We start from the raw sequence: 136,205 nt of genomic DNA on the forward strand, positions 1-136,205 counted from the left end.
AGAAGAGCAGAAAGAACCACTAGAAGGCATCATAAAAAGAACTCATAAAGGAAAGAGATTAGGGATATACTGAAATCACCATCATCCTCTGGTTGGGAATGGCATCATCAGCTTTGACAGCACATCATTGCTGCTTCTGCCTTTCACTGTCTTCTCCTGTTTCCTCCTAAATCCAGTTAAAACTTCACATGCTTCTCTACACATTTGTTGCTATGGTCTTCTGCTTATGCAGAGCACTCCCAGAAAGAGAAAGCTAAAAGGTCAAATTCCAGAAGCCTCTGGTTAGGGTCTTAGAATAATCCTCTTAAGCTAGCCTAAAGGGCTCTACAAAAGAGCAGGATGCCCCATTTGGAGGCTCACCATTTTTTCCTTCACACTGGGTTTACCGGGTTTGCCAATCAGCACTTGCTCCATTAAATTCAATTCTTCCAGCTCAGTAGAATAACCCAATTCCTCCCTAGGCTGTCCACCAGAACTAAGCCCTGTTTTTCATTAATGGGTTACTTACCCTCATAGGTATAACACCTAACCTTTGAAATTTTAAATGTCCATGTGCCTTTCACATGGCCCTTTAACCACATCCTATCATATTCTCTTAGGACTAAACCTATTGCTTGACAAGAATGTATGCACAAACACAAAACACACCCGCTAGCAAACACTTGTCTTTGTTTACACATCATGCTTTTTCTGATGAGAATATATTACTAAAGCTATATATTCCATGGAATCAAACTTATGTTTTTCATTAATATTGTGAAAGCTAGAAAATAATTAGAAAACTCGAGAGTGCTCGCTCTTTAAAAAATGGTATTCTTTTTTGTTATTTTTAATATTATATATATATATATATATATATAGATATAGATATAAAATTTTATAATTATTTTAATTTTAATAATAGATAAATATTTTTATGATATCATGTTGACATTATGGTCCTCGACTAATTACCCATGACCAAATAAATTTTTTGGTTCAATTGCCACTTTGGGTCTAAACTCATTGGTTCCATCTTTAGCCCTAATGAAAACTATAACTTTTCAATAGCATCTATTTTCTTGGCTTGTGATTAAAAAATTGAAGATGTTCATTTTTGTACGAAATCCCCTCAATTGAGAAATATTTTATAAAATTTTAATCATGGCTGCATTGTTAACCACAACAAAAATCTATACCTGCCGCACATAATGTGATATGCTTGGACATGGTTCTCTCAAGCTGTAACAAAAGGTTAGTAACAGATTATTATGTTTCAGTCACAGTTAATAGATCATTACTTAAAGTCTTATTTTGTGTCCTGTTGAGTTTAGATTGTATATCTCTGCACCCTGAACTATCTTTATGCCTGTATCCTTGTACCTGCAGTGGTAGCTGAGGCCCATGTTCAAGTCTCACATGTCATTTTCCTCCTTCACACCCTCTCTAAGAAAGAAGCATCGTGAGTTGGATCAAGAGTTCAAAAATTTGGCACTTTTTTAAATAATTTGATTCCATTTAAACCCTTCCCAACATAGCATTGTCACATTAACCTGGTGTCAGTATGTGTGTGATTCATTTTTCTGGTATTCTGTTATGTAGGAATATATCTTCCTGTTACTCATGGTCATATCTTTTCTCAGTCTTACTTCTGCTTTTCCTCTTGTCCTTGCATCATCCTCAAGTAACAAAAACACTCCTTAGTAATTCAACTCTGTTTCTGAAACATGACTAAACCTTCTAGGGAGTCTCATTTCGTTCTGCCTCTGTTTGCTCATGAATGTGGTAATTTCTGATTCTGTTCCTTAGTCTTACAACTCATCCTTTTCAACATCCTCATCTTTTAGCAATGCTCATTTTATGGACATTTGGTTCTTAATCACTTGGCATTAGGTAACAGGTTCTTACAAACTTGGTCCCACTTTTCATGACATGGGGAGCGTTGTATGGACATCACTCAGCTATGGAGCCTAGGTGAGGTCACCCCCTCTAACCTTCCAAACAAAAAGAGAGGAAAAAGGAGGTAGAACATATGCTTGCATAGGGTTTCATACTTGCTATTGCCAGTAATTGAGACTCTGGAGACCACGGAATTTGGGTGATTATGTAAAGAGAGTCTCATATGGTGATTCATTCTATGCAAAAGCATTGTGTTAGGTTGTGCCAGCAAAGAAGCTAGCTAAAGGCTTATAATGCAAATGTTTTTCTCTATTTTCATTTTTGGCTCTTAGGCATCTTTTTTATGGGGTTTTAGTTAAACTTGCCAAGCTATAGCCAACAAAGGAAATTATCTGTCAAGTACTTTCTATAATCTTATGCTCATACCTGTTCATGCAAATGGTCTTTGGTTAATATATCATTGCCTTTCTTTGAGCTCGATGATGTCCTATTTGCAAATCCCTGAATACGGATTCACATGTAGTGGTGACCCAGAGGAATTATGATTATTATTTTTAGATGAACCAAACCTCAGGATAAAGCAGTTACCCCGTGGAAAGGATCCTGTCTATTTGTGTGTGCGTGAGTTGACCCAGAGGAGTTACGATTATTGTTTTAAGATGAACCAAGCCCCAGGATCAAGTAGTTAACCTAGGACCCTGTCTTTTTGAGTGTGTGTGTGATTTTGCCTTCAATTTGTATTTGGACATATCCAGTTGCTTCTAACTTTTGCCATTTTGTATGTGAGATCAGCAATGCCAATATTTTTCAGATGCTTACAGAACATAACACCATTTCTTTTTCAGGCCACCAATATCATTATTGTATCATCTTATGAGCTTTTACTGTTTGCCAGTTGCTTTCCATTTTCAACATGAACAACCCCTACGGTGAAGATCAAGTAAGCTATGAATCTTGGTGGCCATTTTGACAACCAAATGTAAGTGGGTTCTAAACATGTATACTTTCTGCAGGATGACACTACTGTTGTAGGTTTTGAAGTTCCAAAATCACCTGATTCAAGCTACAATAACGTGTACCCTGGGCACGAAGATGAGGCAAAGGACCCACCTCCTGTCCCTCCACACCTGCTACACCCCTTGCTCAGCCATCCGTCAAGCAGAGACACTTCTGGGACTCTTCCAGTGCCGCAGAATGTGATTCTCAACCATCTTTACATTGAAAATAGGGAGACCCCACGATCTGTGGTGGCGCTTGGTATCACTCACCGTTTCCGATCAAAATTTGTTACAGTAGTGCTTTACAAGCCAGTTCAAAGAAGTGCTAGTACCAGCACTTAATGTGCATACATGTAAACCTTCATTAGGATTGCTTGTCTGTCCTTGTTTTGACGGGGAGGAGAGTGATTACAGAACCCAAATAGGAAAATTGAAGAATGTTTATCGCCTTGAGAGGCCTATGAACCTAGATTTTGTTTCATCATTTGACTTTCAATTTCTCTGGACTTGAATTATCAATGCCATCTTATGAGGGTAGATCCCCCATTCATTTAGCTTTTGTGTTCATATTCTCATGGCAAGTATTTTGTATTTTATGATTTATACTCCCATAATAAGTATTCTACATGCAGAAGATATTCTATTCAACTATACCCTGTATTGGAGTTTATCATGCTGCCAGCAGTCAGCTCATTCATTCCCTGTAGGCAGAAAAAGAAATGTATTTGGAAAGTCCAATCTTCATGAGATTGCATCTTTATTCATTGGCATGCCATCCTATACCCACAGGTCATTGTTTCATGGACCCTGCCCGCAATCTGAAATGAAGGACCATATTAGTCATTGTCATTGTGTGAAGGAAAAAGAATTTTACATTGTTTTTTTTTACTTATTTGAACTGCAGCATATAAAAGTAGGAGGGTGGATTTTCCCGACACCATTTCAATCCATAAACCATCCATTACATGTTTTAGTAACTTGAAAGAGGATTTTAAACTCATGGGCATAGACGAGGATGTGGTTGTGGTAGTGGAAGGAATCTCCAATACCATGGTTTTTATGGTAGTAATTCCTCAAATTCTTAAAAAAAGAAAGCCTCATTACACTATCAAAAGTGGAGGAATATCGAGGCAAAATAAAACGGGAAAGTGTATACAAGATAAACCTTCTAAGAACTGAGAATAATTGTTATAGATGTGGTATAAAAGAAATTGGATTTATACCTATCATACATCGAAACATTTGGTCGACTTTTACCAAACATCAATAAAAGCAAAAAAAAAAAATAGATAGAGATGAACTTTACCGATGGTGATGGATTTGATCTAACCTACTATGACATTGATTTCTTTGAAGGTCTTAGTGAAAAAACTATTTAATAAATGATAAAAATACCAACATTGACTAATATTAATTTATATCTTGTTATATCAATTAATATATCATTATTTCTTATATTTACATCTTGTTATTACATTCATATCATTATTTACATTATGCCTTGTTTTTTTTTTTTTTTTCTAAATATTAGTTATATCTAAAATCCAAAATCCATGTGTTCTTGGGTCTCAAGATAAATGAGGATAATGTATGTCTCATGCACATAATTCTTCAAGATAAAAAATACTTCCTCGAATTGACATTAACAAAAGTTAATGTAAGTACCATACTTGGTACTACAAACTTGGTTGAAAGCTTGAGAAAAGTAAACTTAATGTTACCAAATGGAACTAGATTCCATATAAATGATGTTTTATATTTTAGAAAATTTAGAAGAAATTTGCTCAGTTTTAAATATATCCATAGAAATGGATATCATATTGAAACTATGAATGGAGGGAATATAAAATATTTTTACATTACTTCTATTATATCTAGTTAAAATCTTGTAGTGGAAAAACTCTTAATTTTCTCCTCTAAGTTGTATCATATAACTATAAAGCCTGTTGAATCATATGTTGTCATGAATCAGAAGTTCAATGACTCAAAAAAATTTTATTCTTTGGCATGACATACTAAGCTACCCAAGGTCTTCAATAATGCATTAAATAATAGAACACTCACATGAGCATCCACTAAAGAAACAGGAGATTCTTTTATCCAATGAATACTCATGTGATGCCTGCTTACAAAGTAAATTGATAGTCGGACCATTTTTTACTAAAATCATATTTGAGTCACCAATCTTTTTAGAAGGACTACATGGGGGCACATGTGGGTCTATCCATCCACCATGTGGATCATTTCGTTGTTTTATGATCTTAATAGATGTTTTTACTAGGTGGTCACATGTTTGTCTCCTTTCTACATGTAATGTTGTCTTTGCTAGGCTCATTGCACAAATGATTAGATTACAATCACAATTTCCAAATTATTCAATCAAGACAATACGTTTGAATAATGTCGACAAATTTACTTCTCAAACATTCATTAACTATTGCATGTCAGTATGAATAAATATTGAGCATTTTGTTGTTCATACTCATACCCAAAATGATTTAACAGAATCATTTATCAACGTCTCCAATTAATAGTTTGACCATCACTAATGAAAACCAAATTACCTACTTCTGCCTAAGGATATACTATTATGCATGTTGTAGCTTTAATCTGTATTCAACCTACAATTTACTATGAATACTCTCCTTCATAACTTGTACTTGGGAAACAACCAAATATCTCTCACTTATGAATATTTGGTTGTGCAATATATGTATATCAATTGCACCTACATAACACACTAAAATGGGTCTCCAACGAAGATTTGATATTTATGTAGGTTTTGATTCTCTATCTATCATTATCTTAAATCTTTAACAGACGATGTTTTTATAGTTCGCTTTGCGGATTGTCATTATAATAAGAGTGTTTTTCTATCATTAGGGGGAGAAAAAATTATTTCAGAAAAATGATGAGAAATTACATGGAACTCATCTACTAAATCATTTCAGATAAAAAATCAACAAAAAGATGAAAATCCAAAAAACAAATTGTTTGAAAAGAACAAAGGTAAGCTAGTTTTGAGGATTTCCGCTTTAGAAAGTAAAGAACCCTTTTCTATACTTTATTCTTTCTTATTCTATTCTTCTACTTTGTTTCTTATTTGAATTTTAAGGATTTCCCTTTTGCTTTTTATATGGGGTAATTTGGTTTAAAAAAAAAGATTTATTTTTTATATTTTGAAAAGGCAAAGGTTAGTTTTACAAATTCAAGGTTAATTTGCCCCTTCTAACCGCATATTCTTTTAAAAAATAATTTTATAAACACACATAATAATTAAAAATAAAATATCTCAAATAAAAGTTATTTTCAAAATATATTTAAAAACATAGAAAATAAGTTAAAAACATTTTAAAGTACTAAATAAACTTTTATTTTACAAAAATTGTTGTCAAAAGCTATTTTTTAAAACTTCTTTTGAAAACACTTCCCAATAGAGCTTATTTTATGTTGGAACTGTTTTCAACCAAAAGAAATTGAAAACACTTTTGATTAATAGTTGTTGCCAAAATAGGATTTGTAGAATTATTAAATAAAAACAATATGTTTATGAAAATATATTTTATTTTTTTTAGTTTTTTATTTAATTTTTAGGGATTATTTAAAAAAATAATTGAATAAATATGAATAGTTTGAAAAATAAAATATTACCAATAATGTTCTAAAGTGTAAAGCATTATTTGTCAAACAAACTTTTGTTTTAAAAAATTATGATAGAAGTGTTATTGAAAACTGTTTTTAAAATCTATTTTTTTTAATAATTATTTTTGTAAATATTTCTGAACAGATTTCTAGTTCTAGTTATTTTATTGGACAAAACCTTTTATCCTAATAAGTTAAAAGAGAAAATATTGATAAAACTTAAATACTTTAAATAATATTAAATTAATTTTATTTCTATTTGATAATGATTTTAAAAAATATTTTTATTATTTTTAACATTTAAATAACATAAATTTTAAAATATTAAAAAATTTAAAAAGTGACATGGATTTTTTTTCTCTTTTTCCTCAATTTGATTCCACTAAATAGTTTTGTCTAGGAAATTTTAAAAGGGAGAATTACCCAAAAGGGTGGGTTAGAAAAAATAATGACTATGAAGGCTCACTCTTTTAGAGGACAATTTTACCCTTGAATATGTTTTCTATATTATTTATAAATAAATTGAGATTGTGAATGATGTGGGATCCATACATGATGATAAGTACAAGTTGAAAAAAATTGTTGTCACTTTTGAACAATCAACTGTTTAAAAATTTACTATTTTTTTTAAAAACAAAATTGAGATTTTTTAAAGAATCTTGTAAAAAAAATAATTTTTAATATCTCATAAATAAAAACAATATCTTAAAGTTATTATATCGTTTTATATATAAAACATACAATTAAAAACTTTGTTATCATAATATAATAAATAATTATTTTTTACAAGCACTCATCAATTGAACAATATATAAATATTCAATTGACTAACACACACCTATTAAATGGAATAATTCACAATTATTCATTGGGTAATATAGCACGTGAAAAAATTAAATAAAAATAAATTAAATTATGTTATAATATATTTAATGATAGTGTATTTATATTGTAAGTATACTATATTTATGTCGTACCTATATTTCATTATAAAAGTAATAATTCTAAAAATGTTTATTCATACTTTATTGGTATTAACACATCGTATTAATATATTAACAACATTTATTTAGTGTTTTGAAATTATTTAATAATTTTTGTATATATATATATATATATATATATAAACTACATGAATTCAAATTAATATTTTATTTGATTTTAGAAATTATTTATGATATAGGTATGTTGTAAAATATGGTATGATCATACAAAATTACCATTTTTATAAAAAAATTCATAAATTTCTTAATTAGGTTTTATTGTAATGTATTGTAATATAAGTGTATTTATATTGTAATTATAACATATTTTTATTGTACCTGTATTTTATAATAAAAGTAATAATATTGAGGATCATTTTTTATACCTTATTAATATTCAACATATCAAATATATTAACATCATCTACTCGATGCATTATGAAAATTTAAAAAAAAAAAATACTATGCAAAGGAAAAAAAATCATATAAATTTTTTAAAATTATTTTATTATAAAAATAAAAAATAATTAAACATTCTCTATCATTTTCTTATTCTTTTTAGAGAATTTGAATGAAAAATTAAACATTTTATCTTCCTTAAATTTAATACAAAAACATAATTTATCAATTTAAAATTATAATATATATATATATATATAAATCATCATTTTTATTATATAATTATAAAACTTAATTTTTTCTTCATAAAATTAAAATTTAGAATAAAAATAAAAAAGGTAAAAAAAATAAATGATATTTTAAAAATATTTTTTAAAAGTATTTTTGTTTTAAATAGTAAATTTAAATAACAAATTATATATAATTGTAAGACTTAAACCTAAAATTTTGATTTAAAATTTAAATATCAATAATTACAATAAATATGGGACCCATGTACCATAAATGTATTGACAAATCAAGTAAAGTGTTTTAAATGCTTTAAATTTTAAAAGTTTTAGTTAAAGAGCAATTTTAGTATATTAAGCTTATTAAAGTCCTTGTCAAGAATTATTAAAAGATATCACCTTTTTTTAGTAATTATTTTGTCCGATGTACCCCTTTAGGTAATTCTCCCATTTTAAAATCATGCTCAATCATTCATGTTTTTTTATTTAATTTTTTGGATTTTGTGTGAAAATCAAAGTACATTTTACTCTTATCCTTAGCCTACTGAGCAATCTGATCAAAAGTACAATGTCTTATAATGGAGTTCCCATAAAAAAGGGAGCCCTTATGAGATGAGACGATATAATATTATTAAAATCGAACCAAAGGACAATTCATCATGCCTAGGCTCTCTTGAAAAAAATAATAGTACACTCAAGAAACTTTCAAAGCTTGTGAAAGAGTAAGGAAGGTATATCATATGGTTTGTGTCTCCATCACCCTGCGACCAAACCATGTTAGAAAATGTATTTTGTGTATTTGGAAATTAAGATGCCTCCTTTGACCTGAGAAACTAGCAGTAGGAGATTGTGGAAGGGCGTCCCTTGATTGATTGCAAGTTGCAAACCAATTAATTTTTGCTACAAAAAACAAAGAGGCCATTGAAGAATGGTTTGGGCAATTCATAGATGTAAGTAACTTTTATACGAAGAAAAAAAAGATGCACAAACATAAAGATCTATGTATGATTAGGCAACAGGGTAACTGAAATTTTCACCTAGTTAAGGGGTGGGAGAAAATGAGTGTTGAGACAGGTAACTGTGGAAGTAAGAGAAGCCTTAGATGCAGCCAATTTGGGTTGTTAGAAGTTGGAAACACTACAAGGAAAAAGATATATGGTGACATTTATAATAAGTCATTATAAACATAGGATGTCACTACAACATAGCGTCACCTTATCCACTAACACCATAGAGAGTATCAATTGGTGACGTATTTGGAAGCGACACCAAAGCAGATAAATGGTGACACATTTAGAAGAGACACCATATATTTTTAGTGATGCTTAATTTGATATAGAGTTGTATGAAATATATAAGGTGTCATATTAAATGCATCATCTTTGAGTTATGGTGTCACGTTAAATGTATCACCTTTAATTTATGGTGTCACATCATTGTAAATGATTATGGAAGATATGGTTGTTTTTTGTTGATTAGTTTGTAGATTTTTGTAATGCTTATTAATAAATAAGACTAACCTGTGTAAATTGTCCATAAATATAATAATCATATTACATTTAACTTATATTTTTATAATGCTTATGAATTAATTTGTAACATATTACATCATCCAATAATATTTGTATATCAAATGTTCACAAAATGATAGTACATCAAACACATCAAACCCACCAAAACTAAAAAAGAAAAGTGAATGCACATTAAAACATGATTTAGAAATGTTAAGCTTCCCAACATTCATGTATACTTGCATTTCATATGCATAAAACCGGCTAACCATAAAATGACACAAGAGTTGCATCCAAAAATCCAAAATTCTCAATTCCAAATAAAGTAACGTTTATGTCCTATAATGTATGACATAAGAGTCATATCTAAAAACCTAAATCTTGTTGCCTCTTTCTCCTTTCTTTTTATTCTTCATATTGTCCTCCCAAGAGTGTATACCTGCATTTCATAGTTTAATGAGTTTTAGAGTTCTTATTGAAAATAAAAATGTGATGTTATAAACAATAAACAAATCTAAGTACTAATGTTTTCTTTTTCTTTTTCCTTTTTCTCATTTGGGTATAAAAATAGTTCGTAAAGAATAAGTAATGTTATACAATATCAATGGAAAATTCAATCATATAACAACTAAAGGACTTACCATGAATGATCACGATACATCAATATGATTCATGATTAGTTATAACACAAAAGTAATCCATTCTTCTCTAATTTCATCAAATTCTACTTGAGAATATGTTTTATTTGTCATCAAACTGAAATCAAATGAGAATAACATTAATATCACAATAATTAAAAGTATGAAATTATATACAATTCATTAAATGAGTAAAACCTTTGATGCAATAACTGTAAAATCAACAATTATTTCTTTAATGAATCTCATAACAAAGTAGTCATATTTGAACTCAACATTATTTTTTTACTCTTAAATTATTTTTAAACAAAATAACAATTATTAATATATTGGTTCATTTTTAAATACTTTCACAAGAATATATTTTAACTACAAGTTATTTTAATTTATCAAAAGATTTTTAGGAAATGAGTTATTATCCATTTATTATTTTCTTATTTTTCAAAAAATATTTTCAGTCATTTCATACACGTTTTCAACTACTAAAATTATTGTTTTTATAGAATAAACAAAGAAGCATACACTTCTCCTCCACTCACTAAGTCAACTATTACAATCACCATAATATTTTATTCACCTACCAATATCTCATTCCATTTAGATAACTCTCTCAACAAAATCATTTCTACAATACTTTTTACTCTCCTATGATATTGAATATTTTATTACATTTAGGTGACTCTCAACACAAAGAAAAGTAGGAATGTCTTCTTAGGTTAACTAAACAAAGACTTTTTTTTTTTTACTTTACAATATGTATAAAAAACAATTATTTATTACAAGGAATGTGGTAGAAAGGTCATTTTATTTTTAAAGAATTTTTTAGAATTTCTTAAACATTTACAAAAAATAGAATCTAACGATTTTATTTCTAAAAAAATTGATCAATTCAAAAAAGAAAGAAGAATGTTATTTTTTTTAAGAAAAGTCAATAAACCACTTTATTCTTGAATTATCTAAACAAAACTTACTAAAAAATATTTTATCCCAAATTTATTTTCAAAACTTTCTTATTGAAAACTATCTCATATATAAATTATTTTATTATATAGAGAAATTCTTATTTTATTCTTTTTTTAGAGAAAAATTCACTTGTTTTTTAAATATCAAAGAAGACTATTTTTATGTTTATTATATATATATATATATATATATATATATATATATATATATATATATATATAAATTCTCTTATTTTCATACAAGAAATTTTCATTTATGCCTAAAATACTTTTAGAAAAATCATTGCCAACAAAATTTTATTTTTAAAATTATTTTCAACATTCTTATTTAAAAAAATTATCATTGGATTATTTTCAAAAAAGACAGTCCTAAAAAAATTAACCATTTATAACCCAATTTAAACTCAAAAATTATCCCCAATATTATTTTATATTCCTAAATTATTTTCAAACAAAATAACAATTATTAATATTTTGATTCATTTTTAAATACTTTCACAAAAATATATTTAAACCACATATTATTTTAATTTATCAAAATATTTTTAGGAAATGAGCTATTTTCCATTTATTACTATCCTATTTTTCAAAACATATTTTCAGGCATTTCATTCACATTTTAAATTTCAAATACTAAAATTATTGTTTTTATAAAACAACAAAGCATGTAAATTTCAACTACTAAAATTATTGTTTTTATAGAATAAACAAAGCAACATACACTTATCTTCCATTTACTAATTCAACTATTACAATCACTCCAATATTTTGTTCACCTACCAATAATTCATTCCATGTAGGTGACTAAAAAAAAAAGGCATATTTATAATACCCTTTACCACTCTGATACTCAATATTCTATTCGATTTAGGTGACTCAATACAAAGAAAGTGGGAATGTTTTCATAGGTTAACTGAAGAAAACCCTAAATAACTTAAGTGCTTTTGGATTAATTGAGCATCATCTTGTAGTAGATGTCAATCTCTATTGTTAGACTTCACCAAAAAGCTCCTAGCACGGTGGAAAAAAATATCAAATATAGTCAAGTCTTCAATAAAATATTTTCACATGTGAAAAATTACAACCAATACACTATATAGTTAAGTCTTCAATAAAATATTATTTCATGCGAAAAATTACTACAAACTAGCTAGTGTATCTCTCATTCTCAATTAGACAAAATTTTTAAAAATAATTCATTTTTTTTGTTTTCATTTGTTTTGGGGCTTATTAGCAATGAAACAAAAAATATGTTAGAATGTTAAACCTAGTTTTTACTTCCCTGGAACTCGATAAAAAACATCATTTACAAAACCCACATCATAGATATACTAAATCAAGAGATATAAAACAATTATACTAACAAAGTTTTTTGCATTAATAAAAAAAATGAAGATGATAGATAAGAGATTTTGACTTACCCGAGATTTTACGAAGCAAAGAATATCAATTATGGGTGTGCCGACCATGGGTGTGAGAAGAAGGAGAAGAAAACGATGGTTAGGGTTAAACAATAAGATCTTTTATATTAGTTAATGTATATATGGAAACAATGGACTTTTCATAAATTGTTCCTACTCACTATTTTTAAAAAGGGCCCATTGAGTTATAAAATTTAAAACTTTTTATTTCATATGGTGTCACTTCCAAAAAATGACACCGTAAATCTGAAATTAGCATCATCTAACTATCCTAATTGAAGATTTTTTATATGATGTGTCACCTTTATAAATTTTAAGTTCAATGGTGTCATTATTTTAAATGTGACACCATAAATAGTGACATCATAAATTATTTTTGTAGTAGTGAAACTATCCCAGACTATTTTCTTTGAAGCTCAGTGGTGTCACTTGACATTTATGAGGTAAGCAGTTGTCTTTCACTGTTACACTGCTGCCTTTTCAAAATCAAAGCAAATAATGTCCTTAATTTTTCACCACTGTGTACCAGAAAGCCTAGATGAGTCCCCATAGTCCAAGTCCAAAAGGATAGAATATGATGTTCCCAGAAATGGACCACGGAAGAAATCGATCATAGAGCCCTCGAGACAAACTCCAAAACTATTGACTGAATATTGACAAAATGCCAATTCAAGTAACTTACTGGATTTGTGGATGTACAGCAGATAACCTCTTCGGCAGGTCTAACCACAGTGTTACCTTAAACTAAATTGAATTTGTTTTTCTAACATGTTGTTTGGTTGGAAATAAAAAATAAGGACCAACAATTCAGATGAGGATAAATGCAAAAAATGAAACAGAAAAATTTTACTTAATATATAGGATTATAAAACTGATCAGGGGGGTTCTTGACCTTTGTGGTAAATAACTAGCTGCTGGGTCCTCCAAAGTCCAACCAATGCTATGTGATCCTTTGGGATATACGATGAGACTTCCCCCATTGATATGCAGATGCGGCAAAACGGATTCTGTATTTGTTTATTTGAGTTCCTCCAAGTGCTGCAACCATTGGGAATCTCCATTGGCTCTTTTGAGGCTTTTACAATGTCAACGGTTGCCTCGTATAAGTATCCCTCCACCATGTTCTCCCTCCCTCAGCATCACCTCTCTAGCTTCCTTCATATCAAGACAGGGAAGGAACACCACTTTCCAGAGAAAGAATGAGTGACATTGAAGGGTCCCCAGGAAGCTCCATGCATGGAGTCACAGGCCGAGAACAAACCTTTGCCTTTTCAGTGGCTTCCCCAATCGTCCCAACTGACACCTCTGCTAACTTTGCTTTACCGGTCGATTCTGAGCATAAGGCCAAGGTTTTCAAGATCCTTTCCTTTGCCAATCCTCATATGAGAACCTTTCACCTCTCTTGGATCTCCTTCTTCACTTGTTTTGTTTCCACTTTTGCCGCTGCTCCTCTTGTCCCCATCATACGCGACAACCTCAACCTTACGAAAGGAGACGTTGGAAATGCTGGAGTGGCTTCTGTTTCAGGAAGCATTTTCTCCAGGCTAGTAATGGGTGCAGTTTGTGACCTGTTGGGGCCACGGTATGGGTGTGCTTTCCTTATCATGCTATCCGCCCCAACCGTCTTCTGCATGTCCTTTGTGTCATCAGCAGGAGGCTACATAGCTGTTCGGTTCATGATCGGATTCTCCCTGGCCACCTTTGTGTCTTGCCAGTACTGGATGAGCACCATGTTTAATGGTAAGATCATTGGTCTTGTCAATGGAACGGCCGCTGGGTGGGGAAACATGGGTGGTGGAGCAACTCAGCTCATAATGCCAATTCTGTATGAGGTAATCTGCAGAGTTGGTTCCACTCCATTTACTGCCTGGAGGATTGCATTCTTCATTCCAGGGTGGCTTCATGTGATCATGGGGATCTTAGTCTTAACTCTTGGCCAAGACCTACCTGATGGGAACCTCAGCACCCTGCAGAAAAAGGGAGATGTGTCCAGAGATAAGTTCTCTAGGGTCAGTTTTTTAACCCTCTCATGAGATCATGAACTTTTTGTTGGTGATGATCTGATAAGTTTCAAGCTAATAAGTTGTGTTTGTTCAGGTTTTCTGGTATGCCATCACGAACTATAGAACATGGATCTTTGTCCTGCTCTATGGCTACTCCATGGGTGTAGAGTTGTCCATTGATAACGTAATTGCAGAATATTTCTATGATAGGTACGTTTCCTCCTCCTCACACGTTTCTCCCGAGTTCATGGGTTTGGGTATGGACCTCAACCACTCCTGATGTTAAAACATGCTGGTTGATATGAAAGCAAAGGCCAGAAAGAGGGGCAAAAAGCTAAATTAAAAAGTAAAAGAATTGAACTAACTATATGACGTTCTATATGTAACAGGTTCAATCTCAAGCTACACACTGCCGGAATCATTGCCGCCACCTTCGGCATGGCCAACCTCGTGGCCCGCCCCTTTGGTGGATACAGTTCAGACTTAGCAGGCCGAAGATTCGGCATGAGGGGCAGGCTATGGACCCTTTGGATCCTCCAAACTCTTGGAGGGGTATTCTGTATCTGGCTCGGCCGTGCCAATTCACTTCCCATTGCAGTCTTGGCCATGATGCTCTTCTCCGTTGGAGCTCAGGCCGCATGTGGAGCAACTTTTGGCATCGTTCCTTTCATTTCTCGACGATCTTTGGGCATAATATCTGGCCTAACCGGTGCAGGTGGGAACTTTGGCTCCGGACTGACCCAGTTGGTGTTCTTCAGCTCCTCAAAATTCTCCACAGCAACAGGCCTCTCCTTAATGGGGGCCATGATTGTCGCTTGCACTCTTCCCGTGACATTGGTGCACTTCCCACAGTGGGGAAGCATGTTCCTCCCACCTTCAAAGGACGTGATAAAAGGTACTGAAGAACACTATTACGAGTCCGAGTGGAATGAGGAGGAGAAGCAGAAGGGTATGCACCAGGGAAGTCTCAAGTTCGCGGAGAACAGCCGGTCAGAGCGTGGCAAACGCGTTGCCTCAGCACCAACCCCTCCCAATTCTACACCATCTCATGTTTAGTGCACAAGGCAAGATCGACATGCCTGCATAAGATGAGTACAAAGTTGCTTAACGATGAAGAATAAGTTCATGAGGTGTCAAGAGGGATGAAGTAATAAGTTGTTTACACTTGACATTATTGCTTGAATCGTTAATTAAAAGAGGCACTTTCTAGTAAAGGGTGAGATTTGTTAAAAGAGACATTTCCAGTGAGGGTAAATTGTTGAAATTAAGAGGCACTTCCTATGGGTGAGATGCTGTGAAACAATTGTTACCAAGCAAAAAGAATATTTCATGATCTTAGACTTCATATATATATATATATATACAATGTATCTTTTGATCTAAGACTTCATATCCATTAGATAGATTTAATTATGTCCCTCAACTTGCATTTTGTATTTAATTAGAATGTAAAGATGCTAACCTGTTTATTGCTTGTGGAACCTTTAGATGGAAAAGGAGGCCATTATGATGATGGGACCAGTAGTTATTTAAAGGATAATAAACCTAGTTTTGGGTCAAATTAACCACCTCTTGATCATTAGAATATATATTTTGAATGTTTTTAAATAATTATTCAAAATAATTATTTGTTACCATGTAATCATTGTTTGATTAATTTTCTTAATTCAAAGAACAATTAGTTTGAAACTGGATTTTGAAATTGTAACTTCAAAATTTAATAAAGTCCCTGTGTAAGTCTTGTGTTACACTTTGATCCATGGCCCTTATGCAAGTGGCAACGCATCTTTTGAGGGAGCCTAGGTCTCTCGAAGATCAACTCTATGAAAGATTATAGTCTAACCTTAAAACCCATGGGGTTTAGATAGACTCTGATATGTGCTTAAGTGACTTTAATTCAACTTGAGCTTGTGTCACTTAATATAATCTATTGGATCCTAATTAAATAATTAATCTTATTAGACTCTAATTAATTAATTAATTAGTTCAATAAAGAAAAAACTCTTATTAATTAATCATTAAATCATGTGCAACCTTACACTTTTATCAAAATGTCCGCACATAAACAGTTCATTCCTCATAAAGCTTCAAAATAAATAATTACAAGTTCTTATGCAATCTTGTGTTTTTACCAAAATGTGCTTATGTACGCATATGATGATCTCCAATTTCTCTCAAACCTTTATGCCAACAAAGTTTGTAAACTCAAGTTAGGACCACTAGGACTCATAAGAAAATATCAACTCCCTCGTAATCCAATTATGAAGTTGACTCAATCCTTCATTAAAGAAAGTCCAATTGCACTCTAATATCTTATGTCATTATATCAAGACTATAATAAATTAAATTAAATTTAATCAATTCCTCCGGTCTGTGACATATTATCCACTACATGTAGACTTTCTATTAATTGATGTTTATAATCTAACAAGGTAAATGCTATCAACTTCTTAAAATTATCTTTACAATTCTTAAGTCTCAAATCTTCTTATTATATGATCAAATAACATACTCTAACTCATAAAAAAATATGTCAAATTCCATTAAAGGAATTATTACAGCATCATAGCTTTTTTGTCACAACTCCTTAGGATTACTTAAGGAAAAACAGTGTCTCAATCCCATGAGATGTCATGATGTCTATCTTGAGAATACATGTTTGTCACATTCCTTAATCAATAATGACTCAATTTGTAAGGAATATATGACTACCTTAAAGTCTTAACCATAAGTCAAAGTCACTAAAGACCTTGACACTAACTTAATTAATATTCTTTTAAGCTTGAGAGTTCATACAACATTGTAGTTTGGTAAATCAAGACTCCCTAATGGCTAATGTCATGATTCATCATAGGTCTTGCGCAATGTGCAATCATACACACTATTGCATTTACCATGGCAAACTCATCCTAATGAATAAGACAAATCATTATTCCAATTAAAAGGTAGTATACTACAACTTCAGATGTATTATCTAAGTCTACAAATTGGTCATGTACAAGTCATTAACTTGTAAGGAACTCATAACTTAGATCTTCCCTACAACTCTAATGTAACCCAAGTCATATATAATGCAAGTGATACATGTCAAAATGATCAAATAAAAGTAAATGCAAATAAAGATAAAATAGTAAAAACTAATTTTGTTATATCATGTCTTACTTTTAAAAACTCAATCCCAACAATTACATCCACTAAATCTTTGTAATTATTTAATCCTTGAGAAAAAATGATACTTGACTCTTGTCAGGTACTACAATCCACACTCCTTACACTTAAGGACTTGGCTCCATCCTTACACACCTTTTTCTTTCTTACCTTTTCAAAAATCATCTTTTCTTCCATTTGACATGAATATTATTATTATTATTTAAATAAATCAATATTATTGAAAGAAAATTAACATCATTCTCTGATAGCTATAACTGCTTTCTAGTGGTATAAAAATGTGCGCAAAAGGAAATAAAAATTTTCTTGAAATCTAAAAATTAATTATACCTTAGACATTTTTTAAAATTTTCAAATATTGTAGATAGTTTATTTGTTTATTTTTGTAAGATTATTATAAAATTATTGGACAGTAAAAGTATGATGCTACAATTATATCTGTTTTGCTTGGACTGCATTATAATTGTTGAATTTGTAATTCATTTTCTGAAAATTGTTAATAAGAGATTAAAGTCATTAGTTAAATTATTTTACAAAGTTTATAAATTTCTAGGCTAAAAAAAAAAAAAATCTATAATAAAGGTATAAAAGAAAACCAATTGAGTTTTGGTGATAAAAGTTATATGTATAGTATAAACAGTCTTTAAAGGATCTTATCTTCTAAGTATATATATAATGTAAAATTTTAATAGGTTTTTTTGAAACTCAAAGATTTGATAATTTTGTTCGCATCGAATTAAAATTTGTTTTGATAGATTCAAACATTTAGGAGTTATTTAAAATTTTTATAGTTTTAATATTTTATTTAATTTATAAATTATAAGTTATTAAATTCAAGCAATGGGAGCAGTTCCTGACGTGCAGCAATCTCCCTAACAATTCTACAGAGACAGTTGCGAGCAAGGTAAATATAAGGCATTCAAACTGGAAAAGAGGTAGGTCTTGATGGGGAGTTTTTCATCTAAGAATTATATGCCAACAAGTAACTAACTTAGGCATCGGAGGAGATTGCCCGGAAATATATCCGGGTAATCTTTCTTTTGCAGGAAGGAAGGAATGTTGCCGATCAGGAATAGCAACTAGGGGCAACACCGGTTGAACCTTGGATTGCAGGTAAAAGTGCGAGACAAACGGAGGACAAAAGTTTTGGAATTTCAGCTCCAACAGTTATGTTCTCCCATATTAAATAATAATGGTTCCAATTTGGATTTTATTTTGTTAATAGCAATAACCACCTAACAAAATTTCTATTGTGGAAGTACCTATATAGAAGGTAATATTAATATAACCAATGAAATACTTATTTTATAAATAAATTAGGATCTAGAAGGCAAAAAGGTTTTTTTTTTTTTTGAAGGAAAAGACAATTTAGTGATTGATGGATATTAGCAGAAAAATAAGTATAAACGACAAAAAGGAAAAGCATTTGAAAATTTTCTATTTTCTAATAAAGTAATGAGAAAAGTTTATTTAAATTTTAAATCTTCATATATACTTGTTTATTGGACTCGACTTAAGAGGAATGCATTATGGTCATCCTTACATTGATTTATTGAGGTAATTTTGGACTACAAAATATACTTGGAAAAAAAATATTTATATGGTGATATGAGAATTATTTTGTGGTATTGAAAGTAGAGAAAAAGAGATATGTATAACTTGAAAAATTATATATTTTCTAAACGAATAACTTTAAGAAAATATATCTAGTATTAAAAAAGATAAATGCATTTCAACTTATTGTATGGAATGAAACCAAGATTCTCTTTTTCAGGTGATGTTGTTCCTATAAGAAAAATATTTATTGTGACTTAAATGCCAAATTTGGGGGTTGCATTTGGAAATATAATAACAGATATACGTATTTGTAATGTCAATGTATTTATAGAAATTGGAGAATACTAGATACTTTATAATCATTTTTATATGTGATGTCCTACTAATTTGTTCTTGATTATGCGGAAAGTTATAGTGCTATAGTGATGGGAAGAAAGAAAGTGGAAGAAGATGTGATTACCTATGACAAATCGACAAGTGTATAAGATGAGGCAAAGAACCATTCTATTAAGGAGTGGTTCTCTCAGGACTAGCAAATAAGATAATTCATAGTCATTGAGGAGGATGGGTTAAGCCCACAAGGGAGTCACCTCCGAAGATAACCTAACCTTAATAATTAGAGATCCTATAAAGATGGTTTAATGGATAGAAACAATCCACACTATGTGACTCATAAGTAACACTAACTTTGAGGAGATAGTTTTTTCTTCATCCCTATGATGATAGTGCTACCAACGTGACATTAGAAAAGGTTTGATCCTAAATGAACCTGAGGTAGAAAGTGTTGTGAGATACAAGTCACATGTACCTTTGGTGGACTCACCTAAGTGAGAGTTGTCGTGAGGTTGCAACTATGGAATTGTGTTATTCCCTATTAACTCTCATGAGAATTAGGATACTAGCACATGACCATTAATAGCATTATCTCACTTAGAACCAAGTTCATATCAATATTATGGGTGCAACATGTAGAAGTTTAGTTCAAGGACCTAATTCAAGATATGATTCACTATGGATTCTCAAATTTAAATGGTGAATATGACTAGGTATAGGTTCACGCTTGAAAGACACCTATATTTATTATATGATATAAAATTGCCCAAGTTTTTTCTTTTACTAGTTATTTTCTTTATTTTATTTGTAAAGTTCAAGTCAATTATTTTCAAGGTTACAAAATCCTAACTTAAAACATATAATTCAATAACCATAAATATTTCGAACGGTTGAGGATTTATGAGTCTTAATACTTTTATCCATTATATACCTAACGGTCATCTCTTACTCAATAAAAACAACTTTCCTTTTACCTTTGAAATTATTCTAAAATATTTAAAGATTGTTTTTCTTTTTCCTTATCTCATAGTTTCTGTGAGTCTTTTTATCCTTAATCTTCATAGTTTTTGGGCAACTCGATCGTGGATGAGTTCTTCATAATCTTCCTATGGATGTGCTTGTAGAGGAGATACTGTTGTGAACTAATTGAGGTTGTATTTTGGAATTGCTATTGATCATCAATATATAGGAAGGCAATAGTGGTTTTAGGAGAACGTGTTCTCACGTGCCTCACCAAATTGGGTCAACTTTTCTTATCTCCATTAATTTTTATTTTCCATGATTTTGATTTATTATTTGTTATATGTGCTAAAATTTATATGTTTTTTATAAAGTAGGAAAATTTTCTAACACAAGTACCAGCACCAAAATGTGCATGCAATATAAACCTTCATTAGGGTTTGCTTGTCTGTATGTTGTTTCGACAGGGAGAGTGGTTGCATAACCCAAATAGGAAAATTGAAGAATGTTCATTGCCTTAAGCTGCCTATGAGCTTAGATTTTGTTTCATCATTTGACTTTAAGTTTCTCTGGACATAAGTTACCAATACCATCTCATGATTGTAGATCCCCCATCCATTTAATTAGCTTTAATTATTCATATTTTCCTTAAAAATATTTTGCATGAAGATAATATTCTATTCAAGCACACCCTGTCTGCTTATATCAGAGTTTATCCTTCCAACCCATAGGCAGAAGAGGAATTAATGCGTTTGCAAAGTCTAATCCTCACGAGGACTCTCTCTATATTCATTGGTGTGTGATCATATATCCACAGCTCATTTTTTTATTATCCTCTTTGCTAGGCTGTCATCAATGCTGCAGTCTGAAATGAAAGATCATATTAGTCATTGTCATTGTCATTGTGTGAAAAGATAGAAATGTACGGTGCTGGTATGATGAGTTTATAATAATGGTCAGGGGGACGCAGTTTATATGCGTTGTTTATAATGAGGCTGTTGTTAATAGGTTTGGTACGTTGACTTGCTTCATATAAACTGTCCCTGCGTATGCTTTGTTGTTTATTAGCTAAGATTGAAGGGCACCAGCAGGTGATTTCGTCATCAATTCCAATAATTATCTTTCAAGAGCATTTGAGTCTTTAGATATTTTTGTTTCTACTAAGGACACAACTTCGATCTTTTCTCAGAAGATCAAAACAAAATTCAAATAAAAGCAAAATAAAGAATAAAGGCATGTTTAGTTCCTATTTTTAAAAATTGTTTTTTGTTCTTGAAAATAAAAACTACAAAAAACTTGTTTTGAGAAGGGATGTGCTTTTGTTTTTTGAGTTTTTTGTGTTCTTAAAACCCAATTTTTTTAGAATAATAAAAAGATATTTTTATTATTTTTTTAATGTTAAAAGAATAGATTATTTTTTTTTTTTTTTTTTTTTTGTGTTTTCTTAGCTGTTTTTTGTGTTTCCACAAAGGTGAGTTCCACCCAATCACCACACCCCCACCCGCAAACCCTTTCTTCTTCCTTAAATTATTGAAATTAATATACTTACATATGATAACAAAGTCATCATTTGTTTAAAAAAATTATAACTGATGTAAAAATTTTAAAATAAAATATTTTTTTAATTTAAATGCATCGTATATATAAAAATTATTTATATATTTATAATATCAGAAGAAAACACTTTATTAATTTAAAAAAATAACTTTTAAAAATGTTTTTGATTTAACTTATTTAAAAAAAAAATTTATTAACTCAATCAAACATGTTTTTCCTTTTTTTAAAACAAAAACTATTTTTCAGAATTTAGTTTTCAAACATAATTTTTTAAAAAAAAAAAAACCGTGCCCAAAACTGTTTTTCAAATTAATTTTAAAAAACAGCAACATGCCCTAAATTTCTTTAGATGTTCTAACTCTATAGATTATTTGATCGGTTGGGCGGACTTAATGTGATGTGGACTTTTTTTTTTTTCCCCAAACTCAATTCCACCAAGCTGTACGACTTTTCGTACCTTGTCTGGCAAATTTTAAAATCATGTTGATTATTCATGTTTTTGTTTAATTTTTAGGACCTTTTTTTATAAATAAATAAAAAAATCAGATGCACGAGTACTTATCCCTAAAAAAAATGGCAGATATAATGCCTCAAAATTCTCCTCTTATCCTTGTCCTACTAAGCAATCTGATCAAGTACAAGGTCTTATAATGGGGTTCTTATAAAAATAAAATGAAATAAAAAGTATGAGATGAGATCATATAAAAATAGTATCCCCCTAATTTTGAGCTCTTAAACAATGTAAAGAGGCCTTCAACTACAGTTTCCTGCCTTTGATTTCCACCAGAATCCAACTAAAGGACAAGTATCATGTCCACGATGTCTTGAAAAATAATTCTCTCAGGAAACTTTCAAAGCTCTTGAAAGGGTAAGGAAGGCATATGATATGATTTGTGTCGCCATCAAACCTGCAAGCAAACCACGTTACAAAAGTTAGTTTGTGTAGTAGGAAATTAAGATGTATTGTTTGACCTTGAGAAGTGGTAGGAGAATGTGGGGCCAGAGTTTTAGTGTGGACAGACGCCTACGATGTAACCGTTTGTTTGAGAAGTTGAAAAGTTTTTCGGTCTGAAAGGGAGAGAGGAATTGGGTTATCTAACTCAGTGGCTCTTGATTGACTTGCAAGTTGCAAGACATCGAATTTTGCCATGAAAAAATAAAGGGTCCATAAGAATGGTTTGGGGTATTGGCATTTGGATATATGCAACTTATTTTGATTTCGTCATTGTTAGGAAGTGCGTGTGTTTTTTCTAACTCGATGCCATTGAGAATGATTTGTTACTGCATTGGAACTATGAAAGGGGGGAAAAAGCGTGGAGAAACACAAAGATCTATATGATTTGGCTGCAAGTTAAATTCAGTATTTTCACATAAAGGGTAGGAAAAATTGTTGAGATATTAGGAATGCTTTCCGTATATCATTCTTTCCTTATATTATTTAGTGTTGAGATATTAGGAATGTTTAAATATTAGGAAAGTTGAGATATTAAGAATATTGAGATATTAGAAATATTGAGATATTAGGAAAGTTGAGATATTAGGATATTAATTGTTATTTCCTTATATTATTCTTTCCTTGTATCATTCTAAAATGGTGATTACCCTCCATATATATTCTATACATGAACGAATGAAAGTATAAATGGAAAAAACTACCATTTATCAATTTGAAGATGGTATCAGAGCCATGGAACTGAAATCCTAGATATTTTGTCGTTATGGTAGTCCGACAGCGATCATCCATCCTAAGACTAGCCCTAATATTGATAAGTCAACCTTCAAATGCACTCACTACAATAAGATTGATCCCACCAATCTGGATATCCCACAATTTCAAAGTAACGACTCTTGGTATGACCATGAAAACAATGAGGAACCGAGGGTTTGAACCATGGGTTTGAACCATGGACCTTTAGATCATGTTTAGGCTATCAACACTTTGTTATTAATGATAATAATCGTGATCAACGGAAAAAGGACTCCAAGAAAACCTCGATTGCAACTGTTGCTGAAATAAAAACAGAGGCTAATGTTGTTGAGAAAGCCTCTGCATTAGTAGCCGCTACAGATCATGGTGGTAAGTTTTTAAATACTTTTACACCTGTTATTAATAGTGCATGGATAATTGATTCTGGTGCTACAGATCATATGACTTTTGATTCTAGACAGGTTTCACCCCTTAGACCTTCCTCACAAAAAATTGTTTTCACAGCCAATGGTAACACAACCCCAGTCATTGGGGAAGGATCCTTAACTCTTACTGATACTTTGAATTTGGATTCTGTTTTAGTTGTTTCATCTTTATATTACAATCTTTTGTCAGTTTCTCAAATCACCGTAGTCTTATCTTGTATTGTCATTTTTTGGCATGAATTTTATGTGATTAAGGACATCCAATCAAGACAGACGATTGGTTGTGGTATTAAGCGGGGAAAACTCTATTACTTGGACTTGCAGTCAAAGGATTCAAATAAGTTGCAACAAGCCTTGATGGCAAATGGATCTGAGGGGGAGAAGAAAAAGTCTGAAATTTGGTTGTGGCATCGACGTTTGGGACATGCTTCCTTTGGTTATTTAAAAAAATTGTTTCCTAGTTTGTTTGCAAAGCGTAATATTTCTGCTTTCCGTTGTGATATTTGTGAATTGGCTAAAAGCCATCGTGTTTCGTTTCCGTTAATTTTGAACAAACGTCCATTTCCTTTTATGGTTATACATTCTGATGTTTGGGGCCCATCCAAAGTCCCAACTTTGAGTGGCTCACGTTGGTTTGTTACTTTTATTGATGATTGTACCAGAATGACATGGTTATGCTTGATGAAGAGTGTTGAGATATTAGGAATGCTTTCCGTATATCATTCTTTCCTTATATTATTTAATGTTGAGATATTAGGAATGTTTAAATATTAGGAAAGTTGAGATATTAAGAATATTGAGATATTAGGAATATTGAGATATTAAGAAAGTTGAGATATTAGGATATTGGTTGTTATTTCCTTATATCATTTTTTTCTTGTATCATTCATTCTCATTCTTAGAATGGTGATTACCCTCCATATATACTCTGTACATGAACGAATGAAAGTATGAATGGAAAAAACTACCATTTATCAAATTGAAGAAAAATGAGTTGAAGTTGGATTGTGGCTGGTCTAATCAATGTGGATGAATGTTAGTTCTAATGGATTTTGGGTTGCTAGAAGTTGGAAATTGTCCGCACCAATTAAAAAAATTACATAAATTTCCAATTTTGGTTCTTATTGGGTATTCCCATTCTATGCCACTGGTTGAGTGGGACAGCATCCATGAGATATGCATCTCTCTCAATGTTAAAAATGTTCACTGCTGCCTTTAATTTTCAAAATCATAGCGAACCTATTAAAATTCCAGTCGACAGCAATGACAACTGATGTATTTTTTCTCTACTGTGTGCTAAGACTCCTAGATGGATCCCCATAATCCCAGCCCAAAGCTAAAATATGATGTTCCCAGAACTGAAATGGACCACAGAAGGAATTAATTTTATAGCCCTCGGGACAAACTTCAAAGGACGTATACAAGCAAGTCAGCCAAAAAGTACCCCTGGTTGAATGCAGCAACACTATGGATTTGCATATGTACAGCAGATGACCGCATTCCAATAGGTCTAACCACGTTGTTACCCTCAAGCTAAATTGCATTATTTTTCTAAAAAGTTGTTTAGTTGAAAAGAAAATTAAGAACCCGACAATAATCAGATGCTGATATCGGCAGAAAAGAAATGGCAAAGTTTTACTAAATAATACATATATAATATTTCAAAACTGAGGGTGGTTCCTGCCTTTTGTGGTAATTCATTAGCTGCTGGGCCCTCCTAGTAAGGCTATGTGATCCTTTGGGATATACGATGAGACTTTCCCTGTTGATATGAAGATGCGGCAAACGGGATTCTGTATTTGTTTATTTGAGTTCCTCCAAGTGCTGCAACCATTGGGAATCTCCATTGGCTCTTTTGGGGCTTTTACAATGTCAACGGTTGCCTCGTATAAGTATCCCTCCACCATGTTCTACCTCCCTCAGCACCACATCTCTGGCTTCCTTCATACCAAGACAGGGAAGGAACACCACTTTCCAGAGAAAGAATGAGTAACATTGAAGGGTCCCCAGGAAGCTCCATGCATGGAGTCACAGGCCGAGAACAAACCTTTGCCTTTTCAGTGGCTTCCCCAATCGTCCCAACTGACACCTCTGCTAACTTTGCTTTACCGGTCGATTCTGAGCATAAGGCCAAGGTTTTCAAGATCCTTTCCTTTGCCAATCCTCATATGAGAACCTTTCACCTCTCTTGGATCTCCTTCTTCACTTGTTTTGTTTCCACTTTTGCCGCTGCTCCTCTTGTCCCCATCATACGCGACAACCTCAACCTTACGAAAGGAGACGTTGGAAATGCTGGAGTGGCTTCTGTTTCAGGAAGCATTTTCTCCAGGCTAGTAATGGGTGCAGTTTGTGACCTGTTGGGGCCACGGTATGGGTGTGCTTTCCTTGTCATGCTATCCGCCCCAACCGTCTTCTGCATGTCCTTTGTGTCATCAGCAGGAGGCTACATAGCTGTTCGGTTCATGATCGGATTCTCCCTGGCCACCTTTGTGTCTTGCCAGTACTGGATGAGCACCATGTTTAATGGTAAGATCATTGGTCTTGTCAATGGAACGGCCGCTGGGTGGGGAAACATGGGTGGTGGAGCAACTCAGCTCATAATGCCAATTCTGTATGAGGTAATCTGCAGAGTTGGTTCCACTCCATTTACTGCCTGGAGGATTGCATTCTTCATTCCAGGGTGGCTTCATGTGATCATGGGGATCTTAGTCTTAACTCTTGGCCAAGACCTACCTGATGGGAACCTCAGCACCCTGCAGAAAAAGGGAGATGTGTCCAGAGATAAGTTCTCTAGGGTCAGTTTTTTAACCCTCTCATGAGATCATGAACTTTTTGTTGGTGATGATCTGATAAGTTTCAAGCTAATAAGTTGTGTTTGTTCAGGTTTTCTGGTATGCCATCACGAACTATAGAACATGGATCTTTGTCCTGCTCTATGGCTACTCCATGGGTGTAGAGTTGTCCATTGATAACGTAATTGCAGAATATTTCTATGATAGGTACGTTTCCTCCTCCTCACACGTTTCTCCCGAGTTCATGGGTTTGGGTATGGACCTCAACCACTCCTGATGTTAAAACATGCTGGTTGATATGAAAGCAAAGGCCAGAAAGAGGGGCAAAAAGCTAAATTAAAAAGTAAAAGAATTGAACTAACTATATGACGTTCTATATGTAACAGGTTCAATCTCAAGCTACACACTGCCGGAATCATTGCCGCCACCTTTGGCATGGCCAACCTCGTGGCCCGCCCCTTTGGTGGATACAGTTCAGACTTAGCAGGCCGAAGATTCGGCATGAGGGGCAGGCTATGGACCCTTTGGATCCTCCAAACTCTTGGAGGGGTATTCTGTATCTGGCTCGGCCGTGCCAATTCACTTTCCATTGCAGTCTTGGCCATGATGCTCTTCTCCGTTGGAGCTCAGGCCGCATGTGGAGCAACTTTTGGCATTGTTCCTTTCATTTCTCGACGATCTTTGGGCATAATATCTGGCCTAACCGGTGCAGGTGGGAACTTTGGCTCCGGACTGACCCAGTTGGTGTTCTTCAGCTCCTCAAAATTCTCCACAGCAACAGGCCTCTCCTTAATGGGGGCCATGATTGTCGCTTGCACTCTTCCCGTGACATTGGTGCACTTCCCACAGTGGGGAAGCATGTTCCTCCCACCTTCAAAGGACGTGGTAAAAGGTACTGAAGAACACTATTACGAGTCCGAGTGGAATGAGGAGGAGAAGCAGAAGGGTATGCACCAGGGAAGTCTCAAGTTCGCGGAGAACAGCCGGTCAGAGCGTGGCCAACGCGTTGCCTCAGCACCAACCCCTCCCAACTCTACACCATCCCATGTTTAGCTCACAGGTCTAGATCAACGTGCATGCAAGTGAAACCCAATAAAAACCAGAGGCTGTGCACTTGTGATACATCTTTCCCCTTTAGAATCTTCTGTATTTTACTTTCACCTTTTTCATTTTAACTGGTGTTCTTTTGTATGAATCATAATCTTGCTGATATATCCATATAGAGGATTCTGTGTTCTTTGGTCGTGAAGACTAGATTCAGATTTCAGATTTCAGATGGGGATGAATGCGTAAATGGTATGCATATTCCGAGGGATTCTACCATATATATATATTAAAGTATTATAATTGATCTGGCAGGATCCAAGTACATCTGGGCTTGCAACTTGCCAGGATACAAGGCCTTCTATGATTGCGTGGAATTGAAAATATTTTATTTAATATTATGAAGATTCTCAATTATTTCCTGGGTATCCGGAGAAGTTGACCCATTTTTGGTTGTGAACAAATTAAGTATAATAAGATATATATAAAAATATAGTAATAAACAAACAAGCATATAAATATATGTAGCTTAGTTGGAGCATATAATCACTATAAGTGATGTATTTAAGGCCACCCAAGTTGTGGTGGCAATCATCAAACCTCACTTTTGAACAGATAATAAACAAGAGGCCTTTGAAGCATCATATCTCAACATTGTGAATACTACTTAAAACTGAATCATGGGCAGAGGCAATCCAACTTTTTCTGATATATATGATGGAGAAGTATTGATGGCTTTCTTGGATGTTGGGGAAATGTGGCCTAGCTCGGTATAAGATACAGGCAAGTAACTCTGACCTCTTCTGGAGACGTGCGCTACAGCACATAGGATTTCCAATGGAATGATGAACATTTGACTGGGTAGATCTACCATTTTCAATCAAATGGGGGAGAGTATGCATATGGTGCTGATGCCACTGGGGTTTTCTTGATCGTTCATCCTACTTGATGGGGAATGGGTGGAGAGGGAAAGCGGGGTGCAAACACAAGCTAGGTAGAATAGATCAGAATGAAAACCAAGAACAGGGAGAAACACTTCTCTCTTAAGTAACTCATGAGTTGATTCAAGCTGGTTCACCAGTGTAAAATCATAAAGCAGTTGATGAGTTTAAGAACCCTAGGGTGTCCTCAATTAGGCCAGTGACCTTGTGACTATCAAATAGGCATATGGAATGTGCTAATAGAAAACACCTGAAAAAGGAAAATCGGAAAAAGCATGTAGCTCAAAGAACTGAAAACCAACGAGGCATGAGCAGTTCCAAAGCTGAGCCCGCTTTACAAAATTCCAAGCCAACTTGGTGGAATTCCATAAAAATAAAATAATTCATTAATTAAAATCAAGACGCTGCAGCGATGACTCCAGAAAAGCACAAGCAGAATGTTGTCCCATAGAGCTGCATTTATGTGTTCTATTTGGTGTTTCAAAGGAGTAGATCCTGAAAATGGGAATGAAAGAATCCACATCCACTTTGTGCTCTCAACACATCAGTCCAGATTTCTGCTGACTACAACTCTGCAGCCAGAGTGTCTTTGGCAATATGGAATTGGGTTATCATTTGGTAGCTGAAACAGAAAGAATTAGACTAACTATTGGCTAAGTAGCTTACTGATCCTGCAGAATTTTTTGTTCTTCAAATTTTCTAGAATATGTATACTGTACCCAGTGTTTTTGAAAAATCAGACGTTTGATAAAAAATTTAAAAATAATTTATAATGCTTTTTGAAGAAATACTTGATATACGATTCTTTCAATTACATTTTAAAGGAAACACTACCAAATGCACTCAAAATATCAGGTTAGTCTCCAGCTCCACACAGCCGCGTTTTTGGTTGTGGCAGCGCCACCAACTCACAGAATTCCAGACCCCATGTTTAGTGCCAAGGCAAGATCAACATCATGGTGTGCAAGTGGAACCCTGTAGTAAGAAAAGGCCTTGTACTCATCTGCACTTTCATTTTTTATTTTTTCCTCTGTTTTTCTCTGCTTTCCATCATTCTTTCTTGAAATATCAGTTGTACAAGGTGGAAATTAATCATAAATCTCCGAAACTTTTGATAAAAATAGGTTTCCTTTCCAGTATTTGATTACTAGTGGAGCCTCATGGATATATGATCCACTAGTGGCCTTCCACCCAACTAGGAATTATCCATAAAGGTCTTTCTATTATAAATATAACAGAAATTTGGAATTTCCCGCCTTAGCAGGAAAAATTGACTTGGCTTTGATTGTGTGAAACGAAGTAAGAAAATACTAGATAAATTACTTGACCTGTGCATAGTATCAGAAAACTAGAATCATACCTATATGCAAAATTACACTTCATTTTTACTCTTATCGACCCTGAGATGCAAACCTATATGATAGGGCTATGAAGAACTACAATTGTTTGCAGGGGATCCATTGCAGAATTATTTATTGCAGTACACTCACAGTTCATGACTTGTTCTGTTGCTATGCAAAAACAAAATGGAAACATCCCCTCTGTAGGCACTGCAGATGAAGAAAGAGATAGCCACTTTACATGTATTTACCATGGTTAGCAACTCTCACTTTCTAGAGTGCCATTGGAGATATGTGATATGTGAAGCTGCATGCTTGCTTAGATATCAACTTGTCTCAATTATCTAAAAGTTCAAACATGCTATCAAGCAGTACACATCAGATCACTTCAATTTGTGTTGTGATCAGTTGTGAATAAAATGTAAATATAAACCTATGAGAAGGTGGAATGCCAATGAAGGTGATTATGACAGCCATTCATCAGAAGCTGATGATGCCATGCCCTGTTTGATATTCTATTAGCTTTTTGACCTGGTTATTCGGCTATAATCAAGATACTGGTTATCTAGTTTTGATGGGAAGATGTGCTTTTACAGATCCATGGGAAGAAGATTAGCCAAATGTTGGACGCTAAAATGATTTTGGTAACATTTTACTTTTGCGATATTGCAAAGTTGAGGCAGCAATATTACAAGATATACATTCGCCAACCATCAACAGTAGCGCATAAAATGAAGCTTGAACTCACTTTTGATCTTCTGCGACTGCAAGTTGATTACATTCTTTGATAATGATGTGGGGATGAAATCAGGAGCAAAAATCTCAATTAGAAGAAAGACATGATAACAACAAAACTATGAACTCAACTTCCCACTGCCACCACAAGTGCTACAGGAACGGGCAGAAGAGCACTTAGTACAGTAACTCCATTTCTTCGGAAGCCTGTTACAATGCAGCGACAAATTTAGAACATTAATGGAGCCCAAATTTAGAACATTAATGCAGCCCAAATTTATACAGGGTAGAGACACTAAGGTAAGGACAAATGTACCCTGCAGTGTATCGAGTAGCCATATTCTTTGCAGTCAATCTTGCCTTCTCAGCACTTGCCTCTGACAGTTTCTTAAGCACAAATCCTTCACCATTGCATTCAGAACATATGCCAGAACCACCACAATCTTCACAAATTTTTAAAGGAATCTGTTTCCTAAGAAAGTATGCAATTAGAAAGACATCTCAGAAATAGAAAAGGAGCTATAAGTGATCATACAAAAAAAGGGGTATCAAAGGGGAATTTTGGATGCTGCCTAGAATGCATGTTGGCATGCCACTTATGTCAAAACAGAGAGTTCTGTATATATTATATGCTGAACACCAAATATATATACACAGAGCAAGAGAGAGAGAAAGAGAGAGAGAGAGAGAAACTCAAAATCCATTTTTCATTGTAACTGTTAAAAAATGCAACAAACATAAGTTCCTTTATCCAACCATTTTTGACAGAGCTGATCCTTGATATCAGATAACATCACCAAGTTTATATAAGATAAACATTAGGTGATTTTCCATGTCACATTAAACACAATTCAATGCTTTAATGCTCATTAAACACAAAATAAGGTATATAAAGCTCTTTGGTGCAGATGCTCAGAGAACAATGACTTTTTATGAATCCAAAACAAATAAAAATAGGGAAAAACAACAGTTTGTCACCAATAAGACCCAGAGCGGATAATATTCAGTAGGAGAAATTTTGCATTAACATATCTTACAATAAGACATTTTCTAATTACAACTCATTTTATAGAGGATACATCAAGCATTCTTCTTTACCTAAGTTGCAGATATGTTAAGATTTTCCTTTTAGACATGATGTTTTTAGTTACATGTTTGTAGATTAGTTACATACCTCAGTTGCTTCAGAAGGTCTACTTCTTCTTACAAGAAGTGTAGCTGCAGCACCCACGACTGTGGCAGCAATTGCTACAGAAGCAGCCGTTTCTGGTAGTGCATAAGATACTCTACATATTTTTCTTCGTTGTGCTTGTAACTTCACATCAGTTGAAGAAATAGGATCTGGATCAAACGCATTATGAATATGAGGCTTGAAGTCCCTACTTGCTTCACAGCATCAAAAGTAAGATCAGCTATAGCAATTCAATCACATTGTGTTTTGTATCTCACACAATAGAAAATCATACACTGAAAAATATTTTAGTGTCAATGAATTGTAAAAAAACAAAAACTTTAGCTTTCTAATTGCCGTTTTTTACCAACAGATTCACCAAGATAATCAAGGTGAGAGATATGTTATCTAAGTAAACATTAAACAACATATTTATGCCATCCCTAGATTCAATTGGAATGAGAATAAGTCATGGCATCGATTACAAAAATCAAACTAATTAGCTACGTATACTAAAATCCAAAAGTATCAGTCAGGGAAGATATTGCAAAGTGCAATTAATAGTTACTTCCATGATTCAAATACAATTTTGTCGAACATGTGCATCAGCCAGAGACCAAGAGAACAAAGTTATTAGTTTCAACCTGGGAACTTGATGAAAAGATCAGCAACTTGAAAGAGATTGAAATACTACAAACAAATTTGTGAACTCTCGAATGTAATGCATGCCAAAATCAATTTCTGAGTAGTTATGAAACACAAAGTAGAATACATTGAGTGGAAGCCTTGGAAATAACCCCAAACCACAAAATCTGTTATATAGACACAATATGATAGCTTGCTAGATTAGAAGTGTAACAGTCCTGTTACAAATTAATTACAGCAGACCACTTAGAGAAAGCAACTCCAGAATTTCCGAAAGAAATTTCTATGCAAAAAAGATCTTTAAACAGGTAAAATGTTATGGATTCCCCAAAACTAAGCGTTATTAAAATTTAGGAATGTGATAAAGGCAGTGCTTATTTCTACAATTACTCAATTTCCCCTGTCCACTATAGCAGGGGAAATGCATGACCCAGAAATATATGCAGTACATATTCTTCCTATATTACAAATGAAAATATTATTCCCAGAGAGGGGACTAAACAATCTAACATCCTCCCTTGACGTGTTATGTCATCTTCACCTTTCTCCAGCAACCAGCAATTTGCTCTCTGTTCTTAACTCCATACTAGCATTCTTGTGCCAATAAGCACTGAGATAGCATTAGATGGCTTATTAAATAAACAGCAGGTAATTTTGATAATGAATATCTTTTTTTATTATTTTTTGACAGGTAAATAAAGAGAGGATGATATAAAAAGATTGTTTAAGGCATAAAGTTCTTAGCTAATAATGTACCACAAAAAGAACAAAGATAAGGGTTCTGGTTTACAAATGCTTTGATTTTTAGAACTATTTTGTTTATCAGTAAATAAGATTTATATTAAAAAGCACCAAAAAGGACACACCAAAGTACACACGAAGTAAACAACAGCAGCCAAAAAGCGCCAAAAAAAAGGAAGAGAAAACAAAAAGCTACTCCCTCCCTCAAACCGATCCCAACCAATCAATGAAATCTACTATGGACATCAATCTTTCACCTATGAACAGTTGGGTCATAGTTAACAATTTACACAAAAACAAGTATTTCAACCTTTGGATTGAGAGTTCCACATTCTCAAAAGATCTTCCATTTCTCTCTTTCCAAATAGTCCAAAAGAAACATAAAGGAGCCGCCCTCCAAACTTTTTTCTGCTTTCCTCCAACAAAGGAACCATGTCAGCCTAACAAGGTCTCTCTAACTATAGACTGCATCAGCTAACAAACTCTGAAGAGAGAGAATAATAGCTCCCACAACACCTTTACCTTGTCACAATGCAAAAGAATGTGATCGATTGACTCCTCATGAGAACATAGGAAACAATGGTTGGCCAAAGACCACCCCCTTCTTTGAAACTGGTCAAGAGTCAAAACTTTTCCCCAAGTCGCCTCCCATGCAAAAAAGCTCACCTTCGGAGGAACCCACACATTCCACACAACACTAGAAGGGAATTGCACTACCCTTCCTATCTTTAAGCTAGCATGAAGTGACTTAACAGAGAAAGTCTCACTCTTCGTTTCAACCCAACACACTTTATCCTCTTTACCCTCTTCTACCGCTTTATCTTGAAGTCTTGCCAAAAAGCGTTCCACAATAACAATCTCCCAATCATTTAGAGGCCTCGGGAAGTTAGGATTCCAGCCACCCCCCACATTAGAATGCTGCCACAACTCCGCCACCCAAGCATCTTTAGAGTTAAAAACATAGTAGAGCGTGCATTTGGAAATAGGCATTATCTATTTTGCGTTATTTCCATGGCATGACAGTGTATATATTGTTATAGGAGCCCTTAGTAGAGATCATACTGAACTTTAATTTGATTGTGAGGTCTTGCTATTAGGAACATTTGCAAAACAGGTTCCTTGACTAATGTTTTCAATCCAGAGATTCTTAAAATAGAGTATTCCATAACATATCTAGACTGACCTGTACAACATAAGTAAGAAAATTTAATAAATATGTTAAGTCCCCAGCTTTACATAAGCCAATTTAGTTTTAGAGTTTGCTAAATCAAATTGGCCGATTTGTCAATGGTAATAACATCTAGTGGCTCATAATTGTCAGGTGTGCCATTCATATGGCTAACCCAGAAACCGATTAGTAATGCAAATGGCTTGAGTGTTTCCCATGAATAACAAATTCAAATTTTCAAAGGAAGTTAACTCCTGCCCAGTTCTCCACTCTGATATGGCTTCAACTATGCCTCACATCCCTCTAACAGTCAAATAACAAGGATCTCATATCAAACATACAATTAGATTTACATAAGTTCTATTTTAATAAGAATGGCATCTCTCAGTTTCAAATGGTAAACTTGAATAATGTATTCTAATAAGGGAAAAGAAAACCTTTAAAGCATGTTCAGTATTCCCAAACTAGATTGGGGAATTGGAGCTCATTCCAACCACATCAACCCAGGTTTTTGTATCTGTACTTAGCCTCAGAAAAGAATCCAAATCCAACTCTAGTACAATTAGAATGAGCGGACATGTGGAGTCCAAGCCCCCATTTGTGTACAAGGTAATTAGCTTCCAAAATCCAAAATGCCAAAATGCGTGAAATCAAATTGACTCCTTAATCATAGAAAGCCCCTCCAAAAACCATTCCTCATTAACAAAGACAAACAAACACTACACCCCACTAGGAAATTATTTTCCCCTCACCCACAGAACCATCTAAAGCCATTAATCCGAGGAATCACTCTCCCATCAAATTATTCAATCAACAATAAATTCTGGTTGTCTCCCCATTTCTAGGGTTCCCTTCAATACTCACCACAACCCTTGAATTTCCAGTGTGTTTTGAAATTGGATATACCCACTAGCTCCACATAAGCTAAAGAACCATTATAACCGAAATCTTCCACTATAAAGCCAACAATCATTAGGTATGGTGGTTTCACCAAATCCCCATGACCCCATTTCTAAAACACCCTGCATAGCAACAACTAATTCCGTATCGCTCTGAAACACGTAGATGCGTGTGAACAACCAATTCTAAATGATCTTGAAATGCATATACGCGTGTCAACAACCAATTCTCAACGATCCTGGAAAGCATATACGCATGTGAACAACCAATTCTAAAGGGCCCTGAAATGCGTAGATGCTTATGAACAACCAAGTATAAAGGACCCTCAAAAGGGTACCCATATGACCAAACCCCATAAAAGCCCCAATCTGAACTGGGTATTTCCATTAATGACTCTCATTTTTTTCCCATAACCACGTAACATTCCCATCAACCCCATTCAAAGTCTCAGTACTTATGCCCATCTTAGAAATAAAGAAGAAAAAAAAAATATAACTCTACGAAGAGATTGGGGTTTGTTTATCTTACTCTTTAACGGTAGAGTGTGCAGTGCAAGCTCCATTTGGAATATCTTTGTCCACTTCACAGGTAAGGTAACAATAACTCCCATGGCAGATCTCTTATCCGTGATGTGAGCTTGGAATCCGCCCTTCTTTATACAATTAATATCAAAATTGCCATTTTGCCGTTGATAAAATGCAAGCAAATAGAGAAAAATTAAAATTAATAAATTATTTGTATTTTATTCCATTTAAATTAATAAATTAAAATTAAATAATTTAAAAATATATAAATTTTTAACTTAATTTTTTTTTGTTTTATTTAAAAAAATCATATAAAAAATTCCTTTTATTTAAGGATGAACCACTGTAGCATAGGGTTGTCGATGGGAGGCAAAAAGGGGAAACAGAAGTGTAACAAAGTGGTATCAGGTACATCTACACGGGCGGCAGCAGCAGCAGAGGGGCACCTTATAATTTAAATGCACACACGACCAGCTAAGAATGTAATTAGAAGGGCCACATTTCATCTCATACCTGCCCTCAAGTGCTGCCCATTGTGAGGCAATTAAGGCATTGTTGTTGTGGCTTTGCCAATCAACTTTTAAATTCATTCATGAATTAAACCAACTGCAGGCTTGATTTCTTTTTGCCTAGGGGGGCGTTTGATAGTTGGAGGAATAATAAAGATGGAAGGGTGGTGGTGAGTGATGACGGTTGCTTGTGACATGTGGCCTAATGTCCCATTTGGCACCAAACAGTCATTAAGGTTGACTTTTGTGGGAGATTCAAGTGGGGTTTTGAACTTGGGGTGTTGTATATACTGATTGAGATTACATTACCAAGTTATGGGAGTTTAGAGAATTTCCTCAGAAGGGATCCTTTTCTAATATAATTGGGTTCTGGGTCCAGACTTGAATGTTCAAAATCCTGAGATCGATATTGTAAAAATCAGAGGTGTTTAGATTTAGAGACCCGATGGAGAGGGTTTGGGTATTAGTGGAGGAAGAGAAACTCACGGGCATCCCCTCACATCCACCTCTGTGAAAAGAGCCCCCACTTCACCAACATCCCAAGTAATGCTGACTAGCAATGAGCTGTGTCATATCTGCTTCCACAGCTTATTCACGAGCCTATTTAAAGCCCCCTTCATCACCTTTTCTTTTTAGCCCGCCCCATTAAAACCTCTTATAAACCTCTCTACTCCACCTCTCTCCCACACAGAAACACTCTGATGTCGAACGTTCTATGCATTCTGCTCATCCCTCTCCTCATGCTATCTTTTCTAGACCTGGCCATGGCCGGTGGCCGAGGTCTCTCTTCAAGAGCTTCCGCCCCCTCAACCTCAAGGCCTCTAGTCACAGAGTACCATAGAGACTTCGTGAAGATGAAGCCCCTGTTGGATCACAAGAAACATGTTTTCCATGGAAAACAAGTAAAGAATTGCAAACCAAAAGGCTTCAGGCATTCTTCAGCTCCAAGCCGGTTCATAAACTACCGCCCCCTTGTCTCACCAGGGTGTTCTACCAGGCGCCTGATCAAACCTTGAGCAAGCACGGAGAAAGGAGGGGTATAGATGATGTTCTGGTATTCAGAAGAATCGAGGTGAGACGACTTTTGTCTATGATTTCCGTGTTTATGAGGGATGAGACCAAATTGGGGAAGGGATATTATAAACTTCCCATCTTGTTGGAGAGAAGTTATGTAAAAGTTCATTTTCATCCGCGAGCTTATTATACTATTGTTTGATTATATATCATATATGCTGAAGTGTAACAGCACATAAGCCTGTTTCTGAATCATAAGTTGCCTTGGCTCAATGCTTACTTTGCCATTCTCCATCACCAAGTCATTGCATCACCACCCACTTGAAGAGAAACTTAACAATTGCTTGAATTAAAAACAAGACCGAATCCTATAAAAACGGTTCGTCCATTACAACTTACATTCCCATCCAGAAACCAAACTTTTTAAATAGTGCTGAATTGTTAGACTGTGTTAATATAATGCAACCATAAAGTTATTAAAAGAAAAAATAAAATATAACAAAATAATGGCTTAACACAACAGTTGATTATGACTAATTGTAAATTCTTCTAAAATATCTAACTATAAAGATCATCTTCTTCCGGCCCACTAGTAGAAGTTCCTAATGGGTTAGAACCAGAGCCACCTGGTCCTGCCTCTGAAAACCGGAATTGTGATCCAAAACCCCTAGACTGCTGAGCAAATGCCTGGTATTTGCGTATGTCAGCCTCACTCACACTCCTGCGAGCATACTTCATTGACTCCTCAAAGTGAGAGGCCGTAATCTCTGCAACCTCTTCCTCAAGGTCCTCATCCATAGCCTTAGGATTTTCCTCTCTCCCCCTCTTCTTCTCTATGTCCTGCAATAATAAGAAAGTCCATCTTCAGATGATCCGAGTGATTTAAATAAAAAAGAGAACAGAGCAACTGCAGGAGTTCCAATGCCGATTTGAAGACTGACTAAATCATGCAACTCCAGGAGACGATGAAAAAAAAAAAGTTGACAAAAATTTTGTGGTCATGCACAACCAAACATGTGAATGATTCTTAAAATTGAGGGCATTAAACGGAGAAAGGAAGAGTAAAAGAATGTAGCTTAATGGAAACAGAGTATCCAACTTCAGATATTTCTGTGAAGGCCAAGCTGAAAGTGTAGATGCCATATGCATTCAGAGATAAATAATTCTATAGCCCTCATATAGAGAGACAAGGAAAAAACAGAAAGATGAGTCAAATACAAGGTGGAGGATCATACCTTCTCAATGTTCTCTCTTATTGCATACTTGCATGCTCGCTGGCATATTTCTGTAATATCTGCTCCACTAAAGCCTTGAGTGTACTTGGCGAGGGCCCTCAAATCCACATGCTTAGAAACTGGTGATTTTCTTAAGCAGGCCTTAAAAATCTGATGCCGAGAGTCTTCATCTGGCAGGGGGATATAAATCAACTGATCAAGACGTCCTGGCCGCAAAAGTGCTGGGTCAATTATGTCAGGTCTGTTTGTAGCCCCAATTATGAAAACAGTCTTTTTTGCTGACATGCCATCCATCTCAATCAAGAGTTGGTTCAGGACCCGATCAGCACCACCTGCATCCCCAAGATTGCTCCCCCTCTGCAAGGATGAGAAACGACATTACCCGTCTGGTCAGGTCAACGTATTAAAAGGGGTGGCATTACTTCAACCCCAGTTCTAAAAGAACACCCGTGAATTACAGGGGCTTTAGGCCTTTCAGTTCAATTTCAAGCCATTTTCAAATCTTACCATATCAAACTATTGTTCAAACTTCAAATGGCTATTTTTCTAAAGCTAGAAAATAAAGTAAAAGATCAAGACTAACTAGTTTAAGGAGTAAAAAGGGAAATCAAAAGCAAGTCTTGATGCAACAAAGAAACAACCTGAGTAGCAATGGAGTCAAGCTCGTCGAAGAAAAGGACACATGATGCTGACTGTCGAGCCTTGTCAAAAATTTCTCGAACATTGGCTTCACTCTCACCAAACCACTTTGTGAGCAGTTCAGGCCCCTTGACACTGATAAAGTTTGCTTGACACTCATTTGCAATTGCCTTAGCCAGTAGAGTTTTCCCACATCCTGGTGGGCCATAGAAAAGTACCCCTCTGGAAGGCGACATACCAAATTGCTCAAACTTCTCTGGATGCTCCACAGGATATTGAACAGTCTTTGTATTGAAAGGAAAAGGCAAAACATACACAAGAAATTAGCTGCAAGCTTAAACTATAAGAAGAAATTAGCTAACAGTCAATCCAGGAAAAATTGTTACCTCCTGAAGCTCCCGCTTGACATACTCAAGACCACCAATGTCTTCCCAGCTGACATTTGGCACTTCAACAACCTGTTCATTGAAAACATTAACTACCAAACAAACGTGTCTCTCATTATATGATATAAAATTCCCAGAAATTCACTCACCGTTTCCCGCAAAGCAGATGGGTTGGTTGTTCCCAGTGCAGTCTTGAAGTGCTTATCAGTAACAGCCATGGAATTGAGTACTTCAGCATCAATAGCTTCATCTTCCAAGTCTATCACATCCATCTTTTCTCTAATAGACTGAAGTGCAGCTTCAGTGCAGAGAGCAGCAAGATCAGCACCAACATAGCCGTGACTATCTTTTGCAATCCTTTCCAAATCAACCTGTGCAGTTGAAAACAATTATTTCCAATCAGCTCAAAGATGGAAAAGGGTGAGCAATAGAAAACAGTAGGGCTTCAAATGGAGGAGGCTTGACCCAAAATTCAACTTCTCATATAAATCCATGTTCTGTACTTGAAAAAGGATTGAATACTCATATTAGATTTGAAGTGAAAATCAAATCCATGAAATGCTCTCAAAACTCAAAATGCTGCAACTATAATTCCTTTTTCTTTTTGAACTAGTTTATCAAATCCAGTTACCCATCTTACTGTAATCCAAAAGCAATTGATTTATACTCTAGAAAACAAATTTCCAATAATAAATGTTCGGGGAGTTTAACTTGCATCATCAGAGAGCTTCATGTTCTTGGTATGAATGCGAAGAACTTCAAGACGGCCAACTTCATCTGGAACACCAATGTCTATTTCTCTGTCAAACCGACCAAACCTTCTCAAAGCTGGGTCAATGCTGTTTGGGCGATTAGTAGCTCCAATAACAATAACATGAGCCCGGGATTTCAGTCCATCCATGAGAGTCAAAAGCTGTGAAACAATACGCTTTTCAACTTGGCCATGTGTTTTCTCCCGTTTAGGTGCAATTGAATCAATCTCATCAATAAAGACTATGGATGGGGCATTCTTCTCAGCTTCCTCGAATGCCTTCCTGAGATTTCCTTCACTCTCTCCAGCCAATTTTGACATAATCTCAGGTCCATTAATACAGAAGAAGAAGGCACCAGTTTCATTAGCAACAGCCTTGGCTATTAAAGTTTTTCCAGAACCTGGGGGTCCATAAAGTAGAATTCCTTTGGGTGGCTTTACACCAATTGATTTAAAAAGTTGAGGATGCCTCAATGGCAGCTCGACTAACTCACGTATTTGAGCCATTTGTTTCCGAAAGCCACCAACATCATCATAACCAACCTCATCCAACCTTTCTTCATCCTCCCTCCTCACCGGCTTCCCTTCAAAGAAGATTTCAGTGTCTGGATCAACCACACAGTACTCCCCTGGGTGGGTTTCAACAACCTTGAACTCTACACTTCTCATCCCTCCCCTCACAAGGAAGAGATCCCCTTTCCTCACAGGGCGGAAATTATCCGAGAAATAAGCTGCAAATTTAACATTATCAGTCAACATGTATAAGCAAATTTAAAACATTATCATTCTGAAACCCCAAAAAAGATACATGGAAAAAAGAACATGAACTTAAGTTACTAGGAAAGAATTGGAATGAATCTAAACCCCAGATGATGGTCTCGGTTAAAAACCAACAAACAAGCATAAAAACAGATGATGTAATAGAAAACACACATGAAACCAGTAAGAAACTCACGTTTCAGGTATGCATCATATAGATTTCCAGTGACACCTTCTATGGTGTCATCCATTGGCAGTATGTGGACACGCTCCCCATACATAATATCCATGCAATCGTGCACAGATACGACGTCTCCAAGCTTAACCCTCAGATTTGACCTAACAATCTTGTTCATCCTGATCTTTGCTGGCTCACATGTGTCATCAGTAATGGCAATGCAGACTGTGTCCTTCCTCTTCTTGCCCTGTAAACCAAATAGTGAAATAAGTCAAACAGAGTTATCAAGATTCAGACCCCATAATCTATCTGTAATTTCTAATAAAATAGGACTCAAAAAAAAATTCAGATTCCTTTCTTCTTGACAAACATAAAGGAGCATAATCATGCAGTCATGGATGACAAAATAAAACATTGAAAAACCCAAGTCGTTGCCATTAACCCAATTCTCAAATCTTCCTAAAACCCTTTTCAAAAAAAAAAAAAAAAAGAGACAAAAACACGCCAAAAGGAATACCTTGATGAGAATAGTATCCCCGCGGAAAATCTTCAATGTCTCTATGGTTATGGAGTGCATAGAGACAGAGGAGTTATCATCGGTGGTTGCTTCGTCGACAATGAGACGATTGGGGGCCTTCTTCCGCTCCAAAATCGTCGTTGAGAAGTCTTTCTTGGCCGAGGCTTGCCTGAAACCATCAAAACAAAATCAAATAAACTCAACTTCGCTTCCCAAATTCAAAAGCAACTAACAAAGAAACTCGAGAATCAAAACTCACGAATCGGAAGCTTCAGCTGGATGATCCATGTTGAGAGAATGAGGAGAGAAAATTTGGAATGAGAATTGTGGGAACTACCCATGCATATTTATAAGGATAAACCACCCTTGTTGCAACTTGCATGGAATCCTTGTCCCTCTCAATATCTGATTTGAATTTTGTTTCTATTTTATGCTTATTGTTTTCTACGCCCCACCAACCTTTCTTTTGAGTATTTTGATAATTTAAAATTAAATATCTTGAGAATGATTCGTCAAATGTAATTAGACGTTGAGTTTGATAACAAATTCTAATCAAGAGAAGAAAGGCTAACGACAATGATTCACTCAAGGAATGTGATTAGACTTTGAGTTTGAGTTCAATTTTCAACCACCTGAAAGCCTAATTTTAGTGAAACTTGTGAAACGTGAGAGAGAGAGAGAGAGAGAGAGAGAAGGAAACAGGAGGGAAGAGGGAAAGGAAACTAACACCATGTTTGGTTCCGGTCCGGAAGATTTAGAGGAAAAAAATAAAAAAGAAAAACTAAAAATTATTATAAATAGAAAATAAAAATAATTTCTAAAAATTAAACATAACCCTAAAAACAAAGTGTTAGGCCATTAGGTTTGCCCTATCAGTCTTGGTTTAGGACTCCACGTGTTTTACTGTGATTTACACTCTTTTAAAGATTTAAAATTGATATAAAATCAAGTCTAAATTAAACTAAAAATGGTTGAATTATTTGAAAATAATGAGATAAGCTAGATAAGATGAACTTACAAAAAAGGAAATAAAATTAATTTAAAAATAATTTTTAAAAGAATTTTTTTTTAAATAATAAAATTAATTTAGAAATAATTTTAAATTGAGAGATTAAAAAAGATAATATTTTCAAATCTTTTAAGGAATTTAGAAAAGAATTTAAATTTTAAAAGGGAAATTTTTCCAAATATTTTTTAATTAAAATATAAAATCTTTCAAATTTTTTAAGTTTTTAAATTATTGTTTTGGTAAAATATGATGTCTAAATTAATTATAAGTTCACTAAAAGTGTGATTAATAGTGATTCTAAAAAGTGTTTCTATTTTTTTTTAACACTTAAAAAATTTCATTCTTTAAATATTAAAAATATTAAAAACACTTATTATAATTACTATCAAACGCACTCTAAGTTTTCTCTTATATATGTCTATCGAAAGTGTTTTTCAATTATTTGATGCACTTAAACTTTAAGTTATTATTCGTTGTGCTTAAATTTATGTAACTTTTCTTCATATTTAGTGCACTACAAATATGGGGTCTCTCATCCCATGATTTTTTTATCTCTATATGTTATGTAGAGGTTTTTCACTTAAAAATCGTAAGTGTATTTAATTGGTTTTCATATCTTACATTCTCAAATGATTAATAATGTCAAGTCTTGTGTTAAAATCTTTAAAATACATTCATTCACTCCTTCTCAGTATAGTCCTACTACTAAGTATTTTATACTCAAGATCTACAAACTTTCACAAAATGTAAGGTTTTGTTTATAAATTACTTTCAAAAATAATTTTTGAGAATAACTTTTAAATTTTAAAAAAAATAGCTTTCATTTGTACTACTTTATTTTTAATTAAAATAACCCTAAAAAATAAGATGAGAAAACAAAAGACTATGCTTAGTTAAGAAAAACACCCAAAAAGGGGGGTGAATTGGGTTTTTTAAAATCTTTTCAATCACAACAAATTCAAACACAATATAAGCGAAGTAAAGAAATAGAGTTTAGAGAATTCAAACTCGGGTTTATAGTGGTTCGGCACTTCCTTGCCTACGTCCACTCTCCTCAATCTCCTAACCGAGTGAGGGTTCCATTAACTTGAAGCTTTAACCAAGCTTCCAATCTTCTTACACTTGGATTCCAACTCCAATGGGTTCTTACACAACCTCTTCAAGATTCAACCCTGTTGAAGGCTTTAACACTCAGATTTTTACAAGATATAATCCCTCAACCTAGTTTAAGAATGACTCAAATACAAGACGAAGCTAGGATGACACACAAGAGTGCACTAAAGGATATGCAAGTGATGATTTAATGCACTATGAAAGAAATGAGAGCTTTTTGATCAAGAACAAGTAGGTAGGCTATTGAATGCAAGTGTTCTCTTATCAATAAATGAAGTGGAGCTCTCAATTTATAGGTTTCTAAGTTCAGGAGTCAAAAACAGTAAAAGGTAACCTTGTCTGGTCGAGTTAGGGATCGACCGGTTCACTAGCCGTTAGAGCATTTAATGCATGATAGGTTACCATTGTCTCAATTGGACCTCGACCGGGAAGAGAAACTCCTCGACCGAGAAGAGAAGGCTATTAGGAGAGAGAAAGAGAAGGTTTTTTTACCTCCCTCGACCGGACGACCACAATCGGTTGACCGGTTCCTCAACCGGTTGAGCCGGTTGGCCATAGCCTCAACCGGTTGAGCCTTTTTGGCCCCGAAAACCTATTTTTTTAATTCCTTTCTTTTCTAACATTTAGGCAAGGTCTTTAGGTAAATTATTAAGCCAATTTTGAAACATTTTGCCTAAGGTACATTAATTAAAAACTCGAGTTTTAATGAAATCGACGTTTTAAAGAATAAACCGAGTTTTCAAAGATGCATGAAACATGTGAAAATCCTAAGTGCACTCATGCATTCATCTTACATTAGTTTCCTATTATTACAAGTCTTCCAAGCGTCTCAATCTTGTATCCATTTGGTCATTTGATGAATTTTCAAGTTTATACCTGAGATTCTTAAACATTAAACCAATTAGTCACTTAACCATGTGTAGACCCCTGTTTTAAACCAAGGGTATTGGTTCAATGATATATTTATTATTATTATTACCTTCTTTTATTATTTTTATAAGTTGAAGCAAGGTGGCATTTCAAGGAGGATCCAGGAGTGGAATTTAGTGAGGAGTAGGGGGGGACCCCTTTCTACAAGGAGAGCAGCTTCAAAGACACGGCAAAGAGACATGGGCGGACCATGCTGGTGGTCAGGGACGCCATGCTTGCTGAGCGGAGGAACAGTAAAGCAAGTAGTGACTTGCCAAAGAAGATAGGAATAGAGAAAAAAAAAAGAGGAGGGTCGAGCGTTTTAGCGGGATTTTTTAGAGAGAGGATAGCTGGAGCTGGGGGAAAGCAGAGGAAGGAGAGTTTTGGGAATTTTCTGGAGAGCTTCTAGAGCAAGAATAGGGAGAAATCCACGGCACTTTGCTGAAGAGAAGCGTTTTCAGCGCATGGTGGCTCATCGCCCAGGTACGCATCTACTTTCACTCTGGTAATTGTCCAAGCATATTTTGATTCTCACGTGTGCATGATTTATTCTGGGTACTCATTGATCTATTCGTCCACTGTCATGATTGTTTCATTTTATTAGTAGAGACCCGTTTTTAGGGACTTAGAAGGGTGCTACAGTTTTTACCGTACCTTCCTGATAAGTAACCTGACCCCCGAACCCGATCCGGTTTTTCACAGACCACCTTTTCCAAAGTAAGGAGTCACACTTAGGGTTTTTCTTTCTTATTTTGTTTACCCTTTAAAAATAAAACAAAAATAAGTGGCGACTCCAAGTCATTTTCCTTAATCAAATAATAAAATCAATTTTTCAAAATTAAAATCGAGTTCGCCATCGAGTGGAAAACGCATGAGCCGAAATGCGGGGTCCACACCATGGTTTGTTATCATCAAAACCCAATTAGGAGAACCCTTGTGTTAACACAAGGGAAAATATTTTATTATTTGTTTTAATTTTTTTTTTTTAAATCTATTTTAAGAATAAAAAATTATTTTTATTTTCTAGTTAGCAAATGCTTTTTATTATAGAAAATAGAAAATTGTTTTAAAAGTATGCTTTTTATTATATGTTTTAAAACAGTTACTAAATATGCCTAAGATTATTATGGGGAGCATTTTCATATAGAAGTATGTTTAGGGATTTGGGATGTTCTGAAATTTTTTTTATATTTTTAAATATATTTTTTAAAAAATAAATTTTTTTTAGTGTTTGTTTTCAATCATTCTCAATATTCGTACAATCGATTTTTAAAATTCACAAAAAATAATTTAAAATATATTCTTAGAAAATATCTAGGTTCCAAACTAAGTTCTTAGAAAAATATTTTTTGTTAAAAAAAATCATGAAACATGTTTTCGTGTCAGAAATATAGGCTCTAACTAAATAATAAAAAATTATAACTTGATTCGTTGATATATTGATGATCTTTATTGCATGTTCAAACTTTGTCCACAAAAAGCATCTTAAAGATCATTTTTTAAAGAGGAAATTATAGCTAGATTTCCTTATGTATTTGCATTATTGCGCAAATATTCTCTCATAATTTTTTAAATTACCTTGAAATCCTATTATTACATACTTTTTAAACCAGATAAAGGATAAAGTGGGTTTGTATACACTCATGTAAAAATAATTATAAAATAGTTATCCTTTAAAAATAATTCAAATTCCGTACAATCATCAATCAAAGATGATATCTAGGATAATCAAAGGTAATATCTGAACAATTAAAATGTAACATTTGAAGTGGTCAAAGGTACTATCTTTGATCAAAAAGTATATAAAATGTTAATTATTTTTAGATAGAGCATGAAATTTGTATTTTACAAATTTGAATTTCTAATTTATAATATTTTTTTTTTTAGTATGAATGTATAAAAACTTACTTTTCCCTTCCACTTACATTCCCTTGACCATAAAACTACTCATGTCCTTAATCCAAGTTTATTCATTGAAACTAGTTATTGATGTAAGCAAAAAGATTATAAAAATGCATACATTACCCCTTCACAATTAGCGTTTGAATTAAATGAATTATTTTTAATTGTTATAATTATTCACCTTTGTTTTTTAATTAATACTAAAATGATGATTTTGGATGTATTTAAAGATGATTATTTATTTTAGAAATGTTTACAATTTTGGTTACAAATATACGTTTCTATTTTATTTAATTACTATATAAAGAGAACATAGAAAAAGTCATTAACAAGATTATATTTACAAATGGGTAGTTTAAAATAATTTGAAAATAAGATAATTAAAATTTATTGGGCTACTAAAGCTTTATTTTTGCATGAATTTTAGATTGATGGTGTAGTTTCACAGAGAAAGTTCATATATTTTATGTGCATTAGTAAGAATAAAGCGACCATTGGCTCACTTGTGAAGGCTACCTTTGTCCATATGCAATGTCAGGGTATGAGTTCCATCCCACGTTTCCTATACCAACCAAAATTCCCAATTTTTTAAACTCACATTTTATCTCATAAGAGTCTCGATTTATTGTAGATGATATTGACTGATTTTTATAATTGCATAAAAAAATCTAACACGAAAAGAAGTGTTGAATTACCAATTTTCTTAAAAGTTAACAATTTTTCTAAAAGTTTAAGTGTTTTGAAAAATTAATAGCTTAACACAATATCAGAACTTAGTTTGATAAGAGATTATGTATTCGAGTCATTTCTTTACAATTTACATTTTCTTCCCCATTTGTTTTTTCTCTCCCTTAATTTGCAATTCTTTGTTTCCTCTCTCCTAGTTTTGCAATTCTTTGTCTATGGTTGACTATTAGATATTCACCATGTTACTTCTTGATAGAGTTGGTTAGTTCTAGTTTTGCATTGGAAGGCTTTGAACGTTAAGGGTTTTTTATCATGTTATTCATTCACCCACTTCACCTAGCATTTAGGTAACTAAAAAGCTCGTTGGATACATTTGGATGAGAAATGATATTGAATATAGGAATTATTTAATTTAATTTTATATATAATCTGGACAGGATGGGACATGGCAATACCCGAGTTTTTAAAAAAAATCACAAACTCGTTTATTAAAATTGAACCCCGTCCTATTAGGGGGGACGAATACCCGAAAAAACCCGCCTCATTGTCATCCCTATATATACATCACATAATCCAACTTTAGTTCACCGGCTACAATCGAGTAAACAAGGGTCGTAGCCAAGGGTCCTGGTGAGATATAGGAACAAAGAATGACTATTCAACGTATGTAGGACTTTTCCTAACTAGACCTTCAACGAACAGTATTTGTGAGAAGAAGATGATAAAGAACACTATTTGAAAGAAGAAATATTAATTAAGTTAATATTTACCTATATTTCTTATTATTTGTCTTTAAAAATAGAAAGTCTTGTAGGAATTATTATACAAAAAGTAGGTACATATTTTATATATTCGTAAAGACATTTTAAAATTTGAAGACTTAAAAGAAAGTAAAAAATTTTCACTTTCTTGAATTTTGAAAAAGGCTTTTAAGCCATTAAATATGTTAAATATATTTTATAAAACAATCTAAATCATTCTTCCAAAAGCTAAAATTGATTTAAAATAATGAAATAAACAAAACCATTTTTTTAATCCAAAATAGCTTCGTAATTTTATCAAAACTTTTGACTTGTGTTTGACTCTTTACAAAGTTCATCACTCCTCTCTATGTTTCAAGTCGAATAAAATAATTTTAAAATTAATTTTGCTAAATAACATTAACAAATTAAAATAAGAAATGAAGTAAATAAAGTGAGGAAAATTCAAATTAAGTGGTCTAAGCCATTTATTCGTCCTCTCATATGCTTGTTCATTTTGAGGATTTTTTATAAGAGTACGGCAATTTTAAAAAATAATTCCTAAATTACAGTAGTAGGAAAAATAATTTTAAATCTACCGTAGTTTTGCCCTGATAGGAAAGAGAAAATAAATTGTAAGTGAAAAATTGTCTCTTCAAAAGAGGATTTATGAATTTTAAAAAAAAAATTATAAAAAAATCGTCTTTTCAAGACATGATTTCTAAAATTCCACTTTTTATATGATAAATCGTCTCTTGAAGAAACGATTTTCACACAAAAAGAGAGAGAGAGAGAGAAATAAATCGTCTCTTCAAGAGACGATTTCACAAAATAAAAAATAAATAAAAAATTAAGAAGTGAGAAATCGTCTCTTCAAGAGACGATTTCCAAAAAAAAAAAAAATTAAATAAAACCAAGTAAGAAATCGTCTCTTAAAGAGACGATTTTCACACAAAAAATATACATGTGAGAAATTCTCACTTAAAAAAAAAACAACAACAATAACAACCTTCAAAAATCCAATTTTTCATTCTTTATACTTATAAAATAATATAATTATTATAAATATATATTATAAAATTAACTAATTTTATTTAATAAATTTAATATATAAATAACGTACTAAATTTAATATAAGATAAATAATCTTTTTTTTTCTTGCTTTGGAATTAAAAAAAAAAACTATTATCAATTTATGTGAAAAATGAGTTTTAAAAAACTATTACCAAGTGAGAAATTCATTATTTTGAATAATATTTTTAAACAATTTGTAATCAAATATTATTAAATAATGTGAGTTATATTTCAAATTTAATTGCAGATTATATAAGAGTCATATACTGATGATGTCATCTCTGGACTCCCATATTACTATACTATTGTCTTTGACTTGTGATTGACTATTTCACCCCTTATCTGTTTCCACATAGTGCAATGGCATGGACCTGATTATGTTTTGAGGCAGTTTTGGTTACTATAGCATATTCCTGAGCAGTGCGATACAGAGTTGTGATTAAATATGCATGATTTGAGAGGTCAACATGATTTGGATTGGATGAGTATTCATCACCACTATATTCAAAGGTGGGAAGTTGGGTACGATCATCTTGCTAGAGTTGAGGAAGTATCTACTTCTTACAGGTATAACCACCCATATATGGTATGATATCGTTCTATCACTCATCTTTTTCTTACTCCACATGGATCTTCATGGGAGATAGTGGTTATTACAATGTCTTTTTATTTATTATTCTATTTTCTTCTAATTAGAAAAACATCTAACTTTTTATTCTTAATTCTTAAAAAATTGCAGTTTGCAATAGATACATCTGTGGACTAGTCCAAATACTCCGAATATAGGTTATCGTGATGATATTCATCAATTATGTGCAACCACTTTAGAGGTTATACACGAGGTTGATAGATTGCTTATTCCCCCTAATGTCGTTGATACAGAGAGACAATTATCAAATGAGGAGGTAGTGATGAGAAATGGTGGGATACGAACTAGAGGTGGTGGGGTGCAGACTAGAGATGGTGGGGTACGAACTAGAGGTGGTGGGTTAGGATTAGAGTGGAGGTGTACGAACACGTGGAAGCCATATTTCTGATGATCCACACTTCCCTATCGACGATGCATCGCTAGATTTTCCATCATCATTGCCTCTACAACATACTGTCTTCACTTTTTTTACACCACTTGACCAATCACTACCTCATTCATCAGTTCCATCCATTGATGAGGGGTGGATACAAGAAGATGTTGGGACATCATTCATCTAAGAGTTATTGCATTCTTATATTGATGGGTCTTCTTTTCATACACCTATGTCGTCTAGTATCAAGGTGTCATTCACTCTACTTACAACACCACTCATTGCTTTGTCACCACAATCATTAGGACATCCATTTAGAGATGATGTGGTGACACAAATGCAATACTTTCCTACACCACTTGTTGAACTACAGGGAGAAGATCAGGTTCAAAATCAAGGACGTGGATGAGGAAGAGGTCGATGACGAGGAAATTGAGCAACATTAGATGGTCCCTCAGATCAATCGGAGTTGGAAAGATGTCACAGACGTCCACAACGAAGAAGGAAGTCTCCTTCATGTGGCACACATTGATGACTTTTATATATTTTATTGAACATAAATTGATGATACATGTTGTTCTTTTGTTGCTTGTTGGTTTATTTGTATTAATAATACATGCTAACTTTTATTGGTTGTTAGTTTATTAGTGACATATGTTAATTTATCATCTACTAATATTGAAGTTGTCATCTAGTAATATTGAATTTTAATATTTTAGCTTTGTTAATATTCATCATTATTATTTTGTTAGTTGTTAATTGTTAGTATTAGAAAAATTAGGCTAATACAACCTATGGTAATCACCCTAGAGGGGGGGTGAATAGGGTGATGGTCTCTTTTTGCAAATTTAAACTATGTGAATGTAAGAGACAATTATATGCAAGTATATAATAAACAATATAAAGACAATTGCATATAAATTAAAAGAGTAGGGAAGAAATAATGCAAACACAAGAGTTTATAGTGGTTCGGCACAACCTGGCCTACATCCACTCTCCTTTAGCTTCAATCCCAAGCTTGAGGTTTCACTACTTCAAGACTTCCAAACCAAGTCTTCAAGCAATACAATTGGATTATGGTTCCAATTTACCCTTTTGGGCTTTTGGCTCCAAGCACCCTTTACACTTCTGAAAAGATATCCCACTCTTGAAAAACTTCCTTTCAAAGATTTACAAATAAATGATCTCACAAAAATCCTAGCACAAAAACTTTAAGCTCAAATGATACAAGAAAACTAGGATTGAAATGTGCACTAAAGATATGCAAGTTTTAGAACAATGGTGCACTCAAAAACACTTTTCCAAGGCTCAAATATAATCAAGAAATGTTTGGGAAGGTTAAGCTTTTTAAACAATGAAGATTGGAGCCTATTTATAGAAGAGAAAAGCCAAACTAGCCATTTGGGGGTTCGACCGGTCGAGCTAGGGGTCGACTGGTTGACTAGTCGTTAGCATTTAATGCTTGACAGGTGACCGTTGGGCCTCAGCCAAACCTCGACCTGTCCTTGACTGGGAAAAGAATCACCTCGTCCGGGAAGAGAAGGTCACTAGGAGAGAGAGAAACTTTTTGGCTTCATTCGACCGGTACTCGACTGGACGAGCACAACCGGTTGATCGGTTTAGCCATTTTTTGGCTCAACACCTAACTTTTTCAACTTAAAACCTTTTAAAACAAGTTTTAAAAAACATTTAACACAAGGTTTTAGTTGAAAATATGAAATCATCCAATTCTAAAGATATTTAAAACAAAATAACTCTTGGATGATTTTAGTGCATAAGTAAAGAATGTAATGCATGAAAATCCTAGTGCACCAACAACCTTACAAAGAGATCTTATGAAGCTTGAGTCTTGAAAAACACTTCTCTTTGAGGTGGTCTTATTATTCATGATTTCTCCTTGGCTTGATTTGTCTTTATGATTGCCACTTTGGAAATCGTCTTGCCTAATCACACTTGAAATATAATTATTAGTTATAAACCTTATTTTGTTATCATCAAAATCAAGATTAAAAAAACCTTGGTTTCACAGTTATGATGTTTTTTGGTTTATTAGTTTATATATATATATGGACAAAGTAGTAGTTTTTTTATATTCATAATAGTAGTTGATCTTTGATCATTTGGTATTTGAATATGTTTGATTGTTTAGAAATTTCACACACACACACACACATATATATATATATGGTTCATATGAACAATGTTATTGGTTTTTTATAATCATGATATTTTATTTTAATTTATTTTTTATATTTTATTCCTTTTACAATGAAATTTGAAATTAAAGATTAATATTTTTAATTTTAAAATTTATATAATAAAATTAATTTAAAATTAAAACAAAATAAGATTATTTATTTTGTAAATAATTATTTAATAAATTAATAACAAATTTATTTTTTATAAAATCATTTTTCACATAAACAAAAAAATTTGATAAATATTATTTATCTTATAAATAAAAAACAATTATCAAACTAAGTTAATTTTATTAGTTGTAATTAATTTAAAGAAAAATTGAAGATTAAGAACAATTAAAATTATTTAACTTTTTTTTTATATTTTATTCATTTTACAGTGAAATTTTAACTTAAAGATTAATATTTTTAATCTTAAAATTTTTATAATAAAATTAATTTAAAAATTAAAACAGAACAAAATTATTTATTTTGTAAATAATTATTTAATAAATTAATAACAAATTTGTTTTTTAAACTCATTTTTCACATAAAATTGGTAGTCATTTTTTTTTTAATTCCAAAGTGAGAAAAAAATAATAGATAAATATTATTTATCTTATATTAAATTTAGTATATTATTTATAACTTTGTTTTTTTTTTTAAATCGTCTCTTGAAGAGACAATTTCTAAGTTTTTGTTTTTGTTTTTTAATAAATTAATAACAATTTTTTTAAAACTTAATTTTGATAATAGTTTTTTTTTTAAATTCCAAAGTAGAAGAAAAAAATAATTTATAAATATTATTTATCTTATATGAAATTTAGTATATTATTTATATATTAAATTTAGTGAATAAAATTAATTAATTTTATAATATATTTATAATAATTGTATTATTGTATTTAATCTTAAAATTTATGTAATAAAATTAATTTAAAAATTAAAACAATACAAAACTATGCATTTTATAAATAATTATTTAATAAATTAATAACAATTTTTTTAAAAATTCATTTTTCACATAAATTGATAATAGTTTTTTTAATTCCAAAGTAAGAGAAAAAAAAATATATTATTTATCTTATATTAAATTTAGTATGTTATTTATATATTAAATTTAGTAAATAAAATTAATTAATTTTATAATATATATTTATAATAATTGTATTATATTTATAGATTCCCACTTGGTTTATTATTATTATTATTATTATTATTATTATTATTATTGTGAAAATTTCTCACTTTTGTTATGTGGAAATCATATATTGAAGAGACGATTTCCCACTTGATTTTTGTATTTTTTTTTAAAGTGATAATTTCTCACATATATATTTTTTTGTGTGGAAATCGTCTTTTTAAAAGACGATTTCTCACTTGGTTTTATTTTTTTATTTTTGGAAATTATCTCTTCATGAAATGATTTCTCACTTATTTATTTATTTATTTATTTTGTAAAAATCGTCTCTTGAAGAGACGATTTATTTCTCACTTTTTTGTGAAAATCATCTCCTCGAGAGACGATTTCTCATTTCTTAATTTTTTTTGAAATTGTCTCTTTAAGAGGCGATTTCTCATATAGAAAATGGAATTTTAGAAATCGTGTCTTAGAAAGATATATTTTTTTTTTATAATTTTTTTAAAAGTTCATAAATCATATTTTGAAGAGACGGTTTTTCACTTACAATTTATTTTCTCTTTCTTATCTGGACAAAACTATGATAGATTTGTATGATTTATTTCTCACTTTTTGTGAAAATCATCTCTTAGAGAGACGATTTCTCATTTCTTAAATTTGTTTGAAATTGTCTCTTTAAAAGACGATTTCTCATATAAAAAATGGAATTTTAGAAATCGTATCTTAGAAAAATGATTTTTTTATAATTTTTTTAAAAGTTCATAAATCGTCTTTTGAAAAGACTATTTTTTCGCTTACAATTCATTTTCTCTTTTTTTATATGGTCAAAACTATGATATATTTGTAATTATTTTTCTTATTATGGTAATTTAGAAATTATTTTTTAAAATTGCCGTGCCCTTATGAAAAATCCTTTATTCCGGTCGGTCCATTGATAAATATTAAAGAGCACATGTCATGTAAATCCAAATTAGAGCTTTCGATTAGTTGTTTTAGGTTCAGCTTTCACTTATTGAACTCTTAAAAAATGCTGATAAATTATATTGTGTCGCTTTCATGATTGTTCATTGTCCTTTTCTATTTAAAGTAATCAACGCATTGGTGAGGGCATTTTGGTCAAACTCAATGCATGGATGGGTTTTTCTACCCTACCAAACAAATGTACATGTTAATATAAAATTTTCTCTCATTTCTCCGACTCCCAGAATTACACAGGAATCATAAAAGAGACATAAATAATGGGGAAAAATAATAATTTTATTTCTATTTATTGATGTATTTACGTTGTTTTTCTTAGAATGGGCAGGAAATACAAATTTGGAAATCAAATTCCACTTTTATTATTAGGTTATATTAGTTCTAAAATAATTTTAAAAAATAGTTTTTTACCACTGATTTTTTTATATTTTGTAAAATAAAAGTTTGTTTGAAAATCTTAAATACTTTTAACTAATTTTTAACATTTAAAAATAATAGTTATGTTTAAAGCTTTATTTTTAATCATTATATATGTCTGTATAATTATTTTTAAAACAACTTTAAAAATTTAAGTAAAAATAACTAAAATATGTTCTTTAAAAACAAAAATAAAAAAAGTTTTCTAATTATCAAATGTGTTTTACAGTTTTTTGTTGTTGAAAACAAAAACTGTATTAAAAAATAGTTAACAATTAAACCCTAAAGAGTTCATTTGATAATGTTTTTAAAAAACACTTTTAATTTACTTTTCAAGGGTTCCTTCTATGAGTAGGCAAGAAGGTTCAATCTCGTTATTAGGTTTTATAGAATGGGCAAACTCTTCTTTTTAAAGTAGGTTTGTAACTACTATAGTCGGTTTTTGTTTCTCACTTGTATACTCTGGCGTATTGTATTTATCACTTTAGTTTTGACATCTTTTTTATAGTTATTAATAGACATGCTCTTATTTGCCCAAAAAAGAAACCACTTTTATTCTAAAAAACGTTATTGAAAAGCATTTAAGAAATACTTTTAAAAATTTTAAAAATCATTTAGAATATTGAAAAATCACTTATAGTATTTTTTGAAGAAACATTGAAAAAATGTTTTTTCTAAAAATACTTTTAGAGAAAATATTTTCATTAAAAACACTTTGAAGCAAATCTTTTCTTGATTTAAAGAACAAAAAGATTAAAAATATATATATATAAATACTAAAAAATTACATATTTCTTCCATTATAAAATCCTCTAGAAACATTATATGTTTTTCTTTTGCATAACTAATAAAAGTTTAAAATGAAGTAATTATGATTTTGAAAATACCTAAACTTTGCATTAAGGTTAAAATCAAATAACATTTTTATGAGTAGTAGTATTTTTTTTTTAAATTTACCTTATATATATATAAACTCCAAATTGAGCTTAACAAAATTCTTTTCAATTCACAATTTCTAAATATATATTAAAAAAATGATGATTTTTTTTTAAATTGTTTCTCATAATAATAATAATAATAATAATAATAAGTTGGAAATAAAAAGAGATTAGCAAGTTGACCATTCCCCTTCACCAAATGTGGTCTGAAAGTGGAAAATGGTTGATTAGAACTACCCAACCAAGATGGCTTTATGATGCTGAAATATATGTTGAAAAAGGGACATTTTCACATATTCACATATTCACGTATCAATAATTTAGCATTATGGGAGTAGTGTTGTTAGACTCTCATAAGTCATAATGGAATTGGGGAGAAGGCGCAGAGGGCAAGACATGAGGCTTCCAATCATGCTGCTTCATTATAAACAATGTCAATGACTTGTAATCAAATATGCACATGAAATTCAGCAACCATCATGATTTGAATCAAATCCATGGATTTTATTTTATTTTATTTTTCATGAATCAAATGCAGAGGGCAAGACATGAGGCTCCTCTTTTTCTTTATTTTATTTTATTTTTATTTTTAATGAATTTTTGGTTGGCATGCAGCTTTACAATAACAATGCTTCCCTCCTAAGGTTTAATCTCCTCCACACCCACAACCCATTCATGCTCAATTATGCTACTCTTGCATTATAACTTCTTCTTTTTTATTATTAAAAAAAAAACATTATCATCATTCAAAGTTATTGCAAAAAGAAAAAAAGGAAAAAAAAAAAATCTTCTGGAAAAATCATCATTCAAGTCCTCTGCATCATGGGTTATAATTTTGCCCACCACAACTTTGGTTATTTATTTATGAATATTCATCTTATTATGCTTTAATTGGGTTTACACACAAAAGAAAAGTTTAGGATATGTGTTGGTTGGTTTTTATTTTCTATTTTTTAATTTTATAAATAAAAATTTTTAAGTAACTTTAAAAATCATGTTCCATGAATTTTTATATAAAATATAAAAATCATTACAAACTTACATTAAAAATAATGATTTAAAAAAATTATTTTAAAATTTTGAGAAATTAAATATTTTTACTATATCATATCTTAAAATTTGGAAAAGTAATTATTAAAATATAAGATAAATCTATACTTTTCATTCATATAATAGTTTTTATTTTTTATATAAATTTTTGTACTATTTTTATTCTAAAAAAAATTAAACAAATCCTAACAAGATCCTTTTTTTTTTTTTAAGATAAAGTATAAAGCAAAATTTTTAGAAACAAATTTTAAAATAGAAAACTAAGGGTTTGTTTGGTTTCAAAAACAAAATAAAAAGTAGTTTTTGAAAAACAAGTATTGAAAATTATTCTCTCTGATTACTGTAGAACAAAAGTTTGTGAGAAAATTTAAAATGGTTTTAACTTATTTTAAATATATTTTAAAAATGATTTTTATATTTACTATTTTATTTTTAATTATTTATAATTATTTCTAAAAACAGTTAAAAGATATTATCTAAAAACATTATATTTTCTATTTTTAAGAACAAAAAATAAAAAATAATTTTTGATTGTCAAATATGTTTTCTATATTTTTTTATTTTAGAGAAAAAAAAACTATTTGAACAAATAATTCCTCGTCAGAGTCTACTACTCACACTTCACCAACATTTTTCTTATTTACTAAATCAACATTGTCAAATGTGAATATTGCAAAATTACTAAATATTACAAAAAAAAAAATAAAAATCATTGAATATATTTTTATGTTTTTAGAAGTAAAAAAATTAAAATCAGAATAATATGAAGTATGTGGAATCAACTTTTTGCTTTTGATATTATTAAAAATCATGAAAGGTTCATTAGTCATCATTTTTCCTAAGAAAAAACAATGTAGGGAATTTTTTTTTTTTTCAAAATAAAGAAAAAATTTAGCATTAGAACATAAAAGAGAAAGATGGAGAGAACCATAAAGAAAAGTGAAAGCATGAAGAGAGAAGTGGAAAATGCTGAGTTGGCAGGGAAGCTGTGAGTGATTGCCATCAAAAAATGAATGGAAGTAAATTAATTAATATTAGTAAATAAAAAGAAAAATTAAAGATAAAGAAAAGAGATTCAAAGGAAAGGACAAAGCATTCCAATACCCGCAAAAAGTGGGTCAAAAATCCATTTAACACTCACTCACTCACTTCTCCATTTCACACTTCTCTCTCTTCCCTCTCTCTCAGTCTCGCTTTCTATCTTACCTGTCCTTACTCAGATCCAGGTCTGTTTCAGCTTTCAATTATTCTGTTTTGTTATGTTCTAGTTTGAGCGTTATTTGATTTGGGTTCAGTGTGAAATGTAGAGTTGCTGTTTCCTTTTATGCAATTTCTTGGGATTTGAGTGTATTTGAGCTTCTGAGATTTTCTTATTTTTGCTGAGAACAAGCAGAAAAGGGAGTATATTGGTATTTGATTAATGGGTTCTGGTGGTATTATATCTTTTATTTGACCTGGGTTCTGTGTGAAATGCAGAGTTACGGCTTCCTTTGATGTAATTTATTGGGGTTTTAGTGTATGTAAGGTTCTGGGTCTTCTGATTATTGGGTTCTTTATTCTACTTCTGTTATTTTTCGTTTCTTATTCTCTGTTTGTTTGCTGAGAAAGCGTAGGAAAAGGGTGGAAAAAGGTATTGAGTTATGGGTTGGGTGGGTTCAGTGTGTTATGGGTTGAGAATCAGGAAAGCAGAAGTATCAACTATCTGGATAGTATTACAATCGAAGTGCTACAAACATTTAGCTTAGTAACTAGAAATACATTTTGTATACGATTCCAAATTTTGTTTCTTTTTCTTCGTTTTCTGCCATCAAACAGGGGTTTAAGACTTAAAAAATTGCATTTTTACTGTGAGGCACTGCAGGAATCTGAAAATTGTGTTATTCTATGAATTTTACTATTGTCTGTGGGGTGTTTATATGTTACTTTTGAATGCAGGTTTGGTCACGATCCCTGCCTGATAGGCTTTGTAACAAGGGTTGTGATCCGGTCTGGGCTGCCTTATTTTTGGTTGTGGCCTGTAGGATGGTGTTCTATACAATTTGATAATTGAAAATTTTGAGACAATTTAAATGGAAGAAATACAGTCTCAATCAGATAATTATAGGTCATCATCTTCTTCGGCCAGCAGTCCTGCAAGCAGAGTGCCCTCTAGTAATTTTTTCTACTTGCGAAAACCTGGTTCACTCAGACAACCCATATCATTTGAGGACTCACCGGAATGGGAGGACACAGATATTGATGTCAGGGTGGAGGAAGGGGGTGACTCTATTCATATTGCAACACCGGCCTCCCCATCTCTCTCAAAGCTCAATAGTGGGTCATTGCCGTCCCCACCCTTACCAGAGAGTGCGATTTTTGCAAGGAAAATTGCGGGGGCTTCAATTGTGTGGAAGGACTTGACTGTTACAATAAAGGGGAAGAGGAAGTACTCTGATAAGGTTGTAAAGAGTTCAAATGGTTATACATTGCCCGGGACTATGACAGTAATCATGGGTCCTGCCAAATCAGGGAAATCCACATTATTGAGGGCTCTTGCAGGTTTGTAGAATATTTTTTGATTGTCAATACTAGTTGAGTACTGAATAAGTCGTCTTCATTCCTCTTTTGTGAGTTAAGCTAAAATGGTTTGTTCTTCCTCTATAGGACGCTTGCATAACTCAGCCAAAATGTATGGTGAGGTGTTTGTTAATGGGACAAAACGGCACTTGCCATATGGGTCCTATGTAAGTTCTTAGTAATTTTACTTTCCACTAAATTTTTATTGTTTTGGTTTAGTTTTAAGTTTCATTTTCATTATTGGCCATGTTTTTAATGTTTTCCCAATTATACCCATTTATTTAAGTATATTCATTTCAGATAAATTACTAACTGTTTTATCATATGAGATTTATATTTTCCTGCACTAGCTGTTCTTCATGGAGATTAGACCTTATTCTTTTCCTATTGAAAATAAAGATATATATGTTTATCATGGCATTAATAAAGTTTTTAGATATTTATCCCAAAAATAACAAAAGGCATCCCTGATGTTTAAAGGTGTAATATCTGAAAGATGAAAAGACATTTCATTTCTCCTTCTTTCTGCAATTACATTAGTATGTGTAAGTGTAATGGTTTTATGTTTCTGGTTATATTTTTGTTGTATGTGCAGTTGCTTACTGAATTTATTTTACTTTGTTCTCTTTTCTTTGTCTACGTTTATTTCTTTGTATTTGTTTATAAATTCTGATATCCTTCATCATTTTCCGACAGAAAATTTTCATTTAAATACTTGTGAAAATGTGTATATATTCTGATTTTTTATATCAGAATGATACATGGGTGAGTCCAATTTGTTACTTTTCTTACAAGTTGAACATCTAATGTTAAAAAGCATGGCCATATAAATTGTGGAAATTTACAGATTTTTTTGTCACTATGTTCATTAAAATCTGTACATTGACGGTGATTACACTGTGCTTAATCATTAATCATCATTTTTTATAGTATTCCAGGTGAATTAATGTGCATATTTTTTATTTGGTTAGAATGAATAAGTGTGCATATACTATTCAACATCTATCAAACATTAAACACCTGAGTGTATAACCTTCGCGTTTGTGATACAATTTATTTGAGACAGACTCTAATTTTACCTGTTGTCCTTTTTTGCCTTCCCTGTAAATATGACACTGTACAACCAATGTGTCCATTCCACTGGTCCCACCTGGGCTTTTATTTTATGTGGTGCTTTTCTAAGTTCTTAGAAGTTTATTTTTCACATCCCTTTCTTCCCAACTCTAGAGTTTCAGTCTTTGAGCCAGATAAATTTATTCTTTCATTGTTGAGAAAACTTCTATATTCATCTTATGTGTTGTACCATCACAAAAGTATAGCTTTTTGGTGGGGAAATTTGGTATGGATGCAAAATCAAGGTTGCAATACAATACATTTGACTAAATTTTATTATTGTTTTCTGTGTAAAGCTAACTTTGATTTGTTTTCCACTCACAGGGATTTGTTGAGAGAGAAACCACACTGATTGGATCACTCACTGTCCGAGAGTTTCTGTATTACTCAGCACTGCTTCAGCTTCCTGGTTTCTTCTGTCAGAAGAAGAGTGTGGTAGAGGATTCCATCCATGCGATGTCTTTGGGTGATTATGCAAACAAACTGATAGGTGGCCATTGTTATATGAAGGGCCTTCCTAGTGGTGAGAGAAGGCGTGTGAGCATTGCCAGGGAGCTTGTGATGAGGCCTCATATCTTATTCATAGATGAGCCTCTTTATCATCTTGATAGGTTTTCTTTTAACCTTCTTACCCCAATTTACATTATGAAGGGCCCTACAGAAATTTTTTACTTGCATCCCTTGAGATCTTTGGTAGAATTTCAAGACTGCTCTGCCTACTACATAGTTGAATTTTAGTGAGCATGCAGCAATTGGAACAGTATCTTCATGTATACTGTTTAGGTGTGAGTCAACCTTGTCTCCCTTGTATGGTTTAGGTGTGAGTCAACTAGTAGGGGTGGTTGAATATAGTGAATTAAACCTTAGAAATAATTTGGCTGATTGTAAAGGAAAATATATTCCCCACCTCAAAAATAAAAGAGAGAGAAACAAAACAAGACAGTAGGTTTGGTCATTGTGATGGCAAAGCCATTAACTATTGCAAGGTTCATTACTTGATTTCTGAACAGGAAAGTGATAATGGACCTCTAATGCGGACTTAAATCAATGCTTTCATGCTTTGTATCTGAAGAACGCACCACTGCACCAAGCAATGGACCTTATTGTTTCATTATGATATTTCATGTGTGCACATTTTAGAAGTAATTTGGCTTCAAGGAGGCTTAAACATTGTATAAGAGGAATGAATAAAGGAAAAACAATACAAATAATGTTTGGATAGAGACTTGAAGCTCACAATGATTCTGATTTTGGGATTTGTCCCAAAAGTTGTGCTTTTCAGAATTTTTTGAGAGGGATCCAACAGAATCAATGGTCTGATTGTCTTGCCTTTTTATTTTTTTAATAAATTTTTTATTTCTTTAATACTGATTTGATCGACTGTTGATTTGTCTGGCTGATTTGTGCATGTGTCTTTCTCTTTGAAGGAAGTTACCTTATTGCCTGGTCTAAAGTTTGCATTCTTATTTTCTCTAGTGTCTCAGCGCTTTTGATGATGGTTACATTGAAGAAGCTTGCAAGCACAGGCTGCACTCTGATTTTTACCATTTATCAAAGTAGCACAGAAGTATTTGGCCTTTTTGACCGGATTTGTCTGCTTTCAAATGGGAATACCCTTTTTTTTGGAGAAACATTAGCCTGTTTGCAGGTAAGCAGTTATGTGGAAATGAATCATTTTCCCTACCTTATTTTGACTTTTCATGAAAGGATTTTAATCCCAGAATCAGTGAACTAATATTTTGGTTATTATTTTTTATAGTAGCTGTTATTATCATTGTTCTTTTATGTTAATGAGTTAATGTTGTCATTATTCTTGCAAAAAGTATGAGTAATACATTTTATTTTACTTATTACAACTACTGATATATTTTACTTTTGATAAGAAACTAATTTTTTCAACATGCTTCATTCCATTGCACAGGAAAGATTCCAAATTTTTGTTTTCTTTTCGGTCTCCTTTGCAACTAAATGGCATATTATGGGTGGTCATTAAACTAACACACCTTTTGTTTTGCAGCACTTCTCCAATGCTGGATTTCCTTGCCCAATTATGCAAAGCCCTTCAGATCACTTTCTACGTGCAATAAATACGGATTTTGACAGGATCATTGCAATGTGCAAAAATTGGCAGGTACTTGGTTTGATAGTAAATTTGAGATTAAACGGGTGCTCAGATTTCTTTTTCTGTTTTTTTTTTGGGTGGTTTTGGTTTTTCTTTGGGACTTGCTTTTCTATATTATTTACTTTTATACATGTGCACTTATGGGGTCTAAAACCATATATCACACAATCAATTTTAGTAGAATGCTTTTCTCTTGTGTTCTGGAATACATTGATTGTACGTAGGATGGAACTTTTTGACAGGATGACCATGGGGATTTTTCATCAGTGAATATGGACACAGCTGTTGCAATACGTACTCTTGAAGCAACTTACAAATCATCAGTGGATGCTGCAGCAGTTGAAAGTATGATTATCAAACTCACTGACAAGGTATGATCATTACTAATTTAGTTCTGGTCCTGTATAACATGCACAGGCTTGGCTATGTTTGTTATTGTGGTGTGTGTTGCGCGTAATTTTAATTCTTCCTTTGAGCTTGGATGTTTTTCTCTCTTTGATTGTTCACATGCCAACCATAGTGGAATCTATGCTTTAGAATTGTTGATCTGGTGTCTTTATGTCCAGATTACTATTATGTAGTAGGATGTATTATAGTGCTGCTGAAATCTGACAATAGAATGTTTAGGTCAACACCTGTGATGTTTGATTTGAGCTTATTTTTGGCAACAATTATGGGATCATCTAGATTTTCTAAAGGGCACAGATGCATGTCAAGTTCCCATTGGTGACATCATATACAGGCAAGCTTGGGACTTGTGATTGTGTCATTATGTCAAGCATATGCTGTACACACACGCACATTCAGTTAGGCATACAGGCTGTTATGACAAATGCCAAAACTTAAGGCAAAGAGAAATTAATGAAGAAGAAAAGCAACAAGGGCAATCACATGCAGCATTAAAGATTTTTATGCTATTTGGCTTAAAGCTTATCTTATGAGGAGAAGTAGTTTGAGAAATTTTTGTTAAGGATGGATGCAAATCCTATGCTGAAGGTTTAGTCTGTCACAGGTCCACCCTTTCCAGATGCTGGAATTATTTTGCACTGAGTCAAATTAAGCCACAAAGAATTGAATTTAGATGTGCCTATCAAGATTTTTGGTGAAGTAGTAGGCATTTTCTAGCAGTCTGAACTTACTTTGTAGTTTCAAATGTTTAATTATATCAACATAAGTAAACTTCTCTAACTTCTCACACTACATTTAATCCATTCCTCATGACCTTCATTTTCTGGTTGAGTGGTTTCTTATCTTAAACCCTGAATATAGCAAAAGTGCTTCTGCCTGCATGATGGCATTAAAAGAAAGGTTTTTAATGTTTGTATTTAGCTTCTGTTGTCTTTGCCTGATTCACTTATTACATGCATTTACTGCAACAGGAAGGGCCACTTCTCAAAAGCAAGGGGAAGGCTAGCAGTGCTACGCGAATTGCAGTTTTAACATGGAGATCATTATTAATCATGTCAAGGGAGTGGAAATACTTCTGGCTTCGGCTTGTTCTTTGCATGCTTTTTACACTTTGTGTTGGTACAGTATTTTCCGGCTTGGGGCATTCTCTGTCATCTGTTGTGGTGAGTCGTAAATTTGAAACTTCTGTCATTACAAAAAGTTTTTTTATTTTTTGATAGATATCATTACAAAAAGTTTAAGCATGAAGGGAATGTACTTGTTGTGTGCACATGTAAATCAAACATAGTCATGTTTGAATAAACACAGTTATCATTTTCTTAATTTGACCCCGCCTGATACCAACAAACACCTTGCTCATGATGTATTTATGTGAGGATGGGTGCATCATGATTATCATGTTGTTGTATTGCTGTTGCTAGTACAGTGGTATTACAAGTACAATCTCCCGGATATTATTTTCACCTCCACCCTTTTTCCTTCTCAAAAAAAGACCTAGGAAATGAGGGTGGTTGTATATTTTCCATTATTTTAGTTTTAAATTATTACCATATTCAATCACTGCACTCACTTTTTTACAAAGTTATCCATGCTTTTAATGGGGAAGATTAGTCATCTCTCAATCTAACGCTGTATGTTATTAGTTATTGCAAAGAAGGCCAAAAAAGGTTGTTTCAAAGTATGTGTACCTCAAATAAGTTATTACAAATCGTTGTGTAAGCTGTTAGAAGTCATTCTTCTTGATGTTTCTTCTAGAGTTCATTTTTTTGTTGCCAGTTTGACACAAATTTTGTGTTTAATGTATTTTTGGATTCTTGGAAGTTAATCTACAGTTTCTTTATGCAGTCCCATGGACAATTTTGGAAAATTATCTCTTGAACCAAGTGGTGTTCTACTATATCTGTTTGAATCTTGCATGAAATATAGGTTTGGTGATAGGTGTATACACTGTTACTGTTATCTTTTCCTCACATTTTTAGCTGACATGTATCAACACTTAATTGGCTGTCACCAAGTTCAGTAGTTTTTGCTTTTTCATGGCTGTCTGCTCTCATTTCATTTTTATTTTGCTAGATTAATCTGAAATAATTTGCTAATGGGTTGTTTCTCAGGTATATTTCTAGCAGTAAGATTAAAGTATTCAGGACGTATATTTTTTTGACAGCCTGTTTCAAAACTGGTGCAATATTAGAAATATGCCAACTATTGAATTAAGATATCATAAAGCTTTACTCATTAGTCTGTTCCTATGGATACCATTTATGGGGCCAGTCAGCCAACAATGAGCTCTTGGTTCCAATATACTTGCCCTAAACTGGATGGATGTAAGATGCATTCTCTGCAAGAGGGAAATTCTTGCCCAATCTGTTCATGAATTCTATTGTTCAATCATGCCTCTAAATATGGTGGAGTTGCAGATGAAACTAAATATAAATGCTTATTCAACCTAGCCTTTTGCAAATGATATTCTTTTTGCATATTATGTTCATTTATATGTATTATGCTGTTGACTAGTCTGATTAATGATTCATTTTCTTTTTCACCACCTCTGGAATTGCAGACTAGGGTTGCAGCCATATTTGTATTTGTATCATTTACTTCACTTCTAAGCATTGCTGGCGTACCTGCACATTTGAAAGAAATCAAGGTATTCTTTAATTCCAATGTTTTGATGCAAACTTCATTGAGCAATAATAACATTCAAATTTGGTTAATTTTTGCAACATAGTTAGCAACTCATACATTACCCAATTATGTATGTTTCTGGTAATACAGTTGATTCAAATTAGCTGTTGTAATGTGGTATAATTCTCTCAAAAAATTGGTTATTTTGGTACCCTTTCTGAATAGTCAAACATTTGATAAAATTTGAGAGAGCTTTGTTAATTTGTTATTGAGTGGAGATGATGATAATATCATACACATGCATAAACAATGGCTCTAAGGAAGCATGTAATTAAATTATTTATTTACTTGATAATAAAACACAATGTAAAAATTGTGGCTAAATTAGCAATGTGCATGCTTTACTGGTTCGTGACTCCCTTAGGTTTAAGTTTCTTTGCCAAAGCTATTTCTTCATACAATCTTTAAGCTAATGTGTCAGTGTACTGAATGGTAAAGATGACTATTTTTCTTATGGCTTGTGCTCGAAACTGGGGTTGGGCAAGTATAGATTTTGTGTTTGCCAAACTATGCTAATTATTCATTGAGCTCCAGATGTATTCATCACTTATTTCATGTCTTCTTCATCTTATTTATGGTAGTCTGTTTACATCTTTTAACAAGAGAATTTGTTTATATATGCTTTGTGGCAATGTATCAATATTGCCTCAGTGTAGCTTTGGTTGGCAAGGTTTGGCATTTTTTTTTCATCATAAGCATAAACTGTTACAGCAGGTTGTAATTTGCTAATAAACTCACTATATCTTCTACATTCAATTCAGTGAACCTCCCATGATCTGAAATTGCTATTGTTTCTCAATGCCCTTGGTTTCCTGAAGAAATAAATAGAACTATCCTTAATAACATAAAGCACCTCAATATAATTCTCATAGTTTGTGAAGTCCTGAGGACTGCTGTCCATAGATGAAAGAGGCAACATGTTAGAGGATTATGGACAATGAATGATGTGCTTAAATTGTACCAAGGTTGAACTGTCGGGCTTTTCTTGTGAAGAGTAACAGTAATTGTTATTCTCAGGTGCATCTTTCTCATCTACAATCACTTTACTGTTTTACAGATATATGCCTGTGAAGAATCAAACCAGCATTCAGGAGCATTGGTTTTTCTGCTTGGACAGCTCCTCGCCAGCATTCCATTCCTGTTTCTCATCTCCGTTTCTTCAAGTCTTATCTTCTATTTTCTTATTGGGCTTCGTGATGAATTCAGCTTGTTGATGTACTTTGTGCTGAATTTCTTCACATGCCTGTTAGTGAATGAAGGGCTAACGCTGGTTGTTGCTTCTATTTGGCAAGACGCTTTCTGGAGCATCTTGACACTGGTTTGCATACATGTTAGTTCCACTTGCTGCTCAACTTCTTTGAAGTTGGCATTTTTCTTGTTTAATTTCTGATCATAGGTGCAACTCAAACACACCCATAATTGTTTGTTTATTATCTGTAGGAACTGCTCTACAATTATTTACTATTCCATGATGACTGATATTCTTCTCTCTATCTTCCTCTAAGAAAAAAGGGTTTATTAGTTTTGATGTAGGCTGAGTCAAGTTTCAAGGCCGAAATTCTATTTTTCTGTTATTTATCTAGCATGCCGACATTTGTAGTGGTCAATGACATCAGGGTCCAATATAAATAAAACAATTCAATTTTTAATGTGAAGGGACTATGAATTAGTTATCTGATCAATTATTGCTGATAGGTGGCAATAATTGATTATTATTGATATTCTGCTGGTTTTCTGATTAATTATTGCTAATATTAGGTGGCAATAATTGACTATTGTCGATATTCTGCCAAAGTTTGTTACCTAGCTCTTCCTTTAACCATGAACATCTTTGGCCTTTCAGGTGTTAATGATGCTTTCAGCAGGCTACTTCAGACTTCGGAGTGCACTGCCTGGACCTGTTTGGACTTATCCGTTATCCTATATTGCTTTCCACACCTATGCAATTCAGGCAAGTCTATCTTTAATGTTATTCTATTTTATACTCCCATCTGCAGTGTCGGGTTTTCGTTCCCATCTGCTCCAAGATTTTGAAAGCACCATTTGTCATGAACTTCCATATAATTCAAATCTGAACTCCTGAATTTTTGGCAGGAAACAGTTTTTTTGGAGTGCTTTTAACTACATGTTAGTGAACCTTATTCCTTCCTGCTTGTTGAATGGATCCTTAGACCTGTGAACTGTTTTTGTATATCAGGGGCTCTTGGAGAATGAGTACATTGGAACATCATTTGCAGTGGGGCAGGTAAGGAGCATATCTGGGTATCAGGCTCTCCGTAGTGCATACGACATCTCTCCCAACAGTAATTCCAAATGGGGGAATTTACTGGTCTTGTTTCTTATGGCGGTTGGGTATCGTATTCTTGTGTTTGTGTTGCTGCGTTTTCGTGTAAGAAAAAATGTATCCGCATGTCGATTTTTCCAGTGTAATCAGAACACCAACGATGCAAGATGAATGGATAAAGTACTATCAGTTTTGTTTGGCTTTTCAACTTATATTCTTCTTCTGGGTTTAATCCTGGCTGTTTGGTTAATTTCTCGAAGTCCCCGACATCTTTCCATCCCGGGCCCAGGTTTAGCCTAGCAAAAAACCAAAAAACTGTGGAAAAAAAACAGACTTGACCCGTTCTAGTTTTGACATTATTCATAGCTTTGCATTCCAAATGATATGGAAATCCAAAAGATGCCCTATTATTCTGCATCACTAGTGGGGTGGCAATGAAGTGACACCAATACGTTCCTTCAACATCCATGATGTTACTTATGTTCCTTTAGAATAAAACATTGAAGGGGTCTTACAGTGATAAGTAGATAGTGACTCATTAATTATCTGACTTGTGTTATGCCAACGAAAGTTTTGATACAAGAATGTTAATTTAAGAACACAAAGATAAAATAATCACATATATGATATACAAGGTTTTAATATGGTTTGATCAATCATGCTTACGTCCATGGATGAGAGAGAATGATTCTACTATACAATAGAGAATATCACAAAGAATAAAACCAAATATATCCATTGGGTTTCCGAAACATCTCATGAGCTATCTACCTCCCATTCTTTCTCACATATCTATCCACCTCGTATGAGTTCATTTTCATTTCATAACTTTTTCCTTTCATGACCTATAATATTTATAGAAATATTTATAATAACCTTATTTATTATATAAGAAAATATTATAATAATATATTAGAAATATTCTAATAATATTCTTTACAAAAAAATCTATACTAATTTGGGAACACTTCCTAACAACTTGTGATTGGTAGACCCTTACTAGCATTTTTGGATTGATGCTGCCTCATTTTTCTTGGATCCTAACCTTCAGATCATCCTTGAATCGATTCATATTTTTCTCGGATGATCCATCAGGTTTCAATGCATTTTCCAGAGTCTGCTTCACTGCATCCATCCTTTCCCAAAGCTCATCTCCTGATTTTCCCCCCATCAGATGGTTGATTTTCTCGGAAACCTCCCCCCTAGCGATTGACTCCCCGTCGCTTATATTAATCCCGACCTTCCAGTCATCCACTACCAGCTTTCTATTAGTGAATTGATCAGTCAAAAGAGGGAAGCACAGCAGGGGAACTTTGCACCAGATGCTTTCCAGAATCGAGTTCCAACCACAGTGGGTGAGGAACCCACCAACCGCCGGATGCGCCAACACTGCAATTTGACAGCACCAGGGTATGATGATAGAACGGCCGCGAACCTCCTCCTTTAGTTCATTAGGGAGGAGATCAGGATCATCAGAACTCACAATATCAGGCCTAAGCACCCAAACAAAGTTGATTTTGCTGAGCATGAGACCATTAGCAATCTCCATCAGGTCCCTCTTACTAATATGAGCGTAGCTGCCAAATGAAACATACAAAACCGAGCCTTTAGGCTTAGCATCCAGCCAATGGGTGCAGTCAGACTCTGCCCACAGGCTGGTGGCCACAATGCTCTTGGTGAACCCAGGTGGAAATATTGGCCCTACAGCGTAGAGTTTCTTCTTGGCCTGGAGTGCTGATATGGTATGAAGCTCAAGCTCCTCCACTGTGTTGCATAGAACAAAATCGGCGCCCTTGGCATCCTGGAAGGCGGTGGAGATTATCTGGTGACAAACCGTAGATGTATCAGTGGCTTGAAGATAGGAAGTCATGTCCCTTGGATGGATTGCTTCAACCCCTGGTATGTAATCTATCACGTCCTTACGAGTTTCTGATCATAAAATTTGAATCTTATTTAGTTCTGCCAGACTAAAAATAAGCACGAATTGATAATAAAAAGCGTGATTTGAATCTTACCACTGCAATCGAAGTGACCATGTTTTCTGAGAAGATCCATATGATAATACAGTGTAAAAACCAAAGCAGGCTCCGTCCAAAATGAAACATACAAAAGCCCGAACTTCTTCGCCAACGCCGACGGCCACACGAAGAACGTATCAGCGATCAAGCAGCTCACAGGCGGCGCCGCCTCCGCCACCACCCTCTCCACCAACTCCTCCACGTGCGCCGATAACACATGCAACAACGCCGCCATGAACTGGTCGTGGTTCAGCGACCTGTCGAACCCCACCGGAAGCCCATCGGAAACCGTCGTGTACCGAATGTCCAGACCCGCCTCCCGAGATCCGGAGAAGATGTCATCGCTTCCGGCGCCTTGGGCTCTGGAGGTTTGTTGGTGGATGGAGAGGGTGTTAACGAAGGTGATGGTGAAGCCTCTGGAGGCGAGGTTGATGGCCAGATGGACGGCGGGGATTACGTGGCCTTGGAGAGGGTAGGCTACGAGGATGGCATGGGGGTTTTGATGGGTGGACGCCATTGTTGTGAGCTTTGAGTTGCAGAGGGAGAAGACTCGGGGCGGTTTTATGTAGAGCTCAGAATTTGAGTTGACCAGGAAAAGGCCATATGAAAGCGAGTCTCTTTCATGGGTGTGTTTTTTTTTTTTTCCTTTTTTAGTTAATTAATATTGGCCAAGACTTGCCTCTTTCACCTACATGACTAGACAACAATGGCCTTAATTAAAAATTGTCTCAATTCCCCGGTAAGTATCCATTCCTTCGGAGTCAAAGGAAAGGGAGCTAGTCTTCCCTTTCCTTGGGAATCTAATTACCTAATTAATTAGAACATGTCTACTGATCATAATGTGATAGTAGAGTAGTCTATTGCAAAGATGACTCGTGAGCACGTTGCAAATTAACGTGTAGTGCGGGAGGTTTGGGAAAGAGGACAAGTACCTGAAGTTGTATAGAATGGGAATGGATAACTACAAAACTTGATGTGAGCAACTGAAACTGTACACCTGGGGAGAGGGAGCCGGCCATTCAGAGAAATAGGAGGAAGGAGAGGACAATCACAACATCAGTTTGATCAAATTCTTATAGATGAGTAGTCTCCAAGATGAGGTCATAGCTTCCCAGGCCCTACCCAGGTTGCCAAGCGGCCGACAGTGGCATGGTTTTGTGTCTTTCTCTTTCACTCCTCCCAAACAAGTTTGTAAAGGATTTTGGCATGTAACCTAATAGGTATAAAAAAGATTCAGATGGTAGGAAAGTTATCCAAAATGGATGGTTCTTTTCACTGATAACAATCACCTCTTCTTACCAGTCATGGCCAGGAATTAATAACCCAAAGCATATGCATGGGAGTGGATGTGATGGTCGAAGAATCCTCATGGTGGTAATTTGTGGCTCCCATGAAGGTCCTCTGTTGAAATTCAAATAAATTTACAAGGTTTGTTTCATTCATTTTCATTTTGACTAAATATACTTAATGTTTGAAATTTCATCAAATGTCTCTTTTATTATTTTCATGATAAAAGACGTATTAGATAACATCTCGAATGGATGAAATTTAGACGTATATAACCAAAATCTTAAAGGGATATGAATGAAATCAACTCTAAATTTTCCCCACCTATACAACATCGATGTTGGAAACCCAATAAAATTTGGTTTATAAAAGGTCCTCTTTGATTTACATATGAGAAATTTGGATTAATTTTATTAAAATATATAGCTTTTAATAAATAAAAATATAGTTTAATATTAAGATTAGAAAAATGATATTTAATATTTTCACATGTAAGATATCAAACTTCCATATATTTAATGAAAATTTTATATTATTGGTATTACTTTTTAAAAAATTTTAAACTTCCACAAAAAACAATTTGACAACCAAAAACTGTGTTTGAAAAAGAATATTTTCAGAGAAAATCTTTTAGTTGTTTTGAAAAATAAATAAATTGGTATGACACATTTAATTACATAATTTATTAATTATAAATATTTTATAAGGTGAATTGATATTAATAAGCTATGTCAAATAGAATAAATAAAATAAAATAGGGTGTTTATGGAATAAAATAGGCTACGTGTTTTTCATTACTTAAATGTACCTTAATGATCTTAATTTTAACTAAATGCAAACCCATGTGACTTTTGTGTCATTGTGAACTTAATAGATGACCATGCTCAAGAAAGGTATAGACAAAAAAAATTATTATTTTAATTATTTTCAAATATCATTTTTTCTTTAGTATGATTTTAAATAAAAAAATGTGATAAAATAAAATAACAAAAGGCAATGTATAATTTTCAAATTATGTAATATATTTGAAAAAATTATATCATTTTCAATAATATGATATTATTCCATTAATAAATCTCTCTTCTATTGAAAATTAAAATGTTAGTGGAAAAAATAGAATATAATTTTATTAATACATATTCTTTTTATAACTATTGGGTGTCATGTATGTTGCATGTAAGATGCACATAAGTAATGTATATTAGTGTGTAGGATTTGAGTTTATGTATTTAATCATATTACTTTGTCTTTATTATATTTGTTTACATTATAATTTATTAATATGTAGAAATAACTCTATTACTTTGAAGTCAGATTAATTATTTCTTTGAATCTAGATGAATTTAGATAAAACCTAAAAGAGTCTAAATGAAGTATTTAATCTAGTTCTAAATTTTTGAATAAAATAGTTATGAAAGGAAAACATAGGGGATAAGAGGTTACTTAGCTGAAAAACAAAAATATTAAAATTAATTAAATTATTATCTCCATTTCCTTTCGTACTAATGTCAACATTGATATATCAATTTACCTTCTTTTTTTTTCATTTTCTCAAGCCATCCATTGATCAACCTCTTTTCCTGTTCTACCCATTTTTCGAGTTTTTTTTGCCATTGTTATTAGTTTGTCGCCTTTCAAAAGCTTTTTCTTGGCATCATTCTCCATCTTTGTGGCCATCTTGGCCTGCTTTTCGGTTTCCACTAGTTTGGCATGCTAGATTTTAATTTAGTCATTTCTTCCATCTTCATAAAAACTTTTTGGCATTTTAAGACTACTTTGTAAAACTTAGAGAAACTACTATTTTGAGAAGTATTATCAAAACAATCTTCTTTTATAAAAAAAAATAAAATGCTAGTAGAAAAAATAGAATATAATTTCATTAACTAAAAAAAAACAAAATTATTAAATTAATGGAATTATTTTTTTGTATATAGTAAATTCTAATGTGAACAAGTATAATAAATAATAAATAATAAATAATAAATAATAAATAATATGATTAAATACGTAAACTCAAACCCTAAACATTAACATATATCACTTATGTGCACCTTATGTGCAACATACTTAACACCCACTAGTTATAAAAGGGAGATCTAGTAATGAAATTATATTATATTTTTTCTATTAGTAATTTAATTTCCTATAAAAGGGACTTATTTTTTCAAATAGTTCTAACAGGCAAGTAGAACTTTCCAACAAAACTTTATTGTCATACTTAAAAAAGAAGTTAGGGGCAAGTGTGAATACAACATGGTTAAGGGAGTAAACGAGTGTCATCGATCAGAACTATGATCGAATTTAACATATACGTTGGTTTGGTCGAGAAGATGACTTGTCGTTATTCCATCAAAAGTAGTCTTTCCAAGTTAAAATGTTGAAGGTTTTTATGAAAACAGAAGAAATGACTGAATTAAAATCTAGCATGAACGTACTAGTAGAAGTTGAAATGGAGGCGAAAAGTGAAAGAAAAGAAAAGTGAAAAAAAAAAAATTTAAAGTCGACAAATTATCTTCATATGCTATTTTGAACTCTTTTTACTTTCTTTTTTCTCATCTATATAAAGAAAATAATTTTAAACCAAACATGAGAAAATCATTTTCCTCTTCCTTTAGTACTTTTCTATAACCAAATAAAGCTTAAGATTTTCAATCTATGATCCTTAGGTAAGATTTATAGAGATATAACAACCACACAAGAAGAAATCATACACAAATACAATATGAAGTAGCAAATCTTAAACAAACACAACCCATAGTATCAAATCTAAAACAAATATGAGAAAAAGATAGTAAATCTCAAGCAAGTGCAAGCCAAAGTTTTTGAATCCTACACACAAACTTACTTTGTCTCAATAGTAGCAACTATCCGCATTAGCTATACAATAAAACGCATAGGAGATGAAATCAAAGGAGCTAGTTGAGGATGCAAAGAGGCTATAATCTTTATTTAATGGCATCATCTTTCCATTCTAGTACTTCCCACCATAATTATTGCCCTTCAATAGATCTCAATTTGGTTGCATTGACCATGTTGAAAGGTAAACTCTTCAACAAGAAACACTTAGATATCTCAACTTCTTGTAAAGATGGCCACTTTAATGAATCTTTAGCCCAAATGCTTGTTAGTTGTGGCAGATGAATGAGTTCTAGGATCTCCAACTTTGGAAGTGCTTGGTTTTCTAGTTGTGTATTCTCAGATTCCATGATAATCTTTTCAAGTCGATGGCATTCTTCAACCCTCAAGTGCGTCAGTTGAATAAGTTGTTGAATCATACCATTAGAGAATATCTTCTATCACTTATGTGCACCTTATGTGCAACATACTTAACACCCACTACTTATAAAAGGGAGATATAACAACCACACAAGAAGCAATCATATACAAATACAATATGAAGTAGCAAATCTTAAACAAACACAACCCAAAGTATCAAATCTCAAACAATTACAAGAAAAAGATAATAAATCTCAAGCAAGTGCAAGCCAAAGTTTTTGAATCCTGCACACAAACTTACTTTGTCTCAGCAGCAGCAATTATTCTAATTCGCTTTACAATAAAACGCATAGGAGATGAAATCAAATGAGCTAGTTGAGGATGCAAAAAGGTTGTAATCTTTGTTTAATGGAATCATCTTTCCATTCTAGTGTTTCCCACAATAATTGTTGCCCTCCGATGGATCTCAATTTGGTTGCATTGACCTTGTTGAAAGGTAAACTCTTCAACAAGAAAAAATTAGATATCTCAACTTCTTATAACGATGGCCACTTTAATGAATCTTTAGCCCAAATGCTTGTTAGTTGTGGCAGATGAATGAGTTCTAGGGTCTCCAACTTTGGAAGTGCTTGGTTTTCTAGTTGTGTATTCTCAGATTCCATGATAATCTCTTCAATTCGATGGCATTCTTCAACCTTCAAGTGCGTCAGTTGAATAAGTTGTTGAATCATACCATTAGAAAATATCTTCTATCACTTATGTGCACCTTATGTGCAACATACTTAACACCCACTAGTTATAAAAGAAAGATATAACAACCACACAAGAAGCAACAATACACAAATACAGTATGAAGTAGCAAATCTTAAACAAACACAACCCAAAGTATCAAATCTCAAACAATTACAAGAAAAAGATAGTAAAACTCAGGAAAGTGCAACCTAGAGTTTTTGAATCTTGCACACAAACTTACTTTGTCTTAGCAGCAGCAACTATCCTGATTCGTTTTACAATAAAACGCATAGGAGATGAAATCAAAGGAGCTAGTTGAGGATGCAAAGAAGTTGTAATCTTTGTTTAATGGCATTATCTTTCCCTTCTAGTGCTTCCCACCATAATTGTTGCCCTTCAATGGATCTCAATTTGGTTGCATTGACCGTGTTGAAAGGTAAACTCTTCAACAAGAAACACTTAAATATCTCAACTTCTTGTAAAGATGGCCACTTTAATGAATCTTTAGCCCAAATGCTTGTTAGTTGTGGAAGATGAATAAGTTCTAGGGTCTCCAACTTTGGAAGTGCTTTGTTTCCTAGTTGTGTATTCTCATATTCCATGATAATCTCTTCAATTCGATGGCATTCTTCAACTCTCAAGTGCGCCAGTTGAATAAGTTGATGAATCATACCATTAGATAATATCTTCTATCACTTATGTGCACCTTATGTGCAACATACTTAACACCCACCAGTTATAAAAGGGATATATAACAACCATACAAGAAGCAATCATACATAGATACAATATGAAGTAGCAAATCTTAAACAAACACAACCCAAAATATCAAATCTCAAACAATTACCAGAAAAAGATAGTAAATCTCAAGCAAGTGCAAGCCAGAGTTTTTGAATCCTTCACCAAAACTTACTTTGTCTCAGCAGCAACAATTATCCTGATTCGCTTTACAATAAAACGCATAGGAGATGAAATCAAATGAGCTAGTTGAGAATGCAAAGAGGTTGTAATCATGGATTGAAAAATCGGAAAATGTCGCCGATATTTCGTCGAAATATCGGTTATCGGGCGGCATGGAAACGATAAACGGCACCGATTATCGATCGACGGAAAAATCGGCCAAAAATCGACAAAATCGCCGATATATCGGCGAAATATCGGTGAAGCACCGAAAAATCGGAGAAAAATCGCGATATTTCCTACCAGTCCAGCCCGCGCAGTTGTGTTTTTCAGCCTGGCTCAAAAATCGTGGATTTAGGGTTCGTGAAATTTAAATCCAATGGCACAACAGCAAAGAGACCCCTAAAACAGATCCAGAAAACACAGGGAGCAAAAGAAAAGCAATTTTTTTGGTTTTCTTTGGGAGTTTTGAATGGATTTTCTCGGAAATCAAACGAGGATGAATTTTCCCGGAAATCGAATGGGGATGGATTTTCTTGGGAATCAAACGGGGGTTGCAAAAAAAAAATTAATAATAACATGATTAGATTAGTACCTGCGAGGATTGAGATTTGAGAGTAGCAGAGGAAAATAGGGCTTTTTAGGGATTCTCTCGCTGGAAGACACCTTCAGAAAAGGGTTCTTGATGCCCGAGAGAGAAGTGGGTGCCTTTTTTATTTTTTTTTTATTTTTAGATTTAGGGGAGATAAAAAAATAAAAAATAAAAAATAAAAAAAACATGAGAACAATTTTCTATAAATAATTATTAATTTTCAACTTTTATTTGGATTATTAAATAAATTTATATTAATAAAAAAAGTTGTTATCACATTTTTTAATAAATTTTAAAAATTAAATCTCAAATAAGATATTTTATATAAATTAATTTAATTTATCATTTAAAATATAATAAAATATGTAAAAAAATCATGAGAACAATTTTCCACTCTCTATATAAATAATTATTAATTATCAACCTTTATTTTTATTATTAAATAAATTAATATTAATAGAAAAAGTTATTATCACATATTTTTAATAAAATTTTAAAAATTAAATCTCAAATAAGATATTTTATATAAATTAATTTAATTTTTCATTTAAAATATAATAAAATATGTTTTAATAAAAATATTTTAAAAATTTTAAAATAAATACTGTCTTCAACAAGATGAACTCCCTTCATCTAATAATATATTGAAACTACATCGATATCTTTCTTAGTATAAGGACTATTGCAATCTCATATTTCTTAACTCAATTTTAACTTTATACACTTTCAAAATTCATATATATTATTTTTAAAATTCAAATATCGAATCTACCAATATATCTCTATTTACGATATTTTTCTTCTTAATTATATATATATCAATTACACTTACAAGATAACTTTAAAATGTGTATTCTTACTTATGTTATCATTTTTTGAAGTTTTTTCAAGCATTCCTATTAATTTTAAATAATTTTCACTCCATCGATATTTATGAAAAAATATCCACCGATATTTCTCCGATATTTCCGATATATCCGTAAAATTGAAGTACCGATATATCCGTAAAAACCGATATTTCAATCCTTGGTTGTAATATTTGTTTAATGGCATCAACTTTCCATTCTAGTGCTTCCTACCATAATTGTTGCCCTTCAATGGATCTCAATTTGGTTGCATTGACCGTGTTGAAAGGTAAACTCTTCAACAAGAAACACTTAAATATCTCAACTTCTTGTAAAGATGGTCACTTTAATGAATCTTTAGCCCAAATGCTTATTAGTATTGGACGATGAATGAGTTCTAGGATCTCCAACTTTGGAAGTGCTTGGTTTTCTAGTTGTGTATTCTCAGATTCCATGATAATCTCTTCAATTCGATGCCATTCTTCAACCCTCAAGTGCGTCAGTTGAATAGCTTGATGAATCATACCATTAGGGAAGATCTTCTATCACTTATGTGCACCTTATGTGCAACATACTTAACACCCACTAGTTATAAAAGGGAGATATAACAGCCATACAAGAAGCAATCATACACAAATACAATATGAAGTAGCAAATCTTAAACAAACACAACCCAAAGTATCAAATCTCAAACAATTACCAGAAAAAGATAGCAAATCTCAAGCAAGTGCAAGCTAGAGTTTTTGAATCCTGCACACAAACTTACTTTGTGTCAGCAACAGCAACTATCCTGATTCGCTTTACAATAAAACTCATAGGAGATGAAATCAAAGGACCTAGTTGAGGATGCAAAGAGGTTGTAATATTTGTTTAATGATATCATCTTTCCATTCTAGTGATTCCCACCATAATTGTTGCCCTTCAATGGATCTCAATTTGGTTGCATTGACCTTGTTGAAAGGTAACCTCTTCAACAAGAAACACATACATATCTCAACTTCTTGTAAAGATGGCCATTTTAATGAATCTTTAGCTTAAATGCTTGTTAGTTGTGGTAGATGAATGTGTTCTAGGGTCTGCAACTTTGGAAGTGATTTGTTTTCTAGTTGTGTAATATTAGATTCCATGATAATCTCCTCAATTCGATCGAGTTCTTCAACTCTCAAGTGCGTCCGTTGAATAAGTTGTTGAATCATAACATTAAAGAATATCTTCCATCACTTATGTGCACCTTATGTGCAACATACTTAACACCCACTAGTTATAAAAGCGAGATATAACAGCCACACAAGAAGCAATCATACACAAATACAATATGAAGTAGCAAATCTTAAAAAAACAACACCAAAAGTATCAAATCTCAAACAATTACAAGAAAAATATAGTAAATCTCAAGCAAGTGCAAGCCAGAGTTTTTGAATCCTGCACACAAGCTTACTTTATCTCAGCAGCAACAACTATCCTGATTCCCTTTACAATAAAATGCATAGAAGATGAAATCAAATGAGCTAGTTGAGGATGCAAAGAGGCTGTAATCTTTGTTTAATGGAATCATCTTTCCATTCTAGTGCTTCCTACAATAATTGTTGCCTTCCAATGGATCTCAATTTGGTTGCATTGACCTTGTTGAAAGGTAAACTCTTCAACAAGAAAAACATAAATATCTCAACTTCTTGTAAAGATGGCCACTTTAATGAATCTTTAGCCCAAATGCTTGTTAGTTGTGGCAGATGAATGAGTACTAGGGTCTCCAACTTTGGAAGTTCTTGGTTTTCTAGTTGTGTAATCTCAGATTCCATGATAATCTCTTCACTTCGATGGCATTCTTCAACCCTCAAGTGCGTCAGTTGACTAAGTTGTTGAATCATACCATTAGAAAATATCTTCTATCACTTATGTGCACCTTATGTGCAACATACTTGAAACCCAATAGTTATAAAAGAGAGATATAACAACCACATAAGAAGCAACCATACACAAATACAATATGAAGTACCAAATCTTAAACGAACACAACCCAAAGTTTCAAATCTCAAACCATTACAAAAAAAAGATAGTAAATCTCAAGCAAGTGCAAGACAGGGTTTTTGAATCCTTCACACAAACTTACTTTGTCTCAATAGCAGCAACTATCCTGATTCGCTTTACAATAAAACGCATAGGAGATGAAATCAAAGGAGCGAGTTGAGGATGCAAAGATGCTGTAATCTCTGTTTAATGGCATCATCTTTCCGTTCTAGTGCTTCCCACCATAATTGTTGCCCTTCAATGGATTTCAATTTGGTTGCATTGACCGTGTTGAATAGTAAACTCTTCAACAACAAACAATTAGATATCTCAACTTCTTGTAAAGATGACCACTTTAATAAATCTTCAACCCAAATGCTTGTTAGTTGTAGCAGATGAATGAGTTCTAGGGTCTCCAACTTTGGAAGTGCTTGGTTTTCTAGTTGTGTATTCTCAGATTCCATGATAATCTCTTCAATTCGATGGCATTCTTCAACCCTCAAGTGCGTCAGTTAAATAAGTTGTTGAATCATACCATTAGAGAATATCTTCCATCACTTATGTGCACCTTATGTGCAACATACTTAACACCCAGTAGTTATAAAAGGGAGATATAACAGCCACACAAGAAGCAATCATACACAAATACAATATGAAGTAGCAAATCTTAAACAAACACAACCCAAAGTATCGAATCTCAAACAATTACAAGAAAAAGATAGTAAATCTCGAGCAAGTGCAAGCCAGAGTTTTTGAATCCTGCACACAAACTTACTTTGTCTCAGCAGCAGCAACTATCCTGATTCGCTTTACAATAAAACACATAGGAGATGAAATCAAAGGAGCTAGTTTAGGATGCAAAGAGGCTGTAATATTTGTTTAATGGCGTCATCTTTCCATTCTATTGCTTCCCGCCATAATTGTTGTCCTTCAATGGATCTCAATTTGGTTGCATTGACCGTGTTGAAAGGTAAACTCTTTAATAAGAAACACTTATATATCTCAACTTCTTGTAAAAATGGCCACTTTAATGTATCTTTAGCCCAAATGCTTGTTAGTTATGGGAGATGAATGAGTTATAGGTCTCCAACTTTTGAAGTGCTTGGTTTTCTAGTTGTGTATTCTCAGATTCCATGATAATCTTTTCAAGTCGATGGCATTCTTCAACCCTCAAGTGCGTCAGTTGAATAAGTTGTTGAATCATACCATTAGAGAATATCTTCTATCACTTATGTGCACCTTATGTGTAACATACTTAACACCCACTAGTTATAAAAGGGAGATATAACAACCACACAAGAAGCAATTTTATACAAATACAATATGAAGTAGCAAATCTTAAACAAACACAACCCAAAGTATCAAATCTCAAACAATTACAAGAAAAATATAGTAAATCTCAAGCAAGTGCAGCCAAAGTTTTTGAATCCTGCACACAAACTTACTTTGTCTCAGCAACAGCAACTATCCTGATTCGCTTTACAATAAAACGCATTGGAGATGAAATCAAATGAGCTAGTTGATGATGCAAAGAGGTTGTAACCTTTGTTTAATGGCATCATCTTTCCATTCTAGTGCTTTCCACCATAATTGTTGTCCTTCAATGGATCTCAATTTGGTTGCATTGACCGTGTTGAAAGGTAAACTCTTCAACAAGAAACACTTAGATATCTCAACTTCTTATAAAGATGGTCACTTTAATGAATCTTTAGCCCAAATGCTTGTTAGTTGTGGCAAATGAATGTGTTCAAGGGTCTCCAACTTTGGATGTGCTTGGTTTTCTAGTTGTGTATTCTCAGATTCCTTGATAATATCTTCAATTCGATGGCATTCTTCAACCCTCAAGTGCGTCAGTTGAATAAGTTGTTGAATCATACCATTAGAGAATATGTTCTATCACTTATATGCACCTTATGTGCAACATACTTAACACCCACTAGTTATAAAAGGGAGATATAACAACCACACAAGAAGCAATTATATACAAATACAATATGAAGTAGCAAATCTTAAACAAACACAACCCAAAGTATCAAATCTCAAACAATTACAAGAAAAATATAGTAAATCTTAAGCAAGTGCAAGCCAAAGTTTTTGAATCCTGCACACAAACTTAGTTTGTCTCAGCAGCATCAACTATCCTGATTCGCTTTACAATAAAACGCATAGGAGATGAAATCAAAGGAGGTAGTTGAGGATTTAAAGAGGTTGTAATTTTTGTTTAATGACATCATCTTTCCATTCTAGTGCTTCCCACCATAATTGTTGCCTTTCAATGGATCTCAATTTTGTTGCATTGACCATGTTGAAAGGTAAACTCTTTAATAAGAAACACTTATATATCTCAACTTCTTGTAAAAATGGCCACTTTAATGTATCTTTAGCCCAAATGCTTGTTAGTTATGGGAGATGAATGAGTTATAGGTCTCCAACTTTTGAAGTGCTTGGTTTTCTAGTTGTGTATTCTCAGATTCCATGATAATCTTTTCAAGTCGATGGCATTCTTCAACCCTCAAGTGCGTCAGTTGAATAAGTTGTTGAATCATACCATTAGAGAATATCTTCTATCACTTATGTGCACCTTATGTGTAACATACTTAACACCCACTAGTTATAAAAGGGAGATATAACAACCACACAAGAAGCAATTTTATACAAATACAATATGAAGTAGCAAATCTTAAACAAACACAACCCAAAGTATCAAATCTCAAACAATTACAAGAAAAATATAGTAAATCTTAAGCAAGTGCAAGCCAAAGTTTTTGAATCCTGCACACAAACTTAGTTTGTCTCAGCAGCATCAACTATCCTGATTCGCTTTACAATAAAACGCATAGGAGATGAAATCAAAGGAGGTAGTTGAGGATTTAAAGAGGTTGTAATTTTTGTTTAATGACATCATCTTTCCATTCTAGTGCTTCCCACCATAATTGTTGCCCTTCAATGGATCTCAATTTTGTTGCATTGACCATGTTGAAAGGTAAACTCTTCAATAAGAAACACTTATATATCTCAACTTCTTGTAAAAATGGCCACTTTAATGTATCTTTAGCCCAAATGCTTGTTAGTTATGGGAGATGAATGAGTTATAGGGTCTCCAACTTTCGAAGTGCTTGGTTTTCTAGTTGTGTATTCTCAGATTCCATGATAATCTTTTCAAGTCGATGACATTCTTCAACCCTCAAGTGCGTCAGTTGAATAAGTTGTTGAATCATACCATTAGAGAATATCTTCTATCACTTATGTGCACCTTATGTGCAACATACTTAACACCCACTACTTATAAAAGGGAGATATAACAACCACACAAGAAGCAATCATACACAAATACAATATGAAGTAGCAAATCTTAAACAAACACAACCCAAAGTATCAAATCTCAAACAATTACAAGAAAAATATAGTAAATCTCAAGCAAATGCAAGCCAAAGTTTTTGAATCCTAAACACAAACTTAATTTTTCTCAGCAATAGCAACTATCCTGATTCGCTTTACAATAAAACGCATTGGAGATGAAATCAAATGAGCTAGTTGAGGATGTAAAGAGGTTGTAATATTTGTTTAATTGCATCATCTTTCCATTCTAGTGCTTTCCACCATAATTGTTGCCCTTCAATGGATCTCAATTTGGTTCCATTGACCTTGTTTAAAGGTAAACTCTTGAACAAGAAACACTTATATATCTCAACTTCTTGTAAAGATGGCCACTTTAATGAATCTTTAACCCAAATGCTTGTTAGTTGTGGCAGATGAATGAGTTTTAGGGTCTCCAACTTTGTAAGTGTTTGGTTTTCTAGTTGTGTATTCTCAGATTCCATGATAATCTGTTCAATTCAATGGCATTCTTCAACCCTCAAGTGCGTCAGTTGAATAAGTTGTTGAATCATACCATTAGGGAATATCTTCTATCACTTATGTGCACCTTATGTGCAACATACTTAATACCCACTAGTTATAAAAAAGTGATATAACAACCACACAAGAAGCAGTCATATACAAATACAATATGAAGTAGCAAATCTTAAACAAACACAACCCAAAGTATCAAATCTCAAACAATTACAAGAAAAATATAGTAAATCTCAAGCAAGTGCAAACCAAAGTTTTTGAATCCTGCACACAAACTTACTTTGTCTCAGCAGCAGCAACTATCCTGATTCGCTTTACAGTAAAACGCATAAGAGATGAAATCAAATGAGCTAGTTGAGGATGCAAAGAGGTTGTAACCTTTGTTTAATGGCATCATCTTTCCATTCTAGTGCTTCCCACCATAATTGTTGTCCTTCAATTGATCTCAATTTGGTTGCATTGACCGTGTTGAAAGGTAAACTCTTCAACAAGAAACACTTAGATATCTCAAATTTTTATAAAGATGGCCACTTTAATGAATCTTTAGCCCAAATGCTTGTTAGTTGTGGCAGATGAATGTGTTCTAGGGTCTCCAACTTTGGAAGTGCTTGGTTTTCTAGTTGTGTATTCTCAAATTCCATGATAATATCTTCAATTCGATGGCATTCTTCAACCCTCAAGTGCGTCAGTTGAATAACTTGTTGAATCATACCATTAGAGAATATTTTCTATCACTTATGTGCACCTTATGTGCAACATACTTAGCACCCACTAGTTATAAAAAAAAAATATAACAACCACACAATAAGCAATCATATACAAATACAATATGAAATAGAAAATCTTAAAGAAACACAACGCAAAGTATCAAATCTCAAACAATTACCAGAAAAAGATAGTAAATCTCAAGCAAGTGCAAACCAGAGTTTTTTAATCCTTCACACAAACTTACTTTGTCTTAGCAATAGCAACTATCATGATTCGTTTTACAATAAAACGCATAGGAGATCAAATCAAATGAGCTAGTTGAGGATGCAAAGAGGTTGTAATCTTTGTTTAATGGCATCATCTTTCCATTCTAGTGCTTCCCACCATGGTTGTTGCCCTTCAATGGATGATCTCAATTTGGTTGCATTGACCTTGTTGAAAGGTAAACTCTTCAACAAGAAACACTTAGATATCTCAACTTCTTGTAAAGATGACCACTTTAATGAATCTTTAGCCCAAATGCTTGTTAGTTGTGGCAAATGAATGTGTTCTCGGGTCTGCAAGTTTGGAAGTGCTTGGTTTTCTAGTTGTGTATTCTTAGATTCCATGATAATCTCTTCAATTCGATGGCATTCTTCAACTCTCAAGTGCGTCAGTTAAATAAGTTGTTGAATTATACCATTAGAGAATATCTTCCATCACTTATGTGCACCTTATGTGCAACATACTTAACACCCAGTAGTTATAAAAGGAAGATATAACAGCCACACAAGAAGCAATCATACACAAATACAATATGAAGTAGCAAATCTTAAACAAACACAACCCAAAGTATCAAATCTAAAACAATTACAAGAAAAAGATAGTAAATCTCCAGCAAGTGCAAGCCAGAGTTTTTGAATCCTGCACACAAACTTACTTTGTCTCAGCAGCAGCAACTATCCTGATTCGCTTTACAATAAAACGCACAAGAAATGAAATGAAGTGAGCTAGTTCAGGATGCAAAGAGGTTGTAATATTTTTTTAATGGCATCATCTTTCCATTCTAGTGCTTCTCACCATAATTGTTGCCCTTCAATGGATCTCAATTTGGTTGCATTGACCTTGTTGAAAGGTAAACTCTTCAACAAGATACACTTAGCCCAAATGAATCTTTGTAAAGATGACCACTTTAATGAATCTTTAGCCCAAATGTTTGTTAGTTGTGGCAGATGAATGAGTTATAGGGTCTCCAACTTTGGAAGTGCTGTGTTTTCTAGTTGTGTATTCTCAGATTACATGATAATCTCTTCAATTCGATGACATTCTTCAACTCTCAAGTGCGTCAGTTGAATAAGTTGTTGAATCATACCATTAGAGAATATCTTTTATCACTTATGTGCATCTTATGTGCAACATACTTTACACCCACTAGTTATAAAAGGGAGATATAACAACACACAAGAAGCAATCATACACAAATACAATATGAAGTAGCAAATCTTAAAGAAACACAACGCAAAGTATCAAATCTCAAACAAATACAAGAAAAATATAGTAAATCTCAAGCAAGTGCAAGCTAGAGTTTTTGAATCCTTCACACAAACTTACTTTGTCTCAGCAGCAGCAACTATCCTGATTCGCTTTACAATAAAACGCATAGGAAATGAAATCAAATGAGCTAGTTGAGGATGCAAAGAGGCTATAATCTTTGTTTAATGGCATCATCTTTCCATTCTAGTGCTTCCCACCATAATTGTTGTCCTTCAATGGATCTCAATTTGGTTGCATTGATCATGTTGAAAGGTAAACTCTTCAACAAGAAACACTTAGATATCTCAACTTCTTGTAAAGATGGCCACTTTAATGAATCTTTAGCCCAAATGCTTGTTAGTTGTGGCAAATGAGTTCTAGGGTCTCTAACGTTGGAAATGCTTGGTTTTCTAGTTGTGTATTCTCAATTTTCAGGATAATATCTTCAATTCGATGGCATTCTTCAACTCTCAAGTGCATCAGTTGAATAAGTTGTTGAATCATACCATTAGAGAATATCTTCTATCACTTATGTGCATCTTATGTGCAACATACTTAACACCGACTAGTTATAAAAGGGAGATATAACAACACACAAGAAGCAATCATACACAAATACAATATGAAGTAGCAAATCTTAAAGAAACACAACCCAACGTATCAAATCTCAATTAATTACAAGAAAAAGATAGTAAATCTCGAGCAAGTGCAAGCCAAAGTTTTTTAATCCTGCACACAAACTTACTTTGTCTCAGCAGCTGCAACTATCCTGATTCGCTTTACAATAAAACACATAGGAGATGAAATCAAAGGAGCTAGTTTAGGATGCAAAGAGGCTGTAATATTTGTTTAATGGCATCATCTTTTCCGTTCTAGTGCTTCCCACTATAATTGTTGCCCTTCAATGGATCTCAATTTGGTTGCATTGACTTTGTTGAAAGGTAAACTCTTCAACAAGAAACACTTAGATATCTCAACTTCTTGTAAAGATGGCCACTTTAATGAATATTTAACCCAAATGTTTGTTAGTTGTGGCAGATGAATGAGTTCTAGGGTCTCCAACTTTGGAAATGCTTGGTTTTCTAGTTGTGTATTATCAGATTCCATGATAATTTCTTCAATTCGATGGCATTCTTTAACTCTCAAGTGCGTCAGTTGAATAAGTTGTTGAATCATACCATTGGAGAATATCTTCTATCACTTATGTGCAACATACTTTACACCCACTAGTTATAAAAGAGAGATCTGGTAATGAAATTATATTATATTTTTTCTATTAGTATTTTAATTTCTTATGAAAAGGGACTTATTTTTTCAAATAGTTCTAACAGGCAAGTAGAACTTTCCAACAAAACTTTATTGTCATACTTGAAAAAGAAGTTAGGGGCAAGTGTGAATACAACATGGTAATGGAGTAAATGAGTGTCATCGATCAGAACTGTGATTGAATTTAGTACGTACACATTGGTTTGGTCGAGTAGATGACTTGTCGTTATTCCATCAATTAGATTGATCTCGATGTGCACAGAGGTCGTTTTCTAGCATTGAATACTACTTGACACGTTGGAACAATTCATCAATCAAACTTGGAGGGTCCAACGAAATAGAGTTAAAAAATAGGGTATTCTATAAGATAGTCTCCTTGATGGTTTGCATGATGGTATCCATGCTTACACTATCCAACTGAAGTATTGCTCGTCCAAACAGTTTCATGCTACTTTAGATAGACTCATTTCATTACATTTTTATGTGGAACAAGTTGATAATACTTTATTTTGCCCCTAACGGAACATAAATAATGCGTGGTGAATGTCTCAAATAATTGTTGAAACAAACTTATAGAATTGTGTGAAAGTCAATGAAATATGAAATGGTAGGTCTCTACAAATTGGATGAAAAAACTTTACATCATAATGGATTGTTATTACTTTCTAATGTCATTATCTATTGAAAGTGTATAAGATGGTCTAATGGATCTGTTATGACATCATATATGTTAAACTTTGGCATGGAGAAGTCCCTCGACGCATTGTATCACAATACGTGAGGGATGAATAGTGTCGAGGCTATATCGTTAAGATACGGAAGGTCGAGTTAGACACCCGTAATTGAAGTTGGTTAGGCAGAATGGGTATATGTTATGCTTGTTTTGAGAATGATTCTTAAAATAGTAGCTTTTTCTAGGTTGCATAAAAGTAGTATTTCGAAGATCAAAATGTTGAAGGTTTTTATGAAAACAGAAGAAATGACTTAATTAAAATCTAGCATGAACATACTAGTAGAAGTTGAAATGGAGGCCAAGACTGCTATAAAGATAGAAAATGATGCCAATAAAAAGTTTTTGAAAGGCCACAAGTTGATGAAAGGCAAAAATAAAAATAAAAATAATAGAAAATTTGGTAGAGTAGGCGAAGATGTCATTGAGTAGAGGACTTGAAAAAAATGAAGAAAAAGGTAAACATATACAATGTTGACGGAAATAGAGATAACAATTTTATTAATTTTTAATAATTTTGTTTTTTCAATTAGGTAACTTAAACCTTTCTTATCACTTAGGTTTTATTTCTCAATTATTATATTCAAAATTTTAGAATTAGGATGAAATGCTTCATTTTGACTATCAAAGTTCTATCTAAATTCATGTAACTTTGAAGAAATAATTGATTTGATTTCAAAATAATGAAATTATTTATTCATATTAGTAAATTCTAATGTGAGAAAATTTAATAAATACAAAGTACAACAAATATAATAAATACAAAATAATATGTTTAAATATGTGAATACATAAGCACTCTATGTGTAAATTACACATGACACCTAATAATTATAAAAATGGCCTATTAATGAAATTATATTCTCTTTTTTTTTTTACTAAGATTTTAATTTCCTATAAAATAAACTTGTTTTGAGAATGATTTTAAAGAGTAGCTTTCTCTAGGTTTCACAAGAATAGTATTTCTAAAATCAAAACGCCTGAAAGGTTTTTATGAAGATTAAAGAAATTATTGAATTGAAATCCAGCGTGCTCAGACTAGTAGAAGCTGGAGAGAAGAAGGCAAAGACTACCATAAAGATGGAGAATGATGCCAAGAAAAAGCTTTTGAAAGACTGCAACCTAATGATAAAGGTAAAAAAAAAAAAAAAGTAAAAAGTGGAAGAATGGGTATAACATTGACATTAGCAAAGTGGAGGAAACGAAAAAAACAATTTAATTCATTTTTAATAATTTTGTTTTTTAGTTAAATTACCTAAACATCTCATATCCCTTGGGCTTTCTTTTCTCAATTATTTTATTCAAAATTTCATAATTAGGATGAACTACACTTATTTTAACTCTTGAAACTAATCTCAAAGAAATAATTAATCTTTGAATAAATATAATAAATATAAGGTAATATGATTAAATACGTAACTGACATACACTTTATGTATGACAAATGTAAAATGAAAAAAAAAATGGAAGAAGAATGAAAAAATGGGTAGAGAGGGAGAAAAGGCTGATAAACAAACAATTTGAGAAAATGAAGAAAAATGTGAATGAATACAACATAGATAATATACATCTTCCTATTTTATTATACAAATTTAGATAGATGGTCATAACAATATCTAGGGATGGCAATGGGGCGGGTCTTTTTGAATACCTGCCCCACCCCGTCCCTAATGAGACGGAGTTTAATTTAATAAATGGGTTTGGGATCGGTTTGAGAATTTTTTTTAAAACCCGAGGCGGGTTCGGGTATTGCCCCACCCCGCCCTGCCCCAATTATACATAAAATTAAATTAAATTTATAATTTAAAATTAATTTAATTTAATTTTTATTTTATTATTTTTAATATACAAATAATAAAAAAATATTTTTAATAAAATAATTTATAAAAAATATATAATAATTTAATTATTTATAAAATATATTTATTTTAATATAATTAAAAAGTAATTTAAAAATAAAAAATTAAAATTCGTCAGGGACGGGTATGGGAATTATCATACCCACCATCTGCCTGCCCCACCCCGCCCTATTTAATTTTTTTAAATGAAATAGGTATGAGAATTGTTTCAAATAAATGGGGCGGGGTTGGGATGAAGGCGACTCGTCAGGAACTAGTCTGCTACCATCCCTAACAATATCTTCACAAACATTGAATTTTTTTATATTTTGTTCCTTTTTATTTTCTCACAAAGCTTTCCCATGTTGGCCTTATCTTCTTCTATATATCTATCTTTCATTAGTGTTTTCAATAATTTATCAACAATAAAAAAATAAAAATAAAATATAGATAATAAAAGTATTGTATATAAAATAGGATTTTGTAGACCCCCATTCTGGGCTTGCTTTTATGCAGCCATTTTTTATAGGTGTTGCCATCTTGGGTGGCCACGTGTCAATCTCTGGTTGGCTGTTAGAGCACCAGAGTGGTGTTTTTGATGGCCAGTGGGTGTGCGACACGTGTCCAAAGAATCTGCAAAAAGCTGCAGACGGTTAGAGGAGTGGGGTGGCCAGCTGCTTGATCTCTTTCCTGGCCGTTGGAGGTATTTTGAGGGGGAGATACCTAGGCTGTGAGAGGATATGCAGAGGGGGGTACGTTTCTGTTATGGAGGGAGAGCCCATTGACAACTGTGAGAGATTCTGGAGAGCTTTTTGGGGAGCTTGGGCAGGAAGCTTCCTGGAGGAAGGTTTGAGGTTTCTGTTATGAGAGGTTTTTTTTGGGAGAGCTTAGGGAGACATTCGAGGGGATCATTTTTAAAGGGGGGTTTTTCTGGCTGGGGAGCCAAGAAAAGGAACCTGAGAGTGAGGTTTGCTGTGGGGAGTTTTCCTGGGAGATATTTTTGGTGGAGGTTCTTCTTGGGAGGACCTCAGAGCAGGGGAGCGGATTTTTTTTTGAGGATGAGGAAGCTCTGAGAGAGGGAAACACTTGAGAGAGACACTTTGGAGAGAGATATTTTGAGAGAGGTAGAGAGAGTGAGGTAATGCGAGAGGGTAATGTGTTTTCTGGTTGTTGAGAGGAGCTTTTGGGAGTACCTTGAGAAGCAAGACAGAGAGCAAGAGCTTAAAAAAGGAGATAACAGAGGAAGAGAGTAGCTGCAGGTAAGTTTGAGGTGAGTTTCTTGCTTACTTTGATTCATATATTTCTCATCTCTTTCCCATTTTGATTTACTCTACATTGCTCGCCAATTTGAGTTGGATAATATGGATTACATGCTGAATTTATTGGTTTTTGGATCCTTTCTTATGCTCTGTTGCTATTGATCTTACTGTCATTTCTTGTGGTTTGGTTTGGAGCTAGTGGGACTCTGTTTTTCATACACTCTGTAAGTCTAGCTTAAGATCTCCTCACCTGTATGAGCCCATGGATGTCATCTGAAATGAGGCTTTATACATTCATGCTTTACCTGATTCCCAGTCCATCATTCTCTCAATTTTCACTCTGGTCTCTGCCTTTGTTTTCATTCCTTTGATTTTGCTGTGGTTGTGGTGTTAAATATCTCATTTGGGATTGGCTATCATGGTTTGGAGGTGGGGTGTCTCTGAGAGAGCCTCATGAGGGTCACTTTCCATACAGTTGAGTATTTCTGAGTGCCTGAAAAGCTATGTAGATCGCATTGGACGTCCAGAGGAAAGAAACTTGAGCTAAATCCTCGTGAGAATGCGTATATTGTGAATGCTTTGGCCGATGCCTTTACTGTGTCTATAGATGCACCCTTTCTGCTGAATCTGGAATGTAATCACCATACCAATGACAGTGAGGCTCTTAAGGAGATTGTGCTGCACAATGGACTGGAAAAAGACAGATGACCTTCACCATGTGGTCCAAAAGGTCAAATCTGAATTGCATGAAGCAGTACCTGTTCTTCATGTGGACATTTATTCTGAGTTTGGGTCATTATTGACTCACTGCTCAGGGAGTTGTTGAATTATTCTGCTTAGAATTGGTGGCTGCCATACCTGGGCATTAGTATTGCCTCTTGACTGCTGATGGTTCATGCATCTATACTGTTGGAGTTGAGCAGGGTGATCACCAAAATGGGTTGTAGTTCAGGAAATCGAATCAGGAAGTCCTTCTTGGAAGACTGTGATCTTCGTCATGATTCAAACTTCATACGCATTGAAACTACATGCTACCCCATGGGAGATTGTTGTACCACCCCCTCTAGATGTATTTTCAAATTCGAATCCTCAAAGTCAAGCTTGAAGAGTTCATCGCCTTGGGAATTTCTCAGTTTCTGGGCATGATACAGAAGAGGCAGTTATACTGGACCTTATGCCAAACCCAGGTCGTGGTGGGTACATACCCCATTAGTGCCCCAATATCCTTTTTGTGCGTTTTTGTGATGAGAACTCTTGTGCTCGAAGAAAGTCTTTTAGCAGGATACAATCACTAAAAGAATGATGGCCATTGAGGAAATGGCATGCATGGATGCTCTCTGCAATGACAAGACAGGAACATTGACCTTGAACAAGTTGACTGTTGACTGAAACCTTATTGAAGTGATTACAGAAAGTGTGGAGCACTCCTCAGGTGACGTTGCTTGGGTTTCATCCTCTTGTAATAGTGGTGATAATTCCATAATAGCTACAGAAGGTTCTAGTTACATATAGTGAAGGACCATCGTACCCATCTTCTATCTCATTCTCTCATCATTCATCTTCATCCATTAATTTCCCCTTCACCTATTCCACAATCCTCTCGCATGCATGCATCTCATGCATACGATCCCTCACCATTATTCCTATATTCTCATCCTTCCAAACTCATCAACACTACACCTAACTCTCATACCCGTACCCATTTTTCACGCCCCTCATACTAGCTTCTCCACTGTACACTTCACATTGCTTCATCAGCCACCTCGTCCAACAAATATATCACTGTCATCCCTTGTCTTGATGGTTTCCCAGAAGAAGTTCCAAGACCCAAAGAGATGATGTCAGGGTTCAGGTTTGTTCTCGGTATCTCTACTGGAGAAAGAATAAGTCATTCATGCAAAGGTCTTCAAGGTGTTGAAGTGACTTAGAGAGCCGAACCTCCATTTTTTTTATATATTCAGTCATGAGCATCAAAAAGTAAGCCCAATGAAAGTCTGGGCTGTTCTCACTGATTTGGGTTTGAGACTATGGAGAGACCCAGGTGATAAGTCCAAGCCGCCAACAGCCCATATGCAAGGAAAATTCCCTGTGCGTTATAAAATGGCAGTATTGGGTGGGGATTTCACGTTTGCACAGTCATCACGGTAACTTGCAAATCTGGAAAATCTTGAACTCATAAAGCTCATCAGTCAGGTTATTGAATATTTTGCAAGTGATGCAAGAAGCAATGGAGCTCAGGAAACCACGGTGAGGCTGAAAAGGAGACTCTACACTTGAAAGTTGCTGAAGCTGCGAATTGAGAGACAGGAAATGAAGCTAATTGATGACCTGGCCATGCAAGCTGTTGCCTGTCTTTAAGTGCAATCTCTTGTTACGGAAGATGTTCCCAAGGAGATTGTGAGCCAGGAAAGAGAGATTGAGATGCAGAGGGAAGATCTTTGGTCGAACCCAGAATATATCAAACCAAGGATTGCTGAGAGGCCCTAAATCTGGAAGTTGACTCAGTTTTTCTCAAATCAGGCTCGCTGTACTAAGAAAGGAAATAAGAGAAAGAACACTCCTTCAAAGTGGGCCAAAAATGGGATCTTCTCTGCATGGCCACCATCCTTATGTTGCATGTCACTTCCTTTCAAATCCCTTCCCTGTGATTTCGAAATAAAGATTTCCTAACCCTGTTTTCAAATGATTTTCCAATTTTCGTTTTTTTAAATGATTTCAAGTCATCAAAATTTTCATCCTTAGAGTCTTTAGGTTCCACAAGACTCATTTTCAATAAAATTTAGCCGCCATTTTCTTTTCGGTGAGCCACTTTCGATTTTTTTTTTTTCATCATTTTAAAACGTTTTAAAATAAACATGAATTTAAATTCCGTAGTTCCGAATAATGGAATTTGTGGAATTAATTCATGCAAAAATAAACGGGCTTTGGTGGAGCCCCACATATGTGATTTATGATTGATCGATTGATTGGTTGATTTGATTGCTATTCATATATGATTTATTCTGCTCTATGATATGCATGTGACTATTCTTTAATTGTGCACTAATCTCACTTCTTGATAGCGCATTGAAGATCGTTGCCCAGGTACGCATCTGTTTTTATTCTAGTCTTGCTATATGCATGTTTTGATACTCATATGTGCATGATTGATTCGAGTATTCATTGATTTTCTCATTGATTACCATGTCAGCTCCACTTTATTAGTAGAGACCCGACTTTAGGGCTTAGAGGAGTGCTACGGTCTTTACCGTACCTTCCCGATAAGTAACCTGACCCCCGAACCCGATCCGGTTTTTGTAGATCACCTTTTCCAAAATAAGGAGTCACACTTAGGGTTTTTCTTTCTTATTTTGTTTACCCTTTAAAAATAAAACAAAAATAAGTGGCGACTCCAAGTCATTTTCAAATAATCAATAAAAATCAATTTTTCAAATCAAAATCGAGCTCGCCATCGAGTGGGAAACGCATTCGAGCGATCGGAAATGCGGGGTCCACAGATTTTTAATTTTTCTAAATTATTATAATTTGTTATTAACTTTGTATCTTACTCATTTTCGCATAAAAAAATATTTTTACCTTTAAAAAACAAAAATAATAATAAATTTACCTTAAAAAAGATAATAATATTTAAAAAAATGAAATGTTAGTCCCTTTAAATTTTAAATTTTAAAAGCTATTTTTTTCATAAGTTTCAGTGTGGCCCACACTAAATTGTTTAGCAAACTATCATTTTCATGTGGTGAATTGGATTATCTCGAAGCAACAACTTCCTAATAAAATAAAATAAAATAAAAACACCCAACAAATTAGTTGAACCATGCTACCAATAATTTGTGTTATTTAAGGGGAAAAAAACAAAACACATTCATTTTAAAATTAAAAATATTTTTTAAAAAGTTATTATAGATTTAAGTAGAATTGGGTTGAACCAAGATTGATTTTTAATTTATCAACAATAAAAAAATAAATTAAACATAGATAATAAAAGTATTGTATATAAAATAGGATTTTTAATTTTTCCAAATTATTATTATTTGTTATTAACTTTATCTTACTCATTTTCGCATAAAAAAATTATTTTTACCTTAAAAAACAAAAATAATAATAAATATACCTTAAAAAAGATAATAATTTAAAAAAAAATGAAATGTTAGTCCCTTTAAATTTTAAATTTTAAAAGCTATTTTTCATAAGTTTCAGTGTGGCCCACACTAAATTGTTTAACTATCATTTTTCATGTGGTGAATTGGATTGTCTGGAAACAACAACTTCCTAATAAAAAATGAAATAAAATAGAATAAAAAAGAAACCAGGAAACAAATTAGCTGAATTATGCTACCAATAATTTGTGTTATTTAAGGGGAAAAAAACAACACACATTCATTTTAAAATTAAAAATATATTTTTTAAAATTATTATAGATTTAAGTAGAGTTGGGTTGAACCAAGATTTATTTATTTATTTATTTATTTTGAATAGGTGTATTAGCCCAAATTACAGCCCTATGAAATTCTGTTAAAAGTATTTACAAATTAATAATCCATCCTTTGAAGTGTTGGAGTGCATAGAGGGTCAAAAAAGGGGACCGTTTAGCGCGTTGGCGTGGAGCGCAGGCCCTTGAACTTTTGTAACGCGGTTCACACTCCCAAATACTATGACTGATTCCACTCGTCATATGACAAGAGATTTTACATCAAAGAAAATACAAATGAGGATGGAAAAAGAAAAACACCAACCGGCGTAGTTGAAAGTTGAAACTGAATGTAACAGAAAAGTCGATCGGCCGTCACCCAACCATTGATTCCATCCCCCTCGAGGCGCGCCAAAACTCTCTCTTTCCCTCTCCCTTATCTCTGAATCGCTGTGTCTGCAAGACGCCATTAGAACGGTGTTGGCCATGGCTTCTCAGTCGTTGTGCAACGGCGAGAGAGCCGTGGTCCTCCTCTTCATCTCCGCCATCCTCTTCTCCACTCCCTCCTCGCTTTTCTCCCAAGCCCTGGTTCTCTTCCTTCTTGCCATCGCCGCCCTCTTCCTCGACATTCGCCTCGACAATTCCAATTTCTCTGTCCCCTTCAAGACCAGGTTTTTTCATTATTTTCTCTAAATTTCAACGAATTTTCCTCATGCTTGTCAAAATTTGCGTTGCATTTTCTTTGGGGCTTTTAATTTGGTTTCTGTTGGTGGTTTGAGGGTGGGATTGAGTTTCCCGGAGAAAACGCGGGAAAAAATTGAGAGAAATTGAAAGAAATTTGTGAATTTTGTAGTTTTTGTCCTTTTTGTATGGAGAAAGTTAAAATTGTCATGGATTTATTATTATGCTACAGAGTTGTGTTAGGTCCAATTGAGTAGACGCTTTTGCTCATTCAGGTCAACGGTGGAAAATCTATGTTTCAGGATTTTTAATGTCTTCTGTTTTCCTAAATTTGATCATAAGGTAGTGGTGACTAATGGTGGATTAGGGTTTATCTCTGAATGAAATTTGTAGTTGCTAGTAACATTTACATATGTATAATAGAATCACATATGACTTAGCTTTCGGTTATTTAGGGATTATGGATGACATGATACTCGTCCAGGTTATTGGTTATCTTGTAATTCTGAATCTTTTTTTTGCATTTTTTTTAAAAAAATTATTTCCAGGCCAGGTGCTTCGTCAGGGATATTTCTGGGGGCAGTTACACTGCCTGCTGTTATGATCTCAAGGTTGATTCAGCTATCAAGAGCATTCTCGTTGCATGAAGTTGGAATTAAAGGTATTTGAAGTACTCCCTTCAATGCTTATAAATTTTCAAAATCGAAGAGTTCATGTTTATAAGGTGTGACTATATCATTTACAGTGGCATTCACTTACCACATGTTTCCTCTTTTCTCAGAGGTTGGAACCCACTTTGTGAGGGCTAAGAGTATAAACATGAAATGCGCATCATTATCTTTTTGTACTAACATTCATTTGGATAAACCCAATCGGCATTTTTAGGTAGAAATTCCATGTGTACATGCTGTATTTGTTTGTTGAAAATATAGTTTCAATTGCCAAAACTAGACTACATGTTAATTTTCAGAGTAACCTACAAAGACACTTTAAGATCCGATGGTTTTTGGTTGAGGAAAGCCTCAAATATATAGATTATAGGTTTGATAAAATAATTAGGAGAGGCGAGCAAACGATGAAATTTAATGGACAATCAATGTCAAGAAGTGATTTCTTTATGCTTCGTTTGGATATACTTTTTTTTTTTTTTTTTTTAAATTAGAAACTTACATATAAAATGTAGAAACTTTTATGAAAAAGGTATAGACTTACCTTATATCCTTATCTTAAAAAATTTAATGGACAATGGATGTCAAGAAGGGATTTCTTTATGCTTTGTTTGGATATACTTTTTGTTTTTTATTTTTAAAATTAGAAACTTATATATAAAATGTAGAAACTTTTATGAAAAAAGTAGACTTACCTTATATGCTTATCTTAAAAAATTTTTAAATTTGAGTTAATAAATTGTTTTTAATTAAGGACCTTAATTTTTTTAATTAGTTTTTAAAAACCATTAACATTTCAATGTAAGCCTCTTAGAGTTCTAATATTCTATATAGAAATTGCTATTATTCTTTATTTTTAAAAATAGAAAAAATGAAGTGTATCCAAACGGACGCTTAGTTGATTTGATTTTCATAAGGGGGGGACATTGGATGGGGTTCATAGGAATAAAGTAAGATGGATGGAGTGGCGCCTTTGGAGTGTCATGAGATTGTAGACCATCTATTAAGTGTTCTCTAATCTTATAATACCCATGGATTATGGTGTTGGAAGAGAAAGATAAGGTGATTTGGATATAGTCAAAGAATGGTAAGTTTTCTGTTAAAATCCTTTACTTGGCTTTGGAGCTAGGAAGTTTAGTATCTGTTCCGGAAAGTGTTATTTGGAACTCTTGGGTGTTTCTAAAGGTGGATTTTTTGCTTGATAGGCTACATGGGAAGGTTTCAACCTTGGATCATTTAGAGAGGAAAGGATGGTCTTTGGCAAACAAATGTTTTCTTTGTCATTTAAAGAAAGAATTCATTGATCACATTCTTATTCACTATATATATCAAGACAAGGATTTTATGGCATTTATTGTTTTCCCTATTTTCCGTGTCTTAGGTGTTACCCTCTTAGGTTAGAGATACACTATTAGGATGACATAACTCTTTCATAGGTAAAAAAATGGAAAAAGGCATGGCATGCTACTCCCGTATGGATCTTTTAGACTGTTTAGAAGGAAAAGAACAATAGATATGTGAAAATGAGGAGCATTCTGTTCTAAGGGCTGAAACACTCTTTTCTTTGTAATATTTGGGCTTAGTCTTAGTTGTTTATAATTTTTGGTCCTTCACCTTTAGTAGAATTTGATGATTGGCTGGGCTCTTATTAAGGGAGGAAGATGTGGGGGGGAGGGGTTTGTGTATACTTCTTGTGTACTTTGGGGGCGCTCTGTTAATGTTTACTTTTTGTAAATTCTCTTGCTTTACCCATACAAAAATGGCTTATGTACTGGATGCTAGAAGAAGGAACATATTTGAAAATGAGAGCAACTTAAATCAGGATGTAAAGGTGGATGAGTACCCAAAGAGATGGAATAAGACATGAATTCTTTCATGAAAAGTTATAGGTAGCATCAATTCATGATAAGAGGTAACAATGTAAGATGGTTTAATTATTTGCATTAACATCAGTGATGGAATTGGACTAGTGAAGTGGAGAGGTATGATTTAAGATGAGGGAGCACTAGAACAAGTGGAAGGCTAAAAAAATATGGGTCAATACCAATGTTTTAAAAGGCTAAAGGCAGCTTTGATGCGTTTTGCCCCAAATGAGGTGAGGCATAAGCCTTGAGGTGGATCAAAGTGTAAGCCTGAACCTAACAAATAAATAAATAAAAACTTATCAAAAGAAAAATGATAATTAAAAAAATATATTAATAAATCACATGAAAATTGAACATAAGAAATCCATGCACTTTGTAATAATCAAATTAGTTGTTTATCAGTATTAATAGTTTCTTATTTAATTCCTCTCTCTGTCTTCTAAATTCAACTCTCTCATAGCTTCATCAAATATCCTTCAAGACTGTCATTGCTACCACTAGTAAGGATCATCCAAGGAACCATAATCGTATCCAATCGCTATCATTGTTAATGTCTACACATTCTTCTTCTTCATCCATCAATTATAGTGGTCTTTCGTTCTTTATTTATCAGTAATATGAAATTAATTATATCAAGTTCAACCATTACAAAGGCCAGCAACTTCTGTATTTCTTCTTCCCAAGCTCTTTCTTCCCCCTCCATTTAAAGGATTAATTGGTGGCTAACTAAGCCTTACTTTATAAAAGGTTTAACCCTAGTTTTTTTTCTAATAGGAAAAACTGAATATATATTAACAACACCTAAAGAAAAGGGCGCATCAGAGTTCACACTATGAATACAATAGCACAAGTAGGCAAGCAAAAAAGAAGGTAGAAAACAAATAAAAAACAGGCTTCCTCTCCTTACATGGAGCTATGTCAATCAACAAATCCTATCATAGTCATTGAATAATCATTTATGTACATCTAACCCTAGTCTTGAACTTAAGACAAAACTTATTAATCTATATCAAAATCTCATAAAAGCACAATTTATTAAACCGTGAATATTGAGGCTTAAACATCTTACAATATATATATACATAAAGCCCATAAAAGCCCTAAACCCATTAAAACCTTTTGAATATTTGAGACATAAGCCTCAATAGGGCTTTTATGGGCTTAAGCCTTGATTATCTGTACTGATGCTTTAGCCTCAAGGCTAATTTTCATAGCTTCACTTTGAGGCAAGCCTCAATAGCCTTTTAAAACACTGGTTAATATCATGAGAAAAACTTAATTTCCAATGCTTAACAAGGGATATGGCTTTGTTGTGTTGAGTTTAACTTGAGCAAATGATAACTTAGACTCACATGTTTGTTCTGGTAAGACGCACAAGAAATTTTGTAATTTTGTTACATTTATATCAGTTAATGATAAGATTAAATATGCCATATTGTTTGCCAATTTTCTTATCGGTTACGTTGCATTGTATTATAGAAAATCTGGATGGAGAACAATTTTTTATGGTCTTGCTAACTTTAATTTTGGGGCATTTTGCATATTAAATTGAAGTTTGGATGTTTTGGATTTAAGTATGAGTTACCCATTTTAAACAATGCTAGGCAGTGTTCTTTTGTAGGAGCCAGGATTGTTTAATTTTTGAATTTGACAAGGCCAGTGGTTTTATTTATAAATTCCATGATCCCAGAAATCCATAAGGAGTTAAAACTGACAAGATTTCAAATTGCATCATAATGCCTGGGATTGATAAACCTTGCATTGTATTTGTTAAATGGGGTGGATTTACTTGCTGTGCAACTCCCAGTTTATTCCATTAGGGAAGAGAGTCTATTAGTTTCAACTGTGGATGAGTTCTTTGGTGGATTTAATTCATTAAAAAAAAAACCCAGAGAATTAGGGGATGGAGGGAAGGGAAAATGCATTAGTGCTTGTAAAGATAGGGGAAAGAGATTGTACTAAGTTAAAAAATAAAAAGAAATCTTGTGTTTGGATATGACATTATGCAGGTCTTTCCCACCTCAGTCAAAGACCTTCTGCTGGACCGGAGTTTCGGAGGCTAGATAAATGGCATAAAAAGGTTTCACAATTGGCTCCCTTTTGCTTGTTTTGGTGTATTTAAAGAGAGGTTAACGATCAAGTTTTTAATGGAGAAGAGCATTCAAATCAAAAGCTAAAGGAAATTTCCATTAAATATCTTTATGTTAGAATTGGAAAATTGTACATTGATAGAGCTTACTGATAGTATAGACTGTAGATGGCTTGATTTAGCTTTGCTGTTTTTTGGTGGGAAGTTTGGTTTTCCTGTTTCTTTTGTGCCCCTTGTACACATGTTGTGTATATAGGGTGTGTCCTCTTTTGGTTTGGTGCCTTTAACTAGAATTTTGTTTGCCTAAAAAAAAAAAGGATAATGTATAATTTCTATTTTATGCAGTTTTAATATTTAATTGTTATAAACCTTATTTAACTGTTTGAATAGAATAATCAAGATCCTGTTGAGGGAGAACTCATCATTGAATTAATTAAAAGAAGGGTGGAAATGGGAATGTACCTTTTAGTCAATAAAATGAAAAAAGGGTTGAAGTTAATATGCTTGTGTCATAGTGGAACAAAAGGAGCAATTTAGACCTTTTTCTTGACAAATTTTGTGCATGACTTTGTTGTTCTGGCTTTCAATTGATCACTCCCTATTTCTTCCATAATGGTTTCCATTCTATCTTACAAAGAAGATTTCTCAGGATTTTCATTAACTGAAGTGTTTTCTATTCCATCTCACAAACTTTCTTGTGCTATCATCCTTTATATTGACAGTGTTGTTAAATCCTTTTGTTTAGAGCTTGGATATTTGAAAGTGCAATATTGGGCCACTTCTGCCAGCTGCTTCGGTGTGCTTATTTTCATTTTCTTACTCATGCGGCGTTCTCCCAACAATAGCTGCTCCTTTTCTTCGAACAGTCCTCAGGGTTTGAAGTTTAGCTCAAGTTGCGTGGTTTCATGTGCAGTGTTGTGCTGTGTGTCTTTTGCTATAGTATCATATTATGGTGAGTTCTCAATTCTGCACCTACTGTACCATTTTTGTCTTGCATGGGTTGAGACTTGAGATATGATGAGGTGCTCATTTTAGTTTCTTATTCTATTTAGACTGACTATTTCTAACCCAGAGGTGCTTACTAATGTTATATCTTTTGTAGTTCAGCTAACAAAAGAATGTATGATTAATATTTTTATTTACTCATCTATTACAGGATTGCACACAGTACTACTGTTACTGTGGGTGCTCTTTCATGGAGTGGCAGCTGTGAAATTAATTCAGCATGTTCATAATACTTTTCCATCATGTGCTTCCATTGGTGTGTATCATGCTACTACTCTTCCATTATCATTTTTGTTTGCTGAATGCAGAAGCTTTCCATATTTAACAAAATGATAAAATAACCTTAGAACTTATGATAATGATAACGTTCATTTTCTCATCAGTTGCATGCATATGAAAATAGCTTTTGTTGCTTTTTAAAGAAAATGTACTAGTGATAAGACAACTTCCTGCCACTGAAAATGCTTGGCACTTGAAATTTATGTATAAAAGTAACCCCTGTCACAAGTGTATGAATATTGTAAATATTTACCTGTTTTTAATTGTTTTTATACATTTTAATGTTTTTATTTAAAAATATGATTGAAATAGGAAACCTGTGTTCATTTTGGAAACCTATGTTCAAACTCTGAGTTGTAGCCTGGTATAAATGTTCTAACAAATTTTAAGCATTGTTAGGTTGATATTTTGGAAGGGTCTGTCAAGATTTATATGCCAACACTGGAGGTTGAATCACTGTGGCAATGGTTTCCTTTTGTGGAGGATATACTTTTGTACATCCTGAGCTTTGTACAAAAGTATGTCCCCCACAAAAGGTAAAATAAATATCTAGTTTTCCTATATGTACATATATATATATATATATATATATATATCCTGTTTTCCTATGAAAAATACTAATTTGCTTAGCTTAACCTAATTTTACCTGTCTGTCATCTCCTCAGTGACTATCATTTCTCTCTCTTCTTAGGAGAAGCACTTCTGGTGACTTCTGGTCTGGTTCTCTATTTTGGCGACATGCTAGGATGTACCATTGCAAAGGTCAGTTCTTTTCTGTGTCATATGTTTTTTACTTATTCCTGGAAAAGTCAGCAATGTATTCATTTTTACAGGCAATGTAATTGTTTGAACAGATTGATGGATACTGGATACCATTAGACTTACAGTATGGAGCTAAAAGAAGTGAGATTAGTACCATCATTCAGGTATGGTTCTTTGAGTTATGAAACTGGTTGTGAATGTTTAACTGGATAAGAAAGGATTTTCTCTTACTTGCAGGGAGTGGTGCTTGGCCTTCTTCTTTTTCCAATATTCTTTAAATTTCTTCTTCAAATTTGGGAACACATTGCAAGTTCTGGTCACTCTGAAGCAAGGGCGTGCAATGAGATTGGGAAATCTCTTATTTTCCATACTTCCCTTGCATTTATCTTGATTGTGATCATCCCATTATGGATGCAGTTTGTTCTGGATTTTCATATGCATCCGCTGTTATGGTATTTACTTCCTTCATGCTTCATTTTATTTTGACATATTTATTTACTTTAGTGCATTTTATTTGTTATCATCTCATCTGAGGTGGAGTTGAGCAAGTTTTTGAATTTACAAAGTGGTTGCCATTGGTTTCATGTGAAATGGAGGAGATGGATGTATCTTATCCGGTGTCAATACTTTGTTATGCATGGGCATGCGTTATATGATTACAAAAATTAAGGCCTTGTTTGTTATGTTGGATTAGTGGTCAAGAGATGATAGAATATATACTAATGTGTGGTTTGTTATTAGATAAAAATTGCTTTATAAGTAGCTTAGACTGCATGGCTTTTCATTAAAAATTAATAATATTAATTGCTAAAACATTTAAAATTTAATAATAGATAAAATAAATATTAAATTATATATATATATATATACATACATACATATACATTTTCTTTACTTTGTTTTTTTTTTTTTTTGGATTAAAAATTTAATTTTTTGGAATAATAAATGTTGTACCACATTACTTCACAAGAGAGAGAAAGAGGCTGGAGAGATTGAAGTAATGAAGGAAAATAGAAAAGTGAAATGATTCATGAGATAAGTAATATCTCGTCTCTTTAGTAAGATTATTAAATTTTATATAGAGGTAATATAAACAAGACTCAAGATAAGTTATCACACTCACTTATCCTATTAGTTGGTTCCAAAAATAGGAAAAAAAATGAGAATAAGATTTTTACATCCTATTCCTGCCTACTAAATATGGTCCTTGTAAGTTACAGCATTGGGGAAACTGTTGTAATATTTTTGTCTTGACCTGTAGTGGTACTAAGCTTTAGGACTGCAAGTTATACTGCCTGGTAATATTTCAGTGGAACTGTTTCCATGAAGGGTGGGTGGAAAGGAGGCCTCACAACGACATGTAATTTCTTTTTAATAATTTCTGGTAGTTTGGGCCTACATTTTGCATAGGGCTAGGAAATGACATGTATGTGCATAGAATACAATGACTAATGAAAATTCAATTCTATGGGTGATTGTTATTCACGTGAGTGCTCATTCTTGGTGGAGCATAATTCTAAATCTTAATGGATCATCAATCTCAATACACCTATATCTCAAGGTCTTTTATACAACCATTGCTGAAATCCTAAACATTCAAATTGATTCAATATAATGCACATGTTTGTAAAGCCCTAAAAACACTTCAAAACACATGAAAGTGCTTGTAAAATAGGGCTCCTTTAGCTTTGGGTATTTCTACACATGTTATGAAAATGTTATATCTTTTGAAAAAATAAAAGTAGATAAAAAGGCAAACAAGTCATTGAGATTATTTTGAACCAAAGAATGTGAAAGTTTGTTCTTAATAACAAAACTACCTAGAAGTGGTGAATAAATAGTTCAAGCTTCATGTATCCCAATTTAAAAATTTGTTTGGATTTTCTTCTATATCAATTAATTCAATCGGGAATATAAAAAGATCAGTCAACACAAGGAACACCAAATATACTTGAAAAAAATATGTATGGATTCTTTTAGAAGCTCTGTTGATGTAAAAAAACCTTGAGTTACACAACCTTAGAATAAATTTCCAAAATTTGAAAAGAAAAGGTACATTGTTTTACCTAATCCGGACACACCTACTTTACCTAATCTGGTGCACCTACCCTAAGAGTCTTATACAATTAGCACCTACACTTTTCTCTCACATATGCAACACAACACTTCATGCCCCTTAATGGATTACTTTAAAATTGTATGAGGCAAGCAGTTCAATGCATCACGCCTTTCTACAGAAAGGACTTCCAAGAAGGCTGTTGAAAGAGTTTGAGAGTTAAGAGTCTCAAGGTAGAATAATGGCTACGAGATCACTTGCCTCATTCTTAGTCTGGAATGCTTGGTTTTTATATCAAAACCCTAGTTGGATATTTAGAGTAGGTTTTTACAAAGTAAGTTTACCAAAAAGTCTAATAAAAGTGAAAAAAATCGAGCTAAAAAAAAAAAAAAACAATTTGGAAGAATTAGGGTTCAAACTTCATGTAGGGGCCATTTGAATCTTGGAGGACTTTTGAATGTTCATTCATATTTTCAAAATTTTCTTCCATTTTTCAATTTTTTTTCCCCAAATTCCATTTCCTTTACTTATCATAGCCATTTACCATACTCTAATACTTCCAACACAAATATACATCAAATGAATTCAACTCTTTAGCAGCTTGAAGTCAACTACAACCTGGTGGAACAAGGGAGTTTGTGGTTCATGGTGTAATTATAAGGAGTGAGGAAACATGAAATGTTTTGAAAACCTAGTAGTTGTATCTAGTTTTTGTTCTTTGTAATATTCTATATGGTATAGTCAAATGATTCTCACATCCATGAACATAGGCATGTTGACCGAATCACGTTAAAACCTCATGTATCTTTGTGTGGATTCCTTTATCTTTGTGTTTTTGAACTAACATTATTTGCATTAAAACTTCTGTTGGGTCAATAATTGTAAGGTGATTTTTTGAGCTCTGACCTTACTAGGAATTTGATGCAATCACTAATATTCTACAAGCCAATTTCTCCCCCTCATAACTCACATTGATTTCCTCATTCTCACTTTGTTGAGTCACATATAATTTGATCACTTATTCACAGGCAATGAATGGATCATCTTGGAAAGTAGTCCTGAGTTATATCCGTTCATTTTGGCCCATTTGCCTGTCATCTTGTTAACCCATCCATGTCTGTTGTAATTCATGTGCACATCATTTGAATCAAGGGTACTAAATTTTGCATATGTTTGTTTTGGAAATTAATTTGGTCGGCTGCTTCTTGCTGATAATCATAGCTTTGTTCCAATACTAAGTGATTCTTTATATCTCATTATTTCATCTGGATAACCTGTTATCTTATCATCAGTTATTTTATGGCAGGATATTCAAATTTGTTTTCTCGGAACCACTTAAAAGACTATCATTGTGTATTTATTGGGTGGGCGTTATATATGCATCAATTCTGCGGTTTTACAACATCTCAAAGAATAGTAAAGTGGAGCGGATTCTTCTTCGCAAATACTATCATCTGATGGCTGTTTCGATGTTTCTGCCTGCTGTTATCTTCCAGGTGAATGAAACAAGGATATTTTGTTATCTTGTTTTCCTTTTATCTTTTTCATCTCTCTTTTTCATTTGGGCTATATGTTATTCTTCTAGCATTTTGCTTAGATATTCTATTGACTATTCATTTCTTCTTCCAGCCAAAGTTTCTTGATCTAGCCTTCGGTGCAGCTTTGGCAGCTTTCTTGACATTAGAAATTATTCGAGTAAGTTCTGCAGCATATTTGCTCACAGTTGATACTGACATTATGATGTTTTCTTAACATATAAGAAATAATTACATAGCATAAAGTTTAATTGCTGTGGCTCTTGTCTTTCACTTCCATCACTCAAGATTTATGTTGGTACTGCAGTATATATTGCATACTAGAAAAGGATAATGATGTGTTGAACTTGGACAGAAAGCATGGAATTTTTTAGAAAATGTGTGTAATTTATAAGTGTAGGTTATAGCAATGTTACCCATCAAAAAAATAAGGTACTGTTACAGAAAACATGCATGTGTGTGAAAAACTCCATAAGGATTCTAGATAGAGTCCATGAATACAAAATTAATTTGCAGGTGACCCCAAGTAGTTGTTGTGATTGAGGCTTTGTTGAATTGAGTTGTTTGGAAATTGTTAATTAGGGCATATTGCAATTTTTTTTCCTTTTTTTGGATAGGTAAATTCTTGTCCCTGATGGGACTTGAACTTGGAACCTCCCACAAACCCATCGGAGCATATTGCAAAAATTTTAGTACACATAAATTAAGTTATACTTATCAAAACAGTATTACACAAATAATCATAATATCACATACCTTTAGACATCAGTACTTGTTACTTATGTGCCTTGTGGGCAAATTGATGCATTGTCCTTCATTTGATTTGATTTACTGATGAACATCTGAAAGAAAAAGTAATGTAAGTCAGGAATGATGCAAACATTATATCAAGAGTAAATCATCCCCATCTCTCTATTCAGGCTCAAATCACGTCAGGTGTTCCTCAAGCAGGAAAAAAAAGTTTTGAACCTGATTCAAATATGAGTGTTTGAATGTCCAAAAATTAGTTTCAAGAGTTTATCAATAATTAATGACTCTAAAATAAATAATAAATAATAAAATATCCAAAATAAATAATAAATGACAAAATCTATCACTTCCTATATTTATGCCTGGCATAAGCGCATAAGTTAACATCGTTATCTCCATTACTGAACCTATGATATGTCACATGCATATACAATGTTAAAATGTTTCAACCACTCCTTTGCTCTGCTCGCAGGTAATGTGATATCTTAATATTTTCTCATGATAAGTGCTTGAACAATGTTAAAATGTTTTTTTGTTTCTTGCTCTCTCTTGGTAAATCTTGCATAACCATACTTTTTGTAGACAGGTATGGAGAATTTGGCCCTTGGGACAACTTGTGCACCAGTTTATGAATGCTTTCACAGATCACCGTGATTCCAATCTTCTTGTTGTCAGGTATGATTTGGTTTTTCCCCAAATGCTCAAAATCATTAGTGCATATGTTTGATTTGAATAAGTTCTAATTTGATAACCTTTTTGTCTTTTGCTATGTTTAGCCATTTTTCACTTTTATTGGGATGTGCACTTCCTATCTGGATGTCTTCTGGTTACAATGATCGACCTCTTGCCCCCTTTGCTGGAATTTTGAGCCTTGGCATTGGAGATACAATGGTGAGTGATGGTGTTTAGACTGGAATTGCTTTCTTAGTTACTTTTCTTGTTTGAGCACAATTAGTATCTTCAGATTTTAAAAGTTGTTAGTAGCACATTAAGGTTGAACAATCACAAGCATGTCCATATTTCTTTTTATAAAACTCAAGGTGCATTATCAAATATTTACTGAGTTAATATGTGATAAAAATGCCTTTTCCCAAAATGTATTTTGATGCTCATACATACAAGTGTGTTTTCTAGCTTCATGCAATGTACTGAGAGGAACCAGAGATCATTAAATGTTGGTCTTTATTAGGAAATAACAAAAATTTAGCCATTATATATTAGGTTAAATTTTTGAGCTGTGAAAATCATTATCACATAGAAGCTGTAGATACATTTAATAGCATATGTTGAATTTTATAAAGTCCTAAAGTTTGAAAATTTGGCTAGAACCTCGTTTGTTGAGGAAATTAAATTATGTGTAATATTTTGAAACTCAAAACCCAACAACAGTGTGACCTATACAATTGGAGGAGAGTGGATGACAAATGTCAATGGGTTCCCCTGCAACCGTGGTAGGTTGCCTTAAGTTCAATTCTAGTGGACTTTTATTGAGAAATCCTAGTCAAATGACCTTTGGGAGTGATCATTAGGGAGGTCAATAATTTGCCATTGAAGCAAAATTATTGGCCTTATTTGGGGATTGGGTATGGCCTTGTTGATGGGCTTAGGGAACTTGTCATGTTCAGGTGTCTCCTGGGTGATGATTTTCTGGATGTTTATGCAATGTAGAGGCTCTTGGAGATACATTCACTAAATTGGATGGATCCTTGATTTGGATACAAATATGGTTTCTTCCTTTAGGTTACGGCTTATGTCAGCTAGGTGTCTATTTGATGAAGAGGTCCTTTGAGATATATTTTTCTGAATTGAATGGATGTTTGATTTGATTAAAGATATGGTTTTCTCTTTTAGGTTGAGGCCTATGTCAGCTAGATCTGAAAGATCATTGCCTTATCCGTGTTGAGTTCGTAGGGCCTTTTTGCCCTGCTTGAGGTTTTTGGGTTAAGGATAATACCTTGCTCAGTAGAAGCTTTTGTTTTGTACGGCTGCTGGGCTCTTGTACCATATGCTTTGTTTGATCAATATGTCATCGTGTACTTATCTTCTCTCTAATGGAAATTTTCTTTTGAGAAGTAATCTGGAATTTTTGTTGAGGGGAATGAAAAATTAAACCTTCTTCCTGTGATGTGATGTGGCACCTGCTCCTTATAGTTACACCCCGTGGCACATTGGATTGGGGAATTTGATGTGTCTCAATTGAACAATATTAGTAAACATTGGTGATGTTTACACTTCCTTGGAACTTTTGATATGTTCTGACATATTATCAAAAACACACACTACCCTATTCAACTGGAATTGCTACTTTATGGAACAATAAGTTTGTTAAATTGTCCAAGGATGCATAAGTTTCTGGAGTCTTTCAGAGCAAAATTAATATATGATGATTTGGAGTGTACTTGGAGCTAAAAAGCACGCTTGCTATCCAGCTCTATGGGCCTGTGAAGTAAATTACAGTTTTCCTTCCATCTCTCTGGCCAAATACTCTTAGAAGTTAAAGAGTTGAAATTGAATATGTTGTGGGGTGGGAAAGCAAGGGTTGCCTATTACCATAGCTTATGGTTACCATTGCCTGTAAAAAGAAAGGCTTATGGTTAAAATTACCTGATGGCACTATATAATTTGCTAGTTTAATACGCATAAAATATTGAGAAAAAGGAACTTCAATTCCTTTATGAATTTGTTGGATACAAAGGAAATATTGGAGCTATAGAAAACTAATATATGATGATTTGGAGTGTACTTGGAGCTAAAAAGCACGCTTGCTATCCAGCTCTATGGGCCTGTGAAGTAAATTACAGTTTTCCTTCCATCTCTCTGGCCAAATACTCTTAGAAGTTAAAGAGTTGAAATTGAATATGTTGTGGGGTGGGAAAGCAAGGGTTGCCTATTACCATAGCTTATGGTTACCATTGCCTATAAAAAGAAAGGCTTATGGTTAAAATTACCTGATGGCACTATATAATTTGCTAGTTTAATACACATAAAATATTGAGAAAAAGGAACTTCGATTCCTTTATGAATTTGTTGGATACAAAGGAAATATTGGAGCTATAGATATTATTTTGCTTATAATCCTCTTCAGTGCTACTACCTGCATATTTTTTTTCTTATTTGTTCATTGAAATTTTGACAAGTCACTTGAATGTTTTTGCTTTTATGTTTAGGCATCAATGGTTGGTCACAAGTATGGTGTCCTCAGGTGGAGCAAAACTGGCAGTAAGTATTATCTTTTCTGCCTGTTTGGGCTTTCTCTTTTAAACCACTAACCTGTGCAAATTTTCCAGAGAAAACCATTGAAGGTACTGCAGCTGGTATAACATCTGTCCTTGTAGCTTGCTCAATCCTTCTTCCACTTCTGGCTTCAACTGGATACATACTTACCCAGGTAGGACTCACTCTCTCTCTCTCTCTCCCGCCCCCCTGATGAGGAGACTTTCTAATTTGCTTTTCCAACTAACCCAAAAAAAAAAATAAAGGGAGAGAGAGAAAAGAGAAGAACAAACTTGGGAAAGTTTTGTTAGACTCTCTTTGTAGTAAGGAAATTTTCCAAGACTTCCAGATGTTCTTTTCCAACTAACCAAAAGATTTTGTTAGTGTAACTCGATTGTACCATCTTATTTGGGTTATTTGATAATTAGTCTAACTTTCTCTCTCGTGAGAAGATTTTCTAGAACTTGCTAATGTGCTTTTCCAACTAACCATAGAGAGAGAGAGAGAGAGAGAGAGAGCTTGGGAAAGTTTTCTTAGTACCTTCCTATTTGGCTTACTCAATAGTTAGTCTAACTCTCTGTACTGAGGAGAGTTTCTAAGACTTCATAATGTGCTTTTCCAACTAATCCAAGGGAAAGAGAGACACAACTTGTTAAAGTTTTGTTAGTGTAACGCGACTGTATTGCCTTATTTGGGTTCCTCTTGTTGTGTGTGTGTCTAGTAAGGAGACTCTTAATATGCTTTTCCAACTGACCTATAAAAAAGAACTTAGGGAAAGATTTGTTAATGTAACTTGAAAGTACTATCTTCCTTGGATTATTGATACATTTGTTTTATACCACTCTTTGCAGCACTGGGTCTCTCTTCTCTTAGCTGTGACCGCAAGTGGTTTGCTGGAGGCCTACACAGCACAGCTTGATAATGCTTTCATACCTCTTATTTTCTACAGCCTTCTCTGTTTGTAAATGCGGCTCCAGCCTCCCAAAAATAAATGACTGTTGGAGGGCAGTACCAAATCATCCTAGATTTTCCATGATTCTTAATTTTGTGCTTCACTTGAGCACTTGCTTTTAGATACAACCAACCTATTATTAGAGACTATAACTCACCTGCTGTATGGTAAGCTCATTGTCGGCAGGCATTCTTTTCGGATTGGGACTGAGTCTTAATATTTTAAATGTAGGTACGTTCGGCACACATGTAAATGGATCTGCACTGGTAGGCTTACATGTTTAGAGATCTTAGGATCTGCACTGGTAGGCTTACATGTTTAGAGATCTTAGGATAGAATCACATTTGTAGCGAGAACAAACTTTGAATGGTTAGAATGCCTCTATGTATTTTATCATTTTATAAATTAAATGTTTCCAAGGCAATATCTCTCTCTCTCTCTCTCTCTCTCTCTATCTCTCTATCTCTCTATCTCTCTATCTCTCTATCTATCTATCTATCTGTTGCACAACATGGACACTATTCAACTGCAAATTTTCTTGGAGATTAATAGTCAGTGAGATATCTAAGGTGCTGACTTGCCTACTGTTATTTTATTGTGTGCTCGTTATATTGTGATTTATTGTAGAGCTTAACTACTGCTGCTGTGATATAAATGAGGGCCGCCTTGTTGGGAAACCAGAACTGTCTTTGGAATTGGCAAGCTTAGCAGTAAAGCCCGTACGATATATTTGGGAAACGGAAACCAGGTGCCATCCTTGGAATCAGCTATATACTAGATCCGGAGTCTCTGGATCCCGTAGTCAATTTAGGCCGACGCGGACGGAGGTGGGTAATGACAATATGTTATTATCTATTTGGGGTTTCTCCAAAATTCTATCTTGCCAAACCATGGATTGGTGAGCAGGTTGAGTGAAATGTCTATCCCTTCGGTGTGAAGCTATGTTGTGATAGTTTGCCTTTGATCGAATGCCTCTTGGTTTGTTGGGCTTTGTTCTGTGATGGAATATGGAATGAGGCTTTGAACTTTGTCCTGATAGATGATTCTTAGCATAATCTGCCATCTATTATGATCACATTTGCAAAACCCCGGGGTGTTAGAACTGGACAAACTATTATTGAGATGCAAGAATCACAGTATATCTAAACCCGGTTATAGAGTTGGAAATTTATGGTGAAGTAGTATAGCCTGTTGAGAACTTTTCACGGTATCAGAGTCAGTTGACCCATGTGAAGACGGGTTGCTATTGTTTGCATCTGATTAATCCCATTGGTGATCTCTGGGCTCACAGAAGCTATATGTTGTGCTATTGTGATAAAACACATGCTTGTGATTGTCTGTTGAGCCTTGGAAGTTGGAAGAGAGCCGTATGTATGCAAGACAACCTAAAGAAGGCAGCTTTATTGTTTATCAGAGACTGGTTTTTCAGGGGCAGCCTGGTCATCACTCATCACCGATTCTCTTGTGAAAATGTTTTCAATTATTATACATGTCTTATTATGCTGTTACAGTGTTCAGCGCAGATGCAACTCCCTATCCACAGTCCTCGGATGCCTGACAAGGGATCTTCAAGTGTATGCCAATCGCAAGTATAACTTCAGTGTGTTTCGCTATGATCTACCCTTGAAGAAATTACCGATCCATGAATTTTCTTCCGGAAGTTTAGTAGAGTTCATTTAGGAAAGGACTTCAGTTGGGAAGATGTCAGTGCATGTTCTCACAGGGTTTCCTCTATCTAATGAATGGAACAAATCCTGGCTCTCACGTCTCTTAGGATCCGGGTTTTCCAATGAAATCACAATATTCTTGTAACTTTTTTTTTTTTTTTGGGAGCAACACAGTTACCGTTTAGTGATGGGGGGGGAGAATGAAGAAAGAAGGTGGTGCTGGTGATCTAGTTAGAGCAGAGAACTCCAGAGAAAACACGAGGACAAACAACACCGGAGAGACATCAGAATAAGTAGGGGGGACACGAAGGTTTAACAGAAGAAGAATAGGAGCTCCACCTTTGGGTTGTTTATGATTACAGCAGGATCTTTAGTGACTTGGGTGTTTTATGTCTTTTTATTTCTCTGTTATTTTTATTTTGACTTTATCTATCACAATTCTACGCGAAACTCAGCCCCTGATCCCATCCCTTAGGTTGCAGTGGCTGGATACTGCAGCATACCTAGTCAGTGTCATTAACTCTTTGTAAAAATTTTAAGCTGATTGCCACCTCTCCAAAGGAAAAGTTAATTAATTGTATCTTAAACCTACCCTTATGTCAATGTAGCCCAGCAAATAACCAACATTTAAGAAGGCAGGGCAGTTGATCCAAAAATTCCAGTTGCAAGTGAGCTGCAGGTACTATTGCATGATGAGCGATATATGCTGGGCACCTTCAGATGACATGTTTGTGGAATTAATGTTTCGGATAGAACGTTTCATTCATCTCCCTTTGGTTTAGAGAATTTAATGGAACCCCCAGTACTTCTTTCCAAATTCATGAAAGGATACAGCTGCTATTGAGTGAGCACTCATAACACTTGAAATAGAAATGTCAGGTTTCTGACAGACAGATATTTTCCAATTATTACTAGTAGTAGTTGTTTTCGAGTGTATGGCCTTTCTCAGTACCCATCACTGTAATCATTATTTTATGCTGCGTCTGCCCCATATCTATCCCCATTTCACAAGAATCCACCCCTTGTCCGTATTAATTTGTTTGATATTTTTGAGCTCCCTAACAGTGCTGGAAACATGTACTGCATGCATACTTATTTTCTCCAATGGGTACCAAAACCCGCGGCCTGTAGAGCACGCCGTCACCAGTACTGCATGTGCATATATCGTACCGTGCCTTGCCATGTTCTCTTTGGGTGGAGTTTTGGCAGGTAGCATGAGTGCGACATGGATTTTATTGGCTTCCGCCTAGTTGTGTAAATGGTGAACCCACCCACAATGTAAGATTAATTGATCTTGACCATGAAGTCATACCTAACAAGCCAGCTGACTGATACATGCATGAAGACTCGAATACAATTCCAATTGACTTGCAGATCTAACTGGACTTCAGGAGGAAGAAATTAAACTGTTTTTAGGAGGCAAATTAAGGACTTGTATAATTAAATAGGTCTTCTCCCCAATCAACTGAATGGGAGACTCGTGGAATCAATGCAGGCCACATGCCGATAGGATATGGGATAAGCATAAATGTGTGAAGGGCATTAATTCTCATGGATTTTAGGGTAAAATCCCACTTTCAGATAACATCTCCTGGCAATGGAACTTCATTCGGGCACAAGAAATCATGTTACAGTTTTGGAATTAATGATCAGTCAGTATGATAATAATCATTCTTTGAGGAGGAGGGTTCATAAATATTAATTGGAATTACAGTATATCTACTTTAAAGTATGATTAGAAGTAGAATAATGACAGGAAGATGCCCATAGAAATGATGCCGAATAATAAGATCATGGTCACTGTGTGTTGGTGAAACAAGCAAGAGTGCAGTTATAATTTCCTTTTTGCCTGTTGATGGGTGGGTGGTATTTTTTTATTTCATGAGAGGCCAATCACCGATTAAATCAATAAGCTTCAAATGCATGTTGTAGGGCCTGTAATGCCTGTCCTTTTTAAGCAAAAGTATGTCCTGCGCATGCAAGATACCGCATATTGAGGAACAAGGTTCCTGTGTGACCGTCAATCTCCAAATAATTTGATGATGACTACCAGTGTGATGTGAATATAAGAAATGCATGACGCCCCAACTCAAATTTAGTTGCTCTAACATGGGAAGTTTCAAATGTAGAACAGGAGCCTGAATGTAAGGTACACTCGGTAGATCTTGAAATGTGGATATTTTAAGTAGGCACATTAAGAGCATGTGTATAAATATGTGCATAATAAAAGGGGACCATGCATGTAGATACATAAGGGTGTACAAGCCAAATGGTGATATGGGGCAACCCTAGAATAGTTACCGTGCTATTCCACATCAAATAGAAAAAGAAATATAAGAAATGCATGACGCCCCAACTCAAATTTAGTTGCTCTAACATGGGAAGTTTCAAATGTAGAACAGGAGCCTGAATGTAAGGTACACTCGGTAGATCTTGAAATGTGGATATTTTAAGTAGGCACATTAAGAGCATGTGTATAAATATGTGCATAATAAAAGGGGACCATGCATGTAGATACATAAGGGTGTACAAGCCAAATGGTGATATGGGGCAACCCTAGAATAGTTACCGTGCTATTCCACATCAAATAGAAAAAGAAGAGGCTCCTTAGAAGAAGTATATATATATAAACTCTCTTAATTGTGTATACATGTTTTGAAGTTACAAAGGTATATTGAGCTTAAATTAGATAATATTCATATAATTGAAAGTAAATTATTATATAATGGTATCAGAATTGACCTCTAACCCTAATGTGAGAGTTTATTCAGGTTTTAGCCTGGATGGTATTTGACCTTATAATCTTGTGAAACACAATAAAGACATTGTGTCGGTATGAAGAGTGATTGTGATATCTATGAGTGCCTATTTGGCTCAAATTGGACAATATTTACGGTTATCTACAATCAAATAAGTAGGTCAGGTTTTTATCATTTAGATTTTAAGAAATAAGGTCTAAAATCTATGGTAACAAGAAATTAAAGTAAAATGAAATATAAAGAAATAAAGATTAAAGAAAAATAGATAAAAATTTTATAATAACACTTTCAATGAGTCTTACCTAGAAAAAAATTAATGAAGTCTCACCATATTGAGAAAGGTAATAAAAATTTAATATTAATATTCATCACTACTTAATCCTATTTTATATCAATTAGTCTTATTTACGGATTAACTAATTAAAACTCTTAGGCTTTGTGTGAGGAAGTGTTTTTTAGAATAATTTTTTAAAACTATTTTCTAATGTTTTATAAAACAAAGGTTTATTTGAAAACTTAAAATACATGCTTACGATATTGGTAATTGTCTCCTAGGAAACAACAATCATTTTCTTGTGATAATAGAACTTCAAATCACAAGAAATGACGAATCACTTGGTGATTTATATTATCTTAAATACCTAAAAAACTTAGTAGAAAAAAGAAAGATTAAACTTAAACTAAGAACTTAAAAGTTTAAGAGACTTGGAAAAGAGAAAGAACGTAGATAATGGATAAATGAATAAGTGAAGAAAAAAAAGACGAGTAAGTTTATTTATAAATTTTGTTGATGACTATTAGAAGAAATAGATCTTTAAGACACTAGACATATCCATTAAATAGTTGTGCCATGAGACATTGGAGTCACATCCTTTGGAAAAGGTTATGTCTTTAAAACACTAGACACATCGTTTGAAACAAGTTGTATCTATTAAGAAACATATCTTCCAAAAGAAAAAAATGTGTTCTAATTTCCATTCACCTATATATGAATTCCAACAGGGATAACCTTTCTTTTGGGAACCATTTCAAAATTTATAAAATCAATTATGCATTCACCCAATGTGTAATCTATAGTTGATTCATCCTCACTAAGTTCAATTACCATAAAGAATAGACATTTCATCTACCCTCTAAACCTCTTAACTGCCGTGGCACTCATGTTAGTTTTCCACCGAAGAACAATAAACTCAACATGGAATGTGGACCAATTTCAATAATTAATGGCTCTTAGCTCAGGCAAGAGGTAGTGGAGAATTTGAAGAACAAAATATCTGATAAGAGCAAGAGATAAATCCCCGTGAACACTTCCCACGTCAAACATGTCCCTCGCGAACTTTTTGTGCTTTTTTGTCCAGCTCACCTAATACAGAGAGTCGGAATAAACACTTTTATCATGGTGGGCAAGCGATATCATGTGCCAAATACATTATGGGCCCTCTTATTTGACTCAAGCTGGCTTTTCATGATAAGCATTGGGGGCTGGCACGAGAAGAAATATCTAATTTAATTATGCCATAGACAGAAATCAAGTCAAGAGTGACATTGCAGAATATATTTAAATTTAACATAGAGAAGAAATTATTGTTAGATGTGTAACTTGTTTGATTCTTTGAATTGCTGTAGGACCATGATCGAAGAAGTCTGCTTCGAGGCGTACAGCTTTTGCTGCATGTCCAATGAAAATGGACTACTATTTTGTTTAACGATCCTTTGAAATATGGAAATGTGAGAAATGTTTATGTTTTTCCTAACCCTTAGAAATGAGTTTTATCTTGTATCATTTATTTACATAGAATCTGAAAAGGTGAATCTCAATAATGGACTACACCTAGAGGGAGGTGAACAGGTGTTGTAGAACAATTTAAAATTCTCCCAACAAAGATTACCTAATCTTAGACTATCTCAATGTCAAGAAACTTCTCTCCTAACAACTTTTCAACAAAGCATAACATCCACAAGCAATAATGTATGCATCAACATTCTCCCAATAATTTATAAATGCAAAACACATGCAAATGCTTCAACACTCCTCAAAAATAAATCAAAAGAACAATCATTTCCTCAACTCATATCAATTAACTCCATGATATCATTAAATAAAATGAACATAAAAATTATTAAGGATATTTCATGGATCATCACACTTATATCACCTCATATTTCTTCCATTCAACATGTATGTCCAAGTAATCAATGATATCAAAAACAAAAAATAATTCAAAGTGTAGAGTGAGAGAAAGAGACCATGAGCACCGGATTTTTAACGTGGAAAACCTCCGAAGAGATCAAAAGTCACAAGCCTATCACCAATTGAAAAACTCCACTATGAAGAATAAAAACCAAGTACAAGGTTTTACCTAATTCAAGCCAACCAATCCTTCCCGGATTACTTGACTAGTACCTTCACTTTTAGCTTTTTACCTTCTTCTTCCGGAACACACTTGGAGTCTGCACCAAACTCAATTCGCCTCTTCTTGAATCCACACAAGAAGCAAATTGGTTTTTTTGCACAAACCCAAATAGAATGAGAGATTGAGATATGAATGAAGGAATGAATCAACCCATTGATTGCTAAAGAAAATTCATTAAAAACTAGTTGGAAAACCTTAAGAGAAGTGGATTTTCTTTGCAATCAAAAACCCCAAATTAGGAAAACAAAATGAGAAAATGAAGAACACATGGAGTGGCTGCTCTCTCCACGTTTTCTACAGTCACTCTGCAGAAAAATGAAAGAAGATTGTTTTTTAAAGTGTAAAAAGAAGCCCTCAATCTAATGGTTGAGATTTGACAAAAAAAAAAAAAAAAAATTAGTTGGATCAATCCAAAATCTGGGAAATATAAGTCTTGCACAAAAAATCATTTCTCCCAACTTTCTAACACATTTAAAGATTAAAAATTGGGTTGATTCACATTCAATCATCACACACTCGGCTACATACCTTGGCCTCTTAGCAAAATCTTATTCTTCAGAATTAAATAGTCTGAAGAGGAATTGGGAAGCCGAGTTAGGGGACACTTATTTGTCCAGAATTATCAACCTAGCTAAACACTCACAGAATCATTGAAATGTGTGTGTGTGTGTGTGTGTGTGTGTGAGAGAGAGAGAGAGAGAGAGAGAGATTTTAAGCTAAGTACAAAAAACAAGATTCAGCCCGGCCTTTAGAAGCTAAGGAAAACATAAAGTGTATATATAGTTTGTGTCAAAAACATGAGAGAGAGAGAGAGAGAGAGAGAGAGAGAGAGAGAGAGAGAGATTTTAAGCTAAGTACAAAAAACAAGATTCAGCCCGGCCTTTAGAAGCTAAGGAAAACATAAAGTGTATATATAGTTTGTGTCAAAAACATGTCCGCAATCCAAATTAATTGACTTCAAAATTTTCTTTTGCTTGAAATAACATATGGGGCCTTAATTTGGGATCAGTACTGCAATGAATTTGTTGTTTGCACCGGAAATAAGGGAGCATATACATGTATTGTATAGGATTTTGTTTGGTGGGAGACTAAAAGTGAAAGTTCTCTCAAACCCTAGTAAATATTGGCCTCCTTAGAGGTTCAACATTTAGCTGGATCAGGAAGGACCAGACTGACTAATATCAATGCCATCTACTCTTCCACAAAAAGTAAACTAGTCCATACTGCACTTACAAATAAGGTAATGCAGCATAACTAGTTTAACACACTAGCTAATTAGTTCATTTCACTCAATAATTATGCAAATTTAGAAGATTGGGGGAGATCATAGAAGCATCTAGAGGTGAGCACATTGACCTTGTAGAGGAATCTAGAGCATATCAATCTCTGCAGGTGTCTAGAGGTTGCTTCTGAATTGGGGCCTCACCCACCAGACAAGGAATTGTATTTTCAATTGGGGTATGCCCCATCTGCCTGAATCATATTTTGCCATATTCATACATGTACTTATTTATGTGGACCATGTGATCTATGTTGGAGTAATGCACATCAGTGTCTCTATTGAATGTTCTAAACCTCATGAGCCACTGAAAATATATATATATAGAATATAAATATCGATAAAAATAAAAACCAGAAATATAACACAATCATTCTGCGCATGAAAAATTGAAATGATATATCATATATCCGTCTCATAAGATGTAGAATCACATCCGCCTAAAGCAACTGAAAACGCTCCATGTTATAAAAGGGACAGAAAGATCCTCTTATGGATGAATATGCTAATCGAGTTCTATTTCCCAATGTTCAGCCACAGCCAGTAACACTGAGGAGGAGTACAATTAAGTAGCAAAAGTGGTAAAAATGAAATATTTATGATTTGGAAAAAAGGGTTGAACGAGAAGCTACCAACTGAATCGTGTTAATAATTTGCAGACAGAGATGACTAGCTAACAGGGACCTTTCATATGGGAGGTGAAATCTAAAAGCCTCAATCACATGCAGTGGTCTCCCATATTTACACTATCCACGCCGTTTCAGCTCTTTAATTTTCTCTCTCACTTTGTCCTTAGAACAACAGTCTACCTTATCTCTAACCTCCTCAAAACCCTATATAAATCAAGCAGAAGTACCAAGGAAAAGCACCATGAATTCATCAAAAAAAGCAAGTCATGGCTAAGTTTAGAAGTAACAGTGCTAAGAAAAAGAACGGCATTGTAAGGCTTAAGATTGTTGTAGAGAAGCTGCAAAAGAGCCTTTCATTGGGGAAGAAATCAGCTTCTGACTATGACGATCTTGAAGAGGTTATTGACTCAGCATATGTGCCACCTGATGTCAAGGAAGGACACTTTGCAGTGATTGCAGTGGATGGCCAGGAACCTAAGAGATTTGTGGTTCCACTCAATTTTCTTACTCACCCACCATTCTTGAGGCTTTTGGAGCAAGCAGCTGAGGAATATGGTTTTGACCATGAGGGTGCATTAACAATCCCTTGTCGGCCCAGCGAGCTTGAGAGGTTACTGGCTGAGCAATGGAAGCCGGAGAGAGATCATAGCGTTGGTGTCAACTGGGATTCCTGTAAAACCTTGGTTAAGAGCTGTTAGGTCTGGAGGAGCATGCATGCTGCTTTGATTCCATTCATTGATGGGAATCTTTTTCCATGTTCCTGTATTCAGCCCTCTCCCTTGTTTCATCTATTAGAAACTTGTTATCCTTCTGCAACGTACTTGTTTATTTTTGGGTCGTTATTATAGCTTATTCCTGATCTGGAAATAAACAACTTTTCTCTTACAGACTCTGAAATGCATCATTTTCCTTTATGAAGAATACCCAGTTGAAATGTACCCTAGTTTTCTGTCTTGATTGTCAACTATTGAAACAAGCTGAGGATTAATGCTAGATTTTCTGACCAAAATAATACTGAATTTTCCCATAAAACATAATGCTTAAATATCTTTAATTTTTTCAAAGAATTAATTCATAAAATATTGGACCCTACCTTGAAATATTAAAGGTTTGATAAGCCTGTCATACAACATAAATTGGCAAACATGTGCATGCAAGAATTAACAATCGCATAACCCTAGATTGGAGCTCCAAGCTCAAATGATAAATGAAATTTCAGGTTTGAACGCCATCAATCTCACAAAGTAACAAGTTTGATTACAACAAAATGATATGAAACCATTTTTGGTTGTTTCCAGAAACATATCTCAGAACTATTCATTAGTGGGATCCACAGTGCCTGCCTGCCAAATTATTTGTTATATGATTGCTATAGTTCAAGAATCGGTACATGGGATCCACAATGTTGTACCTCCCACGCATCAGCGCGCAAGTTGAGACACTGCATCACTGAATTTCGAAAGAGAGAGCACTGGAGAGTGGAAACAAAGGGATAATATATACTCATGCAAGGAGAAAAATGAAGCAATACAGAATTTTATTTTATTTTTTTATTCTTTTTCTTTTTAACGTGAAGAATACTCTTCCCAAATTGGTCCTGGAGAAAGTATCTAGTCTGAGTTTATAAGACATATCATTATATTGCGACAGGATTAATGCATATGTATCAAATATTCAATGACATATTGTAGTTATTCTCTACTAGCTAACAACGGTATGAATGCATACCAAAACTACTACCAATGTGTTTTCTCATGGGGCACATGCTCCTCCTTGTTGGGCATGTGCCTTGTTTGTCTAGGCATTTCACGCACTACATGACTTTCTTAGCTAGCTGTGAGAGATGATGCTCTGAATTGTTTACCGACCCATCATTTTTATCCCCTTCCTTTTCATTTGTGATACTACAAGTTTTTAGAGGGAAAAAACAAACTGTGCTGATCAATGATAACTCTTTATATAATTTCCAAAACTTTTAACAAAAAGAAGAGCACCCCCAGAAGAAAAAAAAAATAAGAGAAGGATACTGAAAACGAGAGCATTTAGACTGAAAAGTTAGGCACTCAAAAGCTTTAATTACTACTGAATCTAGGGCATTGAAAACTTGACTTCTATGCGGTAAGCAGCATATTCAATTTTCAATAGCAGTCTTAACATTCTATCTATCTATCAACTTTTATGCCCAAAAAATTCCGGTATTCAGTACATACCTCCCTCATACTTCTTAGAAAATCAAGCAAAACCTTGAGTACCATGGAGAATTCTTCTTGACCAAACAATCTCACTTCTTACATAAGTCTCCTTTGGTCATCCATTTGCCGAGTACAATTATATTGTTGAGCTGAGAAAGGGAGGTTCTTCCTTCAGTTCAACAGTAAAGTGTAAATTAATGAAAGCCCATTTAACTCAAGTTGCCCTAGCTTTTTTCAAAGAACACCCTCTATAATGCGGCAATGAGTGTGTTGCACTATGACAACCCTCGCTCTTGTGGGGAGCCACCTCTTATAAAACATGGAATTATGAGTTCCACAAAGTCACAAACACTAGGGGTTTTTTTATTAATTATTGCACTTTTGAAACCATCTCTTTTACATCTAACAGTTTTCCCACCATTAAAAATGATGCCCATGTCCTAAACTACAGTGGCATTCAGCAATAATGACTTCACCTGTTGGGCTATACAATAGTTGGAAGCATATTTTAAGTCATATATTCGTGGCAGTTGGTACCAGCTGGTTAATTGAATCAGTACTGATCCTTTAATGTGAAGCTGGATTGTGATAGTTTGCTGCTCTGATTATATCCTTTTCCTGCTGCTGGGCATTGAGATCAGTTGCTTATGAAAGCCAAAGTTCTGGTTAAGTGATGTGATTAAGTACTCTTGAGATGAACTTATGCTTCAGAATCGTCCTTGTAGTTTTAGGGAAGAGTGACTTGTAACGGAATTAATGGCGCCATCAACTTATAATTTGTCTAGAGAAATTATGGAATGGTTCCACAGAAGCCTGAAGTGGACAAACAACCCTTGGAATCAGCGGAAGTCACGGTCTCTAATGCCTGAATGGTCTTTTCTGGGCTGGTAGAGCTGCTTGACATATCAAGCACGTGTATGGTCAAGTGGGTTTGGCTTCTTGTGAACTTTTCAGACGTGTTCTCTTGCGTTGTCAATGATTGGCCCTTTTCTTCAGTTTCAGTTGCTCTAGATTCAATCTTCTCCAAGTTAGTGATTTCTAGTATTAAACTAATAGAGCTGCAACAAATACACAAACAAACAATTAAATAATCTTTAAAAAAAAAATTAGAAAGAAATTATTGTCTTCCATGAATATTTTTGTTCAAATATCATATAATTTATTTATAAATATTCACACTTCGAATAAGAACTCCCGATAACAAAATTATAAAAGCCTTTAGAGCGTGTTTGGTACACGGGAATAGGGAGTGAGAATAGACATCTCATTCCTTTTCTCCCTTATTCCTATGTTTGGATAAATGTTAAGAAGGTGGAAATGAAATAAAAAATTATTCCGGCAGAAACCAAATCCAACTTATGAGTCGGATTTGCATTCATTAAAAATAGGTGGTATTCTGATTCATTAAACCTATTTGATAATATAAAATAATCTAAATTACTATTTTACCCTCTTATCTTGTTCTTCAAACCCGATGTTTATCTTCTTTGTAAAGGTATAGATCCATTCATCATCCACTTCTTATCTTCTTTGCAAAGCTAGAGACCCACTCATCATCCAATTCTCTGCAACAAGTGATTCTTCCAAATTGAATCAATTAAACCTTCCACGATATTTAAAAAAAAAAAATCAATTTCTAATTTATTGGGTTTTGGATGTTCATTTTGATTGTTGGATCTAGGATTTGTCATTGTTTGCTGCAACTAGGTTCTGAAAACTCCCTTCTACATCTTCGATCAGGTTTACCTTATTTTCTCTTTCTTCTTCTACTTCTTTATATGTGTTTCTTCTTCTCTATAAATTGATTAATTTTTTTTTTATTAATTTATATTTGGAATCTTTGATGTTTCTTTATCTTGTATTAATGGAAACTGGAGAGAAAAATTGAAATGGTTGGAAAAAGATTTTTTGATTTCACGTGTTTACAATATTGAAAATTTTTAATGGTTAGGAAAAAAATAAAAAGAAAAAAACAAACAAAAACAAAACTTTTGGTTTTTTTTCCCCTTTGTTTATTATTATCGGTGTCTTCCTTTCCTAGTTAAAGCTATGGATTCTGCCGTCTCGTAGAAAATCTGCTGCGTTTCCGGCTCATTTTGGAACTTTAGCATAGGCCACAATGAAGATCTCTTCATATCATTGTTATTTAACAGTAAACAAACCATTAAGCACCAAGAAACCAACATTGATTAATTTTTTTATTCCAACTGCTATTGATCTATATCGGCCCAACTTTAAGTTTGATGTAGACAGCCCAAGGAGATTTGCATGATGCAAATCTCCCGACCTAAGCCACATCACATCACAACACCAATGCCAATAAAACATGATTTTCATACCTTTCCAAATCCAATAAATTAGATTACCAGAATGACCGACCGATGGCACATAGAAAGATTCAAGCAACAGTATAATAAAATATTTAGGTGGGGTTAAATTAAAATCTGCAACTTCAAGAAAAAGTCAAGATGAGCTCTGTACCATTGTCACTACTGATCTTCCCAGGCATTCTGTTGTGGGCATCTTATTAAGGCAAATTATGGACATTATTTAAACAACCAATAAATTTAATGATTAAAAAACCCATGATTGTGAGGTCAAACATAGAATATTTAATCTTTTTAATATTTATTAGTTGTTTAAGGCATATTTGCCTACATTGAAACAGTAGCCAGAATAAACGGACCAAAATTTGGAATTAATGATTCAAGTAACAATAAATTTAGAAGTAATGCCTACCATGATTGTGAGGACTACCATGATTCTGACCATATACAAAAATGTCAACAGAACATATGGTTATGTTAAATAGATTAATTTAATTTTTGCTAGATTTCCCAAGCAAGAGTATTGTAATGATAAATTTTGCCTATTTGTATTTAATTATTTATTTAAATTTTGCCTATAATAAATAATTTTTTTTTTGAAAAATATAATTTTATAACTACTTAAGCATGACAAATTATTCAAATTTTTAATAAAAATAATAATTGAATATTTGTGCATTAGGGTTATACGATTTTTTATGGTTAATTTTTTATTTATTGAGTGTATATATATTTTTTAGTCTTATTATTTAATAACAAAAAACCTCTCAAATTTTATTTTTTTAAAATAAAAGTAAAAATTAAAAAAAAAATATTTTAAATTATATGTAAGGATATTATTGTAAATTTATTTATTTTTCATTTCCATTCCTATTATTATCAAACATTGGAATGGAAACAAATAATCATTCCAATCTTGCATTCCTAAGTTCATCCAAATGCTAGAAATGGAATTATTAAATTCATTTCATTCCACTAAAAAATAGGAAAGGAAACAAAATATTATTTCCATTCCCTATTCCGACGTACCAAACACCCCCTTAAAGTAAGGCTGTAATTTGGGCTGATTGGTGAGTTAGAAGGCTAACCCGTACCAAACCCACCATCAATATATCCCATCCATATCAAATCTAATCTAAGTTGGGTTGAGAATTACCAACTCATGTCAATGTACAATTCGGGTTCCCACGGTTCTTGTGAGTTTAAGTAAAATAACTATTTTGAAGTCTATATCAAATAAACCATATTATAAAATGAAAGATTAAAAGTTAAATGTCTCCTGGAATATTTACTAGTTATAAATATGATATAAATAACAATCCAAAAACTTGAATTTCAATTATAAAATAATAAAAAATGATGAATCTATTAGTTTAAGATAATTAAAAAGTGATAAATCATAACCCAAGATAATTTTAAAGTAAGAAATCTTAGAGTTTATTTTTTTCCGTTTTTATTTTTTATATTATAAATAAAATAATAGATTATATAATTTAAAGATAATGAATAAATAATCATATGTGAACTCAGGTGTAAAGACCCGCACCCAACCATGTAGATATTATCCGCTTTGGGCCCAAGAGGGCCCTCACGGCTTTAAAACGCGTCTACTTGGTTAAGAGGAGTCTCTACATATATAGTGTCAGGAACAGTCTCCCGTATCTGATGTGGGACATCACAAACACCCCCCCCCCATGCAGACACAACGTCCTCGTTGTGTCCCATGGGATTGTGGGGCCAAACAAACCCCCACACCGGGGTCGGGGATCAACTATGATACCATTTGTAATGGTCCACTCCCAACCGTGTAGATATTGTTCGTTTTAGACCCAAATGGGTCATCGCGACTTTAAAACACGTCTACTTGGTTAAGAGGAGTTTCTACATATATAGAGTCATAAACTTTCTCTCCTATCTGATGTGGGACATCACAAAAAGACCCCCCCCCCCCATGCAGACATAACGTCCTTGTTGAGTCACATGGGATTGCGGGGTCAAACAAACAAATACCCATTACAAGGCCAAACAAACCCCCACATCGAGGTCGAGGATCGGCTTTAATACCATTTGTAATGACCCGCTCCCAACCATGTAGATATTGTCCGCTTTGAATCCAAATGGGCCCTCACGGCTTTAAAACGCGTTTTAAAGTCGTGAGGGCCCCTTTAGGTCTAAAGTGGACAATATCTACAAGGTTGGAAGTGGACCATTACAAATGGTATCAGAGCCGATCCCCGACCCCGGTGTGGGGGTTTGTTTGGCCCCTTAAAGGGTGTTTGTTTGTTTGGCCCCACAATCCCATGAGACACAATGAAAACATTGTGTCTGCATGGGGGAGTGTTTGTTATGTCTCACATCGAATAGGGGAGAATGTTTCTAGCGCTATATATGTAGAGGTTTCTCTTAACCAAGTAAACGCGTTTTAAAGCCATGAGGGCCCCCTTGGGTCCGAAGCGGACAATATCTACATGATTGGGTTCGAGTCGTTACAAATGGTATCAGAGTTGATCTCCAACCTTGATGTGGAGGTTTGTTTGGCCCTGTAATGGGTATTTGTCTGTTTGACCCCGCAATCCCATGGGACACAACGAGGACGTTATGTCTGCATGGGGAGGTGTTTGTGATGTCCCACATTAGATATAGGAGAAAGTTTTTTACTTTATATATGTAGAGACTCCTCTTAACCAAGTAGACGCGTTTTAAAGTCGTGATGACCCTTTTGGGTCTAAAGCGGACAATATCTACACGGTTGGGAGTGGACCATTACAAATGGTATCAAAGTCGATCCCCGACCCCGGTGTGGGGGTTTGTTTAGCCCCATAAGGGGTGTTTGTTTGTTTGGCCCCACAATCCCATGGGGGTGTTTGTGATGTCCCACATCGGATAGGGGAGAATGTTCCTGACGCTATATATGTAGAGGCTTCTTTTAACCAAGTAGACACATTTTAAAGTCGTGAAGGCCCCCTTGGGCCCAAAGCGAATAATATTTACATGGTTGGGTGTGAGTCGTTACAAATGGTATCAAAGCCGATCCCCGACCTCGATGTGGAGGTTTGTTTGGCCCTATAATGGGTATTTGTCTGTTTAACCCCGCAATCCTATGGGACACAACGAGGACGTTATGTCTGCATAGGGGGGTGTTTGTGATGTCCCACATCGGATAGGGGAAAAAGTTTCTGACTCTATATATATATAGAGACTCCTCTTAACCAAGTAGACGCGTTTTAAAGTCGTGAGGGCCCTTTTGGGTCTAAAGCGGACAATATCTACACAGTTAGGAATGGACCATTATAAATGGTATTAGAGTTGATCCCCAACCCCGGTGTGGGAGTTTGTTTGGCCCTGTAAGGGGTGTTTGTTTGTTTGGCCCCACAATCCCATGGGACACAACGAGGATGTTGTGTCTGCATGGGGAAGGTGTTTGTGATGTCCCACATCAGATAGGGGAGAATGTTCCTAGCGCTATATATGTAAAGGCTCCTCTTAACCAAGTAAACGCGTTTTAAAGCCGTGAGGGCCCTCTTAGGCCCAAAGCGGATAATATTTACATGGTTGGGTGCGGGTCGTTACATTAGGTCTCAACAAGTTGCTCAAACACTCAATTTTTCTAATTGAAGCCTAATCCTAACCCATGCAAAACCCAAGCCTAATCCTAACCCATTCAAACCTTGTCTATGTCAACGTACCCAAACTCAAATCAAGCATGGGACAAGTTAAAGCTCCCAAACTACATCCATATCCAGAAAATTCAATTACTTAAATATAAAAACTAATAAACCACTCAAATTAGAAATATTCTAATTGACTTTTCAAACCTAAATCAAATTTAAAAAGTTTTTAGAAATTTCCTCATTTCAAGTGCATTTTTAGACTTGACCCCTTAAACTTGATTTGTAACTCTAGGAATCATACGGGTCTTTTAAAATTTTGATTTGTACGTCTCTATTTTTCCTTTTGCATGCATTCTTCTTAATTTGTATTTTAACACTCACCTTACTCTAATTATCTTTATCTCTTTTGAAGGAGATTTTAATTCTCATATATCATTGTTCTTTAATTGCTTTTATTTTTTCGTCCATAACATACCAAAACAAAAACAAAAAGTTATATCATTTTTATTTTTGTTCATTCATAACTAAAGTTTTGCTAAAACTTCTAAAATACAATGTCATTTCACTTGAATCTTTCAAAGAAAAAGATAGAATATTACGGGGTGGATAAAAAGAAGAATGCAAAACCCATAATTTAGAAACAGATCTATCAATAGCTATTTGACCAACAAAATTAAGGTTAAGAGAATTCTACGATAAGACTTAGTAAGAATTGAAACAACTAATGGCATTTTCGAAGCCCTATAAAGTGAGCTAGATGAGACTAATAATAATAATAACAGAAAGTAGTTTCATTTAAAGTGAGCTAGATGAGACTAATAATAATAATAACAGAAAGTAGTTTCATTTATCTCTCGGTGTGTTGTTCTTCACAGCTTGGAATAGTACAATGAAGAGTGTTGGGGCTAAAGATAATTTTGTTAGAACTTTATGAGTTGATGGAAGTAGGAATGAAGGTGGAGTAGTGATTTTTTAATACAAGCCTTCTCTTATATGTTCTCCTTTGTAGAAGGAAAGAATATCATAGACACCTTCTTGAGCACCCCAATCCTATATAAATTCCTCTTCATTAAAGTTGTTTCTTTCCATTAATTAGATTATACAGTTTGTAGCTTTGGAGTTTAGTCATAACCTATGAAAAATTATTTTCAACTTTGACCCTTTTGATTTGACACATAAGCATATACGATACTTCCGAATGTGAATATCTTGTTTCTCTTCTATTCCAAGCTCATTGGTGTTTTATTCAATACACTTTTAATTAGGTGAATGATTTGACAAATAAATCGCACAACCAACCATTAAAACCTAAAATTTTTTAAACATTCTTTTTTTTTTTCTAGCATAATTCAGACTATGCAAAAAAAAAAAAAAATCTATTTTCCCTTTTAACGATCTCATTTTGATATATTGTATTTACTTATTTTTTTGAATAGGTGTTTTAAATTTCTTAAAAATACTAAATACTTGATATTTTTCTTTCAAAAAATATATTAAAAATTTTCAACTAAAATAATCAATAAAGAGAAAAAAAATATTCATTCTTACCAAAAAGTTGCATTCATCAGTCACATAATTAATTCGAGTGATTTACAAAGGTCAATCCTTAATTTCATCATTTTCTTTTTCTTGTTTCATAATTTTAATCCTCAAAAATTAAAATATTCAAATCTTAAGTGTAAGATCCAAAAGGAATTATAATATCATTTTAAATGTTTGACAAGAATGTTATATTTCTTGTCATGGGCACAATGACAATCAAGTCAAATTCACATATTGATTTCCTATTTGGAGATATTTTAATTTTTCATATCAATATCATAGTCTTTTCTAAAGGATGGCAATCAAATTGTAAATTCACAAATTGATTTCCAATTTGGAGATATTTTAATTTTTCATATAAATATCATAGTCTTTTCTAAAAGATCAATCAAATTGCAAATTCACATATTGATTTCCTATTTGAAGATATTTTAATTTTTCATATAAATATCAGTCTTTTCTAAAAATTGACTCAAACTTGACCCAATCTTAAATGTTATATTGATTTTTTCCATTTTGCAAGCAAATCAAGAATGTACATTTTTGTCTTATAGTGAAATTTTGGATACATCTCAAAAATTAATTAGCATTCTTCATTCATTAAGCTCCACAAACATATTTTTTAATCCACGCACATGGTTGCAAGTTCCATTGCCAATATACCACACATTTTTCTCCTCAATTTCTTCTTGTTTGCCATACATAAATTAATTCTTCTTTATCTTTTTTTTTTACATAGTTAGCTTTTCTTTCAATATTGCCAATAGCACTTCTACATGGATCAGTATAATGACTATATTTTTTACAATTATAACATTGAATATAATATTTATCATACCTTCCCTTTTTGTTTTACCTTGAGTTTCACCATCTTTCACATCTTCACGAGGAATATAAATCTTGACTTATTCTCTTACTTTTTGATGTGAAACTGCCTCTTTGGCTAGAACCATGTCTATAATCATTTTGAATTCTTTCATTACCATGATTTTCTTCATTCTATTTTATAGTAAATTTTGTTTCAAGAACTTAGTCTAGTTTTTTTTTTTTTTTTTTGTTCTTCCTTATTAATAGTCTCTTCATGAGCTTACAATGATTCAAGAAGTTGAGCAATGATAATAGAATCTAAATCTTTAAACTCTTCAATTGACACAAGAATACAATCAAACTCTAAATATAAAGATCAAAATATTTTTTCATCACCCGAGCCTCATTCAAACTTCCACCATTTTTTTTAATACATTCGCAATGACCAATACATTTGAAAAATAATTAAAATTTGATTTATAATTCTCTCATATTCAAACTTTCAAACTCACCTCTAAAATGTTTAAAGCTGAATTTTTTTTTTACCTTATCGACTTCTTTACTTGTCTTTTATAATATCTTCCATACATTGGTGGTGGTAGGTGTATTTGAAATATTCTTAAAAATAATTTCATTCATTATTTTTAATAGATGAGAGTTCTTATCTTTCTCCATTATATCTTTCAAAAAATCCATTTAATTTTGGGATGGGTTGTTTCATCTTATTGCTCCTTGTAGTCTTTCTCAAAAACCTTTCATGCATCTTGTAAATCGAAAAAGTTTTTAGCTTGATGGTCCAATTGTCATTATTGTTTTTACTAAGTTGGGTATTTAAAACAGATATATCCCACTTTTCCATTCCTTGTGATTCTAATATTAATTTGTTGAAGTAATAAGGTTGAAACACAAAACAATCACATTAGTAGAGATAAATAATTGAGAAAAAATTAAGAAAATTTAATTTATTATCTTCTAACACTAAACAAAATTCCTAATACCAAAAATACAGCAACTTTATAAAATTCAATTATTTGAATATAGAAACTAAATCAATCACTCAAGAAATATTTTAATTGATTTATAGAAATCAAATCAAATTTTAATTTTTTAAAAGCTTCCCAAATTTAAATTCACTTTCCTATCATTAGCCACATGGAATGAATTAATTAATCTGCATGCATGCCGTCGTTGATGTGAAGCCGCACAGCGATTGTTTGCCTCTAATTAAATTCCTTTCCAGCTCACCCTTGATAACACTGGCCAAGTAGTGCTAAAGCTATTTTCTCTTAAAGTGATAGGATAAAGCACAGAGATGAGCTCATTCTCCACATCGTCTGATGCCCAATGGACCCTTCAACTTTTCTGTGGAGAATGATTAATAACGCATTTTGAGATCACCTACTGATGATGTAACTTTGTGCAATCGTATACTGCATAATATTGGCAATGGCAGCCAATTCATGGCAGATTCTTTTACCAAATGTAGGTATTCATTATGAATGTCATGTCGTGCCTTTGCAGTGTCTGTTAGTGGAGATAAAAGTACTAGGTACTCCCTCTCTTTGGATTCCCTGACAAGGGGTCTATAAGGGCATGACGACACAAGTATAACTCTAGAAAATATGGGTGTATATGATATGCCCGACATATTTTCCTCGGACTTTTTTCAATAGTACGATAATTTAAAAAAAATATTCTTAAATTATTATAGTAAAAAAAGTTATTTTAAATATATGATAGTTTTTGTCACCTAAGAGAGAGGGTGAATGAATAAATTTTTTTTTTTAACCAAAATCGTCTTTTCAAAAAACGATTTTATTTCCATTTAAAAAATAAATAAAAATTCAAAAGGGGAAGAGACGATTTCCCATTAAAAAAAATTAATATTTTTTTTAATATTGATTACAAATTATAAAAAAAAAATATTCCCAAAGAAACTCATCTCTTGAAGAGACGAGTTCCCATGGAAAAAAATAATATTTTTTTTTTAAAATCCCAAATTTAAAAAAAAAAAAAAAAACCACAAGGAACTCGTCTTTTGAAAAGACGAGTTCCCATGAAAAAAAAATCTCAAATTAAATAAAAAAAATAAAAAATCCTCAAGGGAACTCGTCTCTTGAAGAGACGAGTTCCCATGAAAAAAAATTAATATTTTTCTAAAAAAAAATCCCAAATTATAAATATAAAAAAAAAAAAATCCTCAAGAAGAGACGATTTCCCAAATTTTTTTTTTTATAATTTGGGATTTTTAAAAAAATATATATATTAAATTTTTTTCATGGAAACTCGTCTCTTGAAGAGACGAGTTCCCTTAAGGATTTTTTTTTTTTTAATTTGAGATTTTTTTAAAAAAAATATATATTATTTTTTAAATATATATATATATTATTATTTTTCATGGGAACTCGTCTTTTCAAGAGAAGAGTTTCCTTGAGGATTTTTTTATTTTTTTTTTAATTTGGGATTTTTAAAAGAAAAAAATAAAAATCATGGAACTCGTCTCTTGAAGAGACGAGTTCCTTTGAGGTTTAAAAAAAACAATAAATAAAGGCCCGTGAAATTGGGCCGAATTGTGGCCCAAAATATGGCTTGGCGGGGGTGCCATGTGGAGCACCCTCAAAATTCAAACCAAAAAAACAAAAGAAAAGAAAAAGGGTGGGGGGGGGGGGGTCTGGCCACGCCTGAGCGCGCCAGGTGGCAGATGGGTGCTCAGGTGTGGCTGCTGCCCCTTCCCTTTTGCCCAGGAGGGCTGCCGCCCGTCCGTTCTTTCCACGGCGATTCCGGCTATCTCGGGCGACATCGGCAGCCAAGAGGGGTCTCTTCAAGAGACGAGTTCTCTTGAGGAAAAAAAATTAATATTTTTTTATATATAATTTAGGATTTTTTTTTTAAAAAAAATATTAATTTTTTTTCAAGGGAACTCGTCTCTTAAGTCTCTTGAAGAGACGAGTTCCTTTGAGAATTTTTATTTATTTATAATTTGAGATTTTTTTTCATGGGAACTCGTCTCTTGAAGAGACGAGTTCCCTTGAGGATTTTATTTTTATTTTTTTATTTGGGATTTTTTTATGGAAACTCGTCTCTTCAAGAGACTATTTCCCTTGGGTTTTTATTTTTTTTATTTTTTATAATTTATAATAAATGTTAAAAAAAATATTAATTTTTTTTAATGGAAAAGAGACGATTTCCCTTTTGAATTATTTTTTTCTTTTAAATGAAAATAAAATCATCTTTTGAAAAGATGATTTTGGTTTTAAAAAAAAAAATTATCCGTTCACCCTCTCTCTTAGGTGGCAAAAACTACCATATATTTATAATAATTTTTTTTACTACAATAATTTAAGAATAATTTTTTTAAATTACCGTAATATTGAGAAAAGTCCTATTTTCCTCAGGAAAGCATAGGTAGCATTACCTTATTTTCTTTTTGTTAATCCCAATAATACAAAAAGTTCGACCTCATCCTAATCCCATCTCACTGTTGCACTGGCTGGGTGCCACCAAATACCCACTCGTCACCAATAACACCTGTGAAAGTATCACTGATCTTGACCTCTTCAAAATAAAAAACTTTCGAACCTACCCATATCTTTATAGTTCAGCAGGTCTTTATCATTTGACAAGAGCAGTCCATTAGAAAATTTAAAAATTCGTACAAGCAGACAAGCTTGTCAAGAAACTTTTTTTTTTTTTTGTCTCTGAAGTAATAAAAAGAATTCTATAAATAACAGTACAGAAAGAAGGAAAAAAATCTATAGAAATGGTATATAAAATGTATAAAAATAAAAAAAAACATAGGTTACACAGCATATGAAACTACACAAAGCTCTTGAAAATTTGCAGTTGCACGTGAGCTCATATCTCTTAATTTTATTACGTGTATGTTCAGCATCTTCTTTATGCATAGTCTTCTTGATATTGGAGAATTTTGATGGGCTTTTGGTACTTTTTCCTAAACCTCAAGAAAATATCTAGCTATGCAAACTGATTAAAACATTCTACCAGAGATGTTGGGTTTCTCATAGACAGATTGATTTCTATAATTTCTAATTATTAATTGGCTTTTGGGTGTAGAATTATTGTGGGTATGTATACATTCCAATATTGCAAGAGTCTATATCCCATTTCCTTGAATGTACCGCCTTTAGACATTTGTCTTTGCGATATTTTAGAGGTGCATGTGACCTGTAAACATTAATCAATGACAGGTACATAGATATTTTTTTTCTTCGTACGCAAGGGCGTAAGACCATAAGAGCGTGTGTGCAGCGTGTTCTCTACAGAACCACGCGTAGCGTACCTTGTACCGTGCCGTGCTGTTCATTTTTTGTGGAAGTTTGAAGTTTTGGGAGGTGGCATAATGAGCGTGACATATTGAGTTTGACCCCATGCAAAATGCAGAGATAAATCTCGATCTACTGATCTAGATAAGGTTACATGTGTTGTATCAAACGTGGTGCAGACCTGTTCTCTAAATGAAAGACCAATGGAGAGAGTGAAGTCATACCTAACAAGCCTGCAACACTGATCAAAATGATGGGGTACATGCATGAAGACTGAAATCCAATCCCGATTGACTTGCAGATCCAGCTAGCTACATTCCAAGAAGAAGCAGGGTGTTTTTTAAATATATATATATATACACATATATTTTTGTATCTTTTACATGAGTAAGAACTTCACCAGAGAACATATACCCTTGATTGGCTGCATTAAGCAGAACAACATAGGCTTAAAAAATTGGAGTTACTGATCACATGAATACAATCATAAGCATTATTTCAGAAGGCAAGTAGTGATGAAGTACATTCTTTGGGGGATAGCTAAAAATGGAATAGAAATGATGATACAAATAGTAAGATATATACCGATCATTAGTTGATTAAACAAGACTTGAGCTTTAATTCTCTCTTTTTGGATGGGTGGGTACCGGATGTTTTCGTGGTTGCAAGTGGATGATGTGGACCGATACGTTCCACACAACTCCAACATGCAGAACCCAACTTAGGCACACAACCTCAGCCTTATTATGACATTTCTTTTCATTTCATGGGAGGACCAGTTATTAAATCTACCTTCACATGCATGTTCTGGGACCTGTACTGTCTGTCCTTTTAAGTAAAAATATGTACCGTGTTTATATGATACTATAACATCCAGGGCCAAAGGTGCCCGTGATTGTCTCAAATAATTCGATATGCCCTCTGGTGTGATTGAGAGTATTTATGAAAACCCTAGTTAAATTTGACTTGGTCTAACATGGGGT

At 33.5% G+C, this 136,205-nt stretch overlaps 9 protein-coding genes and 1 long non-coding RNA gene across 25 annotated transcripts in view; 6 read left to right on the forward strand and 4 right to left on the reverse strand.

The window, feature by feature from the left end:
* The window catches only part of LOC100263602 (SNF1-related protein kinase regulatory subunit beta-3), a 9,326-nt gene extending 5,896 nt beyond the window's left edge, over nt 1–3,430 (forward strand). For 3 of the 12 annotated variants that reach the window (XM_002277174.4, XM_010653506.3, XM_010653508.3), the window contains 2 exons: nt 2,724–2,818; nt 2,892–3,430. In XM_002277174.4, coding sequence (XP_002277210.1) covers nt 2,792–2,818; nt 2,892–3,218 — 354 coding nt within the window. In that variant the 5' untranslated portion in view covers nt 2,724–2,791 and the 3' untranslated portion in view covers nt 3,219–3,430. The other 9 variants (XM_002277194.4, XM_010653510.3, XM_059737625.1 and 6 more) reach the window with 8 other exon arrangements.
* Nucleotides 3,431–9,841: 6,411 nt separating this feature from the next.
* Nucleotides 9,842–12,745, reverse strand: LOC132253905 (uncharacterized). Its single transcript, XR_009465800.1, has 2 exons — nt 12,660–12,745; nt 9,842–10,077 (listed from the first exon to the last, which is right to left on the reverse strand). It is a non-coding gene; the product is annotated as an uncharacterized LOC132253905 (long non-coding RNA).
* Nucleotides 12,746–13,858: 1,113 nt separating this feature from the next.
* On the forward strand, nt 13,859–15,911 carry LOC100253304 (high affinity nitrate transporter 2.4). Its single transcript, XM_059737263.1, has 3 exons — nt 13,859–14,668; nt 14,757–14,872; nt 15,052–15,911. Exons 1-3 carry the CDS (start codon nt 13,859–13,861, stop codon nt 15,716–15,718), a joined length of 1,593 nt encoding a protein of 530 aa, XP_059593246.1. The 3' UTR covers nt 15,719–15,911.
* A 10,386-nt stretch (nt 15,912–26,297) lies between these two features.
* On the forward strand, nt 26,298–28,393 carry LOC100241340 (high affinity nitrate transporter 2.4). Its single transcript, XM_002277091.3, has 3 exons — nt 26,298–27,165; nt 27,254–27,369; nt 27,549–28,393. Exons 1-3 carry the CDS (start codon nt 26,356–26,358, stop codon nt 28,213–28,215), a joined length of 1,593 nt encoding a protein of 530 aa, XP_002277127.1. The 5' UTR covers nt 26,298–26,355; the 3' UTR covers nt 28,216–28,393.
* A 2,717-nt stretch (nt 28,394–31,110) lies between these two features.
* On the reverse strand, nt 31,111–36,536 carry LOC100258439 (uncharacterized). 3 transcript variants are annotated; one of them, XM_010653505.3, is made up of 4 exons: nt 36,376–36,536; nt 32,397–32,563; nt 31,539–31,687; nt 31,111–31,429 (listed from the first exon to the last, which is right to left on the reverse strand). In XM_010653505.3, the coding sequence occupies exons 1-4, from the start codon at nt 36,455–36,457 to the stop codon at nt 31,342–31,344; spliced, it is 486 nt and encodes a 161-aa protein (XP_010651807.2). In that variant the 5' UTR covers nt 36,458–36,536; the 3' UTR covers nt 31,111–31,341. The 3 variants fall into 3 exon arrangements, with proteins under 3 accessions (XP_010651807.2, XP_002273853.4, XP_019076376.1); XM_002273817.5 differs by having other exon boundaries at nt 32,397–32,608; nt 36,376–36,531; XM_019220831.2 differs by having other exon boundaries at nt 34,090–36,521.
* Nucleotides 36,537–38,283: 1,747 nt separating this feature from the next.
* LOC100246467 (cell division cycle protein 48 homolog) lies at nt 38,284–42,665 on the reverse strand. Its single transcript, XM_002276940.4, has 9 exons — nt 42,619–42,665; nt 42,360–42,528; nt 41,861–42,089; nt 40,870–41,636; nt 40,304–40,525; nt 40,155–40,226; nt 39,771–40,052; nt 39,130–39,486; nt 38,284–38,734 (listed from the first exon to the last, which is right to left on the reverse strand). The coding sequence occupies exons 1-9, from the start codon at nt 42,645–42,647 to the stop codon at nt 38,453–38,455; spliced, it is 2,409 nt and encodes an 802-aa protein (XP_002276976.1). The 5' UTR covers nt 42,648–42,665; the 3' UTR covers nt 38,284–38,452.
* A 15,947-nt stretch (nt 42,666–58,612) lies between these two features.
* LOC100241317 (ABC transporter G family member 3) lies at nt 58,613–68,892 on the forward strand. Of its 2 annotated transcripts, none has more exons than XM_002273756.4 (12): nt 58,613–58,742; nt 59,452–60,054; nt 60,160–60,239; nt 61,510–61,796; nt 62,662–62,833; nt 63,203–63,316; nt 63,550–63,678; nt 64,687–64,878; nt 66,276–66,362; nt 67,458–67,730; nt 68,244–68,351; nt 68,598–68,892. In XM_002273756.4, the coding sequence occupies exons 2-12, from the start codon at nt 59,586–59,588 to the stop codon at nt 68,853–68,855; spliced, it is 2,169 nt and encodes a 722-aa protein (XP_002273792.1). In that variant the 5' UTR covers nt 58,613–58,742; nt 59,452–59,585; the 3' UTR covers nt 68,856–68,892. The 2 variants fall into 2 exon arrangements, with proteins under 2 accessions (XP_002273792.1, XP_010651805.1); XM_010653503.3 differs by lacking the exon at nt 58,613–58,742 and adding an exon at nt 58,794–59,036.
* A 711-nt stretch (nt 68,893–69,603) lies between these two features.
* LOC100246636 (UDP-glycosyltransferase 86A1) lies at nt 69,604–71,353 on the reverse strand. The gene is made up of 2 exons (XM_003632214.4): nt 70,700–71,353; nt 69,604–70,613 (listed from the first exon to the last, which is right to left on the reverse strand). Exons 1-2 carry the CDS (start codon nt 71,217–71,219, stop codon nt 69,709–69,711), a joined length of 1,425 nt encoding a protein of 474 aa, XP_003632262.1. The 5' UTR covers nt 71,220–71,353; the 3' UTR covers nt 69,604–69,708.
* Nucleotides 71,354–96,128: 24,775 nt separating this feature from the next.
* LOC100261999 (dolichol kinase EVAN) lies at nt 96,129–112,136 on the forward strand. Of its 2 annotated transcripts, XR_786098.3 has the most exons (15): nt 96,129–96,528; nt 97,087–97,199; nt 101,906–102,112; nt 102,317–102,421; nt 103,136–103,206; nt 103,299–103,370; nt 103,444–103,658; nt 106,569–106,758; nt 106,892–106,957; nt 108,134–108,222; nt 108,324–108,438; nt 110,715–110,766; nt 110,835–110,935; nt 111,612–111,982; nt 112,021–112,136. XR_786098.3 is itself a non-coding variant. In XM_002273626.4 (14 exons), the coding sequence occupies exons 1-14, from the start codon at nt 96,344–96,346 to the stop codon at nt 111,723–111,725; spliced, it is 1,695 nt and encodes a 564-aa protein (XP_002273662.1). In that variant the 5' UTR covers nt 96,129–96,343; the 3' UTR covers nt 111,726–112,136. The 2 variants fall into 2 exon arrangements, 1 of the variants encoding a protein (XP_002273662.1); XM_002273626.4 differs by having other exon boundaries at nt 111,612–112,136.
* Nucleotides 112,137–120,719: 8,583 nt separating this feature from the next.
* On the forward strand, nt 120,720–121,355 carry LOC100267173 (auxin-responsive protein SAUR50). Its single transcript, XM_002273595.4, has one exon. The coding sequence runs from the start codon at nt 120,727–120,729 to the stop codon at nt 121,156–121,158; it is 432 nt and encodes a 143-aa protein (XP_002273631.1). The 5' UTR covers nt 120,720–120,726; the 3' UTR covers nt 121,159–121,355.
* The last annotated feature ends 14,850 nt before the right edge of the window (nt 121,356–136,205 follow it).

The sequence above is a fragment of the Vitis vinifera genome, chromosome 6, assembly GCF_030704535.1.
Source record: "Vitis vinifera cultivar Pinot Noir 40024 chromosome 6, ASM3070453v1".
NCBI classification, from domain to species: domain Eukaryota; kingdom Viridiplantae; phylum Streptophyta; class Magnoliopsida; order Vitales; family Vitaceae; genus Vitis; species Vitis vinifera.

Bases quoted from the DNA above. Each gene is read 5' to 3' on its own strand.
- LOC100246636 (XM_003632214.4), bottom strand. From the start codon at position 71,219: ATGGCGTCCACCCATCAAAACCCCCATGCCATCCTCGTAGCCTACCCT. The intron at 70,614-70,699 runs GTAAGATTCAAA...TTTTATGATCAG, and splicing joins TGGTCACTTCGATTGCAGTG to AAACTCGTAAGGACGTGATA.
- LOC100267173 (XM_002273595.4), top strand. From the start codon at position 120,727: ATGGCTAAGTTTAGAAGTAACAGTGCTAAGAAAAAGAACGGCATTGTA.
- LOC100253304 (XM_059737263.1), top strand. From the start codon at position 13,859: ATGAGTGACATTGAAGGGTCCCCAGGAAGCTCCATGCATGGAGTCACA. The intron at 14,669-14,756 runs GTCAGTTTTTTA...GTGTTTGTTCAG, and splicing joins CCAGAGATAAGTTCTCTAGG to GTTTTCTGGTATGCCATCAC. The intron at 14,873-15,051 runs GTACGTTTCCTC...TATATGTAACAG, and splicing joins GCAGAATATTTCTATGATAG to GTTCAATCTCAAGCTACACA.
- LOC100241340 (XM_002277091.3), top strand. From the start codon at position 26,356: ATGAGTAACATTGAAGGGTCCCCAGGAAGCTCCATGCATGGAGTCACA. The intron at 27,166-27,253 runs GTCAGTTTTTTA...GTGTTTGTTCAG, and splicing joins CCAGAGATAAGTTCTCTAGG to GTTTTCTGGTATGCCATCAC. The intron at 27,370-27,548 runs GTACGTTTCCTC...TATATGTAACAG, and splicing joins GCAGAATATTTCTATGATAG to GTTCAATCTCAAGCTACACA.
- LOC100258439 (XM_002273817.5), bottom strand. From the start codon at position 36,457: ATGGGAGTTATTGTTACCTTACCTGTGAAGTGGACAAAGATATTCCAA. The intron at 32,609-36,375 runs GTAAGATAAACA...GATGCTGTGAAG, and splicing joins GCACACTCTACCGTTAAAGA to CAAGTAGGGACTTCAAGCCT. The intron at 31,688-32,396 runs GTATGTAACTAA...CTTAGGAAACAG, and splicing joins GACCTTCTGAAGCAACTGAG to ATTCCTTTAAAAATTTGTGA.
- LOC100246467 (XM_002276940.4), bottom strand. From the start codon at position 42,647: ATGGATCATCCAGCTGAAGCTTCCGATTC. The intron at 40,526-40,869 runs GCAAGTTAAACT...TCAACTGCACAG, and splicing joins ACATGAAGCTCTCTGATGAT to GTTGATTTGGAAAGGATTGC. The intron at 40,227-40,303 runs GTGAGTGAATTT...TTCAATGAACAG, and splicing joins CATCTGCTTTGCGGGAAACG to GTTGTTGAAGTGCCAAATGT.
- LOC100261999 (XM_002273626.4), top strand. From the start codon at position 96,344: ATGGCTTCTCAGTCGTTGTGCAACGGCGAGAGAGCCGTGGTCCTCCTC. The intron at 102,422-103,135 runs GTGTGTATCATG...CTCTCTTCTTAG, and splicing joins TCCATCATGTGCTTCCATTG to GAGAAGCACTTCTGGTGACT. The intron at 103,371-103,443 runs GTATGGTTCTTT...TCTTACTTGCAG, and splicing joins AGATTAGTACCATCATTCAG to GGAGTGGTGCTTGGCCTTCT.
- LOC100241317 (XM_002273756.4), top strand. From the start codon at position 59,586: ATGGAAGAAATACAGTCTCAATCAGATAATTATAGGTCATCATCTTCT. The intron at 62,834-63,202 runs GTAAGCAGTTAT...TTTGTTTTGCAG, and splicing joins AAACATTAGCCTGTTTGCAG to CACTTCTCCAATGCTGGATT. The intron at 66,363-67,457 runs GTATTCTTTAAT...ACTGTTTTACAG, and splicing joins CACATTTGAAAGAAATCAAG to ATATATGCCTGTGAAGAATC.